We start from the raw sequence: 106,224 nt of genomic DNA, 5'->3' as shown, positions 1-106,224 counted from the left end.
CGAACAGCTCCTGTCAGAGTGAGGCTACTACAGTCCGCCCCCTCCACGCTCGCTTCGCATTCAGATCCAGACTCTCAGGCTACAGTCTACCGATCCGGAGCTGGCACCGGTTTCTCCCCGATGACGTAATGCTGGGTGAATGGTTGAGTCCATCCAGCAGATGGCATTAACCCCGGCTGCCGCTGCCGCTGTCACCCAGCCTCCGTCAAGTGACGTCACCGAAGAGGTGACTGTACCGCGGTGACGTCAGCTTCCCATGGTGCAGAATTTTGTCATCATTTAGGTCGTGACTAGGGACCACCAGCCTTAAGTGATACAGTCGTGCCAAGGCAGAACGGATCTTTGGTGCAGACCTCGGACTATAAATAAACCCTGAGTGGAGTCTGTGGGAGGACAGGGAGGCCCTGCTTTAATGGGTCTTTTCTTTAGATTTAAGATGTGCAACATTTACTCTGTCAACCCTAATGATGCTTTGTTATTGGTCAACTCGACACAGGCTGTAATAAAGAGGATAACATGCACGTAGACTATCACAATTGCGAGTTAATGAGTACCTTAGTAAGGCATGAGAGTGATTAGTAAAGTCGAGTTTGCGCTGTTTGAAGGGAAGTTTATTTCTTTATCACCTTTCAAACACAGACGCAATTCAATGTGTTTCAGTTAGACATTTAAAAATACAAGAAAATAGTGACATGATGCGAATTAAGAATAAAAATTGATTTAAAACATTTAAATAATATAAATAAAATAGAATGTAAAAGGACAAGACGTGTCTCGTCATGGATTGGCAGGGAATGATAATTGGTCGTGGACTTAAATAATAAAATACATAAAGGAAAAATCGAGTAGTTACTTGGCTAATGTAGTGTGAGGGAGACGATTCACAGAGCTGGCTGGTGCTTGTAAGAGAGCCCTCAGCTGGACTTCACCGACTATGAAAAAGTTTATCAAAATTTACATATGTTAAAGTTATAATCTGCAAATTTTCCACATTAAAATGTGTAAAAATGACTGGACCTATGTTATATATTTACTGAGTTGTGTACATTATCCCAAATGTTTCCAGCAATTCTCAAACCAGAGAAATATTTGAAAATGGTACCTGTAATATGGTCGCCTGTCAATGACGTCATATTCCCGTGGCATGTGTTAGTGTTGTTGTTGCCTGCCAGATACTCAACATTGACTTTTATCTAGTTTTAACTCACATACACTTTTTACACCTTGGCCGTTTTCAACTCTATATTTTAACCAGATGAAGGATTTTAGTCGTGGACGTCTGGATCTGAAGTTATTAGAGAAAAAAGTTGAGTAAATATTAGACAGCTCAGCTCCCAGCCGCTGGAGACGTCCTGTGCTGTGTCCACTGAAGCACGTCGGCAAATCACTGATTTTTAAAGTGAAACTGTCTTTTTCGTTTACTGGTTTTAATCCCCTGGTCTGTTATGGAGAGGAGGACACCTCTGTGGATAATTCGGCTGCAGGTAAAAACCTGCTGAATGTCTGGTTCATAAGTTATTGAAGAAACATAGGTAAGTAGTGCCTGTTTCCAGCTACTCCCTGTTCGCCGTAGAAGAATCACGGATTTCTAAAGGGAAACTGCTTTATGGGTGTTCCTACCTTCCTCTGAATGTCTGGTTGATAAGTTATCAGAGAAGCAATCCAAACAAAGGTTAGCATCAATCTCAGCTCCCAACCCTTCCCTGACGTCTCTGTCCTCCGTACAGCGTCGGTGAAACACTGACTTTAACTGGAAACTGCTTTATTCAGTGTTTTTAATGGTTCTAATCACCAGGTCTGTTTGATTTCCTGAACCACTGACACTGAAGGAATCCAAACCGGGAGAAGTTTATGGTGATGGTGGTAAAGACAACTCCCAAGATCCCATGCTATGTGAAAAGTTATAAACAGGATTTAAGAGGTTAAACTGGATTACTAAATTTTAATATCGTCAACAAGAACTAAAAATGAATTTGGAACATTTACATCTTGAGCCTTTGATTTGAAAAAAGATAAAGTTATGAAAGAGCAGGGGAAAAAAAGCAAAAACAAAAACACTGAAAAAATAGCACAATATTTTTTAAATTAATTCAGTTTAAAATAGACGTAGGCCTACTGAATGGAGGAAACCAGAGCCCCGAACCCCAAACCTCCTGTACTGTAAGTGATAACATCCAAAATATTTGCCTAAGTAACCTGTGATATCTTGAACATTGTCACAAATACTTGTCAGTGAATGATTTCTATAATATTCAATAATAGACAGTAAGTCTTATTTTTGATTTGTCTACTTTCTGATCACGACGTAGCCTATAAGGGAAATAAGCTGCTACTGTGAGATGGAAGATTTTCCCACAGAAACAGGCGGACAACTCCATATATCCAATTCAGAAAATGACAGTCAAGATTTGACAACAATACCCTCACCATTGTGAATATACCGACATCTAGTGGACACATGAAAACACTGCATGTACAGAGAGAGAATTTAAACCTCTTCACTATGTAGGAGTTAGTGGCAGCTCAAGAGACTGTAACAACAGCAGCCATTGTCGAGTGACAATTAAGGGTTAGCCTAATATGAAGTGCTAAAAAATAGTGAAACTGTAGCAAAAATATGAAGAGTCATAAAGTCTGCAAAGTGACAATGTCTAATTATTTGTTAACATTAACTAACATTTAGTAACCAAAGGCTTTTAGTCATACGAGGCGAAGTAAAACAATGAGGCTGAACTTCATGTTTTACTTAAAGAAAATCAAGACCATCCCTGAGGTTATTCATGCACCAGCGTCCCTCTTAATTTCATGTACAATACAGTATGTTAATGGAGCAATAATTTTTACAAAGGCCTAATTGCAAATTAAAGGTAGGAACACTGTGTACTGTTTAGAAAGTATTCTTCTGTCTAAAAGAGCTACTAAATTAACATTTTCTCGCCCTGTCACTGAATAAGCAATAGTGCACACATAAGGCATGTTCACTACTGTGATGTCACTATTATTATTTTTGTAGCAGTAAATCTCTCAAGAAAAGGGTGAAAAAAACATAAATTTTAAGTATAGACAAATTAAAAATCCCCCCTACCCTCCCCAAAAATCAAATCAGAATACCCTCACTTTAGCAAATAGAAAAAATACCTAACCCGCCTCCTTTCCCGACCCCATCTACCCCTGCAAATAAATTTTGTACAATCCCTAAGGAATAGCTGCAAAACACCTGAGTCTTTTGAACTGAGCAGTGGTGTTTGGTGCCTCCCCCAAGAAATGTTGTGTGTTTTCACCCGTGTCTGTTTATTTCCCAGCAGGATCACACAAAATGTACTGGACAACTTGCACCGAACTTGGTGGAAGGATAGGTTATGGGCCAGAGAAGAACCCATTCAATTTTGGGGCAGATTTGGATCATTTACTATTGATTTTAATTTTTTTCTCTGAAGTCTGTTGTATGTTGCTTTAATGCCCTTCTACTTACCTTTGAACTCAATTTACACAGGCTCACAGAAAGATTTTCATAGTTAAATTAACTGCTAGTGTGGACTTGTATAAGATCATGAAAGAAAGTAAAAGCAAACACTCTCTGAATGTTAAAATAACACTGCAGCTGCATATTCACCTTTTGTATCCTCTTCAAAAGATTGTGTGACATTCTCATGGAAAAAAACACACGTGAGCTTGAACACAATAGTATCATGGCTTTTATATTTTTGTACAATGGCAGATGAAACAAGTGGAAGGCAGATGTTTTTTTCTCTTTAGAAAACTGAAAAACCAAAGATGCAGAGATCCAATGCACAACCAGACACAAGAAGGTTTATAGGAAATGTAGTTTTAATTTAGAGAAGTACATCACACATTACATCACAGAGACATCCATCTTGACAATAGTCTATTTTGTTCATGGTGACTGAGTGATACATATTAGTATAACATTTCATTTTCATATTTTCCTTGACCTTTTATGCTTTCACTGGCAATGGAAAAAATACAAACAAGACTGGAGAATATCTTCTTTCTTTTATCACACTATGTATCAATCCAAGTGCATTTCCCTTATTAGGCTCACAGCATCACCTAATGTGTAAATCCGGTATTTCAGGAGGCCAGCTGGAGGGCAGTCGGTAGAGTTGTTTTTACTGGGCTTTGGATAAATGTGGCGGTTTAATTTATTTAGGCAAAACATATATATATATATATATATAGACCTCTTTAACTTGTGTATATACATACATATATAAAAAATCTGGTTCTATCTCTAACACTAACACATTCTTCTTACACAATTTAAAACCGTTTTATTGGTTTGCTCATTTTTTCTGACAAGTTTTTGAGAATGGCAATGAACGCTGCAGATAAATTGTGCTGCAGAAGTAGAGACATATGATGGATTTGGGGATAGCTTTCAGATCTGGGCGAAATAATAACAAACTCTCTTCCTGGTTCATTTTTAGTAGACTTAAGAAACTCAGATCGTTTGGGATCCAGGCTGTCTACTTGCTGATGACCTCTGTGTCCACATCTTCTGTGCGGGAAACCACTTTTCCATCAACGATCTCTTCAATCACCACCTTCCTCCTCTGGGTAATGACTGGTTGATCTGTAGAGGGAACCAAAAACAAAATCAAATCTGTAGCATATTTCATTTTAATCGGCAAAGAGCCTAAAAATACAGCAGTGATGTCAACTTACGTTTGACCTCTTGTATGACGACAGTTTTGCTAGAAGAGAAAATGAGAAATAAGGAAAAAGTTAATTTTTACCATTCTTACTGTTCAAGACGGAGATAGTACATATGTTAAACTACTGATTCGGGAGACATGAGCGTGGTATCAAACTTCTCATATAATGCAAAAAACTGTTAAACCAGTTCTTTTTTTTTCTGAAACAGAATTCACACATCCTTACTTTTGATCCTCTCCGTCCAGCAGCCTTCTGTACTCAGCAATCTCCAGCTCCAGCCTGGTCTTGATGTCGAGAAGCACCTGGTACTCTGTGGACTGCCTCTCGATGTCCGCCCTCACCTGGCTGAGCTCGCTCTCCAAGCTGTTGACCATGGCCTGGAGCTGGCTGAGCTGCAGGCTGTAGCGGGACTCTGTCTCTCCCAGTGTGCCCTCCAAAGCAGCTTTCTACATAGGAGACACAATAAAGAGCAGATATGAGACTCTATTCACCACTAATTGCTTGTTTTCTTATTCCACTTTCTATTTAAGTTGCCAGAGGAAAACAAAGTGACTGACTGACAGGTTTACTGACTGCTATTTATAGTATTGGTCAAACACGTTGTAAAATATGTTACTATGGTATGTGTGTTGCACACGCCATAGTATCATAAAATGACACACAACAGGTCAGAGAAGATTCATGTTGTATTGTGAAAAAATACTGCATGAAAATGTGCGCTGCAGCTTCTTTTATGTGCATCTGTGCATGTGGAAGAATCTGCCGTACCAGGCTGATCTGGGACTGCAGCTCAATCTGCAGGGACTGCAGCGTCCGCTTAAGGTCGTTGATCTCAGTGCGGGAGGTCTGGAGGGTCTCTGTGCTGGTTGTCACCTGCTTGTTCAGCTCGTCAAACTGGAAGACATCAAATTAGACATGAATATGGTCACAAAGCTATTCAGGCAATGAGGTAATCCCTTGCTGTTTAGTTAAATGTGGGCATGAGATGATGATACGAAAATGGTTTTAAGAGGTTAAGTGTATTGTCTCGCTCCGCTCACCTTGACCTTGTACCAGGCTTCCATTTCACGGCGGTTCTTGTCAGCGATGCCGTCATACTGAGTTCTGATCTCCTCCAGGATCCTGGACAGATCCTCCTGGGGCTTGGCGTCCACCTCTACCTTCACAGTGCTGGCAGTAACTTGGCCGCGCATGGCCGCAAGCTCCTACGGGCAGGACAACAGTCAAAGGTCAGGTAAGGTCAAAGATAAAAAAAAAAACACTTGGAAAGCAAAACAAGGAAAGGGATCCTGAGACAAAGAGCCAGTCTGGACCAGAGTTTAAGTTGGATTATGTAATTTGTGACAGAAGAATTGGCACATTCTTGCTTTTAACAAGGAAACGTTGAGTCACTGTCATCTGAGATGTCTTGCAATCAAATGACATCTTATAAGTCATTATTTTTTGTCAGCACCCTGGGGCCAGTGGCACATAACTTGAAGGCACAGCAGAAATCCAAACAAGTTTAGTATAAACTAATGTTTGTATAAGAGAGTGATAACATCTCTTGGGAGGCATTTGGCAAACAGGTGACTTAACTGTCTCATGAGAACTGTTTTAATGTTGTTCTTACCCTCTGATTAAATTATATGAAATGGGTGGATCATATTCCCTTCTAGTCATTTAAATTAACTATCCATGCTCTGTTTTGTTTTCTGATTATTAATGTAAAAAGTAATAACCGCGTAGATACAGATGATGACTTGACACCTGGTCTTACTGAGATGGTGTGATGCTCTTCCTAACGGTATAACTCTCACCTCTGCATGATTCTTCTTTAGGTAGACCAGCTCCTCCTTCAGGCTCTCCACCTGCATCTCCAGGTCAGTCCGGGTCATGGTCAGGTCATCCAGAACCCTGCGCAGTCCGGCAATGTCCGCCTCCACCGACATGCGCACTGCCAGTTCATTCTCATACCTGCGAAGAAAGCAGCATGGATGTTTATGTTACTGCACCCGCTCCATTATTATTCAAACCAACGACAATAACAATTCAAGGTGAAGCTCCACCAAAACCAGTCACACCTGTTTCATCACTCTGTTGACCATTACACCCCCGGGACAATATGTCCACATAGCATGAACTGCCTGAATGAACATGCAATGTAAGCCTTCTGCCATTATAAAAAACATAGCAATGCTAATAAGGGTTTTTAACCATACAGGGATCATTCCACTCACTTGACTTTGAAATCCTCTGCTGCCAGTCTGGCATTGTCAATCTGCAGCATCAGTCTGGCATTGTCCTGTGAGGCGACACTTATCTAGAAAAAAAAAAACAAGCATTGTCAGTGATTTCTTATCGTCATGTAATACCTATCACAAAGGTGTGTTAGCGATTCATTATCTAGAATGTGGGCTGACAAGGTTGGTTTGATCGGCAGAGTAGTTTTCTTTACGCCTGGCTTATGCTGAATGATATCAGGCAATTATCACATTTGCTCATCAAGTGATTAACATTACTCTTGACAGGGTTTGCAGGTGCTGCTGAGAAACCAAAAAAAAAAAAGAGAATAAGGAGCTTTAGTTTTAAAGTCCAGCACGCCAGCTAACTTTTTCTTTCTGTTACCTTGCACATGCACACACTGTATATCATCCATGTTGCTCTTGATATTTTATGTTTCTCGTGGTTTTCCTGATCCACATTATGAAGGCACATGGCTGAGTGATACTGACTAGACTTTAAAGAGAACTCAGTAAGGTTGGAAAAATAAGTAATGAATAAAATGTTTGCTATGATGGGCTGCATTCTTATCTGTGGAGGATAAACTAATCTTCTTAGTGCAGTGTATCATGTAATGTGAGGATGAAGATTTAACATGATATACATGAGGAAATTATACTTCTTTATATGGTGGTTGTTTCTTTACCATATCCCAAATGATTTTTTTTTAAAAGTGCTAAGAGTTTTCAGACTGGAAAAAAGCACTATAACATTTGCAAGTTAACATATATTTTAATGTTGATTATTTATATTATTTTACAGTAGGAAAATAGAGGTTATATAATTAAAGACACTTCGTTTCATATTTATGTGAGGAGAGTAAAGCTCACCTTTCTGCGCAGGTCGTCAACGATTGCCTGATACTTGCTGTAGTCCCGGACGGTGGGGGTCTGCTTATCGTACCACTCGCGGATTTGGCGCTCCAGCTGCGCATTGGTGGACTCCAGAGAGCGCACCTTTTCCAGGTAGGAGGCCAGGCGCTCATTGAGATTCTGCATGTTCATTTTCTCGTTGCCTGAGACGGAGAAACTGCTGCTGCTGCTGCTTCCCCCGCCACCTCCGAGCGCCGCCGCCAGGTCAAAACCGGAGCCGAGGGAGTTGGAAGCGTAGGACACCTGGACGTTTCGACCACCGGCACCGCCATAGACGCTCGTTCCCCGCTTGGAAATTGACAGTGAGGGAACCGAGGACATGGAGAAGGCGGATACGCCAGAGCGGTATGAGGCGGTCATGGTGACTTCTGTGAGACACGAATGCAGTGTTGACTGAAAGTTGATAAAACCTCAGGAGTGGTGAAGAGGAGCCGGTGCTGAGGCCGCCCGGAGGATAGGTTTTTATAGTCTCCTTCCTGGAAGTGGGTGCGGCCCAACAGGTAGATGGAAAGATGCTGATGCCACCATCACAGGTGTGACCGCGCAGGGCGTGGTGGGTTGGCATTCAGGTTAGTGCCCTCAACATTTAACGGCTGTCACGGTGCATTTCACTTAGGCGTGTGAGGCATTGTTCATTCATGTTGTCACCTTTAATTTAAGCCTGTCTGTCTGACACAGTTAAAGGAATACGTCCTTTAATCCCTTTATAGGTAAACTGCGGTTCATTTACTCTAACCTTTAACAGACTGATTTTAACTATAAAAGCATCTCCCAAAACTGTCATTTTAGTAAAAAGCAATGCTATTAGTGATGTTCCTCTTTGGATTTTAAGGACGCAGCTATCAGCCTGCATGCACAGGTACAAGACAGCACATGTACACCAGAATCTTGTTTGTGTCTCTCACAATCAACTTTGTAAAAATGTACTATACATACAGTACTGTATACTACTAGCGCTGTGATGATAACAGCATAACCTCAATACCAAGGATGCCTATCACCACAACATATTTTCATTTGTTCTATTTCATTTTTAGTTCATAATTGAACTTAACTGTAACTTTAACTTCTTTTTTCTGATCCCCATTAGCTTCTGCTACAATGGTTACTAATCTTCCTGGGGTCCACAGTACTGTAGCCGTCAAATGTCTTTCAAATGTGGCAGGTAGTAAAGTAGCCTCTTCGTTTGACTTTGTTAGCTCAGTGATACTAGAATTAGACACCATGCTCCATAAAGGTTTTTGTGATTTGGCTAGCTCCTTTTAGCTTAACATTTATTCGAATAGCAAACTTAGTGGGGCAATTTCATTCAAAGACCTGATGACTATACTGAATTAATTAATGTTATATTATTATGCAAATGAAAGACAGACAAACAAATCCAACTCTCAAATGGCATTTGATTATAGAGTCAACAAGATTTTACAAACAATGTCAAATCTACATTGATTACAATAGTTTTACTACAATCTTGTGACTGGCTACCAAAGCGCTTCCACCCCCCTGATGCTCTCACATCTGGTAGTTTGTAAGAAACACGTCTATAGTGTTTTGCAGAAACCCAGTTCCAGCACACGCACACAGCACATTCTATAATAATAATGTTCTCACATCTTACTTAAGTGTTTTAACACACTAACATCTGGTAATTAGCAATTTATTGGATAAACAAAATTTCTGACCACTCGTTGAGGCTAGGCAAAAAGTCAGAGGATCACCTAAGTCAGCAAGTTTCGGGGCACACTGGTGGCCTAATGGTTAAAGCATACCACAGGCTGGTGGTAGCTACAGGCAGAACACCCAAACATGCATCTTGCCCATCCATTCAAATTTAAGATTTTTTTTTAAGTGGAAAAATAGCAAAGAAAATGCCAGTACCATTTCTTCTGCTTGATGAGCAGCTTATAGCCGGCCTCCAAAGTCACCCACTGCCCACCTCCTCTTCTCCTCTGTCCACTGGACAGAGTGTCTGCTGGAGTTATAAGCGCCGTCGGGTGTTCAATTAATGCCATGAGGTGGTATACAAGTGTTTTTTGGCATGGAATAAACACTGTTGTCTGCCACTTGACTGTAGAAGTTAAAACACTAATCCCATGTAGAGTAAAATACAACTCTCACCTCAACTCTCACTCTTTCATAGTGACGGCACTTAAAAATACAATATATTTCATTTTACTCTTAAGGATTTTAGGTGAAAATGACTACAAAACATTGTATTGATTACTACAAATATCGTATGTTTAAAGCTCCGTGTAGCCGCAACTACCCACCTATTAGTTTTACCAGCCCACCCTAATATAGCCGACTAAAACCAGCCTGCCCACATAATTGCAATCCATGGTTTGACTGCTGGCTGAGGGACTCTTATTGCATGTTATACATCACTCTCACCTACCACATTTCCCATCTCTGCACTGCCTGTCCAATAAAGACAAAAAGCAAAAAAAAATGTTTTAATGTCTATGCGCAATATTTACTGGCAATACAATTAATTGTTGCTGAAATATTCAGTCTGGACCAAAGCAACAAACTGAAAACCAACAACAGAGCCAGAGTGCTAGCATTGCTGATAAAAATGTAGGCATATTACAGCTGTTATGCATAAAGAAGTTAAAGGGGCAGACCATTTAAACAGTGGACTTTTTTTTACACATACTCTACATTGACTGAAAAAGGAATTCATGCATCATTTATTGCACACACATCCAGACAGACTGTAAATATTCTCCCACACTTGTATGTATAACACAGCGTGAACCATGTGGTGCCATGGTGCATGAAAACCTGTCATGGAGCCATTTTGTTTTTGGCATGTCTTTTATTTAAATGTCATGTTGTTATTAGGTGTAGGCACATATCTCAGAGATCATACAGTCATCTGCTCAGAAAACCCATTTGTTCCTGTGCTGCCTCAGGCTGTTGCTGTTTTTACCTGCTAGGACCTGCGTGTACTCTCAAATTTACATCCCCATTAGTTAGATCTGTAAAGTTGGATCAGTGCCTTGACCTTTTTGGGTTCATGCCTCGAACCAACACCTCAACTTGGATTTAAGTCACAACATGATTAGTTTAAGTGCTTCATCCAGTCCTACAGTGATGATTTCGTGCCATGTTGTGGTTTGATCATATCCAGGCAGGTGTGTGTTGCCAAGTCTGTCATCCATCCATTATCTAACCACTTATCCTTATAGGGTCGCGGGGGGGGGGCTGGAGCCAGTCCCAGCTGACATTGGGTGAGGGCAGGGGACACCCTGGACTGGTCACCAGTCCATAACAGGGCTGACATACAGAGACAAACAACCACTCACGCTCACATTCACACCTATGGGCACTTTTATAATCGTCAATCAACCTATTGTGCATGTTTTTGAAGCCGGAGCACCTGGAGAGAGCCCGCACAGGCTCGGGGAGAACATGCAAACTCCACAAACTCCACACAGAAAGGCTCCAGGCCCAGGGTTCGAACCCTGTGAGGTGACAGCGCTAACCACTGGGCCAGTCTGTCAGCATGTCTTAATTCAGATTACCTTGATATGCTAAAGGTGTATCACACAAACTAATCACAAAAACACACAATGTTCACCGACCCCCAGTGTCAGATGGGCCAAATTTGGATCCAAGATAACTGACTACAACAGTGTTTAGGTGTTCACAAATATACACTACACTTTGTAGCAGCCCCCCTCTCTGTCTCCTACCTACCTTGTCATGACTACCATGCAAATAATGTTTTACTGGGCAGGTAAAAGTTGATCTTGGCAACAGTAGTGGTATACTCCTGGATAAACATGTGAGCTATGAAAACTGTATTACTCTGTTTTTTATAGCAGCTGCCAAGTGCCCTTGTTTCAAATACTAAGAGTCATTGTGAAACTGAATAGGCTCCTTTTCCCATGAAAAACGTTTGTTCTCATAAATCACTCAAATTGTTCGTAATTACCAGCTTGGACGATGTGAAACAGATAATTTAGAAGTGAGTAGCAGGTGTTAAACTGTAGTAAATGGGTGGACAAGTGGGTGCTGCCCTTTAATCAGGTGTTCTTAATCTGTTGTTCTTGATCATTTTTTCCCCTACCTTTCAAGTTATGTTCAACAACTGGAAAAATTAGGGAACCTCCAGTCCATCAGGTTTCTCTGACATTGTTCACTCTGAAGCATTTACTGACATGTATTATCAGATACGCTTCTTTTGTATACCATTGTTTTACTGACAGAGGAGCTTAAAGTGAAGTTAGACTGAAACCGGATCTTAAATTATAGTTTAAACTAAGGTGCTTTTTAATTAGGGTAACACTGACAAAAGACATTACACCAGGCTTAATGTTTAACAGTCAAGCTTAAAGGAGCTATATGTAAGTTTTGCTATTGCTACATAGCCAACATTAGCATTAACAGCTGTATACTTACCAGTTTAGAGTAAACATTGCGAGTTCAGCATCAAACTTGATTCCTTTACTCGCCAAGATCTGTCTGTCTCCAGAGGTGGAAAGCAACCCTCTTGTTTGCTAGCAAAACAAGTAAGCATGCTAACCAGCTAGCTCTGGTCTGGCCGGACTGTTTCGTCAGTTTCCGATACCGAGTCAGTGTAGTATCCAGTTTGTGCCAAAGAAGTGGCACTGATTAGAGGGAGTAATTTTAACATATTGTATTGTAAACGCAACGATGGCTGAAACTCTCAGCAAGACTGGTAAATAAAGAGCTGTTAGTGATAACATGGGCTTTGTAGCAAGAGCAAAACCTACAAATAGCTCCTTTAAAGTCAGGTTATAATGACATTGGAGTATAAACCAAGCTGGAGTTTAAGCCTGTGGGTGTTGCTCTGTCCCTCACAAAAATCACAATCACAAGTTGAGCTAGTTGTCTAGAGACACGGTTTCTTAATAAATTACTACATTCAGAAAACTGAAAACTATGTTAGTTCACTCAATAATGAAAATAATTCATAGTTGCAGCCCTACAAACAATATTTTACCATGATGGAGTAATTCATTTTGCATAAGAACTGGTTAAACTATTGATCTAAAATAAATATCATAACCATAATTTAAATACAGCACAGGAATGTGCCACAGTTACACCAGCACTTTAGAACAGACTTAGCACTTCTAAGCTATTGCACACTTGACAATTATAGATATGTGTCTCTGTTTTTAATACGTGTTTTTGTGTATTTAATGTGTCTTGCTTTTAATATGTGTCTTTTCTAACTTGTCTGTCATATCCCCTTGACCAGAGGACAATGATATCTCGCTCCCATGTATTCAAGTGTATATTATGGAAGTGACAATAAGTCTGATTCTGATTTTTAATCTGGTGTGACTGAGGTATCTGTCCCAGAACGCCTTGTTATGGACAAACGGCATTAATAATTATGGTCATGTTGTCATGTTATCACATGCTGGAAGGTTGGATCAAACAAAGAAATGCCTCTTCTCAGTTTACACCCAGACATACAGATAACCAGCCCTCCACCAGCCCTTCTGCTGACCCCAGTAACTGCAGGTAAAATCATCAGGGACAAGGCCCTGACATGTTCAGCTGAAGTATTTGCCCATCCTCATTCTACGCAACACTGAGTGACACCTAAGTGTGGCACTCCTAGTGAAACTGTTTTATGAAGAGTAAGTATTGTGTAACCCTGGGGTGCTTTGCAAAATGTCAAACAAATCATGATAAGGATAATAGTTTTTCGGGCCGTGTTGTACCTGCACTTCTTTTTAAATAAATATTTAATGGTACAATTTAATGATGGGCCCAGATATAGTTATTTTTCCTTCGGGTTTTTAAGCTTTAACAAGTATAAAATCAGAAATTTCATTCATCCTTTACAACCTTTATGAAAATACTCGAACTTTGATTTGATGTTTTTATGTAGGGTGTGTTTTCCTGTTGCTCTTTTCTTGCCGTGGTCCTTCATTATGAGATGGTACAAAGCAGCAATCACAATGAATGTTAATGACAGATTCGTTAGCTAATGAATTCTGCTCTCTATGTAGTGTAAATTTCAACCAACTCTCCCAGCCAGTCAGGAGGACCCTGCCCAGTTCGTGCCTGTGTGTCACATTAATTGGGCTGTTCCCTTCAGTTCCCTTCCTTGTGTAGTTGTACAAAACCATCAAAGGTGTTTCTTTCATTTGTATGACATGTTGATCTCCCAGACTATAAACTCTGAAATGTATGGTATGATGTCTGTCTGTTAAGATGACAAACCTTTCTCATCTAACACTGGTATGATCAGCATTCAAGTCGTAGGTGTGGAGAGTTTGTTTAATATAGTTAAAAGGGTACATGACTGCTGAACATTAATGAGGTCAACCACTGATGTTGGTCTATAAGACCTGGTTCTCCAGACTAGTCGAGTTCCAGTTCCTATTGTGCTTGAGTTGAGTTCTTCCACACTGAAATGGGAAAACCATTTGCACTTTGTGCAAAGAGGCATGTTTAAACAGGAAGGGGCCTTGCCCATTGTTTCCACAATGGCAGCACTATTGACCAAACCATAAAAAACAGCCCCAGACCAAAGGTGCACACATACTTTTGTCCATATAGTGTTAGGTTATGACACGTGGTTAATACTGTGAATGTGAATGTGTCTGTCTGAACTGACTGTTCAGTGGATGTAGAAGAGCGGTAGCACATTCAGTCAACCAATCAGCAGCCAGTATGTGAATGACCAGTGAATATGTGTACATAACAACCAATCACTGATCCCTATTGTTGACTACACAATTTATATTTTGTGTGAAAATACGCAGTGACTTTCATCAAGTGTCTAAAACATTTTGAAATAAGAGGTAGATTTAACTTTAATTTTTCAAAATCTTTCAAAATCTTGAATAAATGGATTGGTGTCATGGATATGCAAATTAACACATGGTTTAATTTCACAACATCTACAGGCAGTAGCGATACTGTAGCTACTTTGCATTTAAAGTAGTTGGCAACACTGAGCTAGTCAGTAACTGTGTGTGTCTGCCGTTCAGTGTACAGAGCTTTTCTGTTCATAATGAAATGAGGGTGATGAGAGAGACTGAACAAAAACAACAATAATAAACTAGATATTATGACTGACCCCCTTACACATTACGCATAGTCGTTTGACCCATTGTTGATATAGAAATGTTAATAAGTGCATCTTTAATGGTTTAATGATTATAATGATCATTTCAACAGAAACGTAAATGAGTGTTTAACATGTATAGATAAATCCTGAAGGCTGTAGGTTGAGTTTTACCTACTGTTATTGCTTTTTCTGCCTCTTACAATACCATCACACTGCAAGTCAAAGCACATGAGACATGCTTTAGCTGAACATAACCCCTACAGCAGAGTCTTGTAAGGAGTTTATGTGAAGATAATCTCTTCTGAGGTTTTGGATTCAAACCACAATACCTTCCAATCCAGAACTCAAGTAGCTTGCATAACGATGTCATGTACAAAGGACAAAAACCTCCTGGCATAGAGTTTTATAATTGTTATAGAATGGATCAGAAGCTATTGTGTGTTTTTATAACAGGTGTTTCTTTTTTTTGTCGCCAGGCACCTTTAGTAAAAGGCTCCTTCCTTCAGAAAATGAGGAATAAATGAGTAATCAAAGAGCTACTTAGCGTCCACCCTTGAGGGGAACAGTGGCAGGCGAATCTTAAGTCACAGGAGTCAGGCACAGCAAACTATTAAGACCTTTCAGTGTTAAACCCATAACCTGAGGCTGACTTCATTTGTTTTCATTCTCTTGTAGGTAGTGACCAACTCTGAAGACTCCGCGTCATCTCCTGAAATTTGCCTATCAAGTCACCACCTGCTTTTCCCTTTTCCACTTAATTGCATGACTCCCCTGGCAAAACACTCCTTCGAATGCAATACAACAAAGGCGATTTCTTGGATTTCTGTGGGATCAACATGACATCTAAAAACAGGTTTGGTAGCATTCCTTGTTTGCAGTCATAGCAAAAATCATCAGTCCCAGACACTCAGAATCCACCTGCCTGGAACGCCCTGATGGGTGTTATTTTTCCTGCTAACATTATTAATCACTGTCACCACCATCACCACCTTCTTGCCAACAGGATGACACTTCACTCAAACGGTAATGGAGTGTAATGATGGTAATTGTCCCGGCGGTACTTTCTGGCATTGTTTGGTTAGTCTGGTTAGACTGTGTGTAAGAGCTTGTTTAACTATATTTGTGAGGTCTGACAGCTTTGTGGGGCCCAAAATGCTGGTACTCACAACCTTGAATTGCTGAGGGTTAAGACCTGGTTTTAGGGCGATAGTCGGGTTGTGTGTGTGTGTGTGTGTGTGTGTGTGTGTGTGTGTGTGTGTGTGTGTGTGTGTGTGAGTGTGTGAGTGTGTGTTTAATAATTAAAGTTTCCACACTTTTCCTTTTGCTATCTATGATGGACATTTTCTCCCTCTCTCTCTCTCTTTCTCTCTCTATCTTTTTCTAACCATACAGGTGGATGAAAACTGTTGGACAAACTGTTATCTAAACCCCATGAGAATGTCAGCTGGCTGCTCCTCATCTGTAATTTCAAGACAATACTTGTACAATGGTTGTAGCAGATAGCGCCGCAGGCCTTGTATTAGTAATCCCCACATCCTGGCAAAGCAACCTTTGCAAAGTACACTTGTTTACTCAATGAAGAAGTCATCTGATGAGCAAATCCTCAGATCGGGGGTTTGCTAACTGACAAAAGTGGCTCTTTGAAGTCAAAGTAGGCACAGAAACACATTAGATAAGGAAAGAATTAGATTCTCCAAACACTGAAACTGCATGTCAAAATAGATCTGGATTTAAATGTTACAATCACGTTTAAAGGACCAATCACTACTTTTTTAACTTAATAAATTGAAGTTGTTGTGAGCAACCATTAAAGTGAGATTATGTAACTGAAATGAAAGAAGAAATATTATTTTATAGCAGTAACAAATATATATTAACAAAAGTCTATTTTCTTAATTTCTCCAGTACCACAGAACCGATTAAGATTTAAAATTTAGCCCTGGGGCCTGTCTAACGCCAGGTTTCAGTACCCATCCCTAGACAAGCATTAGCATGTTCCCAGATGTCGAGTGTGTTAATTTGTCTGTGACCTGATTCACCAACCAACCCTGTGACTTCATTTGATCTAATCATCAAGCTTAATTAAAGCCCCACCTTCTACACATAATGCACAGATGACCTTGGTCTATGTGACTGGACCATTATGCTACAGTTTTAGCATAAGCCTGTGACTTCTATCTGTGGCAAAAGTAACCACTGTTTAGCAGTATCAAAATGCGGAGCCACACTTTTTTTTTCTTTTTCTTTTTTTTTTTGATAGAGGACCAACCCATTTGTTTACATTTGTATCAAAGCTTAAACATTCAGTGGAATCCTGACACCACACCCGTAGCTTAACCAAACATACGTCTTATTATAATACCTTAAATATTTTCATAATATTATCGGTGTGTGACACTGCTGTACACGCAGTCTGCTGGCTGTAGAATATGGCTATGAAAATATACTGTATGCAAATTCCAGAGACAATAAAACCATAATGTGTCTGTGCTGAAAACATAGTGCTGTAGTTGTTGGGACATATCTGTGGACAGTGTATCTAAGGAAATACTGACACCACATTAGAATATTTAGAAGATGAAACCTTTGTCCCAGACAGTCAGACACAAACACTCAGTTATTCTCTAAAACTCGCCAAGACTGTTATTGAGCAAGAGTTCACTCTGCACAGAGTGTGTCTTACTTCACTTCAGGATAGAGTGTATATGGAAGGAGGCTTCACATTAATTATAGTACATGTAACCTCTTATTTAAGCACCACTCACATGTCCTGTCACTGTGTCTCCCTGAACATTCGCTCCACAGCTTGTGTCTCCCTGTTTGAAAGCGGCTCAGTAATCCTGGATCAGAGAGCACAAAGGGCCCCAGAGTGCTGGTGATGTAAGCACTGTGTCCAGTGCCTACCCCACTGCTCTCTCCTCTCCCAAATGCTGTTTTGGGTGGTGAGGTGGGACAGGGAGGACCATCCGTATCGTGTCTGAGCCTGAAGACTACAGACTGACGTACAAGCAGTGACACTGGCAAGGTAATGGCAGCCTGTGCTGTGTCTCAGGGGCCTGCTGCTGCTGCTGCTGCTGCTGATGACCTGGATCACAGTGGGAAGGGAAAAAATGTTGACCAGCTTGCTGTAGAGGAATGTGGCTAAGCTGTGGTGAGTGTTGGGTCGGCTCAGTGTGATCAGGCAAATAGACTGAAGGACCTTTGCTACCTGTTACCACATTTACTGTGCTTTATTCGTGGAAGGCCACCTTGTTTCAGGTGAGTATCGCTGGGTAAACATTTACCTAGTAAACGCCTCTGGCAGCGTGTGATCTCAGACTGGGTGGCAGATTGTTTGCTGTGAAAGTTCTAACTTAATATTGCTGTGTATGCATTGTGCAGCAAACATAGTAAGTCTGCTGGTCGCGAACTATCTGAATGTTTTGACCATCACAGGCTCAACCTGCTGTGCCTGTGAAATTTGACTGAGTGGAGATATCAGTGGCTCATTGTGTGTGTGTCTGTAAACACGTGGGTGTGCAGTCTGTCAGGTCAGGCATCTGTGGACTTGATGCAGGACTCCAGTCAAACGATGTGGGGTCTGAACGCCCGCTTGAAGGGCTTCCTGGAGCAGGTGAACAGGCTGCAGGAGGCCAACCGGCAGCTGGAGGCTCAGATAGCCGACTGGGGCATCAGGAATGCCTCACGTTCCCAGGACTGGTCCCAGCAGGAGCAGACTGTGAAGGAGCTCCGTGCCCAGGTCAGACTAACATTTGTCGACATTTTTAATCATCAGTAGAACTATTGAAAACTGTTGGAAAATGCACATCTCTTTGCCAGATAAAGGCACAATGCAGATGTAGCAAACATGCTACAGAGTTATTTTTCCACTCAGGCTTTATGATTATGCTCATTCTCCATTACATCAGCTCAAGGCCGTCTTGGCCGGCAGAGAACAGGAGCAGGTGCATATTGTTCAACAGTAATGACTGCGGTGAAAACAGGGACACAGTCAATTACCAGTGTTGATGACAGCTGCATGCAATATGTCAACAGTGTCAAATACAGGCCAGATAAGGCAGCTTTAATGGCAGTGGTGCAACGATGGTTTGCGGACAGACGCCGCAATGCTGGCTCTGCTTTTAATCAGTAAAAACAACAGCTTCCTCACATTCATAAAGTTGATGTTGGAGCTTGATTGGGTTTGAATCTATAAAAGATTGTTGATTGATAGATCTGTTGATTGTAGATCATTTTGATGTTTTTTCCTCTTAGCTAGTAAGAGAGAATCAGCAACCTAGTCTTGATATATGAAATCATTTTCAAAACCAACTTGATACTGATGCTCATTTGTCATCGAGATAAAAGTTGACATTCTGAAGAAACACACCTTTGAAAAGGGAAATTCAAAAGCAATGTACCAAGAAAATGACTGAGTACTCAGATTGTACAAAAGCCCATGAGGTGAGAGGTAATGCCACATCAAACAAACTTGCTGCAGAGGATTAGGAGCATATATGTGTCTAATTAAGCCTGGATCAAAGCCAGGGAGACGCAGCAAGAATGCTGGACGTCACACACAGAAAGAATGTGGAAATCTTTATTACCTTAAAGGTTGTTCCGCTCAGTAGACCATTAACGCCAACCAGTATGGTTGCTCACATGACTTGACCTGATGGTTTTCAACCGCTGCTTGGTTTTAGAATCACTTTCTGCTTGAAGCACACAAAGGTGTTTTAATGACTCCCTTGTTTCTCGTTGCATACCATGTCACTCAGCTTTGGCAGATGGGCCCACAACCATGACAGGCACAAGAGAAAACCCCATAACAACCACATAATGGGTGTATACTAATGTTTATGGTATAAATGTTATGAAATATTCCATGTTATCTTTGTCTTTTCCTCAACATGGGTGTGTCTTGTTCTTAAAGTGTTGCACTCCAAAGAAAACAAAGGGAAATTAGGGTGTGTTAACATTTTTATGTAGGTGATTAAAGATGAGGAGCCGTTTGGTTTTTGTAATATCCAGATGGCTTTTTAGCCTAAACGGTGAGAATCAAATGAAAAAAGAATTGTAAATTTAATTTGCAATTAATCTACTGCCTTTGCTGAACATATAAATACAGTTTGTTGGCTGTGTCGAAGAAAGATGCTGGCTGTGTTCCATGTACAGTATGTATAGAACAGTATGTATACAATATGTACTCTTTAGCATTGATAGACCATCTGAGCCTGCAGGTGAGGTGAGGTGAAGAGAGACAAACACTATGCACAATGCCGATTTGTTTTGAACAGAGGTACAGTTGTTGCTGTAAAGGGTTACAAGACTCTCCAAAGGGCTTTTAGTTTGAAATTTGGGATACAGGAAGTGGATACATGCCAACACATCCAACGAGAGGGAGAATATGGCCTAAAATTGGGTTCAATAAGATTTTGAGCTTGTAAAATGATGTTCATAATGATGTTCACAAAAAAAACAGAGTTTATAGTTGTAAAGCTGTCAAATAAATCCGCAGGAGAAATTCGGTTTCATGTGTAGAAAAGATTTGTATTTAAAAAAAAGACATAAAGATATAAAACACAAAGTTCCCACACTAGCTGTGTCTGGGCCACACCCTTTGAGGGTCTTCGAAATGAGACGATCTGGTCTACGGAGGATTTCGTATTTTTCCACAGCCGCTAATTTGAGCTCATGGAAGAGACAGAAAGAAGAGAAAAGTAAAGAGAGTAGAGAGAAAGGTATATTTAACTAGCCAGTTTCCCCAACAGTACAATAATCTTATTGAGTGTAACAGACAATTTATTGCTTGTGTTAAACACAATAAGTATTACTCGAGCACATGTTTTCAACTTGACTGTTTAAAAGATGTACATGTGGTGATTTTACTTTCTTTTCACCAGACTGCACATACAGTGATGCACAGGCTGAATTCCATTTAGCAGCATCAGTTTCAGGATCCTGGTATAATTCACTTACTGGGACCCTTGAACTGAGACATTTTTAATCTTATTAGTGACACTTGTGCTTTTTCTGCTATGACCAGTTAAAATGTCTTTTGTGAAAAAGGCCTTTTGAATTATTATCTAGACAACAAACATACACGTGGAACTGAAAAGTAACTTGTCATAATGATACAGGACATAATGTTTGAGTTCTCAGTTTGAGCCCATTTCACTTTCAGTGTTAGAGAATACAGTCTTCCATCTGAACACAACCTCCTGTTTGTTGGATATCATACACCCACCACACTGCTTAAGGATGTTTTTCCCACCATCGGCCATGTTATTTTAGAATTTTTTAAGAATAATTTGGCCTCTGGCTCTTCAGACTGTTTTAAACATGCAGTTGCCGTTGCTCATCCAATGTGGACGCTCTATCCTGAAGTAATTACAGACCTTTCCGCGAATTGTCTTTAATCAAAGGTTCTTGAGAAAGTAATCTCATCCCAATTGACATCTTTTATGAACAGAAATAATGTTTCTAATAGTTTCCAGTCTGATGTCAGAGCCCACCATAGTACCGGGACAGCTCTTATCAATGTTACCAATGACTTGCTGTTATTGGTTGCTGACAATGGTTACTGCTCGCTTTTAGTTTGATATGGTCGATCATAGTATCACAACACAGGAAGGCATTAATGGCTCGGCCCTTACACTATTAAACTATAAAGAAAGTTATTATTATTATTATTATTATTATTATTATTATTATTGTCATAAATCAAAATACAGTATTTGCATGTGGTGATGTAGGACATGCATCATTTAATGCTCATAAATGCATTCAAGACTTTTACTTGTCTTCTTTAATGGACTTCTCTAATGGCCACTGCCAGCCCACCTCACCAGTTTATCATAGAACAAAATCTCTTTGACAGCTAAAAAACTGCATGTTGTCTTTGCACTTTCCTTGATCTAATCTGATGTTATTGTGCTAAATTTTCAGGTTGGTAAACTGCTGATGGAGAACGCCCAGCTGGCATTACAGTCTGACAGCATGAAGTCCAAAGCTGCTGCTGTCCAGGCCAGGTCAGCTGTGTTTGGCTGTTGTTTTCCTGAAAGCTCTAACACTCCCCTCCCTCACTCAATACAGGCGAGCCCTTATTGATCATTATATTAGGCATGAGATCACATCCCATAAGCATGCACTCATTCATACAGTTTATATTCAGTGATCAGATAAAATACAAGTTTCTGCCAGGAAAAGTGTGGGATTATCAATACTGAGCCATAAAACACCACAATATACAAAACAAAGCTGTGGAATAACTATCAACAATTTCCTGTTTTCATCCTGCTGCAGTGCATTTCTAGTCCTCTGTTATCTAACTCAGGCCAGTTCCCGCTCCTGTGAGCCAACCTGCATATAAATCCAGGCTGGGCTTTGTGCTGCGTCTGCAGTTTCACTTATGTATTGATGCAGAGTGACACTGAGCCCACCACCACCCCTCCCTCACACACACACACACACACACACACACACACACACACCACCCCTCTGCTGTCAGCCATTAACCCATGAAGGACAGTGGCAACGCACTGGAGCTTGAAATAAATACACCTGTTCTATTTATAGCTCCACCTGATGTGTCTCCTGACCAGCTGAGTGTAACTGTAAAATTCTGGACTGTGCTTATGACACACTTAGGATGATGTCTAGTTCTTTTAACTTGTAGTTATGATTTCACAGGCATAGGTGGTCTGTGTATGATTATTAGCTATTATTGGAATCTCTTTCAGATCAACTTAAAATGTATACTTGGCACGATTTAAGAATGTATCACTTTAAATAAATGTATCTTCTCCTATATGATTGTCTTGACTGTGACATATTACCTCCCTTTCTTCATATAAGGTTTATAAAACAAACCCCTGTTGGCATTGCAGGTGTGAAACAGAGGAGCGCAACACCCGGCATCTGGAGCAACAGGTGGCTCTGCTCAGGGAGTCAAAGACGAAGGCAGATCAGAGCAGTATGACGCTGCAGGCAGACTTTCACCGTTCCATGACAGAGCTGCAGAAGATGCACCAGGAGTATGAGGTCACTAAATGTACTGCAAATGCTCATTATGACATCTTTTTCTATGATTTCCCGGCTCGTCTGTCTGCCTGTTTTACTGTGCCGTCATCTTTCTATCTGCCTGTCACTCTACAACCTTTTTTATTTTGAAGTACACTTTTTTCATCCATGCAATAAAAATCACTTTACCATGAGAGCCTGACAGTGGAGGGAATGTCTCTTAATAAGATTGGGAGAAAATAAGAATACCAATATGAATATGCATGATAAAAATAAAAGAATAATCCCTTCCAATATTGAAAGCTTTGCTTGGTGGAGGATTTGTGTGCCTCAGTATCTCTTGAACCTTGCAAGCAACACCATGTGGCTGCAAATATGAGACATGTTTGGGTCAGTGTCTTCTGGACAAGAGCTTGTTGCAGGACCGACTGAGTTGTTTTAGACATTAGGTGAAATCACCTGCTTAATTGGTGGACAGGGATGGAGCTTCTTTTTGAAGTTTGCTGGAGATTGAGCAGGTAGAGATTGATTGTTGGACTCACTTATATTTGCCCTAGAACCAAACACCTATTAGGACTGGTCTCTCTTCAACTCAGGGGTAACACAGGATGAAAGGCACTCACATACCTCGAGCAGGCTCTCATGGTGGATAGAGGGTTGTATTCAGTCTTCTCAGAGAGATCATTGCAGACGAAGTACCACGGGTGTACAGAAACATTAATGTTAGTAATAACATCCAGAGGGCAGTGATTGGGAGGAATGGTCTGATCTTGTCTTAATCCAAGTGCGGAGTAGAGCAGTTTGGACAAGTGAGTGACTTGAAGCAATATTTTCTTCACTTGTGAAGAAAAGTGCTGAGGTTTTAGTTGGTAATGAGTTAGAGCAGATGGTGGGAAGCCTGCTTTCTACATTGGTTGAAATAATTTAATCTAGTTTTCCTTTTAAGAAAGTTTTTTTTGTTTATTTTGTTTGTAAAACAGTGCACATACAGTGTTTATTGGGCATGCTACTCATATGTTAGATGGATGGATGGATAGATAGATAGATAGATAGATACTTTATTTATCCCCTAGATTAAATTCATCTTTACATCATTCTGTCCGCCAATGAAATATTTCATATTTCAAGTACTTAATGGATTGACATAAAATTTAGTCTGTTTCCCCCCAGGATGGATTTTAATAATTTCAATGATCCCTTAATTGTTCATCCAGCACTATCTTCAGGTAAAAATTGTTATTTGCTACTGATTAGGTGCTGTTCCATTAGCCTTTACTCTGTGTTTAGTGCAAATGGCAAATGTTAGCATGCTGACATACTTACTTAACTAAGATGAACATGGTAAACATTGTACCTGTTTACCATTATCATGTTAGCATTAGCATTGCAAACATGCTAATGCATACTGACATTAGCATTTAGCTCAAAGCTGAATGCTAATGCCGAGGTCCAGCCTCACAGTGATGCTAGCATGGCTAAGACTCTGCGACTTGCTTTGTACTATAGTGAAATTGTGATATAATGTGCTTATTACAAGCACACAAGTCTGAGCCGAACCGATAACAGCTTGTTAGCCAGAAGCTACATGAGGCCTGTGATCCATTTGTCACCAAAACATTGAGCCAGTTTGATATGAGTACAAAATGTGACCACAGAGAATGACGACATTTAAGATGCTCTTTTTTACACCCTTGACCCTGATCCAGACAAGTGGTTTTAAAACAGAAGAGTGCATAAAATTATAACACACTGTATGTAATATATGTGTTATGCAACATGGTAATTGGACCGCCATTGGCACCTCCTCTCTGGTCACTGTTTTCACAAGTTTGAAAATACGTTGGTAGTCCCTCCCCTTCCGCTACGTAGCGAAGATGGCGACCAGAGGGTGAGAAATGTCCATCATTCCAAACTCAACTTTTTGACCATTTGGAGTGAACATGTGGGTGTGTGTTTGTGTGTGTGTGTGTGTGTGTGTGTGTGTGTTTACATGCATGTGTGACTAAAACATCTCCTGATTCCTCTCATCTCTTCACTCTTACCTCATCTACCCCTCCTCTTTCCACCCCCCCTTATCTTAATTTTCTCATTCCTGCTGACTAATGCCTCCTCCCCTCTCCTCCTTTCCTGCATATACACACATATATACACACATACATACACACAAGCACACACACACACACACACACACACACACACACACACACACAGACATGTATGTAGGGCTCAATGACCAATTTTTCTTTTTCTCCTGCCTCTGCATTGCGTTGACTGCCTCACTGCCCCCTGCCATACACACTCACACTCACACACACACACACACACACACACACACACACACACACACACACACACATACACACACATTCTCTTGCCCTTTTTCTCCTTTGCATCCTATGCATTCACTCAGACTGTAAGTCAAACTAATTTCATCTCTCTGTCTTGTTTTTCTTTTGTACTTCTATCCCTTTACATCATTCACTATCTTCTCACCCTCTCTTTGTCTCCCTCTCTCTCTCTTCCTCTCTGTCTTTCTCTCCCCCCTCCCTCCCCCTCTTGCTCCTTCTGGTTGGCTGTTTGCAGGCAGCCCAGGCTCTGCAGCTGCAGCGGGCCGGCTCCTGTGATGCCCTGTTAGCAACAACCACAGCATCAGCAGCAGCAGGAGGGGTGGAGGAGGATGGCACAGGGATGGAGCTCACCCAGCTCCTCGACCGAATCAGAGCGCAGTGCGACCATAACAGACTTCCCGGCCCTGGTGAGAGACACCATGGCCTGGGCGCAGTTTCAAATCCACCTCCCGGCTTGGTCGGGCCTAGCCGCTCTGGAGCCGGAGCAGCAGCAGCAGCATCATCCAGAACACACAGAGGAGCTCTCAGTGAGGTGTGTATCTCATCCTGCATCTTCACTTCATCTTTTTTTTTCTCTGTACCTCTCTCATGTTGTCCTGGCCCACCGCCAGACAGACACACCCTCAAGACCAACTCCAAGCCATAGGCAAGGCTGACTGATGTATGTGCTCGACTTGAGTAAAATGGTTAGTGGTGTGTTTGTTGACTGTGGTGAAAGGCTGTAAGCTTAGGACACGAGCCTCTCCCTCCTCTCTGTGCTCTCTGTGTATGTGTGCGTCTGTATATGCTTGCTTGCAGCTTTTTGCATGACTTAGCATGATTGCCGTCTCACTCTTTTCATCTACACACTGCTACATTCAGTGCTACAGACTATTACAGTAGTGTGTTACAACATACGATCAGTTACTACTCTGTGTGAATGATTCCTGATCTTCATTAAATATTTATAAGCCAAATTACAACTGAAGCATTCTCATCTATCCTGCAGATTTGTTTTTATCCTTCATCTAATAATAGCAGGACTTACTAAGCTGAAGTAGGAGCTTTTCTATTGTATTATTATCCCAGTGTTCCTGTGCCACAGCACAATGACTTTGGTCTGACAGTGACAATAAAGTGCTTTCGCCAAGGGCCACAAGCGACCACAGTGCTAAATCAGAGCAGGTTTTATGAAACGCTGTTGTTTACATCAGACCCACTCTGTCTGTCCTACTAAGGTAACCTCTACACAATGCTGCAGTTAAATGCCTGCATGATGTCCATAATAATATCGTATATAAATAATATACAGGGGAAACCTCTTCTCCCTGTGAACAGTTTTTTACTTCCTACTTCCATGAGCTGGGAAGTAAGGTGCAAAACCTGATGCAGACACCACCATAATTTTCAATGACATTAAAGCTCTTTTTAAGTTTAAAGCTGCCATGTGGAGTTTTCTTGCAAACAAACAAAAGTTCTAATTACATTCAGTGTTTCTCACCGAAGCTGTGTATCCCTGAAGTATAACAAACATGTGGAATGCATTTTGTTGCTTTATAACATTTGCAATACAAATCAGGTTTTTATATATATATTTTAAATCCTGCTTTGTTTACATCCGTGTATGATAGTTTGCCTTCTTCTTCTACACTGACTTTGTAGGCGCATCGCTACATTTCATTGCTTGTTACCGCTGCATCATGAACATGTGTCCTGAAGCATGGATACGATATTAACCCAACAGGAGCATTACTAGTGGTGAAAATCTCCACAGGGTACCTTCAAATTGTTCAGATAAAATCTCTGTAATGGTATATAATATAAACTGTGAATCAGCAACAGTATATACAGATGTACAAACACCAGACAAGTGATGTCTGAAATATAACCTGAGATACTTAAGTACAAGTATTTTTATAGTGAGTTATTTTTCTTGGATCTAAATACATCCTCCACCGCTATCTGAGATGACAGATGGAATGATAATTCAACTTCCTCTGAAACTTAACCCCGAACAGTAAGTTCTTGAGGAAAATGTCTGATGTAACCAGTAATAAATTGCTGATGTTGCTGATATTTTCTGCCTAAATTTGCCTACTGCATAATTCTCCTATTAATTAAATAACATTTAATGCAGTTAAAGAGAAAGAGAGAATCATTGGAGTAAGAAATCAGACAATAACTTAGATAACATGGAGGAGTCAACCTGTTTTGTTTTTACTGTCAAAATATTGTCATAACTGTGCTGAGACAGTTTGACTGCTTCACTGCATTTGAAAGAGGACAAAGATGACTGGTTTGAAAGGCCTAACAGCTGTACAGTGTGTTAACACAGCTTGTACGGTACAGCTGTGTGTACACGCAGGCTTGCATGTCTGCTCCACTGTCTGTTTACTTAAACTGAAGTGCACACTATCCACAGCACTACCTGAGGCTGCCTCTCCACTGGCTGTTTGACTGAGTGCCAGTTACCCATAAGGTGTGTGTCAGTGCGTGAGGTGGTTGTATGTGCTTCTCATAAGGCCTGACTTGTTTATCCGGTACAGACATTAATTTCAAGAATTAACCATTAGCACACGAATACATTTGGTACACAGTTATTTGGTTATCTTATCTCAAGGTTAAAGACTTGTGTTGTTGTGTTTGCTAGTGAATAGAATTTAAAATGAGTGAGAGTGTGTGTGTGTTCGGCTGCGTGTGTTTGGCTGCGTGGGTGGTAGTGGTGGTGCTGCTGGGGTTCTTGTACCTCTTTTAAAGACTGTGATCCCCGTCACCTCACCCAGGAGGAGGCAGCGTGGGCTCAGGTGAGCCTCGGCGGCGCTGCCCTGAGGGAGGCGCGGGCCGAGCTAGCTGAGGCCAGGAAGCAGTGGCACTCCCTGCAGGTGGAGATTGAGACTCTGCATGCCTTGGTAAGACACACATCATCACGCATCACCAGGGCTAACTCCCCAATTATCACACAACTTGAATCCTATTAATCTTAAGTATTGGACAGAGTAGAATCCAAAATGAAAAGTCAGGAGATCACCAAAGTTATTAAAAATCCATCCTGAATGTCTGCACCACATTGACAGTTCATCCAATAGTTTTTCAGATATTTCACTCTAAACCACAGATGTCAGCCTAATCATGGTTCTAGCAGAAAAGTCAGCAGATCACTGAAGTCAGTAGGATTCATCCCCCAGGGACCATGATTGTCTGTACAAAACTGAACCGCAATCAGTTAAACAGACTTCGTCAGTCTGGACCAAAGTGATGGAAAGACTGATAGGCATTAGCGTCCCGAGAGCCTGGCTGCTAGCATGATGAAAAACCAATAAAGTAACAACCTGTTTACAATGAAATAAAATGTTGAGTAACTAATGTAACTTTAATCTTATAATTACATATATTACATACATATACACAAGATATATATTCTTTGGTTGTTATCACATTTGAATTTAAATCTTAAACAATAAATGATATGATATGAATGATTGCAAGTGTTTCATGGATACATTTTTCATAAGCTTCAACATTTCACATCCTCAAACATGAATTTGTACTGTTGCACTCCTGGTGGTGGGAAGCCAGTGAGGGATTATGTTCACTATACTTACTATACTATTTATAACATTATTAGTTTCAACACGCTTCTATGAACCCAGTGTTATTTAAAAACATAAATATTATAACTGTATATTATATAACTGTCCAGGCATTATGCTAATAGCCCCTGGCCTCTTGCTGTCCAGGAGAAAGGCCTGGAGAGCTCCTTGCAGCACACCCAGCGAATGTACTCCAGCCAGCTGCAGGACCTTTCCCAGGTGATCGTCGGGCTGGAGAGTGAACTGGAGCAGGTGAGGGATGGTCTGGCCACCCAGCGTCAGCGCCACAGCCAGCTCCTCAACACCAAGATGAGACTGGAGCGAGAGATCGCCACGTACCGACGTCTGCTGGAGCGGGAGGAGGGCAGGTGAGGGCAAGAGGCAGAGAAAGGGATGGAAAGATTAGAGGAACCAGGAAGGAATAATTCAGTGGGAATTTTGTGGTTTTAGTGTCAAACAGGAAATAAATTTTTACTTTTCAGTTGAAAAGGATTCCATTGAATACTTGCAAGGGAAAAGTATACATCACACACACACTCATAAACCGACATGAGTAAGACAGAAACTTCCTCAGCACTTGACAAGGAAGTTAACAAAATTATTTCTTAATCATGTCCTTTATTTAGCTGTCAGACAGACAATGTCATGTATTATGTGTTGTGTCTTACCCTGGATTAGGTGGATTTGATCTGTATAGAAAATCAAAATCCACAATAATTGCAGGTCAAGACAGACTAAGGCTGTAGAGTCCTCCCACACAACATAGTGACATGCAGTAACGGTGATTGGAAATTGACCATATATGTTTCATATAGAAAGCACAAACAATAAATTAAGTGAAGCTGACAAACTTTCTGCCACTGAATTGTAACCTAAAAATCCAGCTTTGTCTGTAATCAAACAAGATGATAGAACCCAGACAGTCTGTCAGCATCACGCTGTTTTATTAGGGAATGTTCCATTCTTTTTCCGTGGCCTTTAATTATCCTCACATGCGATTTTGACTCACATCGAGCTCCAGTGCAGTTTGGTACGTTTGCTTGCGTCAACCATATGATTGTAATTTTATAGTTTGTGGAAGGTAATTTTGTTTTATGACTCCTGTAAGGGGTAACAGAGTGATTGATGTGCCGCTTTTGGTTTTCCTCATTTCTTTAGATTGCAGAAGCTTTTCATTCAGAGTCTGACTTTGACTGATGTTATTGATGCAAGGAGAGACAGGACTTGGCATCTGAAATTTGCATTGTTTGTTCATATTTGAGAAGGGTGGCGACTGAGTGGGTAGCAAGCGGAGGCTCAAAGGGCTGTGTGACAAATACAAGAAAGAGAAGAGAACATCCTCATACAGTAGAAAAGAGTCTTTCTTACTGAAACATCAACAACCATATAACCACAGAGGTTTCTGAGTTGGGTATGTCTGCAAATTCACCAAATAAAGGGCACAAAAGATGACTCTGATGATCCAGGCTGTGCAAAGAGAGATCATGTGTATTCATGGTTGAGGACTCTTTATCCACACCACATGAAGACACACATTGGGGCTAATATTTTAGCACAATGATAAGATAACAGAATCAAGTGTCTACAGCCTCGTTAGTAGCTCTGTGAGGCAGCACCTATGCACAGTCGTACTTTGAGCCAAATGCTAACATCATCAAGCTAACATGATCACAGTGAGAATGAAAACATGCTGATGTTTAACAGGCATAATCTTTACGGTGCTCATCATATTAGCATGCCAACCTTTGCAATGTAGCAGCAAACACAAACTACAGCTGAAGCTAATGGGAATGTTGTAAGTTTTGCAGATATTGAGTTATTCCCTGATGAAAACTCGGAGGATAGCCAAAGTTACTACAATTCATCCTGAGGGAAACATGAATGTCTGAGCCCAGTGAGCCTAGACCTCGTGGTGGTGCTACAGGAAAAGTTAGGAATCATAATGTCATCAGGCTTCATCCTCTGAGGACCATGAATGTGTCTTGGGCAAAGGTTCCCTATGGACCTTTTTTCTTACTTTTAGTGAGTTATGGAGCTGTTACTTGATAAGTGGGTCCTCAATGAAGATGCGCATGCATGTGTTTGACACGATGAACCAATGGATCAACAAGTGGCATGGAAGAAGAAGACTGCCAGTTAAACATGGATGTAAGCAATGCTTCAATTAAAAATCTGCTTTTTGGTGAGTAGCACTGATTATAAACATAACTTTTATTTGTTTACAAGAAATCTCCACAGTAGTCCTCATGAAGGCTGCTGAAGTAGCAACAGCACACTCTTCCTAAAAACAAATAATGCAAATGTTGACCAGAAAGACCATGAATCCAGCTCACTTATACTCTTTCAGGTATTGTCGTCAAGTTACCAATACAAAAAATTACAAGACATAATGCAACATAATGTGTTGGTATCAATCTAATGTTTAGGGGTAAAATGTGTCTGCTGTCCTCCCAGCTATTTGCCTATAGCCCCCTTTGCTGGCAGACTTGTCACCATTTGTTGCAATCTGCACCAATATTCTCCAGTCAGAATCAGAAAACATTTGTTAATTGAAATTGCTTTGTTGCAATTGCACAACACACAGCTGGGTGGGGGTGGGGGGGATAAATAAGTAAAAAAGTAAAAACTAAAACATAGTCATATAAAAATAGTATAAAATAAAATATTAATAATAATACTAAATACCTAGTAAGTGAATACAAAAATGTACAAAATGCAAATGTACAAAAAGTAGAATCGCCAGGACTCTTTAGCATTAGCATACAAAGTGGAAAGTGGGGAGAGTCCTCTCCAGTTGAACTCACAGGGATCATGAAGAAAGCACTGGGGTGCAGAGTCCAGAGTCTCACAGAAATGGAGTGGATAACTTTACACGCGGTTGCAGGGTTGTAAAAGGGGGGTGTAAACAACAACCAAAATGAAACAAGATCCGAGTTCTTGAATGGGATGCTACAACTCTTCAATTAATTTGTTTTATCCCCCTTCCTGCCTCTTGCTAACTGCTGTTCATGGATGGTATAATTAGGAAAAGTACTGTTAGGAAAACACAGCCCTGCAAGACAGACTCTTACTCTCTGTCTGTCTTGGGGGCATCAATGACATGCCCTTGCCAGCATAATTGATGTTGGATGATTACTGTCACAGTACTCTTGTTGTTGGTTTTAGCACACGCCACTGTAATTCTACTGGTGCGTTGCAGACTTATAGGGACTATTTGATGTTCCTTGATGTGTTGGCTGTGGGTGGTCCAGGCTTCGTAGACAACTTTCATTGGAAGATCCTCCAGCGTAGGTTCCCAAAGTCTCATTCAATCTGGTTTTGTTCAAGAGCCAACAGTAGAGACAGAAGAACTAAAGTTATTTTAGGGTTAGGACTATAAGCGTAATCATCGACATATTGCAGCTCAAGAACTTGCTCCCTACAAAGCCGAGTGGTTGGTTGGTGCCCCCTTGTATAAAATAGAAATGCAGCTCAGGTGCCTCCCATTTCTCCTGATCATCTTTGAGATGTTTCTGTGCCTTGATTGGAGTCCACCTGTGGTAAACTCAATTGATTGGACATGATTTGGAAAGCCACACACCAGTCAATATAAGGTCTCACAGCTGACAATGCATATCACAGCAAAGTCCAAGCAATGAGAGTTCAGAGACAGGACTGTGTCGAGGCACACATCTGGGGAAGCCTACAAAAGAATTTCTGCTGCATTGAAGGTTCCCAAGAGTACAGTGATTCTTACATTGAAGAAGTTTGGAACAACCAGGACTTTTACTAGAGCTGGCCAACCAGCCAAACTTAGCAATAGAGAGAGAAGGGCCCTGGTAAGAGACATGACGAAGAACACATTGGTCAGTCTGGCTGAGCTTTAGACATCATGTGTGGAGATGGAAGAAACTTCCGTAAGGACAAACATCTCTGCAGCACTCCACTGATATGGGCTTTATGGGAGAGTAGTCAGAAAGACACCTCTCCTCATTCAAAGACACATGAAAGTGTCTGGAGTTTGCAAAAAAGCACCTACTGGAGTTTTAAACTTTGAGAAACAAGATCTGGTCTGATGAGACCAAGATTGAACTGTTTGGCCTCAATTCTAAACATCATGTCTGGTGGAAACCAGGTAGCATGGCGGTGGCAGCATCAGCTGTGGGGGTGTTTTCAGTGGTAGGGACAGGGAGACTGGTCAGGGCTGAGACAAAGCTGAATAGGGCAAAGTACAGAGTTATCCTTAATGAAAGCCTGGTCCAGAGTGCTCAGGACCTCAGACAGAACCAAAGGTTCACCTTCCAGCGGGACAATGACCTTAAGAACACAACCCAGACAATGCAGGAGTGACATAGGGACAACTCCATGAACATCTTTGAGTGGTTCAGCCAGAGCTCTGCCTTGAACCTAATCGGACACCTCTGGAAGTGAAAATGGCTGTCTACTGATGGTCCCCATCCAGACTTTCTAAACTTCTGTTTTCACTGTGTCATTAAGATGTATTGACTGTAGACTGATGAGGGAAATTTTGATTTAAATCATATTTGTGTAAGGGTGTAGAATAACAAAATGTGAAAAAAGGGGTCTGAATACTTTCTGAATGCACTGTGCTCATTATTCATTTTGGCTATGATTACTCAGTGTTTCCCATAGTGTGGGCCAGGGCCCACTGGTGGGACACAAAGGTATTGCAAGTGGGCTGACAAATCATTTGCAAAACAGTACAGTTTTGGTGAAAAGATGTAATAATAAAAAGATAAAAATATGAATAATGTTTTTAAATGTTTTTAAATGAAATTATCTTTAAAAACATTGAAAATGTTGAAAACCACATTGTATACTTGTTTCCATGGAAAAACTGGTAAATGGATAGCTGGTTAGCAACAGGAAGAATTAAAAGGAAAGAGTCAAGAAGACAGATAATCAATCGACGAGAGATCTCTACCCAGTTAAATAAAATAATCATTCATTAAAATAAAAAGTACCTTTTCTTTGGCAGCTGTAATGTTTGGGGTCGGATGTGGGCCGTCAACATTTTTGAGATTTTCAAGTGGGCTGTGAGTTGGAAAAGGTTGGGAACCACTGCTCTATATACTACCCTTGTGGCTGCAGGTACATGGGTCGTGAAGGGCAGCCGATGAGTCTGCGACCCTGGAGGTCTTCTGTGGTGGAGCTGAAGGAGAACGGGCTGGAGAACGGTTTCAGTGACCCTGCTGTTAGTCCGGATGAACCCAAGTCTGAGCCTCTGCCTGAAATACCGTCACTCCTCCCAGCAGAGAATGGGATAAAGAAAAGCATACTGCATAGACAGCAAAGCCTTGTGATACTCACAGGTAAGACACACACACACACACACACACACACACAAATGCACTCACACTCTTACTACAGTCAAGTCTTGTTATGATTTGTTGTTCATTCAGAGCCAGAACAAGATAAAGACTTGCCAATCTCCACCGTGAAGACTCAGGAGATTCTTCAGGGCAATGTTGTGCGGGAGAGTGCAGAGGGTCACGGCACCATCGAGTAAGTATTGATCTTTGTGCCCCTCATTGACCTGTAGTCAGCACCTCTGCTTCAGTCTGAAATGTAGGCAATTTTTAGCAGCAGGTGTTAACAGGATCATTTTGTAGTGCACTTTTACAGTACGCAGATAAATGCCTTTTTACCTACGAAATAACATCATTTCTAGTTGGGTTAATCTCCCAAAGCCTTAACATCTCTCAGTTACACACCTCAGGCTTTGACTCAGTAAGCTTTTTATTGACTCATTTTTTCCTGATGACACAATCATCCATGTCCTCGCCACTCCGGCGACGTCTGGTCCCGCAGACAAGATGTACAAACTCTTTTTACTATGTCATACACGTTACAAAAGCATAAAACGTTTAGTTGGCTATACAGGTTCCCATGAGTAATTCATCACAGCACTGCATGGGAATTTTTCTTTCTTTAATGGCTTGTGTTTGATGTGGAGATACCCGCCTGGTGTGGAGTCTTCAGGGTGTGGCACCTGTTATTGTTGGATGAGACATGGGTGGAATTCTTTGTTTATGCTTCAGGTGTTACCAGCCACACGCACACACACACACACACACACACACACACACACACACACACACACACACACACACACACACGCACACACTTGCATAATGCCCAAAGAGAGCTACACATGCACAGCCACTACCAGCCCAGGGGCCAGTGTGTATTTAAAGTTATTGCCATTTTATGAACTTCACAAATGAGGATAATTATTCCAGCTCACATTAGGCATGGCAGGGTGCTGTGGTGTGTTTTGGAGGGCCTCTTGCACATTTTGTCCCAGCAGCCGTTTAATTATTTAGCTCAGATTACTTGCTTTTGTCGTTTAACTGTGATCAGCAGGTAGTGCAAGTCACTCCAGCCCACAAATGTTATTTTGTCTGGATGTTCCCAAAATCATTCATGTATGATTCTTCCACTGACAGGAAATATTATCTTATTGAAAATACTCCACTCGTGTGGCTCAGTCAGTCTGCAGGTATTGATGGAACCGGTGTTTGCCATCTGAATTTCCACTAAACCATTACAGCCCCCCCTGTAACACTGCGGTGTTTTCTGTTGCAGTATGGACGAGTTATTACTCTTTAAAGCTGCAAATCAATATTTTACACAATGGAATAAATGACAACATGTAATATGAGAGGGGTCACCTGACTCTGCAGCTCACCTCAGCTCTACAGACCATTTTAGCATCTTTTAGCTCATTGTTTTGGTTTAGTCTCAACACTATCATCAGCCTTGTTTCCATGAGGAGCAGCTAGCTTGTTAGTGACCAGCTAGTGAACATAGTGGACCATTTAGCAGCTGAAGAACTAGATATTTCCCTTAGGAGTTGGTGAAGACTAAAATAGAGTGAACAGGATATTGAATATTGGACTTGTCAAGGGGCCAGAAACATGACTCCAAATGAATGCTAATGGACTGTAGCTCCTTAACTACTGCTTGTGTAAATAGGCACTTTTTGCTAATAAGCCTGTCAAATCAACTTTAAAAGGTGCTTTGTGTTTAGAAAAAAAAAAAAAAAACGCAATTAAAACAAGGGAACCAACATCTCTCACATGGTAAATGGTTTTTTGGTACTTTTATTGTAAACCTTTACAACCGTTCTTCTAAAAGCACAACAAATATAAGATCCCAATGCTCAAACCTTTATTCCTTGCAGCCCTGTTTATCTATAAATCTGTTAGATTACCCTGCGACAACCTTGCAAATACAGTGCTTTCCTTTTCTGGTGAGGCTTCATTGCATCATTTTGAATGTTGTTTGGTTGAGATCGTTTACATGATCCCAGGTTCGGATCTGATTCTATTATATCTATTCAGTATACCACACTGATTATGTGTTATCAGGAATTATGTGCATCTTCAGTAATATAACTCTTCTGCAAGGCCTTATTTAAGATTCTTCAAACCGTCACATTTCAGTAGCGAGCTGTTCTCCCCTGCTGCCCCCTAGTGTCATTGATGAGGGGATTGAACAACCTGTCTCACCTACTGTGGTTGTATAATGAACACATTAATGACTCAGAGGATTATTTACTTCATGTCATTACCATAGCCAATCCCACATGGAAATACAAGATACAAATTATTTAGGCGTACCACATTCTCTGCGTGTTCCTGAACAAAAGGAAACATGTTTTACACTTAAACAGAACTCACAACATAAAAAACAACTGTTTTTTAATGACAATACATAATAATAATCTGGCAATGAATGATGTCATGTGACTTTTATCAAATATCAATCTTCACCTTTGCCACGACCTCTAACCTGTCTTGCCAGGACGGAGAAGATTGACAAGGTGATAAAGCAGTGGGAGGGCTCTTTCTTCAGAGGGAATCCCAAGCTGCGGAAGAAGTCGGTGTCGCTGCGCTTCGACCTGCACATGGCTGCGGCAGACGAGGGGTGCGCCCAGACTAAACAGGACAGCCTCCCTGACGTGGAGGTGCGTCTCATCATGAAGAGATCCCGCAGCATCCCAACTATCACACAGTAACTCTGTCACCAGTTGATCAGAGTCACCACTGGTTTGCAGCTGTTTGTGGTAATACAGGTGACGCTGAAGTTACAGAAATAGCATCTGTGTCGTTCACATCTGGGATATTACCATCCATTGCCATCATGCTTAGTATGAATTTCAAATTACAACCTTCACTGAACTTTGGATCACCACTGATGACTGAAACAAAGATTCCTCTCAACAGATCTTGAGCTTGGCAGGATAGGCATTACCCATCAGGCTTTTATTTTTATGCTGATCTAATGGGGCCATTTTTATAGCATCAGAAAGCCACTTCCGATATATCAGACCTACATTTATTACATTACAGATAATAACAATTTAATATGCAAACATATTTCTCCATCATCATTCTAGATGAGGAAAAAGTGTCTCTCAACACTGGTATTATTTCAGTGTGAGGTCACTGAACAAAAGAGATTATATCGACCATATGACTCTGCCTAACTACAGCATTTCATTTTAATTAACTCTCTACAGGAGGCTGCGTGCACAGATAGATGGAGATAAATGGAGGTGTAGAGTTACAGATCACTATGAGCTGCTGTGAACTATCTGGGGTGGATTTTTTTAAAATAGATTTTCAGTAAGGGACTGTGCAGAAATTATTAGGGGGAGGAGGTCACAGAAAATGAAGAGGCTCAGTGGGAGGGGTCTTAAGTAATTAAATGTTATCTTTCTGGGGTGCACATGATTTGTCACCCAATATTACAGCTCACACAGCCACTTTATTTTGTATTTTAACAAAAAGGCAGAACTACAGTAAAATAACTAAATGTAAATGTGCCATATGAAGTGACAACAACAGCTCTTTGTTCACAAATAAAGAAGGGTCAGATTATCTGGTAAAACAGTTGGTAAAATACCGAAAATTTGGTAAAGAATTTTCTTATGTTTGCTATAATTTTATCTAATTCCACTCCACTACTGAGAAGTTTGAAGGTTATATTCCATTGTAGAGTAACTTTACACTAAATTCACTTTTTTGTTTAAGTAAATTACATGTACGTCACTTTATTACACCATTGATCCTGGTCCCATTTTATAATGTTCATTACAACAGAAGTTATTTTCCTATGACCTAACCAGGGACCCACTGCCCCAAAACTACCAGGCAATGTTCAACGTTCACCTCCCACCCCCAGCACCCTGACATATACACACTTCAGTCAGCTGTCAGCAGTGTGAACAGTGTGGAGTATGGAGCTGAGATTAGCAGTAATAGGAATATCACAGTAGTAGAAATACATCTTCTGCTACTAAGCTAGCAGTTGGAACTGGAGTACACAATTTTAAATTATTAGTGCACTCTTTGTTATTAATGGAAGTGTTCAGCCGTGTTACATTACGATGACATATTGTGGAGAGGGTGTTCATTTTTTTCTTTTTATCAAGGGTCCAATGAAAATATTAATTGAGAGTGAAACATAGTCTCGAGCCCCCCTCCTCACCTAAATAATTTTCCTACGATCCCTAAATGCTTGCACTGCAGACACTTACAGCACTTAGAAGAACATCAGCACTGGGGGATATCCAGAATGTGTATACTTTGAGGGTCTTTGTCATTGCCTTTCATTCTCTCTCATGTGGAGAAAAAAATATCTTGCAACTCAAACTAATAATGTAGCTACATTTTATGACGCATTATCCCTAAATAACTCACTGTGATCTTAACAGCAGTGAGTCAACGTGTGTCTCAGAGAATTTAGATTCCCTGTCTTAACCAGAGGAGGGCAGTATTTGTAAATAGTTAACACTGCAGTGTATCTTCAATGCTCGACTCGGGTTGTGTAACACATGCTATCTGTTACACCTTAGAATAAGAGTTTTTACGCTTAAGTTTTGAGTTGGCACCAAAGACATGAAAAATAAGAAATGGACCATGGTGCATTGCATTTGGGTGCCTCAGAATATGTTGAGAATATTTAAAAAATATTATCTATGCAGTTCTATGCTTGATTTTGCTTTGCTTCGTGAAGCACACTCTTCATTTTGGGAGCTCTGAAACTTCAAAATGAAGCATTATGCTTTTATCTTACAATGTATCATTTAAAATAAAAAAGAAATATGTGCACACTGTCTGTCGAATGTTCCATCATAATGTCCATGTGACTTACTGCAGTGTCTTCATTTATTTTAAGAGGGGCTTTGATGTTGAGGTGCAGGAAAAGAAAAACTTTACCCTTTGTCACACATTCACCACATGCATGTTATTCTCAGAAATAGACATTTGTAAGCCCACACATACAGAACTTCAGTGGTTCAATGTACTAATTTTTAATAATAACAATTAAAAAAAATACAAATCCATTAATATATAGAAAGAAATTGTTTACAGTGCAGTATAATAAATACATTCTGAATTGTACAACTAGAGTATATGCAAAGTTTCTGCTTTGAAATGAAAGGACATATTGCTTTTCTTCAAGTCTATTAACAGAACTTTCAAATTCCCTCATCGCTTTATTCTACAGCATCAGCAGGAGCTGATTTACAGCTCCATTTACACAGGAACCATTTGACATTAAGATAGAAGACAAATAAACTGCTGTAACATGTGCTAACCTCTATGCTGGTTTTTCACATTTTATACAATAACATTGTACATTGAAATTATTTTCTGGCCAACTTCATATATTCAGCAAGAGATCAATATTGATGTGTTTTTACAAGATGGTTAGATATTATTTTAACAGTAGTCGTGTGCCATTCAGTTATAATCATACTGTATGTTGTTGGTCCCATGTCTGTTTTCTTCTTGCTTGTCAGTCCTGTGTATCTTCATATATGCCAGTCTTCCACTGTCTTCTCAGCTTGACCATGTTACAAAGCTGGGTAGTCCTAAACACTTCTAAGATAACTTGCTCAGTTTAACAACTGCAGGAGCAACACTCACAATGGCCACCAACACCGAACAGGTTACTTGAAGTATAGAGCACAGTATAGACAGATATCTTAAGTAGGGCCTTAAAGACCCATCCTGGATGAGTTGTCCCAGGCCTTGTGTGTCTATAGCTTGGCTATGGCACCCTGAATAACCTCGATGACCTTGTTGCAAGGTTGCAGGGGATCATATTCTGCAAAGACGTGGCATACATTCTCCATGCCAGCATCTACGCCTTTTGCCACAAAGCCAAACATCCTGTTTGGACAAAGAAATGAAAGATGAGATTTAATTTGAACAAAACCCAAGTACAAGAAATGTTTTTTAAATTAAAGTATAAAAATTGTAATGAATTGCAGGTGCAGGCTGTAAACCTGAGAGGGTTCACTATGGATCCTCACATGAGCAATACATAGAATTTACACCTACACACAAAACATCATTCTGATAATGTTAGCAATAAAAAACAGTCCAAAATTACCTTGCACCAAAACTGCAACCTTTTACCCACCTGTGTAGATAAAACAGACAAAGTTTAAATAATGTCTTTGATGACCAACACATTTCATATTGTGGTGAACTAAATAATGTGACATATGCAGTACTAATGCAGTGATCTATGAGCTCTTAACCCACGGTTACCCACATGAAAGAGACTGTGACAGCAGTGAACATTACATGATTTTGTTTCCAACAAAGACTTATATCGTTTTTATTTATCATTTTATTATCTTTTATTTTATAACATGTTGTTGTGTACTCACAGTCGATTGTCTGGATCTTCGCCACTGTAGCTAAGCAGGTGAGTAGGGTAATGGCGTCTGAAGAAAAGCCTGTGAAGAAATGATTATGGAGTTAAAAATTTTCAGTCCTCACAAAATGTTTCACATAAACACCCAAACCACATATCACCACCAGCATGATTTTTTTCTTAGTGTACTACAAGTAAAAATCTCAGCTGTGGGTTGACAGGATGTTTCTTTTCTTACTTCCTGTTGATATCTGTCAGCGTTACACCCTTCAAAGACACCTTCAGGTTGACTACAGTTGGTATGAAGGAGCCTGAGGTCTTCTGAAGTGTTGAGGACACTGCCTTCTGCACTGCACAAGGGCCCGTCAGCATTTCAGTGGGGACAGCATTCAAGTAGATGAAATTGCTAGCTATGAAAAAGTATAATTAGAAAAAGAGATTTAATACGCGTGCACATAGCATTAAAACTAAGATAGTCAAGCATACATTTAAATAAGCGTAGCCCCCTCCAAATCTCTCCTGGATTGTTAGTGGATTAATCCATGTTTATTTTACACACAGGGAATTAGGATTCGCTGGCACTTTGTGACATTGTGCAACTGTTGTTTATTGGTTAGAAAAGCCTGTTACATCAACGTATTTCATTCTCAATTGGAAAATATATATTACTATGCATACACAGTATATCGTTTCAAATATGATTTGGCCCTAATTTACTTTTATTTATCACTGACAGGAAACAGTGTTCCAGTGTACTTACTACTACTACTGTTTTTTGTATATTAAGAATAGGGTTAGTTACACTTACATTTACTCACTTATACTTAACATAATTAACTACTAGACAAATGTATTTCCTCTACCCTTTCTAAAGTAAAATGTAGTATGTATTTATATGTCAATGTATTTCAACTAACCAGTGCATGTTTTTGGGGTTGTTTGAGCAACTTGAAAAACATTTGGTTGTTTAATTATTATACACTGCCAACCAAAAAGTAACTGAGTACATTTACTCAAGTACTCTAGTTAAATATAATTTTGAGTTAGGCCTACTTGTGCTTTACTTGAGTATTTCTGGTTTCTTTATACTTCAACTTCACCACATTTCAGAGGTAAGTATTGTACTTTTACTTCGAGTTACTTTGCAGATTAAGATTTTGCATTAGGTCATATCAATCAGCTGTCGTATATTCACCAATTATCTTGAGTAAACAGAATCACATCAGACTTTTTACTCGTCATAAAAGATACAGTACATACAGTACAGCCGTAACTAATCTTTGCTGGTTCCTTATATTTAAGAGTAGGGGTCAGCCACATCATACACAACAACAGGAATTAAGTACTGGCACACCGAAATTGAATGCAGCCTCCACTAATTAAGGTAATTAATCACACCTGTGTGCTTTGCCTTCTATGGTTCGTCACGTTTCTGGCCCAGATATGTAGCTATGTGGAGAGGTGTCTGTGGTGAGAGTAAAACCTGCATTCAAATCTACCATGAATCTGTTTTCTCATTTAAAACAGCTTCAAGTTAACGTAACTTAAATATAAACTATTCTAATTCAGGACTTTCTGGAAAATCTCTCCGAGGAGTCCTACAGACATGAAGCTAGTATTTAAATTTAACGGTAAACGTCAATTAGCCAGTGGTGTGGGACAAGCTAGCATTTCCTACATGTCTGCAGAACAATGAGACAACGGAAGAAGAAAAGGTAAGAACCAAAATGGAAGTTAATGTAGTCTTTTTGCACTTTTGTTAGTTAAATGTAACGCCTTGTCTCATGTTTGTTTATTATGTCTTAGCCCACTAATGTAAGCTGTTCTTGCTGATTGTTCTTCTTTTTCTTCTCCTATGTTTAAATGGCACTTGGTAAGCATTACTCAAAGAAAAGTGCTAGCAAATGCACTGATTAACCTTGCATTATATGCAAATGTAAACAAATAGGGATACTTGTCTGTATTTTGTCTCACCTGTTTTACTCTTGTCCTCAGCAGGTTTGTCATTTACCCTCTCTTCTGCTGTGGCCAGATCTGTGAGGGCAAATAAGAGATTAAGAGATGAGGTTGTCATTTTTCTTCCTTGTTTCTCTAACAAACACACACACACACACACACACACACACACACACACACACACACACTAAACCTTGTGAGTGGCAATTAAGGTTTACTTACCTTGGGAGTGCAGCAGTAATCTGCAGGGTAAAGCGTAAGCCGAGATAGTGTGCTGGTAGACCAGGGCTGAGAGACTACCTTTAAAAATGACAAGGAATCATAGATTTAAGAACAAATTCATTGTCTTCGGAACATGAAAAATTCAGATATCTCCCCTTACATCATTTTAATGTGTAAATGATAATGAGTCGTTTTTGGGGTTTTTTTAAGATGTGTATGATAACTTTGCTTTTTGATTATTATCTGAACCTTGATATTTTTGATCTGTTGGGAAGAAGTTTTTTTGACGTGGGGATTTTTCAGAACCACCACAACTGTAATGAAAGTCAATATAAATGCGGGTAGGTTACGCTAGTGCACATCTCATACACCCACAGGCTCTGATAAGCACAAAGACACAACAATAAAACTTGATAATGGCTCTGTGGGTGTGAGCGCACACCCTGTGAAGTCATACCTTGAAATAAGGTACAAGATCCCTTCACTGCTTCCCACCCACATTCCAAAAGCCAGACATGGCTGACTCAGTTGTGGTGTGGCAGACATTAGCCGGACCAGGATGTTTAGTCATATTGAGTAGGCGATTGAATACTGAATGGTTTGAAGGAAAACTGATAACATATAAATGTGCAATAAAGTAGGTGATGTTGACTTTTACAGCACTTACCAAAGTATGGTTCCTGAGAAGCGCCTTTGATACGTACGCCTTTAGCTGATGATTCAATAAGGAAGTGTCGCACAACATCTGAACTGCTCTCTCCTGTTGATATGATGTTGATAGATAAGAGTGACATGAGGCAGTGATTCCATGTAGCTCATGTTTGATCAACTATTTTTATATCATTTTTAATATTTATAAATTATTTTATTATCTTTAAGTCTCCTGCGCCACATGGTTCCCAGCTCATTAGAGAGAAACAAAAACAAGATGATAAAAATGCAAATCTATGAATTTAAATGAGATGATTTGAAAAGATACAGGACTGTCTTAGATAGGATAACCTGTAACCCGTTAAGATGCAGGGTATTCTGTCCTAGCTGCCACACATATTCTGTGTAACTCATTCATTCAACAAAATTTATATTTCACTGCAAATTTTCAGGAAAATAACATGAAAGCCAGAAATAGAAAACATTAAAGTGACGTCACGCGACCAAGGGTAATTGTTCTCTAATTATCCTTGGAGGGATAATTCAGCAGAGGAATATTGAAACAGACAACAAACTGTGAGCCTGCACACACTGGACTAGCCTCACTGCTAACTCACTGCTTTCATGTCATGCATCCCTAAAAAAAAAAGTTGACAAATATAAATATGCAAATGAAGTAAGCCTCAAAATTGTTTTGTGAGTGAGTTCCATTTTTTTTCTCAGATTGGTAACAGTGCCATAAACAGCTGGTTTTCTTTTGTGTTTACACAGGATATACTGTGGGTGGAAAAAATAACAGCGCTGTCTCCTGCCTCACCACAGATAGCTGGATGTCGTCTGACATGCCCATACACATCAGCAGAGCTGGGTAAGTGATTCCCTGTGCCTTTCAGGTCTCTGGTATAGACAAATGACGACAGCAGCACTGTGCTACACTCTATTCACGTCGTTTGTCTGTGAATGTGGTAGTTGTGGCATTTGAGACCTTTTCTTTCCTGTATCTCACCAAACACTGCTGTGACTTTTCATTATAGCATGTGATTGAAAAAGGAGTCAAGGTTTACCTGGGTAGGCAGTAGCAGTGAAGTTGTTGGGTGTTGGGTCCACCTTCATGGCCAGACCAAAACTGCCTCTGTAGGAGGTGCTGTCTCTGACCACAAATGCGCCTGCTTCCTTGTCTTTTACTAGGGCTTCAGCTAGAATGAATGAAACACCAGAGGAAATGCTTACTGACAGTTTGTATCTGTACTGAAGAAGAATCTTACATCCATGGAGAGAAAACACTGGATCTGGAGCTTGAGATTCTCACCTTCTGCTCTGCTGATATGTGGACGGAACCAAAACTTTGAAGTGTCCATGACGAATTTCATCGAGGGCTGACTGCCATTAAAATGGGCATGGAAACCTAAATAACCATAAAGACAGCAGGTCAAATAGTGTTGAAAATGCGGTAGTTACCAGCAAATCAAACTACTGTGACACCTGCGACTCACTGTGAGGAGCTGGCTTCGGGCTGGACGCAGAGATGATCTGTATCAAGTCAATTTGTGGTCCAGGAGACTGGTTGTACAGATCTGGTTGAGGTGCACCATTGACAAGCAGTACAGGAATGTCGGTCAAAGACCCAGAGAGTGAAGCAGGACTGCTGTGTCCTCCTTTGCTGTGCAGGTGCTCTTTCTTTGTCAGCAAGGGCTTTTCTGGGCTGTGCCTGTTATCAAAGGGCCTCATTCTGGACACATCGCTGCAGGAGCCAGACATACTGGTAAAGATGGACTCTGGAGAGTCATCTTCACTGGCCAAGGACAGGTTACTATGTCAGAAGGAAGAAGAAATGTCTACAGATATAATTTTATTTACAGATCCACACCCTATTCTTCATGTTTTTAGTTTACATCAGTAAACATTAACTTAAAGCAAACAGAAAAGGAGAAACATTTCTATTTGGCTATTTACAAGTTGCTGCATGTACAAGATGCATGTGTTAGACTTTGTTGCTTTAATTGTGAGGTTTACCTGCCGAGGATGTAGCTGGTGTCTGAGCATGTTGACATGGAGAGGAGTGAGGTGGCACTGTTTCTGTTGGGGTGTGACAGTCGCAGGGATCCTTGGGAAAAGGGTATGTCCTGCTTTGGTGAGGGATTTCGTCGGGGAGCACTTCCACATGGCAGCGGAGGCAGGGACCTCGTAGGGGAGCTGGAGAATACCTGCGTACCTTGGGTCCCATAGCTGAGACTGCTGTGCGCAGGGATGGGTATACTGGGTGACATAGATCCGACCATGGTGGGCGAGGGGCTGGAAGAACATCCTCTTGGGACCAACACGCAGTCAGAGACGTCTTCATCTGAGCATGAGTCAGCTGAGGATGGAGAGTGTGTGTGAGCCAAAATGCTGAAAAAGTTATAAATGCTGTGAAGGATGTGAAACTGATGCGCTCAGTGGAAAAACCCTGCATGTTCCATGATTTCTTTGAATTCATGCTTTGGTTTTCTGATAGCAAAATGGGCTTGGCCTCCATATGTAAACACACATTTGTGTTATTCATGCAGCTACCTGCCTGCTCAACTCAGGCCATGCCTTCCAAACTAAATTCTTTGGATTGTGCATTTCTGCTCTTGCGATGATTCTGAATCACCTGGAGGAGTCTCAGCTTGTTCTTGTGTGCTTGAATATCTGTCTGCCTCTTTGTGTTGATGGGTATTGAGTGAGTTTATGCCCTTGGGAAATCACTGTAGCCTGTGGTCAGTGTGAGCCAGACGTGTGGCTTCTGCAACCAGAGTTACATAATGACTAATGTTCATACAGAAATAGCAAAATCCCAAGTCGGCACTGTGATGAGTATTGTTAGAAGGGGAAATACTGTTTTGCAACAATAGGAAAGGAGTACTCATCAACACTGGATTTTCTGTCTTACTGTTTAACATTACTGTTTTGTTTGATTTCTCATCACTGTTGCTTGATTTCCCTCAAAATTTGTTTGTCTCCTCAACGCATGGCGCTCAGTTTCACAAGCATATGACTAAACATCGTACAAGAAAAGATGAACAGGAAATCCATTCATTTGCTTTGTTGATTCTTTTGCACACTTTCTGATCAGAGCTGGTCTGAATGAAGACACTTACTGTCCCACCCTCATGTGTGACTTCTTGGTGAGCTTCACTTTGTGTGTAGCCCAACAAGTGCAGGGTGTGGTACTAGTCTGGGCGGTAATCCCAGAACAGATGAAGTTGTGCAATTACCCTGTGATTTAAAAAAAACTATCTCAAAAGGGTGGGTAAATTTCCAAAGCCCCGGGCTCTGTGTACTGTTCGTTTTATAAGAGTTGCTATGGTTTTACTGCGCTCTGTGTCACACCTCTGTAAGTGTAAGCTGTCCTGTGTTGCACTTTGTTGACCTTGTTGATGAGTTAGAATGTGAAGAACACTGAAATGCAAAGTGGCTTCACGGTTGTACAGTACCTGTAGGAGGGCAGATGTACGACGGACTTGTGTTGACCTGGATGGGTTCAAATGTCGGATCCAGTTCCATGATGAGCTGGTTGAGATTATCCAGGGAAATGTCGAGATCAGGGTCACCATGGTCACCACTGGGCTTTGGGAGACTGGGGTGTTGATTGACCGTCTCCTGCGCTGAGTCCAGGCGGATAGTTTGACCCACTCTCAGGACGTGATTGGGAATCATGTGGGACATGCCTTTAGCTGTAGGCATCATGTTAGGAGAGCTCACAGTCTTCTACTAAAGACAGGAATACAATGAAGAGAGATCAGTTACACTTTTCTTCACTGGAATAACTGTCTCGCTTTTGTCCTCTTTACAAAACAGACCCATCATAAGCATTTTTTCCTCATATTACTCATATTACTCATACTCATACATAAAAGTGCATCTGTTATGCACTATACATAAAGAACCATCTCAAGTTTTTCATTGTTATTTCTGGTGATTAAATAACCACTTGCCAATATTTGCACTGCAGCATCAGTCAGATTTTAATAAGAAATGTTCTTTAGATTTTATAGATAAGGTTTTTGTCATTGCATTTGTACAGTGTTGTCTTGTATTGGGTTAATTCATCACTGTAAATGATTATGTAACCTTGATTCCATCATACTGACATTAACTGAACTTAAGTGACAAATAACTTGAAAGTTGCTGTGGCCAATGAAGAAAATAAACAGTAATGTGTGTAAGTCAGTACATGTAGCCCAAGGCTTCCTACATCTATGCATCAAACCACTCTTTGAAACATGAAACAGTCTGAGTAACTGTCTTTGATGCTGATATCAGCATGATGAATAGCAGTTCGAGAGGGGTGTGTAATATGAGGGATGATCAGCTCATGCTGTTTCTCCCTCTGTGTTGCAGATGAGGCGTGGTGCTCAGTGACTCACCTAGGTGACTGATGGTTACCATAACTACACTACTGTTTTCCTACAACAGCCAAAACTTTCACTGTGAACATAATAATTTTTAAAAGTAGCAAAATAGCAAAAAGCTGCTTCAGATCATTCAGAAAATGTTTACTTCTGAGAAGTGCACACTAAGTTTCACAAAGTTTCACCTTGGTAAACAGAATAATGTGGCATGAAATACAACTGGCATTTGAGCATAATGCAACTTTTGAGTTATTCAGTGCTTTTCATTTTAGGTAAGGAGAACGTATAATACATGTGGAGGATCATAATTTGTTTTAACATAACTTGTCTGTGCTACAAATTGCTGCAATGACAATAATAAAACACAGACTTGATTAATAATGAACTGGGAGCAATCCAATAAAAATGAAGTACTGTTAGGTCTATTTGTATATTCTATTACAATTTCTTAGTTAGGTAAAGGTAGGTCCTCTTACCTTATCTTCTTCTGGTCAGGATTCTGCTGCTGTAGTGCTGCTGTACTCTCAGGCTGTGCACTGTTTTTTTACTTTGACATTTTAGGTGCTGCATGTTTTTATCAATGAAATCCCAACCCTTTTCCCAGTGAGCCTATCAGCAGCAAGGATCACTAATCCCTGTGGCTCCAACTGATGTCATCTCAGCAGTGTAGAGTTTATGGCTGGAGGGGAGTTCATTTTTTCAACAGTGAAATCAGATGAGTAAACAAAGCTGTGACTTGGTCTGCACCAAAAGAGGTAGCACATGTACACGTAATGTTATTCCAAAAAATTACTTGTAATGATGTGCTCACTCGCTCATAACAATTTCAACATGAGCATGATATAACATGAACCTACTGGGTGCATGTAGCTGTGGAGTGTGTTTGCAGTTAATACTGCGTGTTGTAGGAATTGACTGCACTAATCCAGTGTGTTTCATTGTCATCTGCCATCCTTCAATGACTCAAAGTATCTTTTTATCTGATTTCTGATTTTAAGACAAAGTCAGTATGATTGATGAGTTAATTAATGCTACTGAACATTATAATTTTGTTCCCTTACTCATAACTGTGGCCACACTGATGTTTAATAATTTTTATCTCTTAGCTTAGGTCAAGGAAATATGATTAACAGTTAGTCTAAATAGACTAACTAGTCTTTCACTGACTTAAACTAGCAGATGATTTTGTAATTGTTTTAATGATGCATGTTGGTCTTCATGTCAAGTGTTTCTGCTCTCCTGAATGTTAAAGCCAGTAATCTCCTCAGATTAATGACCAGATCTGGTGTGTAAAAGAATATGGAAAGATTGAGTGTGGTTAGAGAATATCTTCTCGTCGTTTACCACTCTCAGTTGAGGATTTTGTTTAATCATATGATTAAGATTTCCCGAGGTGCGCAGATTTTCAACCAACCATAAACCTGTTACTCACTGCTTGTAAAACTAGAAGAGCTCTGAGAGTGCAGACAAGGCCAAGGCCAAGGCCTGTGTCAAACAGCATACACCAGACTTCATAGGAAAAAAAGAAAAAATCTAATTCATAGTGAAAGATCTAGATCTGCCTTAAAATTGAATAAGTTCTTCCTAGTCTCATGGATCATCCCTTTACTGTGCAAATTAGTTCAGAGCAGTTTGTACAATATTTTTCCAATACAATCATTTTACTCCTACTGTCCTTGACATTTTACTTTTTGATTCAGCAGAGAATTTAAGTGCGTTTTTTTTTTTTTTGGACAGGACAGTATAGAGAGACAGGAAATGGGGAGGCAGAGAGAGAGGGAATGACATGCAGCAAAGGCCGTCCGATGCGGGACTCGAACCGGGGCTGACTGCAACGAGGACTGCAGCCTCTACATATGGGGCGCCTGCTTAGTCCACTACGCCACTCGACGCCCCTTAAGTGCAGCTTTTAATTTGAATATGTTGTCTGTCTGATTTTCTGAAATACCTCTTTTTTTTTTTTTCTTTGTTTTTTTGACTGTGTGGGCGACACATTATGTTTTCAGGTTGTCTGCCTGTGCCATTCTCGTGAATGCGATATCTCTAACGCCTTAAGGAAATGTATTCAAATTTTTGACTCAGGGATAAACTGATTAGATTTTGGTGGTCAAAGGTCAAGGTCATTGTGACCTCATAAAACACGATAATTATGACGCAATTTAACACAAATGTCTAATAGAATAAAATGAAGTGATGTTCTGCAAAAACACAACATTTTTCAATGCTGTAACTCAGGGAGGGGAGATTGCGACCATATTTCCTGCAGCCTTGGCTGGTTGGCGGAGGTGTACAACATGAGGCGGGCGTTCTTGTTTTCCAATTTATCAAATCAGGTGTTCATGATAACTGTTGATGACAAAGTGCGTCATTGTGCTTGCATGACTCATGGAGTTTATTAAGGGTCAATTCTTCCACCATTATATTTTTTCCCTCTACATGATTTTTGTTGGGCACATTATCTGCTGCTGTGTCCTTTTATTATTCTCATGCTATCGTTGGAATGAACCTTTCTCTGAATTAACCTTTCTTCAGTTAAATCTCAAAGACTGTAGAAATTATTTACTACCACTTAGCTTTCCTGGCTACTAAAGGTTGCTACTATGAACACAGGGATATTTTCATCCCCAGTTGAACTTTTACAAATATTTGGTCAGTAGTTGTTGTTTTTCTGTTCACACACACACACACACACACACACACACACACACACACACACACACACACACACACACACACACACACACCTCACTGCTGCAGAAGGTGACAAATCAAGAAAGTGAAACAAATCTTTTGTGGTTGTTATGCAGTTTGGACACAGACTCAAGTTGAACATGTTTGTGCTGTCGTGGCTTGAAAGGTTTTATAACAGTAATGTCAGAAACTGTTAAGACCTGTTTTTCCTTTGTGTTTGAGTGGAGTTTGCATGTTCCCCTCATGCCTGTGCGGGTTTCCTCAGGGTACTTCCTACTTCCTCCCATTAATTATGTTAATGCAGTACTTAGATACTGATGTAGTCAGTCCATCTGAAATCTTGTTTTAGTTTATTTAATCTTATAGAAAAGTAAGTGTCTTACAATATTGCAAATAGCTTACAATACAGGAAAAATTTTATTATATAGAAAATATATATTTCAATATAACTTTATGATAATCAACAAACCAGCTCTGATGTTTTTATTAAGTTTAATGTACATGATTTGGTGGAGTAAAAGCACTATATATTTTTTCCATTAACAGTGTTGAAATACTGTACACTGTAGCCAATACAAAAAAATAAACACAAAGAGACAACCAAAAAAAAAAACCCAGCAAAGACCAACATACTTGGCTTTTATATAACTTTTGCTATGTACATGTAAAATATATTGTTGACTTGAGACTTTAGTCCTAATGTTCAGCAGCCCACTGTGTGGTCTGCAGGTGCCAACAGGCTATCATCCATACTGAAACAGCTTTAAGGAGAGAATGTGGTGGTTGTCTCAGTGTCATTGGCCGCTGAGCTCCTCCTCCTGCCGCAGGTATACTTGAAGAACCTTTCCCGGCTCATGCATCCCAAGTCCTTCAGTAGCTTCAGGAGGTCATAACGAAACTTCACACCAATAAAGGCATAGACAAAAGGGTTTAGGCAGCACCTGAGGAAGGCCACACACTGGGTGACGTCGGCGGCATAGAGGAGAATGTTCTCGTAGTTGCAATCCTCGGTTCCCCCTTCTGCTGTGACAACTGTGGACCAAAATAGGACCAGGTTATATGGGACCTGGCATACCAGGAAGACGGCTACCACAGCGAGAATCACCTTTATGGCCTTATTCCGTTCAAAGTTACGAGCCTGGCAAAGGGTCTTGACAATGCTGCTGTAACAGAAGCTCATGATCAGGAGTGGAAGGGCAAAAGCCAAAACTATCTGGCTTGCCTGGAGGCTGACGCGGAGCTGATCATTATTGCTTGTGTAAGGGGTGCAGGTGTTGTTATTGATTGTGGTGTACGTCATTTCTGGTATGGAGAAGATCAGTGCCATAACCCAAATGATAGCTGATGACACTTTGCTGAGAAACACTGCCTGGGAGCGGTGGCGGTGAGCGGAGACTGCTTTGGAGATGGCGAAGTAGCGGTCCACGCTGATGAAACAAAGAAGGAACATGCTGCTGTAGAAGCTGACCTTGTAAATAGTGTGCATGGCCTTGCACACCAGCACACCCAGCACCCATTCTGCCATGGAGTTGGCTGCCCAAAAGGGGAGCGACAGAGCGAAGAGCAGGTCTGCAAATGCCAGGTTGAACAGGTACACATCCGTCATGGTCTTGAGACGCTTAAAGTAGCAGGAGGTGAGGATGACCAGTAGGTTTCCTGTCAGCCCCAGGAAGCAGATGATGGTGAAGAAGGTGGACATAAACCAGAGGCGAAAATGGCGGTTGGATTCTTTCACACACAGCGAAGGGAAGTCATCATAATTGAAATCGGAGTAGTTATATTCCGAGTAGTTCATGGTGGTGACATTCTCTTCATGCTGAGACAAGGAAGACTGTAATCAAAGACAGATTAAATGATCAAATAAAAGCAAGTAACAAGCAAAGTAAGCAAGCCACGTGTAAATCTGAAAAATTCAGCTACCTGCTTTTCAATGGCCTGTGAAACAGTTTACTCTGGTACACCTTTACTTCCTTAGAGGAAGTGGTGCTTTTGTGAGTTTAGGGCTGTGGTAGTGATTTTCACCTCTGTGTGGATACAGATTGCTGCAAACATTATGTTATCTTTCATATTTACATACAACTAATAAAAGGTGTGTATGTGGGGCGTCGAGTGGCGTAGTGGTCTAAGCAGGCACCCCATGTGTAGAGGCTACCGTCCTCGCTGCAGTCGGCCCCGGCTCGAGTCCCGCATCGGACGGCCTTTGCTGCATGTCATTCCCCCTCTCTCTGCCCCCCCATCTCCTGTCTCTCTACTGTGCTATCAAATAAAGGCATAAAAAAGCCCAAAAAATATACTTAAAAAAAAAAAAGTGTGTGTTTCTTACCTCAAAATTCATTACCCATATCAGCACAGCTGGCAGAAGGTTTTGCAGACCTGAAAAATTGAGTCAATTTTTAGAAGACGAAGCACTGCAATAGTATGATCAAAACTGAAGCAGCAAAATGTCCACATATTCTTACCCTCAGTCCTCAATATGGGTCAAACCCCAATAACACTGCATCCAACCCTTCCCATAAAGCAACAAATATCTGCTTTTCATTAGACCCTATCTGCCTCGTACATGCGTACATCTTTCATCACCCCAGTTTGTAACCCAGACTTTCTGCTATAAATGTGTAAAAGTCTCAAAGCCCAAAAGATAACTTAATGACATCATTAGAGTAAATTTCCTGGACTTCACAAAGGTCCTCCAGAGCTACAGAAGACATTGTACAATTGTTTTCTCAGACTCAGCACTCCCCATTGTCTAAGTGACCTTTATGTGGATTTCCCCTTTAAATTCTAGTGTACTGGTTATATTTTCTGATTTGAATGTGTTTTCAGATCATTGGTGATGAAGCCTTGTCATGTAGTTTCTTATACTCAGTTCTGTATTTTCAGTTCTGAGGTGTAGCCATTAGTCATAGAGTATCCAGTGATTGACAATGATATATTCAATGTGATTTTTTTTTTTTTTACAGAGTTCTCACTAATTGCTATTTGGCAAATTTAGATAAAACAAATCTGTTTAAATTCTTTGCAAGTAATTGTTCTTTTCAATAATAATGTTAAGCAAGTACTACTGTTTAGCACAGTGATTTGGCAGATCTGTGCTACCCCAGCAGCGATGTTGACTGATAAACAACTGCAGACATTAAGTTCTAACTGTTATACGCATACATGAGGTTAACCTCACCAAACGTGCCTGTTGTCACATTGCACTCCTTAAAAAAACAGCTATTACAAAGGATAGAAAGATAGTAGCATGTTACACATGGGTGTTCATGTTACACATAACTGATTAAACAGTATTATAGCAAACAATAACTTTCCCTGATAAATTTTTAATAATTTTTTTTCAAATTAACTTTTAATTAATTGAGCTTATCCCTTTAACCATTATTTTAAGTTGCTTTTGTAGAAACATTAATTCACCACAAACTCTTAGTTAAACTCTGATGAGGTACTCACCACTGACAGAAGTCATGTTGACTGAGAGCAGTACGCTGTAGGTAAAGCCACTAAACACCGATGAGCTGAATGTCTGTTTGATGGTGGTTTCCCTTTTGATGAAAAAAAAAAAAAAAACCTTTCGTGCTGAAATTTTTTTTCCCCAGCCTTCAGGTATCATGTGAGAAAACTCAGAAAACCACCATCAGACTGAAATATGAGCAAAAAAAAACATTTTTTTCAAGAGTTAAAGGATACAACTATAACCACTCCCTGGAGCTCACAGCTTCAAGTTCATGTGTTATCTGTGTTTTGAAGGAATACAAACAATACAGAAATGTCCCCTGTCCTCAAAGACAAGGAAACATATGCACATCTCATGTGTAATAGAGCATTTTTGTTATTTGCAAGGTTTGGTGAGTTTTTAGTTAAATAACCGGAGTAGCCACAACTCATGTTTCCATGAAAAGAACCTCAAGGACTACCAGAGAAGCATCATATGAGTTTATGTCAATGTCAATGAGTTGTTTCAGGAAAAAACAGACACTTTGATAGTGATAGTGACACCGTGATTATTCGAATACTACACACGTTAGTCAGTAGATAAAGATCTACCACATATACATGTAAATTGACTTGATAGCTCTGAATTCAGTGGTTGAAAGTTTTGTAGGTGATAAGATAAAACAACTATGCATACATTTTTACTTTTTTACTTACTTTACTTTTTAAAATCTTTTTTATGAACATAAACACAGTTTATGAGACACTGTTCAGCCCTCAATATTCAAGCTGTTCTTTACTCAGATTCATTGGACTTGTTTTGTGTGACCATAGTATGTAGTAAAATATTGACATTGATGACAGCTTACATGTCCTATAAAACAATTTAGTTTATATATATATGTTATTTAGATGTATTTCCGACAGCACTTGTTTTTGTATTAGTTCATAACTGTACATATGCAGGTGATGTAGATCAAGCCTTGTTGTCTTGGACAGCAGATGAGGCCTCACAGAAGTACCCTTTTGCCCACTAACTCACAAGTTGTGCACAAGCTTCTGCACACCTGTATCTTTGCGGTTGTGGTTTTCTAGCTTTCACTTGAGGCAGTGCTAAACCGCAGAGTACAAAATGTGTCAAGTTGCAATACATCTTATACTTTGCGTTTACTATCACAATTGTTCATTACACCTCACAAGAGGCTAAACTATATATCTCATCAGTATCCTGTATAATCCTGTCAGGTCATTCATTTAGACAGTAACGCTGAACCTTACTTAAACTGAACCCTCAGGCTGATTGCTAGTTCTGCAAAACAGGAAATCGAAATAATTCCCTCATCTTACCCACTTCCCTTACCTGTTCTGTGCAAAGGACAAAAGTGCTCAATGCAATGAATGTATAGTGTGCATTATAGTAGGTAGGCGTACTTGTTTTTTAATCATTTACCAAGCATGCTTACTCTAATTTACTTTTTATCAAAGCAAGTTAAAGGCATGTTTATGCTGTAAATGCACGTTTATATTTATTCATAGCAAGATAGTCAACATCAAATGTTTTTCAAAAACAACTGAAGTGAGAACTTGTTCAGGTAGAAAAGTTTATTGGTATAAATATGCAAAAGGAAATTCATTTTAAGACTGCATGTTTATGACTGCTCTTCAAGCTGTTTTACGACAACATGATAGTCCATGTTTAAGCAAACCTCGTTACACTGTGTACACAATTACGGTACATTTAAAAGTTTTCTGCTGAAAAGTTCAATATTGACCATAACACAGAGATGTTCTAAGCGTACTGCTTTTGATTTGATTGACAGCTAGCAAACTTGAGAACACTGGTAGTTGAGCATTGTACAGCACTGATGATCATGTGATATACTTATGGATGGACTGGACTGGGCCCAGGACAACCAATACACAAGTATAGTAAAAATGCTGATAATAAATAACAAAAATAACTACTACTAATGACTACGAACTCCTGAGACAATACTGTCACTGTAATACTGATACAGAGAGTAAACAAATATTCTCCTTCCAAGGAGATGGTCACTCAGCTCCACTCTTCACAAGTATGCCAACATATTTAAAAAAATTGCAACATGCAAAAATAACAATAAAAGCAACAATGACACTACAATACAAAAGACAAAGTTAAATATAACACTCAACAATGTTTGTTTCATGTGACAGCTCTTTTCATACAGCCAGTCTTAATTCGCGACGATCTGGGATCTGCCAGACATAGTGCTAGAGATATGTATCAATATGTGCTGAAGAGGGCTCGTCTTCCAAATGGCAATGAGGCCTGTGGAGGAAATATAGTGTTTTCACATGGATCGCTGCGGTGCACACATCAGCCACTTATTTTAGACAGGACCATTGGTTTGTTGGCTTCAAGTGCTTTACATTTTTCATTTATTTCTATTCAGCGCATGTCTGTGAGCCTTGGTGTTTTCAAACTAAATCATCATCTTTGCTTCAGGCTTGTTAAACATTGAACCTGTCTGAATGTCTTCATATACTTTGATAAACTGAGATGATACTGTGCAATATATATTATCGGAGGATTGTAGGTCAACAGACGTATTAACAGCCTTACAGTTCACAGACAGTCAGGTGTTGGACTCAGTGGGCTGCTCTTGCCCTGCTGGGCCCCTCTGATGGCTCACTAGTTGGGGCATCTTCTGTTTGAGCAGAGGTGGTCTCTGAGCCAGTGTTACTGTCACTGGTTCCCTCCTCCATGGCTCCCTCTGGGACACTCTCCTTGTCCTCTGACGCCCCTTCCTCACTGCCTGGATGAGCCTCAACCTCCTCTGGGGCCTTTGGCTTCCCTTAGAAACAGAAAGAAAAGATTTCATGACGTAAAAATCATGACGTCTCACAAGAGAGCCAGCTGGCACCAAAGCTACATATAGAGGTCAGTGTGGCTCACCTGGTGCATCTGTGGTGTTTGATTCTGCGTCCTCACCCTCCTTGTTGCTACTTTCACTGAGAGAATTTTGCAGGGACTTGTTGCCATGTGTTGCACAAATGTGTTTTTCTTCCTCTGCTAAGACACAGGTGGGGGCCTCTCTTGCACCTCGCTCTCCTGCATCCTTCTCACGTTCTGCAATCCGTTTGCGGGCTGCCTCCTCTGCTGCAGCAATCTCTGCAGAGATCTTCTCCATGTCCACTTCCACCTTCATACAGCACAGCTAAACAGTACAGTAATAGGGGATTTAATGTAAACAGGTGAAAACAGTAGCTTGCTGTATGTGCACATTTGAATTTTTTGTGTGTAGTTTTGGCTGAACATGCATGAGCAGGTTGGACACAAAGTAAGAACTTCATCTGGTTAAATAATGTAAATGAATTAGCATTAGAATTAGTTCTCCTCTTAACTTTCGCAGTGTTTCGGTACATGTTCAGTCTTGATGCGACTTTTCACTCAAGTGAATGGATTCTGTAAAGGCTCTGTGAAGGATAAATGGCGCCGCCTGTTGTGAACAGTGGACAGTGCATTGCACTGCACAGTGCTGCGTCTCATTTCAAAACAACAGTTATTATAGGGGCTACAAATTGTAAATGATGACAGCAATATGATTGCCAGAACATGTGGCTTGCGTTAGCAGCAGCTGGTGGCTGTAAGGCAGATGTAGACTGGCACATAACCAGAGCTGCACACTGTACAGTTAAACATGCAAAATGAAGCTTGCGTGCGAGTAAGTGATGACCAAGTTCGATGTAAAAGATGCCGTACCCTTTTGAGCTCATTTGTGAACGACTCTGTGGCTTCGATGAATTTTCTTTTCTTGTCCTGGTGGCGGTCTTCAATCTGAAGCAACTCTGCCTCCAGCTTTCTCTGTTATACAAGACACACAGGCACCAGGGTTATGACAATATTACGCCACAAAAACAAAGCTGTCACTGTTATATGCCACCATTACGTGAAGATCAGAAGACCACAACTTGATCATACCTGGTGTACCATCAAAGACTGGACCTGGCGTTTGAGGACTTGCATGCGAGCAGTGGTAACAACTGACCGCACATCTGGGACTACACTCTCACTGAGAATCTCACTGATCAGACGGTGGTTGCGTTGGAAACGAGCTGCAGCTGAGTGCTTTATGGAAAACCCATCATCGTAATCTGAGGATATGAAAAACATCTGAGTTGTCATAATTGTTTGAGGAAATATATTTTTATACACCTGTCAAAAGGCACAGAGAAGAGCTAGTGTTACACAGTCACAAACAACGAGTATTAGAGGCTTCGGCAAACTACTGCACAGATGATACAAAACAAAATGATGCAAATACTGCTGTATCAAGACACTGTAAACATAAGGAGGATATTGCTCAATATTTAGAGTTAGAGTTAAGTATAGGCCATTATGTCAAAATGCATCCTTAGGCAATGCAGAACCGTTATTGTTAGGTGAATGGGACAAGTGGTTAATTATAACCCACTGTATGTGGACAGAAGTTTTGAGATATAGTCTGCAATTTTCATTTATCAACAAATGTTCGTCTTTGTCTTAGATGTATACTCATTTGCCATTTAAATACAGGCTGATAGTACAGGAAGGTAAAATCCAAACACTGTTCATCTACTGTGCTTCAATACAACAATCATCCCTAATTACTTTTTCCACACTCTGCTGTGATGAAGACTTAGGTCCAGATGGATTCTTTACTTTAATTTTTGTATTCAGAATAAAATACATAACTGCAGAACTTTTAGAATCATCTGTGACAGTAATTACAGCTTTAAATCTGATATTGAATTCGTGAGCTATCATTTTGGTGCATTTTTATTTATCAGTTCTCTCCCATTCTCCTTTGCTCAGGCTTTGTGAAGGTGTATAGGGAGGGTATACAGCTATCCTCAAGTCAGTTAAGAAATTTTTAGCATAATTCAAGACCCATTCCAGGACAGCACTGTAAGCAAAGCATGTCTTTTTTTAACAAAGACAACAAAAACCCGGTGTTGTTTTTCTGCAGTAAACAAGTTCTGTAATTGATCATCATCAAAAAAGAAATACAGCATCTTGGTGTGGAAAACACCATGGTGAGTGTTTGGTTGATTCAAATGTAATTAATGTAAAATGGAGAATCTAAAGTATCAATTATTAATTGATATTTTATTTCATAGCAATTAGCCAATCACTATTAATTGGACATTTAAAGAAGGAATTATAATAGACCAAAAACTACATCTAATCCTTCTATAGATTGGATTTAAAAAGAATTTACAAGCTGGACAATTAAATAAAAACAATATCAAATTGACTTAAATACAGTGCATCCGGAAAGTATTCACAACCCTTCACTTCCCCCACATTTTGTTATGTTACAGCCTTATTCCAAAATGGATCAAATTCCTTTTTTTTTCTCATCAATCTACACACAATAACCCATAGTGACAAAGCGAAAAAGGTTTTTTAGAAATTCTTGCAAATTTGTCATAGCAAACACCCTTTGCTATGACACTCAAAAGTGAGCTCAGGTGCATCCTGTTTCCACTGATCATCCTTGAGATGTTTCTACAACTTGATTAGAGGCTTCCTGTAGTAAATTCAATTGACTGGACATGATTTGGAAAGGCACACACCTGTCTATATAAGGTCCCACTATTGACAGTGCAAGTCAGAGCAGAAACCAAACCATGATGTCAAAGGAATTGTCTGTAGACCTCCGAGACAGGATTGTATCGAGGCACAGATCTGGGGAAGGGTACAAAAAAATTTCTGCAGTGGTCTCCATCATTCATAAATGGAAGAAGCTTGGAACCACCAGGACTCTTCCTAGAGCTGGCCGCTCAGCCAAACTGAGCAATCGGGGGAGAAGGGCCTTTGTCAGGGAGGTGACCAAGAACCCAATGGTCACTCTTACAGAGCTCCAGCGTTCCTCTGTGGAGATGAGAGAAACTTCCAGAAGGACAACCGTCTCTGCAGCACTCCACCAATCAAGCCTTTATGGTAGGGAGTGGCCAGACGGAAGCCTCTACTCAGTAAAAGGCTCATGACAGCCCGCTTGGAGTTTGCCAGAAGGCACCTAAAGGACTCTCAGACCATGAGAAACAAGATTCTCTGGTCTGATGAAACCAAGATTGAACTCTTTGGCCTGAATGCCAAGCGTCACGTCTGGAAGAAACCAGGCACTTCTTATCACCTGGCTAATACCATCCCTACAGTGAAGCATGGTGGTGGCAGCATCATGCTGTGGGGATGTTTTTCAGCAGCAGGAACTGGGAGACTAGTAAGGATTGAGGGAAAGATGAACGGAGCAAAGTACAGAGAGATCCCTGTTCCAGAGCGCTCAGGACCTCAGACTGGGGCGAAGGTTTACCTTCCAACAGGACAACGACCCTAAGCACACAGCCAAGACAACGAAGGAGTGGCTTCAGGACGAGTCTGTGAATGTCCTTGAGTGGCCCAGCCAGAACCCAGACTTGAACCTGATTGAACATCTCTGGAAAGACCTGAAAAAAGCTGTACAGTGACGCTCCCCATCTAACCTGACAGAGCTTGAGAGGATCTGCAGAGAAGAATGGGAGAAATACCCCAAATACAGGTGTGCCAAGCTTGTAGCTTCATACCCAAGAAGACTTGAGGCTGTAATCTCTGCCAAGGGTGCCTCAACAAAGTACTGAGTAAAGGGTGTGAATACTTATGTACGTGCGATATTTCAGTTTTTTATTTTTAATAAATTTGCAAAAATTTCTAAAAACCTTTTTCGCTTTGTCATTATGGGGTATTGTGTGTAGATTAATGAGGAAAAAAAAGGAATTTAATCCATTTTGGAATAAGGCTGTAACATAACAAAATGTGGGGGAAAGTGAAGAGGTGTGAATACTTTCCGGATGCACTGTATTGCTGACTAATATAGAGATGGATTCACAAATATATTTAACAATACAATTTTTTATGATAGATTTTTTCTTTCTCAATCTGCATTTTTATTTATCAGTTGGTTCCCTTTTTATTTTTCCATTTGCCAACACTGCTCGAGACTATCATACATGTGCCGCTCCTTTTTGGCTTTGCTGAACTTTACTGAACCTCTTCATGATGCAACAAGAGCTCTCAGTGGCTATCACCTGAGCTTCTGTTGTGCACCCATGTCTGCACCCTTGAAACTTTCCAGAGAGCGGAAATGAATCTCATCTGCCATGTTGAAAGTTTCAAAGGTGCTCACGTCGGTGCTCTGACACCACAACAGGAAACAGTCAAGGGAGGAAAAACATTCTGACTGTAGGGTGTGAGAATTAAGCTTCTCTTATGCTCACAAATTCAGTGGAATTCAATCTCACCATTTTTCCATTTTTACTTTAAACACTTTCCCTATGCATAATGTTGTTTCAGGTTATTTTGCATCACAGACGTAAAGTAAAACTATAGAACGTGCTGAATGCCTAATGTCCTGATTACAACATAATTTCAACAACTATAGTTAATGTAGTTTTGTTGGTTAGTTTTACAGCTGAAGTTAACACAGTGTATGATAGATCCATCATTTATTTTTGACTTCATGTCTCTAGCAGGCACCTGTGAGTATCTCTATGAGCTGTTTTCAAACAGGCGTATGGCAGCAGCTTAGAGAAGAATTTCTTTAAGACTGTATTTAATAAATCACAATCTCAGAATATGTAGCCACCTGGGGAGGTAAATCTTATTTAATCATTGACGTACGTGCAGTCTGTTGAGAACATAACCCGCTGGGATACCAGCTCTGACATTTTTATGGTCTGGGGTGTTTCTAAATAGCAAATGGTTTTATCTGTAGTTTTCCTGTACATCATTATCTTCTACTGTAACCCAGCCAGACCCCAGACAAGCATCATTTCCTTGAGGTGGGTGTAACTCAAACGTCTTCTTCTGGCCTGTGTGTATAACGTGTGTGCGTCAGTCTTTAAAACAACAGAGAAAAGAATGTAAATTTTGCAATTATGTCTAAACCAATGCCAAGAATACCAACAAAATGTAAACAGTTGTGCAAAACAAAGACAAATTTTGCTCCATTTTGCAGCTTAAAAGCAGAAATGGCATTTCAAAGGTAGCATTACCAAAAATGTGGATGGTTGTAGCCGTGTAGGAGGAGGGGAAAAGATAACAGTCTCTTGGTGTGCGGACTGGCAACTCTGTGTGGTCGTTTTACAGTAATTACAGCTCTGTCACAGTGCTCTAAACCTTGGGAGACAAAGCATTTAGCTGAGTGGCCTTACCATCTGGATCCTCTGCTGGCTGAATACTCATGTAAGGCTCGCCCTTGTCCAGTCTGGACTGCCTCTGGCGGCTCTCCTCTTCCAGAGCTGCCTCAGCACGGCTTTTTGCATTGACGTAGGCCAGGTAGGCTGGCGAGTTGTGATAGGCCTTCATGCTCTCATTATACTCAATCTACGGTGGAAAAGATGACAGGAATGACAAGGAAACAGAGAAAGCAAGCACACAAAACATGTGGACCCCTCATTTCTATCAACTATTACAAAATAAGGAAAGAGGTTTACTCAAGACTGTTAGAAAGGAAGGAATGATGACTGGAGGGACCCACAACTGTTGGAGACACATCTACTGGTCACCCATCAGAAAAACCCCATGAACACCCCTTGTAAAACAACCAACCTTCTCTGCTTCGTAGTCATTCAAATAATCCTGTTTCTCCTCATCAGTGAGGTCCCTCCACATGCCACCGATTATCTTCCCAATTTCCCATAGCTTCAGATCAGGATTGGAGGCTTTTACTTGATCCCAAACCTGGTGATGAGAACCAGACATGGGTGTGGGGTTGGGTTGGGTTGGAGGGGCTATAAGTGGTTATCTCTTTGCAGAGAGGTCACAAACCAGAGGAGGCCGTGTGCTTTAAGCTCCATCTCCAAGTGGATAAATCCCACTATGTGATGTGGAATGACCTATCTAAGTCATGGCTTAATTTGGCTCAACACCTACCTCGATAAACAACTATTAGTGTTTGAAACAAAAATGTATGTCTTACTTACTCTGAGCTGATAGAATATCTTAAAAGCAAAGCATCCCTGTCTTCCAACAGAGCACATGTTGATTCAAAATGCAGCAGTTACACAATGTGTACTTACCTTACGACTATATCTCATATATGGCATCAATGGCTTATCAGGTGGCTTGGGCGGCTTTGGGATATTTATTCCAGAAGAATTCTGGTAAGACAGAAAAAGAGTCACCTTATAGCATGGTTGCTGTTGAGTGATCAGGCAACCATTAAAATGCTGAGTACAGATTATGAGTGTGAAACTACAAGCTGGTGCATGGTTGTGTAATTTGACACATAACTATCAGAAGGATGACACTTGGAATCATATACATGATGCATTCAAGTAATTTCCTATCACTTCAATTAACTTGATCCAATTAATGACAGTTTGAGGCCATACACAAGTCAGGAACCCCACAGTCTACAATGGAATAGCGTTGGCCATAAAAAATAAATAAATAAATAAATAAAAATAAATAAATAAATAAAAACAAAAAAATACAAAAATCTCACTTAAGCTGAGATTTGCCTACTGCGAGACATAATGCCATTATCAGAGTCAGCCAACCACAGCTTGCATGCAGCGACTAAATTACTGCTCAGCAGCCAGAGCCATGCTGAGCAGCGAGTCTGTAATGCCATGGCAACACTGATGGCATGGGTTACTTAACATGGCTGTCAGAAATGCAGACTTTGAAAGGCAGGTGGTATTTGGATACACACAGATGGACTCTGAGCCAATCTGCACCGTGATGGAGACAGCAGAGGGAGTTTAGAATGACACGCATTTCATATTCAGTCTCAGTAATGGAATGAGTTAGACCTCTCATACTGACTATTCTGCAACATCTGCTCATTGGAACAGTGGAAATGATAAAATACATCTAGTCTCATTTGCTCTAAATAAAGCAAAGGTCAGTCTTGTGAAAGCTCAAATGCTATTGATGCTTGCAGAGGCTACTGCAATGTACTTCCTAGACTAAGCAAGCAGACTGTTCAGTGCTGTGTGAAACTTAAATGGAAACTATTTGTTACAGATTTTATTTTCTCCTTTTGGGTTTGCCTGACATTTTCAGTCACCTTGTTTTTCTCTATGTTAATATTCATACCGTTACCCGACTGTTGCTGCTTTGGCTCCCGCCCAGTCTGTAGTTGTTGTAGGCCAGATGGCTGTATGGGTTGTACCCCACAAACCCGGTAGTGTTGGGCATTTGCTGATGGAAACAAATGAGACAGAAACACGAATGAGAAATGACATAAAAGAAGGAGAGGGGAAAAGCCCGAAGCAAAAAATTAAAGAAACCAATGAAACAAGCTGGGAAAATGCAAAACAAGAAACTTGCATTCATGCTAAGGCTATAAGGAAATAATCATTTTCAGAAGCAGTGGTGTATCAGCACATCAGTTTGTGTCACTAACAGGGTTTGTGGAAAAAGCTGGCCGCTTGTAAAAAATATTTTGATAAACCATAAACTGTTCTAAAATGAAGTCTCCAGACAGCAAAATCAGCTTAATTTGAAATACCCAGATAATATTTGGTGCTACACTTATTAAGGAATACTTACAGTTGTAGGAGCAGGGGGAGGGGGAGGGGCATAGGATGGTCTCTCTGTTGTGAAAGAAAAGGTCCAAATGAAACATAAGCAGTGAAACAGCTGCAACTAGCAGCTACCAACTATTTCCAGTTGTCCAACTTCATTCGATTTAGTCAACCCTATTTACCAATGAAATGCCAAACAACTAGAAATGCTTTCTACATTAAATAAAGCAGCACTAATAAGGTCAAACCTGTGTCACTGGAACTCTCTGTTAATGATTTTAATACACTCATGATATTGCAGTGTTGTGGTTATATCGCTTCACATGTATTTATAGAAAGATCTGATGTATTTGAACACATTTTAATACCATCACCTACTAAAGAGATTAAAATCACATCTAGCCAAAGCACTCCCAACTCCTTACTTGACATCTTTGAAGAGATGAGTGGGTATCAGTCTATTCCAGTCATTGGCTCTGCAATAAACACATTTTAGGGTATAATAACAATTTATATCAAAAAACAAAGAGATGCCGATAATGACTGTCAGACAGTTGCTAACACTGCCTAGCATCGACGTTAGCTTTAAGGTAGCATAACGTGATTTATTTTTTACAGTGGCCGCCTGTAAAACTGGTGGATATAACTTACAAGCCATTTCATGCTAGTTAAAGTAATTATAACAACGTTGATTTGTGTTGGTCGCATTAAATTCCAAAGGAATGGTGACTATTTGGATATGGTAATTGGTGAAAGAGCACCGGTAGTTGACGTGAGGACTGACTGGTTTTTACCTTTCATCTAAGGCTACATCTCTACGGGATCCTCAAACGAGCCGTAACGTAGCTTACAAGCTAACGTTAGCATGTATTCATGCTAGCTAGTAGCCATCAATGTAGCTAGTCACTTGTCGTTTCTGAGCTAGCGTTCGGTTAGCTAGTTTGCGACAGAAGCCATCGATAGATGTAGTTAACGTGCATGAAATGACTTTAATTGTAGCTTAATTATGAAGTTACGACAGTAGACACATGTTAGATGTGGTTAGTTGTTGCTCACCAGTTTAATTGACTTTAGTTGGTCTAAATAACCAGCAGGTTGACGGCTAGCTAACTGGTTACGTAGCTGAGCTACTTCAATGAAAAGAAAATGACATCTGAGATATTATTAGCATGCAACGTCAGGTCAAACCAACACATCTAAAGATTTACAAATTTCCATTGATTTTGATGGTGACAACCAAGCATGTATACTGAAGTGATGGCCAGAAAACTCACCCTAAAACCTTTAGTCCCCACCACAGTGTGGACGTTGGGGCTTTGACGGGGAAGGCTAACCACCTAGCTCAGAGAAACGGTCCCCACAATAAACGAATGAAATGGGGTCCACTCGTAAGATTCCTGCAGAATCTTCCAGAATTGCACCCCCACCCTCTCCTCATTTCAGCTGTGCCCTGCCTCAATGCTGATGTTCATCGCCCTCAGCTGTCACTGCTGCAGCCCTCACTCATTGATATGACAGTATTAACACCTTTCTCCTCAAGGACAGCCATTCAGAGAAAAGGAGAAGGTATCATAACAACGCAGTGCTCCTAACAAGGATTTCACAATTTACTTCCATAGCTCAAAACACAATGTAGCCTGTAATTCCTGAATTATGTAGAAGGAAAACGCTGACAGACATTGTTACCCTGACTGCAAAACATTACTTCAAGTCAAAAATGTGCCATGTTAGTGCTGATGCTCTACACCTTTTCTGCAAGGTAATAATCTCAGACTATAATATCATAAAAGTTGGAATTATTTATTATGTCACCATACTGTAAGTTGCATTAGGGACACTTCACAGGCTACTAGGCTTTTGAGAAAAATCAAGGTTGCTGTATTCACTGGTCCCTTGTTGTTAGAACTGAAATACTTTGCATTCTTGTTCACATTGTTTGAGAGCCGCCCAGGTCAATAGTTGTAATAGTGTGTTGCCTAAAGATAACAATCCAAAGCCAGTAGGATTTAGCCTACATCTCTGTCCATTCAACCTGAATAGTACTTGTTTTGGATTTGTTAATTGATTGTGTTCATTGTGACCCTGTTTCTTTCTGTTTACACTGCACACTTGAGAGCTTATTCTATTTATGCTTGACCTGTATCCTGTATAATATGCCAACGGACACTGTTGTGATCCCATCTCCAGGTGTGGTGCCTCATCTTCCTTTCACTCACCAGACAATGACCAGAAAGCTCTGTGGATGGGACAGTGAGCAGATTCCACACAAAGCATGGGCAGGACTTTGTTTAGCACGGGACACCTGTGATTGAGTACATCTGGAGGTAGGATGGAGGTCACATGCCTCCTGTAAGCTACTGTGCAGGCTTAACACAGACACTCACGCAGGGCCTCCCCAGCACAGCTGTGGGATTGTGGATGCCCAGGGGCAGAAGAGGGCCTGTGACATTTTGAATCAATCAGAGAAAAACCTGTAAAGCTGTTCTTGTGATGCAGATTCAGACCTAGTTCTTAAGCCCACAGAGCTCTCCAAAATAGACTCAGGCAGTGGAACTAAGCAGACTTGAAAGTTTACTCTGGTATATGTATATAAATATATATATATATATATATATATATATATATACATATATACACACACACACACACACACATAATCCTTTCTGACTTAGTTGGTTTCATAAAATCATTAAAGTCCTCTGTAGATGTTTTAGTTTTCTGCCTCCAGCCTGGCAGCAAAACACTTTGACCTTTTGATGAAAGCAGTAGGTTGACTGATAAGCTCTGAAGTATTATCAACCATTTAGATCATTGTACATTTAGATGTGGAACTCAACCCATCACATTTTGATGCACCAGCAGCTTTTTATTCAGATCTTTGTTTCTTGTTTGATTTTGCTATCTACAGCTCCTTTGCTTACTTTTGGCTGATTCACATATCATTGCTTCTTTTGAATAACACTACTGCAACCATTACTACATTTACTACTAATAGTTTGACCGATACTGTATTTTTTAGGCAGATACCAATATTTGAGTTTAAAAATCTGATAACAATTTATCCTCCAATTTAGTTTTTCTTTTTACATAAACGCATATTTAAATCTTTAATTAAGATATTTAAGATATTTTGTGGCCAAGATATTTCACATGAAATTTTGCAGTTGAAAAATACAAACATTCAGCAAGTATAACAGTAAGTTTTAAGCTACAAGCTAAAAGGAAACTTGTTCTAACCATTATTTATGTAAGTACACTGAACTTCAGTCAAAACCATCTTTACAAAATATATCTTTGGCATTTTCCATACAGCAGCTTCTTGTAACGTATTGGCCAACATACAGTATATGCTGGTACTGACATATCTGTAAGAAGTCAAAGTCATTTAAAACAACTACTACTAATAATACTCCTGCTACTAATAATAACCGCAACAACATTGTAGTTTCTAAAGTGTTTTAATTGATGTATTACAATGTGTACATTTTCATCAGGTAAACATTTACAATGCAATTGATTATTTCATCGATTGAAACTCTATTATTTCAGTCCTTTGATCACTTCAGTGTTTGAATATAAGAGTCCTGTTCTGGACAAGATACACAAGACCTCAGCTGTTCCCAACCCCAGTCCATTTGGATGCATGCAAAAACATTACTTCATATCTTCTACACATTAACGGATAATATCAAAGGCAAACAGGAACAGTCTATTCTCGAGAAATGCAATTACAGTTCAGTTCAGCAAAAGTTAGAGATCAAGCAATGTACTATAGCTTAAATACACAGTTTATGTAGTTAGAAGGCCTTTACAAAAATCAAAGCCAAAACCATTTGCCTTCTCTCTCAAAGATTAAGACTGTTTAACAGAGAAATGTGCTTGAATGTGTTTAGTAACACTTCATTAATTGATGAATGATAAGATAGGATTGTGCTGGAACTTTTTTTGTGTGCATGCAGTTCACTGAATGAGTATTGATGTCTCCAGATACATTGTGATCTTTGGAACGATTTTTAGGATATTTGGTTTTTGATATTTTTAAGCTGTAGCAATGATTCTCCACTCAGACCATCTTCTTTCTATCTGTCTGTATTTTGGTGTATTACCTTTGGATACATTTCTTCTTTAATGACATTGGTCATCAGGTGACAATACTCTATTTCCAGCATATAAACTAACCATGGCTTCAGTGGTTAGATTCAATTTCTTTAGTATTATTAGTAACTGAGGATCAAAAGTGTGGATTTCTGACTGATATTATAGATACGGCAGAATAACTAGGCCAACACAGAGACAAGAAAAAAAGTTACCTTTGATCATTTGTGTTTGAATTGTATAATATGATTAAACATTACAGGCTGTGAATCTGTGGAAAATTATTTGCAATTCTCTTTAAGTTTTTATTATTTAAAATGAGTGAGTTTTGTTGCAAAATCATAGAAGACAAAGTGCACTAAAATGCACCCTTCCATGTTTATTATGTGTTCAGACAGTAGGGTATTGTTTTAATTCTTTGTAAATTTCACCCTCACAACCTCAAGTACCTTCAGGATTGAGAAAGGCCAGAGAAAGTCTGATGATAACAGTCAACATTAGTCAGATTTATTTTGGGGATGAGCTTGCCCATATCAGCTGTTGGGTTTTGTTGGGATTAGTGGGTGAGAGCAACTACTTCACACCAGCAGGTTTTATGTTTTACTACGTTGCACCTTTCTTTTCTCTGACTCTAATTATATATTCATATACTACTGCTTTTTAAGAAGATTAGACCAAATTCAGTATGGAAAATGTGCAAAAAATGCATAATAATAATAATAATAATAATAATAATAATAATAACAATATTTGTAATATTTGTAATATTTGTAATATTTATAATATTTATAATAGTGATAATGAGAAGAAAAGTTTTCATGGCACTTTTCTTATTTCTGTGTGGAGCTGAATTAACCTCACTTCAGTGTGCTGTGCTCAAATAGTCATATTTAAAGCTTAACTGATATTGAGGTAACATCAGAGTGTGGAGACAGAAAACAAAAAGAGCAAAAAATGCACTGTATGACAGTGGCTGTGTTTTCTTTTCATCATCTGTGATATTACTACATCATGATCTACGCACTAAAGGTTTGTTAAGTTGACATTAATGCTGTTCTGTGTGGGAACGACCTGACTTGCTACTCTGCCAAAGTGACACCAACACCAGTAATGACCGTCCATCCACACAAGATGAGTCTTTTCTTTAGCCAGTTATAAACCAAAGTGTCCCATGGAACAGATAGAGCAGGCTGTCCATATCCGGTGATGACAAACACCACCATTAGCTTAAACCTGCTAATGCACTCCTCCAGTGCAATCAAATTTCTATAAGAATATAACCAGCCTTGTCTATTGTATGTAAGATATTTGAGGAGAAGCTATGTCACTTGCACTGGTAACAAACTCCTTTAATTGTTAGTGTGATGCCCTACAGAAAACTCATAACTAGCTGTGTCTGATTAACAGAGGAGTCCCCCAGTCAAAGCTTCATGTTAGCTAGAAGCTGCATTGTTACCATAATCATTAAAAGTTATTACATTCTGCTTGTGTATTTAAAACACATCACACCTGCTATTTACAACACTGGCCAATGAAACACAAAGCCAGTTAGCTGTATTGATAGTGCAAAGCTAATGTGGGATGTTGGTTTCATATTCAAACAATAACATGAAAACACACATGGAAAGCCTTTGTCAATAGCTAGTGCAGAGGTGATCCTCAGACTTGCCGATGCTAATTGCGCCACTTCCTGAAAATCTCAGTCTTCTTCTTCCAATCCAAAACAATGCCCGTTTTTTTTTTTTTTTTTTTTTTTTGTATTTTGGCACAATCAGTATATAGCACCACCAAAGATCTGCTAAGCAGTCTGTTTGGAGAGAAATCCTCTATGTTGAAACATATTCATACAAACATGAGAGTCACACTGGCATCTTAGCACCAGCTGGAAAAATAAGATTATCCTATCAGCAGTGTACAGAGTTTCCAGCCCAGCTACACTGCCAGTCCTTCTGGACCACAGTGCAGGAGAGCTCATCGGCAGAGAGAGGGGGATGCAGAGTGAACCACGGGGTAATGAAGCAAATCTATTCTGGGCTTTCAGAGATACAGTTTTTCAAACAAATACCACTTTTAACTTTGGTCTCCATGTTGTGAAAAGCTATGGCTTATCATTTGATAACTCAAGGCAGGGGGTTGTAGCATTCCTTTGTTACCCCTGTTTCTTTTTTCATCTGTTGTTCTCATCCCATCTATTATTGCTACTCTTGTGTTGTCGCTGAACTAGACTTTGTGTTTGCAAAGACATTTTATGGTTTGTTTTTACCTACTTACCAGATGGGTGGGGTTTACGACATATAGGACAGTAAAATAAGAGCCACATATTACAACCACTTACACATATTGTGTGAAAATCTAGTACACAATCCTTTTTAATTGATAGTCTTTCTGGATTGTCCTGATGCAGTACTTCCAACTGATCTAGTGCTCCAGAAAGAATCTAACAAACACTGACAGCTCCTGTTTTGTCTCACATCTGACTATCTGGTGGGGTTGATGCATTTTCTTGTCATTTTTCAAGAATACTACACTGAAGTTAGACTAGAGAAAACAACACATTTGCTCTCTAACAAAGATCACAACTACAACTCTTATCTGTGGAAGGTTTTTTTTTCTGCCACCTGTTACTTTAAAGCGCATGTGTCTAAAGACTATCGGTCTTAGGTTCACATAGTAGAAACAATACACAACAAGTGCTCAAAAGACTCAGAGATCACATACTGTCACACACAGAAACAAAATAGCAAAAGAACTCAATTAAATGGTTTCCTTTTTGTTGCGCAAGGTCAAGTACCGTTGGCCTCAGGTGAGGTGAGGCTTTAGGGCGAAGTCCTTTCCTTATGTAGTTCTACTAATAAGCACCAGTGGAATTCAGCTGGTCCTGCACCCCCACTGCCACTCCCCACTCCTCAATCCCTCAGGGTGGCAGTCATTAACTGGTGGCAGTCCAGATCCCCTCGCTGCTCCAACGGTCCGGGCAGCCTCGTGCCCGTCTTCTGATCCACGCACCAGCACTTTCCCCGCTGGCCATCGCGTGCAGGATGACACTGTGGGCATAAAAGATCAATGAAATATTCTTGTCATGTAACACCTTTAACTTCAGGCGCAAATATTAAAGCTCAATATTTTTGTATTAACAATGGATCAAAGGACTGCATGTAATGTGAAAGGGGTCACTCTGCAGTTACCCTCAGCTTTACAGATCTTTTCAGGTTTTTTATGCCTTTATCAGAGCCGCAGTGAGAGAGAGCCACAGGAAGGTTGGGGAGACAGAGAGGGGATGACATGCAGCAAAGGGCCACGGGTCAGACTCGAACCCTGGCCGCTGCGGTAAGGACTAAGACTTAATATTACATGCTCTACTAAGTGAGCCACTGAGGCGCCCCAGCTTTACAGCTCTTTATAGCTTTTTTTAAATCAGTATTTTGGTTTCCCTGCTCGCACTTCTACTTTCACTGTTCTCATCAGTAGGTTTTCAGCAGCTGTTTCCAACAAAAAAAAGCTCTAAAAATCCATGACCCACCCTGACAAAGCTAACGACAAGCTGTGGAGCGTTTAGCAGCACCAGTAAAGAGCCAGACGTTTCCCTGAGAGAGAGAGAGTTGCTCCATGTTTGCTGGATGTGTAAATAAGCAAATGTTTGCTAACATGTCTACCGTGTTTTATAAGGTGATGTTATGTCAGAGCTGTGTTTGCAGCATGTTGTGCTGCTGCTGTCAAGAATCAGGTTTATATAAAACTGAGCACTAGGTCAAAGGTTACAGACCAGTTTGATTATCTTGAACAGAGGAGTCAATGCAGCTCTGGGCTTTGTCCTGCATGAATGGTCAAAAAGGTGTTTGTCAGGTATAACAATATTTTATCAGCAAACCACATTTAAAAGAAAAACAGAGTCATACATTAAAGTCACTCACACTCTGCTGGCACTTAAAGTTACCTTAAACAAACTGGGAGAAGTATTTTAAGTAATTTAATTATTAAATTAAAATCCTCTGAGGTTTGTCACATGAGTTCGTAACTACTGTTAAAGTAGTGGCAGCTTTTGGTTACTGTAACACAAAATTTATTACACGATTTTGTACTTTTCCTGTAGTGATTTACAGTTTCAAAAAGCCTCCAAGACCAGTTAACAGTTTCAGAGCAACCTCGCTGTGAAATGACTCCCAGTTGTCCCTCATGACCTGTGCTTTACTTCCCTATAATTTTTATCACAGTGCAGTTTTAGTTAAACAGTAAACAGATGCCTGTAAATCTGAGCAGACAGAGATACTTTAACCATGTTACACAATCAACATAACTCAGACTCTTGATGACCGGGGCCTTAGCAGAGCTTTTCCTTTTATCACTAACTCTGCGTCTGCTGCTTTGATTGCATATACAGCTCAGGGCAGTCTTATCTGTGTTTTTATGTTCTCTGATTCTCTCACTCTTATCTGCATAGTTGCCCAATCTTGCAAAGTCAGAATAACAAAAAAAAGTAACTGCATCCAAAAGCTAATTGCATCCATCACAGCAATAAAGTGATTATTGTTCAACAGTTTAGGGGAAACCACTTTACACACATAGTTCAACTCTTGATTTCTGAAAGTAAATCACTTTTCATGTGAGCTTAGAAAAATAAGGTCTTGGCATTAGCACGACAGTCTGCTTGGAGACACTTCTGTGTTGATCTTGAACTAGTAAGACAATATTTCATCGGCTGCAGTCATGTGTTGTGTTTTGGCCCACAGATTGCTGATGTAGTTTGAAAGGAACTGTTTGAAGTACAGAGATGCATTTTTATTTGTACTGGCTTAATAATGGAGATTCACAGTTCACCAGAACACACGGCCAAATAGTGGTCTGCTCAGTGTGTGCTTGAAATCACAGACCTGTTTAGCGTGGAAGTCTCCGTTCTTGTCGCAGTTGGGTATAGGGATTGTGAAGAGATCATCGTGTGTGCGGGTATTTGATGCCAATCTGTCCAGTGCTCTTTGTAGCTCAGCACGACATGGAGCCTGTAGGAGAAACCATTTAAACAAATCAGCAGAGTTCCAGATGTAGATGCACATAGATATTTGCAGTGGCATAAGAAAATTCGCTGTGTATGAAAATAATGGAAAGTCTCGAGTTTCCAAAATGGACAAGAAAATCATGAGGTAAAATGAAAAATCAGCCGCCATGAGTTATGAGATCATTTCAGCTAATCATGAAAACGAATAAATAACAAATCTAGATAAATGTCCAAAAAAAAAGTAATGTATATTTAAGAAAAAAAACACTAGGCAAACTGGGAAAACAGGAAATACTAAATCCAAAAGGATTTACAGTAAAAGCTTATAACTCACATATTCTATTTCACCTGCTGAGCACATTGCCTTCAGATCTGGGAACTTGCTGTTTTCAAATTTGGGATATTAAATTCACCTTCTTGGGAAAAATCCCGGCTTCGACTTGGATTCCAATAAATAAATCATGATGGCAAAGTCAAAGTGCCGTCGTGTTGTGATACCTAAATTTCGCATCATGAGTTTTAATTTGACGCCAAGAAATGCTGACAACCGTTAACAGTTTGAGTTGGTTGCATTTACTTTACGAGCATGTAATGATCACATGTTAATATATCATTCTGGCAGATTTTAGCACGGCCAGTTCAGCTGCTTTCCCCATACAGACTTTAAAAACACAAAAAAGTATAAACATAAATAGCCAAAAATAATAAAACCGTCCTGGGTGGGCAGCTCAAATAAATCTAAATGTGAGACACTCTGGCATTGCTGTGTAACACATTGCTTTGTTAGATGGATGTAGCCTACTAAAATGTGGTAAAAACAGCCTGTTACTGATTAATGGGGATGTTATGATCATGCTCCTGCCAATGTTAAAACAGCAAATTGCATGTTGATGTCAATGTCCACCTGTACATTATTTCACAAGACCGCAACTAAATGTTACAGTGTGTAAATAACTAATTTGTACAATTTATAACCTGACTGTTACGCTTGTGGCTTTGGAACTATAAAGCCCTAATGTAAAACACCTGCTGCGGCTGAGGCGTGTTCTGCAGAGGGAATTGCCAGGGTGTGTTGTTTTCTGTTGAAACTGATAAGATGTCAGAAGATTGTTTCTCTCACCAGCGCCGCCTTGGTCTCCTCCCTGGCGGTGTTGCTTCTCTGATTTGTGGATTTGGGAGGGTGTCGTGCCAGGGTCTTCTGTATGCAGCGTTTGTCTTGTGGACTGCACCGGATATTGCTGTTGTTTGGGTGCTCGGGGATGATCTCATCCTGCCTGTCCATCGCTAAAGGGCAAGGAATAATGCTTGAGTTCCTCAAATTCAACAAGGTGAACAATACACTGTCAGAAGTGTTTCATAAACAGTTGGACAAAAACATTTTTTGGCATGATTGTCAGTGCAACACAGTGCAATATCAGCGCATCCATTATTTGAATTATTTGGCTGAGTGTCAGAGAGCGGGAGCTGTTCTGCTAATCCTCCTTGTCCTTCTACATAACGTCCCATACAGCTGAATGTGGTGAAATGTAGGCTAAAAATGAGGCCAGGTTAACCTCAAGGACACAGAGCTGTGTTCCCGCTCTGGGGGGTAATCTGCACCTCAGCTCTCACCCTGGTACTCTTCAACTACTGCACCGCAGCCATGCCACAAGCTCTGAGGCTCTTTAAAAACGATACCACCCCTGTTCTGCCACCCTCTGTACATTGTGGTCTGTGCCACATTCACCTTTGCATCCCTATAATCCTGCAGTTCCATGGCCCTGAAGGCAGCCAGCTGCTTCCTCAGGAAATGCCCCCCTCCCTCTTCACTCTCCACCCTTCCACAACAACCTCAGCCTGTGCCAGATGGAGGTTGTTAGAGGGTATTTGCACTGTCACAAGTGGGCACCACTGTGTGTGCGTGTGTGTGTGTGTGTGTGTGTGTGTGTGTGTGCACTAGTTAGTGGTTGGGGGCACAAGATGGGCTAAATGAGGGATAGAGGTTTAGCATGTGTCTTTCTTATGCACATGCATGTTGCCTTTCACCTGTGTGTTATCAGACTTGGCAGCATTTGGTGCTTTCTGCTCATAACCTGTGGCATTTTACAGATCGGCGCTGGAATCGAAGCATTTTAAACTGTGATTTCACCATTTTGAAGCTGTTCTCGTACTGATGCCTGAACCAGATCTGAGCTCTGCTTTATATCTAAGGTCACTGCCAGGCATCCAGTTAATTGCAGTTGGCAAAGAGACAATGACGGTGGGTCAGTAGCCTCTGTGATCTTGTGCAATGTAAAGCCTCTCCTCAGGTCCCCAATGCGTGAACCCATACTTGCACACATCCAAACCAGTACAAGCTTGTCTTTGCAGTACTGCTGTAGCTCCTGCTGGAGTCAAGTATTGATTCTGGGCTGTTTTCTGGTGATGATAAGATTTTTTTTTTTACAGCTCAGTGGCAGGAGTCAGAAGGTGACCGTCTTTCTCTAAACTTCATAGACAGTCATCTTGCTTGGCTTGGCTTGTGTAGGGGGGGAAGTGTCTCTTGGCTGTTTGTATTTTTAGTCTTGTTGCTGTTAAGCCTTGCTCATCAGCACTTTCTTCCACAAGAGCCAACAGGGTTTCAGCTGTTTCCTTCGTTCCAAGTTGTTCTTTCTCGTCTTTTGCCAGTTCACACTTTTCCGATTCCACACTCTTTCGCAGGGTGAGCCAACGTGATTTAGAAGTGGGTCAGGGGTGGCATGTCCTGTTTGCTACCACTGCTGTTTTCCATGGAGGAAGTCGCCACTTCTCTGTGTGGTTTCATTTGATTTGGATCAGCAGCTCTTGGCTTTTAAAATATAATTCCTACAGTCCATTATCAGCCCCGGAGCTGATGCACCACACTTCACTGCCAGTCACAGGTGCAGAGCAAAGATAAAGAAAGGTCATGGGTAAACATGTACTCATACTCAGAATCGGGAATAGGCTTTACCTGCCTTCTTTTGTCTTTTGGTATGATTACGATGAGATAAAGCTGAGTCAACAAGATGCATTATAACATATACAGACCATTACCTTTAATCCGTTAATCAGCAGGATAAAATTCATTATCGACTTCATCCTTAAGTCATAGTGCAAAGACAATACAATATCTGATTGGCTCCACTTTGTTTGGACTGGCTGACGAATTCCAAACCTGTTGCACAATAAACTACACGGCTTGCTCAATCTAGTTCTTACTTAAATATTTGTTGTCACATATCAGCCGCAGCACTTGGAAATTGATTCGTCAGCTCTGGCCAGTAGACGTGTGAGCATCAGCCGTTACGGGTTGAGTGAAAGCGTACTGATTACAAGGCCCTGTCTTTCTTGATGAACACATTTTCTGTCACAGGAAAAAACCCTTTACACCATTTAAATCATTTAATATACATTACGACAAATCGGCGCCACACCCTCTGTTTATACAGTGTATTTACTTTCCTGTCGCAGTCCGCAAAACAGTGATATGAGGGTCTAAAAGGGTCATGGGATTTCAGATTCCACTGTTCAGGGCTTTAAAGCTGAGCTTGTAAACCCAAAGACAAATATCCTCCTCAAATAAATATTTAGTTATGCTGAGCGAGATTGGCAGAGCACTTTCCAAAGGTTTATATTTCTACAAGCTTAGATTTCGGATCGAAGCCAAAAGAGAGTCCAATATGTGAAACATTCGTACAAAAACTTGAGATGCACCCCTTTAAAAAAAAAAATGACTGCAATTGTTTGATACGGATACGTTGTAGATAGTTGCAGGGCGCTCATGAAGTGAGGTCAACAGATAAGTTTGAAAACACTAGGAGGAGTTGTGGAGCTACTTCTTCACAGGGTGACGAGCCCGGCTGATGTACCAGCCAATGTTAGCTTGTCCTAGACGGAGGCTTATCTGTAATGGCGCATGTTGTGGCCGATAACTAACAAGAAATTGCTGGACATTCATAAGAGCACTGACCAGTTCAAATCTTCTCACTCACTTTATAGTTTGGTTCCAATTCCAAAAAAAAAATGAAAAGGATGTCTATAAAAGTTAACTTAAAATTTGCGGGAAAATCTTTATTTTTGCTGACCTCCAGTGGTTTATCCTCTCAGTGATGTAGGCGTACACTTCAGGGTCAGAGCACCTCGCTGTTGGGTGTGGTTACAGGTACAACGGGCGTAACACAGCTCATTTCCGACTGAACAAACGGAGAACTGAGGCCAGTAAAATAGCTTTTCAGCCTGTTGTTGAATTACTCTTTAAAATGTTTGTTTATGTAGAAGATGTCAAATATATAAATCCCAGAAGTTGTCTAAATTCTAAAGTTATCAAATAACCTGAATGAGGCTTGTTTTTCCAAATGATTTTCTCCACAATGCAACAATAAATTTTACGACATAATGGGTAAATGAAGGCAAACAGACTCACAACACATTCTTACCCCAATGTGACCAGATGAGTCTTTCTCCTCTAAACTAAAACAACAGAACTAAAAAATAAAAAAGAAAAGAAACAGAAATACAATTACAGAGCGGTGGTGGAATCAGTGTTACTGAGATTTGAAGTTTGTTTTAACCTGTTTAATGGTATATAAACTATTCGTCTTCTGCATTTAATATGTCCTAAGTAATGAATCTGATGAAAACTATACTCTGAGGGGAAGCTGTTTTGTAATGTTTTGTAATGTAAACTAGGCTCGCTTCCAAAAACACTTGTCAGTCAACACTGAGTATCAGACCAGCAGCTACCAGGCAGAAGATTTCTTTGAATCAGTTAATCATCAGAGTCAATGTCAGGTGCAGTTACAAGAACACTGTTCAGGACTGCCGGCACGTGCTGCAAGAAGTGACATGACATGAAATGTTTGAAAACCAAACTTTAGTTGTCAGGTTAAACATAGAAAGTTGTATGTTCTTGTGTTTGTGAGCACCTCCTCTTTTTTGCATTCTTCATATGGGATGGACAAGAAGTAACGCTGGTTCAGCAGCACGACAAACATGAATGACAAAGACAAGAAATCAGCTGCTGCACTGCCTGATGCTCCTCTGGTCACTCACTTCCCATTCAGCTGATGTCACAGCAGTATCCAGAAACACAACATGTTTGTGAGTCTGAATCCAAAGAGAACAGAGCAGCAGCAGTTTACTGCCCTGCTTGATTTACCCTTGAAATCTGAAAATAGAACTCAGCGATATGCAGACGAAGAATCCTTTGAGAGTATTTTGGCAGATATTGCAATTGTGATATGAGTCGCGATTATAGTGGGAATTGTCATTTTCCCTGAAAAAAATATATAAAAATTTGGATGATGTGATTTTTTGGGGGGGGGCGGGGGCTTTACCAAACATAAGTGTTTTGCTATGTCTGTATGATTTCTAGGCTGGATGTGCTTCATTCATGGTCTGTTGTGACACATTTGATCTTTTTTATTTTATTTCATCTTTTAATCTTTTTATTTTATCGCCCCTGCGATTTGGATGCTGCACATGGCCAGATTGCATTCAGCCAATTGTTCAGCCTTGTGGATCAGAGACAAAAATATGAGTTAAGGATGGAACATCTTCCAGATGGATCACCATCAGATTAAACATTATCCTTTATCCTGGTTTGGTTCAAAACATTGTCCTGTGATGAAAATAAAACATGGCTTGAGAACTTTTCTAAGTTTCAATCCTATTTTTCATCCTGATAAAACATGTTCAGAGACACCTGAATTTATGTCACTTATCCAACAATATAAACTAGACTGATGTATTATAGTCATTATTAACCTCGGGCCATAACTCAACAGGCCAGGCTCCATTCTACTGTTTGTTGTATAGATTTATTTGCTTTTAGATTTGTGAGTAAATTCTGTCATAGTAAGCTGGGCTGATCCTAGACATCCATCATTTGTTGATGCGCTGTTACTGAATGTGATAAATAGATCTATGAATAGAGGGAAACGTGCAGCTGCAGTGAATTAGGTCAAACTATTCTGAGTTACATCATAACTTAATTTTGAGCAGACTTGTCTTGTTTTAATAAATGTAAGTGCAAGGAGAGGAAATGAATACTACAGCATTTCTAATAGCCAGCGAAGCAATTTACTACCTGGAATATTAGTTTGAACTAATACAGAATTTCATCTTAATGAAAGGCAAAAAATATAATTAATGATCACTGCTCAGAAAATACTTTTTGTCAATAAAATCACCATTTGTTATAAAGATGTGTAGAATGATAGAAGGTGTAAATTGCTGCAGTGTTTTTTTTTGTTCCTGAATCCTGGGCTTAAACTTCAATGTGAAATCCCAGCCCTCGAGGATTCACTGTGCTCCTCAGATTAAGTGTATTTCATGGCCAGGACAATGGTGGATTGTTTGTGTATCTCTCAGCTCCAACACTAGAAGGGGGTCCCTGTCTCACAGAGGACAGCAATTAGCTAATCACATTTACTCCCGCACAAGAACCCCAGCTGTACAAATGCGCCGCACAACCCAAAGAAAGCAAATACACAACATTAGGGGACATCTGCTCAAAGACGTTTGAAACAATTCCCCCAAAATACATTCACATCTTTAACCAGTTCACAACTCACAACCAAAATGTGCTGAGGAGTGCTTGCTCATAGGAGAAAGGGAAATCTAGGTTAGCATGCCTCTTTCATAAAGACCTGTGTGCGTCACAGCAAATTGGGCATAGTTGGACAGAGTCTGGCTCCACTGACAGCTTCATTCATGCAGCGTCTTCGGTGCCTGTAGGTGTAAGACTTTTCATATCTGACATCTGTATCAGTTTGTAAATAATATCTGTTTCACTGTCAGAGGGAAGCATTTGAATACGACACCGGGGCAGACTCGGCTGGAATGTGGGAGCAGATGCCAACACTCGCATGATGATTTATTCTAAGTATTAGGATAGAGAGGGTTTCTAAGAATGGGATATTAAGAAGCACTAAAGCTGTCTTAGACCTTGACATAAGATGCTGGATAGTGCTTGTTGTTGCTATGGAAATTCAGTATAAATAATAATAAATGTTTGAGAGAAATACAGTGTTTGGATCCTAAGAAAATGGACTGGTGGTTCATAACACTTGATATATTGCACTCCCTTTTCATTAGTAGTTAGTTAAAATTAGGTGACAACCATGAGGCAGCACAAATCTTTGTGACACAAGTGTTTTGTTGTAGCATCTGGATGCGGGGCTGTAACTGAACACCTAAATTCCCTTCAGAGGGCTGTCCATATCTGCCTCTACCCCATGGTCCTTTTCATTATGAATTCTCTTGGTTTTTAAAAACCCTCTTCTATTTTTATCTAGCATGTTCACTGTTGCTAGGAGTGGGGCAGTGTCAGTCATGTATTCAGGAGATGCACCCCCTTGTTTAATAATGCATAAGCACGGTGAATGCGCCACAAAGGAAATCTCCTGCTTGTGACTGGAGTTGCTCCTCGCCTCTCCCCTGTGCCTTTTTGATTGTCTCTCTACTGCCATGGTTTACATTGAACATTCTTATACAGTGGATTTGAGCTGCTGCCCAGAAGAATTGATTTACAGTGAGATTTATTGGGTAGAGCTTCCCCGCTTTGTTATGACAGACTCCAGGGGTGAGGAGGAGTGTGGAGACAGAACTCAGCACTCAGATTACAGAACACTGAAAACAAAACTTATGAACTTTCCAAAATGTTCCATCTACTGCCGCCCCGCCCTGGAGTAAGGACCCTAGACTCCCCCAGTGCACTATAACCCACTTCCAGGCCAGCTGATCGGACAATGTGGCGTCGAAAGCAGAAATAATGTTCAGGGAGAACATTCTGCGAGATAAATTGGTGTGGATGGACAGAGGTGGGCCAAGATGAGACAGCCCTCCATTTTTATCATGCTCTAAACAGCTTTCCTTGTCGCTCTGATTCCATTTAGTCACGCTATGTGCCGGCCTAACCTATGCTGGCCCTGTACAGAGAGCAGAAGGCTCTCATTTCAGGTCTGGCAGCAAGAGTGCCGATGAGCTCATCCTCATGAAGGAGCTGGACGCGGTGGGCGATGCACTCGAAGGCTTGTCGGAGTTTTTTTGGGGGGGGGGGGGTTTGCACCCAGGGCCAGGGGAAACAGATGCTGCAATGAAGATGAACATCCTGGGAGTTTTATATTGGCTAAGTTGATCCAAATCTTTGGTGTTCTGACGCTAGCAGATAGCCTACTGCCATTACCAGTAAATGTCTAGGAGCAGAGGCTCAGTGGGAGCAACGCCGGGCAAGTTAGTAAATAATCTGGAACAAATGAAAGACCCACCTGTCTGTGACACATTATAACAATTGTCTCATATGGCATAATGGAAATCAACACCACTCCCTTTGTGGAAAGCAGAGAAAGACAAACAGTAGAGAATTTCATCAGTAGAGAGACGTTAACGTCAAACCAGTGAACTGGAACTGGATATGCAGATAAGACATCCAGTATTAGACGTCCCACTGTGTGAAAGTGGAAACAGACTTTCTTCTTTACAAGAGGAATGCAGCAACAAAGAGGAGAATAAGAAGCTGGCCCAGAAAAGTGTGATAGAGACACTGACAGCAGAAGAAGAGTTAGACATCTGCCGCAGCAGCAGTAGGAGGGATGGGGGTGTCCATGAAAGAGCACCAAGTGAATTACTGATTGCAGAGAGCTCTAATAGCTCCAGACTGGCCACACTCCATTACAGTCATTTCATACAGCAGCTTTTATTACCTCCTCCCATTACAAACACACACACACACGCACACACACACACACACACACACACACACACTCACACACACTCACATTCCTAGTACCACCACAATGCATTTCACTGCCTTCACTACACCAATACCTGCAGGATCTCAGTTTAACATTGGCATGATGGGATAATTCCACACCCAAGGAATGCTGGGAAAGGGAATTTTTAGTGACACTATCTGCACTAACCAAATGCATGATCTCCCGACTAAAGCAGGTATGGTCCAACTTGCATGCCACACAGAGTCATACAGAGTGCAGACACATGCAACAGACACACACATACACACACACACACACACACACACACACACACACACTCACATGCACACACGCCCACCCCATCTATCACCACACCTCCTCCACTCGCCTCTCTGAAGCCTGCTCTGCGTCTTACAGCAGGGCCCCTTTCACAACGACCGGCCACAAGACAGCAGAGGGACTGTGTGCACTCTCCCATCAGGCCATGCGTGAGGAGCTGGTGTGTGTGCATGCTCTGGTTCAGGGCTTAGCTGAGATTAGGGTAAACAAGCAGCACATTGTCACACCCCCCAACTCTGACCCTGCCCAGCTCAGGTAAGGCCCAGGCAGCGGAGACAGAAAATATTCTGGTCTGCCCGGCCGTGGGTCCACAGAGCGAGAGGGACAGAGAGACGCCAGTCCAGGTCAGCTTGGACAGACCTGGTCAGCTGTGTTCATACAATCAGAGCATCTTGACATAGACATGTGCAGAGATATGTTATGTAAATGCTTTAGTGCTTTGTACCTCTTTATAACTTACAATCACTAAAAGAAAGAAGAAGAGCCCGGTGTCATCAGTCCACACACACACACACACACACACACAAACACTCTGACCCCTTCACTCTCACCTGAGTTCTCCTCCACCTCCCGCTCATCGGTGCACACCCCCTGACCGTGCATCAGCGAGTGCAGTGGCCTCTCCACACCACGCGGCGGGTAGCAGCGGAGGCCTGTGCCACATCGAGGTGAGTAGACGCCACAGTGCGCCCCTTTAGGCAGGGCACAGGTGGGGCAGCAGCCGCAGCCGGGCTCGCGCACTGTCTCCTCGCAGCCCTCCGGCAGCCGGCAGCTGGCCAGCCTCTCCTCGGAGCACACCGGGCAGCGAATGGCCTGGTCCGACAAACACAGTGCCACCAGCGACAGGGCGCCAAACACCCACAGGCCCCTGCAGGATGGAGCTACTGCCACGCCACCTCCACGCACCATGGCAGCCCCAGCACCTGCACACAATCCTTCTCCCTCGTGTATGGTCCCCTTTGCCTCCCTGTCCTCTCTGAGTGTTGTGCAGCTTTATCACTTTATACTTCAACAGCAGATTTTAGACAAACAAGGGAGCTTTGAGAAGAACTCTTTGTCCAGGATGGTCTTTGATATTTTCAGCTGGTTAGTGTTTCAATTGCAGGGACACAATGCCTCTGCTGTATTGCCTCTCCGTTCCTCTGATTCAATTTCACAGCGCAGAAATTGGAGCCTGCTCTTGATCTGCTCGCCTGGCGAATGTAGTGGTGATAAGAACTAGTTTTTGTTGTGTTGGAATGAACAGTTGCAGAAAGGATATCCAGTGTGCTCAGGTGAGTCTTGCTCTCTCTCCTCGAGTTTGAGTCCAGAGGCTCGCCCACCCTCTGCTGAAACACCAAAAAAAAAATCTGGTCTACAAGTGTCCAAATGCAAAGCAGGTCATCAAAAGGCAGTGTTTTAAGTAACAGCTGCAGTTTCCTCCTCTTGCTTGTGTGCAGTGCAAAGGACTCGCTCCTGAGAATGGCTCAACACGAGTGGCTCTCCTTGGACTTTATACTGGTCCATAGACACGCCTCTTTCTACAGTGAGAGAGGAGCTGAAAGGCACAGCGGAGGAAAGCCAGGCTAAAGCTCTCTCCCTCTGTCTCCCTCTTTCTCTCTCTATCTCTCTCCTACTCAGACACACAAGCTTATACACACTCTCCCTCACTTGTCCTCTCTCAATCCTGAGTGCACCAGGAGAAGAAACAGCTGAATTGCCCTCTCACTTGCTCACACACAGATTACATTTAGTTTTCTCCCCCACCCAATCATTATTATTCTCTTCTGTCATGTCCGACTGATTTCATGTCACCAGCACTCAGATATGTTGATTTGCATTTTGTGAGATCACTTGATAAAACATTTTGGTCCATAAGAAAGTAAAAACCAGAAAACACATCAGTGCTGGTCCACTTTTAATCAACCCCAAATCTCCCAAACCACACATTGCCCCCCCCACCCCCCACTCCCAACCCCCCATTATATCAGCCCCCCAGATCTCTTTTTCTCTTTTTTCTCTCTGCTGCCTAACTGGAGTGGGCAGCTATAAAAGGCAAATGGACAGTCCAACCCCCCACCCCCCCAGGCCCCCAGCCCCCCCACCCCCACCCACCCACCCACTGCTGCCCTGCCCCCAGTGGTCCTAAAAAAGCTTCCCACCAGTGGAACTGCAGGATAAGTTTTAACAACACTGCAAGCAGAGACAGTCTCTTATACATGTGTGTTTCTGATCATGACAGAGTCTGTAAATCAGTGTGTTGCTTTCCTCTTGTTTGCTGTGTGTGCAGATATGCCCTCCACTCAGCCTTTAAGGTTTTGAATCATGGCTTTTATTGGTCGACATCTCTTTTTTTTTTTTTCCCTTTGCCTCCATTTTGCCATGGAAACCCAGCATGTATTGTAATGCCTTTGTGAGTGTTCTTTCTTTTAGCTTTTTTCTACAGGCTGGNTAAGGCCCAGGCAGCGGAGACAGAAAATATTCTGGTCTGCCCGGCCGTGGGTCCACAGAGCGAGAGGGACAGAGAGACGCCAGTCCAGGTCAGCTTGGACAGACCTGGTCAGCTGTGTTCATACAATCAGAGCATCTTGACATAGACATGTGCAGAGATATGTTATGTAAATGCTTTAGTGCTTTGTACCTCTTTATAACTTACAATCACTAAAAGAAAGAAGAAGAGCCCGGTGTCATCAGTCCACACACACACACACACACACACACAAACACTCTGACCCCTTCACTCTCACCTGAGTTCTCCTCCACCTCCCGCTCATCGGTGCACACCCCCTGACCGTGCATCAGCGAGTGCAGTGGCCTCTCCACACCACGCGGCGGGTAGCAGCGGAGGCCTGTGCCACATCGAGGTGAGTAGACGCCACAGTGCGCCCCTTTAGGCAGGGCACAGGTGGGGCAGCAGCCGCAGCCGGGCTCGCGCACTGTCTCCTCGCAGCCCTCCGGCAGCCGGCAGCTGGCCAGCCTCTCCTCGGAGCACACCGGGCAGCGAATGGCCTGGTCCGACAAACACAGTGCCACCAGCGACAGGGCGCCAAACACCCACAGGCCCCTGCAGGATGGAGCTACTGCCACGCCACCTCCACGCACCATGGCAGCCCCAGCACCTGCACACAATCCTTCTCCCTCGTGTATGGTCCCCTTTGCCTCCCTGTCCTCTCTGAGTGTTGTGCAGCTTTATCACTTTATACTTCAACAGCAGATTTTAGACAAACAAGGGAGCTTTGAGAAGAACTCTTTGTCCAGGATGGTCTTTGATATTTTCAGCTGGTTAGTGTTTCAATTGCAGGGACACAATGCCTCTGCTGTATTGCCTCTCCGTTCCTCTGATTCAATTTCACAGCGCAGAAATTGGAGCCTGCTCTTGATCTGCTCGCCTGGCGAATGTAGTGGTGATAAGAACTAGTTTTTGTTGTGTTGGAATGAACAGTTGCAGAAAGGATATCCAGTGTGCTCAGGTGAGTCTTGCTCTCTCTCCTCGAGTTTGAGTCCAGAGGCTCGCCCACCCTCTGCTGAAACACCAAAAAAAAAATCTGGTCTACAAGTGTCCAAATGCAAAGCAGGTCATCAAAAGGCAGTGTTTTAAGTAACAGCTGCAGTTTCCTCCTCTTGCTTGTGTGCAGTGCAAAGGACTCGCTCCTGAGAATGGCTCAACACGAGTGGCTCTCCTTGGACTTTATACTGGTCCATAGACACGCCTCTTTCTACAGTGAGAGAGGAGCTGAAAGGCACAGCGGAGGAAAGCCAGGCTAAAGCTCTCTCCCTCTGTCTCCCTCTTTCTCTCTCTATCTCTCTCCTACTCAGACACACAAGCTTATACACACTCTCCCTCACTTGTCCTCTCTCAATCCTGAGTGCACCAGGAGAAGAAACAGCTGAATTGCCCTCTCACTTGCTCACACACAGATTACATTTAGTTTTCTCCCCCACCCAGTCATTATTATTCTCTTCTGTCATGTCCGACTGATTTCATGTCACCAGCACTCAGATATGTTGATTTGCATTTTGTGAAGATCACTTGATAAAACATTTTGGTCCATAAGAAAGTAAAAACCAGAAAACACATCAGTGCCGGTCCACTTTAATCAACCCCAAATCCCCAACACACATGCCCCCCCCCACCCCCACTCCCAACCCCCCATTATATCAGCCCCCCAGATCTCTTTTTCTCTTTTTTCTCTCTCTGCCTAACTGGAGTGGCAGCTATAAAAGGCAAATGGACAGTCCAACCCCCCACCCCCCCAGCCCCCACCCCCCCACCGCCCACCCACCCACCCACCACCCACTGCTGCCTGCCCCCATGGTCCTAAAAAGCTTCCCACCAAGTGGTAACTGCAGATAAGTTTTAACAACACTGCAAGCCAGAGACAGTCTCTGTATACATGTGTGTTCTGATCATGACAGAGTCTGTAAATCAGTGTGTTGCTTTCCTCTTGTTTGCTGTGTGTGCAAGATATGCCCTCCACTCAGCCTTTAAGGTTTGAATCATGGCTTTTATTGGTCGACCATCTCTTTTTTTTTTTTTTCCCTTTGCCTCCATTTTGCCATGGAAACCCAGCATGTATTGTAATGCCTTTGTGAGTGTTCTTTCTTTTAGCTTTTTTCTACAGGCTGGTGGCTGGTTGCCATAGGCGGGCCATGGGCAGCAGCCAAGCCTTACAAGGCTGTGCACCACTCAGGTGGGTGCTACAGTGAGTGTTGTTAGTTACACGGCACCCAGATTCCTCGCCCGTTCCTGCACGGCAAACGATCAAAAATGTCTAGAGCTACTCATGGTTGTGATTGTACCTCTGTTTACAAATGTCCGGTCCACCGAGCAACAGCAAGGCTGAACTTATTTTTAGTCAGCCACAATTTAAATAAAACCCACATCTGCTCAATTTCAGTCAATAGCTTGAATGACAGCCACAAAAAGCTGTTTGTCAGTGGAGCTGCTCACGAGAGGGCCAGCACTTTCATTATGTGTCATTTATGAGGTGTTCGACTGTTTGTGTGGGTGTGGTTTTTTTTTGAGGGGGGTGGGGGGGATTCCAGGATGCAGACTAGTTACTAAGAGATAATCAGTGGTTAGTAATGCTGTAGATGTTGGCTTCGCTAACGAGCTGCAGGTGCGTGTGTGTCTGTTATTTCATATTTCATTAACAATCCATGAGACACTGAACTACAAAGGGGGCATTTTTTGGGGGGGGCACTTTGGGGCATGACAGAAAATGAGAGGAGAGAAAGAGATGGTCCCTGCTCAGAGGCAAACCAGGGACAGTGCGCTTCATGGTTGGTGCAAGGAACTGGTTAATTTTTCAAATCTGTCTTGAAGCAATAGTCAGATGAACCATACAGGCATTAAAAATGGTTTTTCATTCCTAATGCTCATATTGGACATTAATGTGTCCAACGTTCCCTCTCATGTGTTTCCAGTGGAAGTGATGGGGGAAAATCCACAGTCCTTGTTCTGCGCAAAAAATGTTTTTCAAAGTTTACAACTTAATCTGTAGCTAGTATGAGGTTTCAGCAGTCTGAACTGATCAAATCAATGTTTCTTCGAAAGTTAGTTTTTTCAGTAAAATGTTCCCTCTTTGTTTTCCATGGACTGAACTGCAGTGGAGGAACAGTAAAACTTTGGAGGAAATATGGTGCTAAATAGACTGTAACTTTGGAAGATACCCACTTGATTTGCGTGAGTCAGACAGCTGAGGCCTCATTTTAGCTTTGGCTGAACTCTAAGCTGCATTTTGCCAAGAACAAGGACTGTAGATTTCGTTCCCCATCGCTTACACTCGGAGCGTATTAGGATGAAATCTCTACACAGCCAGAATGAACAGGGGGAATGATTACAGCAAGCAAAAACCTGTTTCAGTGTTCATGTGGTTACCTGACTTTCAAGGCAGACATGAACAATTTGTGAACTCATCTTTTAACCCCTTAGTAACCCACCTGGGTGCTCCATCATCCAGTGCTCCTCAGCTTCAGTAGGGTGATTATTTTGTGTCTTTTTGGCAGTTTTTTTTGTATTGAGTTCCTGAGTTGATTTATTAAATACCCCGTAAAATGAACCCCTTAAGTTTAAGTGAGTGTAGTTGTAGTAAACCACATTTTGTGCTTTGCATTATTACATTATTGTACTCATTTGGCAGATGCTTTTGTCCAAAGTTACTTATAGTAAGTGCAGTTACACTCAACAGGAAGAAGAGCTAGCTGTCATCAAACACTCATCCAAATAAATAATTATTCAAAGAGCTGCGGTGCAAGTGCGTAGTGGTGGTGGGGGTGGGGGGGTGGGGTGGGGTGGGGGGTCGGTTGATGTAAAGTAGCGTTATAGTTTGGCCACAAGATGGAGTAATAGCTCCTTAAATGGAAACAGGTCAGGAAGCGTGTAAGCAGCCTGAGCTGATATCAAACCATCATGACCATAATCAGTTCTTTGTTTCACTCATAAACTTGTGACAGACTCCGCGGGTTTAGGGTTAGTATTGGAAGGTTTACTCTGTGATCATGAAAATGGAAAGGACTACTCCAGATCACCGGTGTTGCCCCTCTGCTGTGTGAACATGCTTTGGTCTTTGTTGCTCAATCTTCAAAATGAGTTCCTGTTCCTTTAAGGGATCTCCAAAATTTACCGTAGTGACGTTGCATATATTCCATATTCAGAGAAAGTCCAGTGGCGGAGTGTGGAATCTCCTACTACGAGACTGGTTCTCCTCCGGGTGCTGAGCAACAAGCAGGTACGATCATTTCATCACTACTCAAACTTACTGTTAACTTCCAGCAAAAACTAAAACCCTAAAAAGTACCTGAACGAATGTGTAGACGTTCGCTTCTCAATTTCATTTTGATCGTGTGAGAAAGTTTGTTGTTGCTGTTTTTTTTGTCATCACTAAATGTAAAGTAAAGAGTACTTACTGCGCTCTGAATGATGAAAACTTTTCTAAGTAACTTAACTTTAGTTTTTTACTTTTTATTGCAGTTACACTTGCAGTAGAAATGTTAAAAGTGTTCACACTTTTGCTAAAGTTTTATCAGATCAATCAAAACTAATACAGAGCTTGTAAACCGGGTTTTAAAAAGTGCACAGTTGTGTATTTTATTTCCATATTGATTTTCAAACTGTGGCTTCAAGTATTGGAGCCTCACTGGCTGTTGGCGTGGATAGCGTTCGCACTCGCTCCTATGTACAGACCTGGCAGGAAATACATGTGCAGTGAACATCATCTCTTTCTCATAAGGCTAAATGTAGTGACAGGGTCGAGCAATCAACCGTGCGCCTTTACCCACTTTTTTTTTTTTTTTTTTTTTTCTCTTTTTTTTTTTTTTTGTAAACTTCTTTTTATGCTGTCCAACCAACAGGAACAGTGAGATGCAAGTGTTGGTTCTATTTCTTAACATGCTTTGTAGAAATAGTAAGGGAGGCTGTTAATAGTTAGAAGAACATCAAAGAAGTTATATTAGTCTCAGTGTATCAAACAGAATGTCACATCATGATGTACACAAGAAACCCGCCTTTTTCATAGTGTTAAAATGCTCAGTATTCTCTGTATAAACACCATAAGAAGGAATCTAGCTTGACTCAGTTATGTAATATTTTAATTTCTGTCCACAGAACTTTCTTTTTTCATCATGAACACAGACAAACATCCTGAATTTACCTCCCCAGAGGGAGACAGGATGGGTGAGTATCTGATTCCTTGTCTATAGTGTGAGAGTGTACGTGATCAGGCTGCACACATTTCTCCACAGCTGCCACCATCCTGCCTGAGCGCACATGACTTCAGAGTATTGAAAGCTGAAGGCGTATATGTGGAGGAATTTGTGCAGGCTACAGTTGATAACAGGCTAGACATAGACCAAGTTGTTAATGTCTCAGTAACGGTGTTCCAGAACATTCAATGTTCATACAAATTATTTTAATGTGCCATTATTGTAGCAGATAACTGTTGTGTATTGGTTTGAAGTTCTCTCGAAGACACACAAAGTATTTAGACAAGCACAATGTGTCACCTTTTCAGAGGTTTGCAGTGATGCTGCAGATGTGAAGTCACAGGAGGAAGAAGAAGAGAGGGAGGATAGCTCAATCAGCGAGAATGGAGTGCAGTGTGCTGAAGGTGTGACAGATCCACGTACGTGTACCCACACACACACATACACATGCGCTGACATTTTTCCATTACGCTTTGCATTTTAGCCATCTCGCTCAAACATGGTACTTAAGCATGGTACGAATACGTTTTTGTCCACAGACATTAGGAAAAAGTGTGAAGGACGCTGCTGCAGAACCTGCGATTTACTACGGCAAAGACTGCTGTTGGAAAAACACGTTGTCTAGTAAAGGAACAAAGTTTTTAGGAGTAGGAAGGGTTTCAAAGGTATCATACACTGACGTTTGGTAGGTTTTTTTTTCAACCCGTAAAGGTAGGAGTAGGGTTTTATTCTTTGAATTCAATTGAACATTAAAAAAATAAAATAAAATAGACAGGATGCTAGTTTTTTATTCAACAGCAATTAAATATTATCAATCAGATGGACAGTAGCTTGAAGTTAGAGCCATCTGTGTCTCATCCAGCTGATTAGACAGAAAAAAAGTCATGTGGGTCTTGCGTGCTCTTGTTGAGTCTAGTTGTGCTGAAGGTGCCTTTAAAGTGTCTGGTGGTCATCACAATGTTTCATTCAGTGCAAAGTGATTTGCAAATGATTCTCAGTGTTTGATATAATCTGCTTTCTTCACTGTTTGGGTGGAGTTAGCGCGTCAGTGTTTATGCCAGGTTTTCACTCCTCTCTGCAGTGCCACGCACCGTGTGATAAAACTTATATCTTGATTGACAAATATAATGGGCATGTCTTCGTAGAAACTCTGCATTGTGACCTTATATCAAGGAGGATGATTTTGCACATTTCTAAACTGTGACCACCTTGTTTCATACAGGGTGTCTGAAGAGTGGAAATTATTTCACTCAGCCTTGTGGTCTTTGTCACATAAAAAAAAAACAAAAAAAACATGGTGTTACAGAGAGCTCTCCTATTTATTTCTGACTGCCACCCATCTGCCCCGCTGGGTGCACTTCCTAAAGCCCTGCTCTGCGCCTGATGCACAGCCTGCGGTTCACTGCTCTGAGACACTGGACTCTATATCGGGCCTCTCGGAGCTCTGTGTGTGCAAAGTTTCCATAGCACCTCTGAGCGCTCTCCACAATACAAGGCGCTGCTCTTCAGCTCATCATCAGTCACCGCCAAGACCACAGTGTGGTTTCTGGATGGAACTGAATACACTTGGGGGGTTGGTTGACACTAAGCAAGAGGCTAGGTGAGAGGTCCTGCAAAACCAGATCTCGGGACGCTGCATGGCAACCGATGTGGTGTTGAGAAATAGACATACAGACGAGCAGATCCTGGATGGTGTGGAAGTTTGACCTACAGTAGGTACAGACTCGTGGCTCGGAAAAAAAACAACAGGAGAAACTTGCGTGCAGTAGAAATGAACTAGAAGTGGTGCTCTGCTGATGCAGATCAGCCTCTGTGACAGAAGCGATAAACAATCAGTCTGAAATCTCTTTTTTAAAGCAGAGGAGGAATTGGGGTTGTCTGCCTGAGACGCCTGCTGTCTCTCTTTCTGCCCTGGTTCTAGTTTCTGTGTATTCAGAGGAAATGCCTTCCCCTTATCTTGAGCACACATCTTCTGAATCTCTTTGTGACACTATGCATCGGCCCAAATTAAGCTACCCACACTTTGGAGATGTACTAGTACTAATACCAAACTATCAACTATAAATATAAATGTAGAAGTGAAGATGTGACAGTCTTTTACATTCTGGTTGGAGTGGAGTCTTGTCAGGCTTTTAAGCCCCTTCTTTGGAAGTGAGAGTGTCAAGTCAAGTCAAGTTTAATTTTTTGTATTTAACCCAAATCACAAATTTGCCTCAAGGGCCTTGATAATCTGTGCAGCATTACGACACAATCTGTCCTTAAACCCTCGAATGGGAAGGAAAAACTCCCCCAAAAAAAACAGGAAAAACTGCTAAGCTGTTGTGTATACACTATACATCACCCCATATGTCTTATCTGTAAATCACTGCTTGTTGCTGACATGTTTCAATCACTTTATGTGTGTATAGATCAAATATATCCTTGACTTCTCCTTTGCTTCCTCCCTGCTTAGGTGTGATAAAAACTGAGGCTGAGGAAATGGAAGATAATGAGCAGTTTCTCAAGATGGAAAAAGAAAGAGAAAATGTGACGAAAGAGGAAGCAGAGGGGGGCAGTGAGGACGGGATGGAGGAAGGCTTTGATGAGGAGAGGACAGAGGAGGACGATGATGAGGAGAGGGACGGGGAAGGGGATGAAGAGGGAGATACCCTGAATGAGCCGCAGGACCTGTCGCTGGTGGACTACTCGCGTTACGACAGTGCAGCCCTGCCAGACGCCCACGCAGCAGCAGCGGCGGCTGCAGAGGGGACGTGTGCGCCTGGAGCAATGGCGCCCCGCATCCAGACGACAGGCAAGCTCAGCTGTGACATCTGTGGCCTGTCCTGCGTCAGCATCAACGTACTGCTGGTGCACAAACGCAGCCACACGGGTAAACACAGGAACACAGCCCAAACACCTGACCTCAAATACAACAGTTGTGCAATGATCACACTGTTGATAGCTTTTGGAGATAGTGCCTTGTATTGACAGGGTCAAGATGTTTGATTGAGAAACTCTATGATTAGGAACAAGCGGGTCTGCATCATACATGACGCAGATGTCCTAACCAGTGCTACATCTACAGCAAGAGGTTGTGAAATATCCTCTATTGTTGTTCAGATATAAAGCACATCCAATAACTTTGTGATTACTGTGATAGCTTTGATTGCAGTAACAGATATGTAAATACATCATAGTACTTCTGTAGTCATTATATTGAGCTGATATATTGACCTAAAATCAAGCGCTTAGAGCAGGTTAACAGTGTGGAGAGTGATGTTTGTCTCGTGCACATGAAGCACGCATTCTCTGTTGTAGGCTACATCTGCATTCATCATAAATGAACAGAAAATGAAGTTACAATACAAAAACTGTCAAAGAATTAAAGTCACGAGTTCTGCATTTAAAGTGAGGGACCTTTAACACATGATGGTCTCTCTTACACTGTCATTCCTTCCATTGAGCTACAGTGTGACTAACAAAGTAACAAAGCAGAGTTTAAGAAATGAAGATATTCAGATTATATTACTTGCTATAATAACCATGACCATTCACACAGCAGCGTGAGTGCATTACTGACTTTAATGGCTTATCTGGTCTGTCATGTTGAAGTCAAGATGACGAGCTGTGTGGGATTGGTTTTAGTAGTAAAACATGCTGAAAAGAGTTGGGCTAAATTTTAGAATATGAAACTTGTGGGACTGTGTTTTCAACATGGGAAGTCAACTCAAGATGCTTGGTATTTGTGTGGTTTGCCTCGTGAGAACATTGTTTCTATATTTCTGACAATTAAAGTGGATGTTGTCTTGTTCCCTTTTCAAAGATGGTGAATGATTCTGTTTTTTGCAATTCACTTTTATAGCGGGAACAAGAAAAGAGTTGGTAATTCAAGTAAAGCATAAAAAAACTGTTTCTTTTCAAAAATTTCAATAGCTATCTCAAAGTTTCACCATGTCAGTGTGTTGTCCAGCAGTAATTTACACTTCAACACATTAGCTCAACAAAGTAAATTTGCAACAACAGATAATTTACAATGATCGAACTGACGTGAAATCAAAATGGGTTGTGTGATCAATGAGTGAAAAAGCAAATGTCATGTTAAAATGTGAGATGTGCAGGATTGTTTTCATGGTGTGTGTGCTTTTTGTTTTTTTTTCTCTCAGGCGAGAGGCCATTCCACTGCAGTCAATGCGGGGCCTCTTTCACCCAGAAGGGAAACCTGCTTCGCCACATCAAACTGCACTCTGGGGAGAAGCCTTTCAAATGCCCCATGTGCAGCTACGCCTGCCGGCGACGTGACGCGCTGAGCGGGCACCTGCGCACCCATTCTGGTACCAGTCAGCCACATATGCGCTCATTCACTCACACGTGAGGCTGATACTGTATGCACCTGTGTACAGTGTTGGTTTGTTTCTCACTCCTTTTGATTCTCTGAACACATGAGGCCTGCTGAGCTGGCATGGCTTTTCCAGTAACACCCTGCCACACACTTTAATACGGTTACACACATTACATATGACATCTTACTCATTCACCTCTGGAAACTTACTCATTCACTTTCAGTTCACGTGTTTTACCTGCAGACACGCTGCACAGGCTCTAATATGCACATCATCAGTTTTGTATGAAACCACGTAGTTAAGGAAATAATACTTGCTGTACCATTTAGATGTTGTCAATGTTTCACGTCTTGATTAACTGAAACTCCTGCTCACAGTAGAGAAACCCTTCAAGTGCAACCACTGCAGTCGCAGCTACAAGCAGCGAAGCTCCCTTGAAGAGCACAGAGAGAGGTGCCATGTGTACATTCAGAGCAAAGGTCCCGCTGAGAGAGGTGAGCAGCCATCACACACTCTCACTGCTGCTTTCCGACATGAAACACACAGACCACTTCAAAACCAAGGCGCAGTCCACACATGCAGATATAGCTGTTAATTTAAGCAGATCACTGCAAAGTTTACATAAACACATTTGTGCATATGCAACAGGTGCACAATTAAAGCTGCTGTTGCTAACAGACCCTGTTTTTATAGCCTCAATGAGCTTATGGCTGTTACCCCATCATTACAACTAAATAGGTTATGGCTGCTGTGGTGTGGAGTCACAGCACTGTGAAGACCACGTCTCATGTCTGTAGCAGTAATGGGGAAGCCAATATGTAGGGCAAATGGTTCAGCCCAGCCACCCAACACACACACACACACACACACACACACACACCCTCTATGTGTAACCTACCCCCCAAAGGTGCCTTAAGTTATTGGCAGGGCAGTTGCACGGTTGCATGACACAGACAATGCTCTGCTTCTGTGGTCACCAAATGTCGTAAGCTTATGCCTGATAGTGCTGTAGTGGTGAGGAAGTACATCCTCATCCTGTGGTCTCCTCTCCTACACTGGTGAAGTAAAAAAGCACCAGGAAGTGAGGTCAAAGGAGCTTCTGATCTCAAATTAATATCTCGTTCCTCCCAGTGTATCTCTGCTTTGAGCAGCTGGGGTGTTTTGCAACAGTTTTTTTTTTCCAGATTACAACCTCAAAGGCTTTGACAGGTGGACAGCTGTTGCTCAGTGCACTCCTCTACTCATGACACTGCCTGGTTGAAAAGAGGTCTGCATTTCTTTCGTGCACTTACTCTCTCACTCTCTTGCTGTTAAGCAGAGGACAGCCACACATCTAGGACTCAGATGGGCACTGAGCGTGCTCTGCTGCTCGACAGGCTTGCCAGCAACGTAGCCAAACGGAAGAGCTCAATGCCACAGAAGTTCACGGGTAAGAGCAGCTAAACTCACATCCAGCACACACAGGGGTTGAGCAGAAGCACTGACCTCAAGCGGATCAAATAGAGTTGTGTTGTAATTTTAAAGCAGCTTACAGTATTACTCTGCCTGCATTTTTTTATTTGATTGATAGGTCTACTTAAATGCTATTTTTATGTTAATACTGTCCACCTGTTTCCTTACATCTGTATTTTAAAAAAATGTACATACCATTTGTGCTTTTTGCTGGCATTTTTGCTTTATGAATTCATGTTTTGCAGATTATTTCAAGTTGTCTGTCTGAGCTACTTGTTGTCTGTTTGTCTCTGCTGGCATCCATCTCTTGTCAAACAGGAATTGAGGGCAGACCACCTGCCTCATACCTGCACACACCACAGGGTGGTCTCCAATGTCCTAAATTCTCTGCCAGAATTATGTCATAGGTGGGTATTTATAAACATGCATGGTTAAATAAATGGATACATGAAAAGAAGAGAGAAACATGCGCTTCGAAACTTCTCAGTTTTATTACTCACTTTGTATGTTTTGATTCACACTCAGATAATTTGCCTGTGTGATAAATGATCATAAGATATCAGTTTCAGTAAATGGCTGACATGGCACAGCGATTTCCCAAACTTTATGGGCGTTCACACACAGCACAACGATTTTCAATAGTTGGTTCTCATCTTTCTGGTTAAGCCCAAACTAACTTTGGGTTGTAGTTTCGCAATCAAGCCTCAAGCTGCAAATGAGGGTGTATGGGCAAAAAAACCCTCCTACGTCTCTCTATCGGGTTAACAATTGAAGTGAAATCTTTCAATATGACAACCACAGGGGAAAAAGAAGTACATTCTGCAACCACAGAGAGAGAGAGAGAGAGAGAGAAAAAGAGAGAGAGAGAACAGGCGGGAGCGAGAAACGTGAGCAGGTGCCTGTCAGTCTATACTTTGTGCAGCTGCACTGAGGCCTTCGTCTGCGTCGGCTGCTTCCTCTCAGCCCTCTGTCCTCCAAGTTCAGCTGCTGGCTCAGGATGCTCTGATGCTTTACAGCTTCTTTTTTCCTGTGAACCTGGTGTGTTCCAGTTCATGGTGTGGGGTTTCCTTTTTGCTGCCCTGGCGGGTGCACATTTTCGTCATTGACCCCTTAGAGACCTCTAAAGGTCTCTGTAAGATTTTCTTCCATCTTTAAGCAATAACTGCTTTAACTGTTGCCTGATGTAACTCTGTGTTGCCTGTGCTATTTCTCTGGCCATGCGGTTGGATGAAGTCTGTGAAACCTCCTGCTGAGTCTTCAGTGCTCTTTCTTCTCATGTTACTGGTCTAGGCGACAACGGTGTCTGCCTGGACCTGAGCTTTAACAGGGAGCTGGTCCACCGAACTGATGTCAAGGACCCTCCACCGGGCTCCCCAGGGCCAGATGGCCACCACCAGCAACAACCAATCCTCACAGGCCTAGAGAGCGACCCAACTCCCTCCCACAGGCCCTACCCCATCTCGTTAAGTCGCAACGACATCAACCCTATGGGCCTCACCAACGGCCATAAGATGGGCATGTCACTCCTGGGCCTTCCTCACGCCGCCCAGCCACCACTCGGCATGGACTCGTTCCACACTGACAGCTCCCAGATGTCCCAGCCCGTCATGTACAGCTTAGGGCACCTGCTGGGGGGGCTGAACCACCAGAACGGCATCCCTCACCCACATGCCCAGCCCATCCCCTTGTCGCCACTGGAGGCTTTGCGAGTGGTGCGGTCTGACGGGGAGGCAGGAACGCTGCCTGGGGCAGTTTACCCCTGCAGCCACTGCAGGGTGATTTTTCTGGACTATGTCATGTTCACTATCCATATGGGTTGCCACGGCTTCCGCGACCCGCTCGAGTGCAACGTGTGTGGCCACCGCAGCCGGGACCGTTACGAGTTCTCTTCCCACATAGCCCGAGGCGAGCACCGCCTAGAATTGAAGTAGCTTTCATTCATGCTGATGTTAATGCTTACATACACACACATATGCTCAGACAGATAACACTGTAAGAGCACACACACACACAGCTTTACTCATATAAGTAGCTGGTAGTATCAGAAATGAAAGCATGAAGTAGCAGCTCTCTCTCTCTGTGTCTTCTGTGTGTGTCTGAGTGTGTGTATGTGTATATGTGGAAGAGAGAGAGCTTAAGTCGTTATAGGAGTGTGACGGGTGTCAGAGTGTTCTTAGTCATACTGTACCTCATCTGAAAAGATGGCCTGTAAAATGTTTATGCGGGAGTAATTCTACTTCCTTTTCAAACATACATTTGTGCTTGATTTCCCTGCTGAAGCCGCTGTTTATATTTTATAGCAATATGCCAAATAGTCATTTAAATGTTCACCGAAGTAGCACAAATGAGTGCATTTATTGTATCTGCTGTTGGTTTTCCTGCTGTCTGTGTAAAGGTGTAAAAATAAAAAGAGAACTTCTTTTTCCCTTCATCGCATGTCGACCTGCACCATGTTGACAGAAGTGTCTCTGAAAAACACACTTGCCAATTCAAGACTGCAGAAAAAAAAATCCTATTATCTAGAAGGTCACATGTCTTCTTTTAGGCTGTGGTTTTGAGAGCGCAGTTGACGGCTTCAAAGGACACTTTGCTCTACACTATGTGTTGGTTTCTCACTCCTGAATATTATACGCATTTAGCGCTCCCAATTGTTAGCAATGGCTCACAGCTTTGCAGAGATGTTTTTTGTCACACTTAGATAGTGGTTGTATATATAGGAACGTACAAAGTTCAAAACTACATTATGTCTAAGAAGGACAGAGGTAATGAGGATATAAATCAAACTGAAGGTAGGTCTAAATGAAATATAAGGTGCTGTTGATTACCTAAAAATGTATTTAAGTGACAGCAGGTTAAAGCTGTTCATGACCTACTATTCCCCTGCAGTATCTAAGTATTGGTATGTTCTGAAAATGATCAAACGAGGGGAAAATGTCAAATGACTCTTCTGTTGATTATGGGAATGTCTCCTAATTTCATCACAGGATTTAGATCTAACTGTTTCGTCCCCATACGCTGAGGAAATACATGTCAGTGGATCATAAATGTCTCTTCAGACCAGCATCCATCTGCTGGGGGCAGATGGTACTGCATGACAGTGAGGTAATCTTGATGTGTTTCCCTTGTGCTTTGTCGCTCCAGAGCAGTGACTCCCAGAGTTGATTCTTTGACCAATTAGGGGTCTCAAGCTAAATAGAAGAAAAGAATAGCGTCATATCATTATCATGTTTTTAACTAGAACAAAGCTCAATTGGAGAATGTGTCAAAATGATTTTAATCAATAGTTTCACCATCCCACTTAGCTTTCACCTCACCCACAGATTGGATAGTAATACATGGTGTCTGCCAGTAAAACTCCACATATGGGAATTTATGCGTAAGGGTAAAATTTAGGTAAAAACTGAGGTTTTGTGGGAATTTTTGATGTGACAAACTTTAGGAGCCTATGCTGACAGCGCAGTGTCAGGGAAATTTTGGTGAATACATGGGCTCTGACTGACTAGTTCTTTTGTTGATGCATCAAGCTGTGTGTGTGTTTGTGTGTGTGTGTGCGTGCGTGCGTGCGTATGTCAGTTGGATGCACTTCGCCCACATGTCAGTGCAGGGACTTGGTCATGCTTTGCTGCCTTCAGACCAGAACAGGGTGTTAGCTTCATCCAGCTGCCACCACGCTATCTGTCCTCTCCATCAGAGCCAGTTCCCTTTTCTCTCTTTGGGTTTGAAGAGAAGTGACACTTGTGAGGCAAACTGTCATCACAGCTTCATGTTCATATGTCAAATTAAAAAGCCCAGTCATCCATTTCACTGGTACAACCACGCTGCTTCTCTTTTTTTCCAATTATAAGAAGTTAAATTCATGGTATTTTCTTCTGAGTAGTTTGAGTAAGACTGTGTGTCTGTAAGCCAGGGTAGTTTATGGTAAGGGCGGAGGATAAAAACTGCTTAGGAGGACATTTTCTCACATACTCTGAACATAAAAAAAAATGGGGGGAAAGGGAAACAGGTATGGAACATGTGTCTAGAAAGCCCTGCTTCTGCCCAAACTGTGTGTGAGTGTGTGTGTTCTTGTTTTGCTATATCTGTAGGGTCCGAAAAATGGGAGCCCACCCTTGTGGGGTCTATGGTGCTTTGTGGGGACCGAGATCCTGGACCCCACAAGTTTAAAGGGCTTTTTGAGGGTTAAGATTTGGTTTAAGGGATTAGGGTTAGGCATTTAGTTGTGATGGTTAAGGTTACGGTAAGAGGCTAGAGAATGCATTATGTCAATGATGGGTCCCCTCAAAGAGAGCTGTACAAGTGTGTGTGTGTGTGTGTGTGTGTGTGTGGGTGTGTGTGTGTGTGTGTGTTTGAAGTACCATTTCCACCATAAAACTGGCCTGACAGACAGAGTTTACTCAGCCAGTCGAGACAGGAGTCATAAAGCAACAATGACGCAAGTCCAGTCAAAATGAAAGGCTTCTGGTGACATCTGCTGACTGAGCTGTAGGGGTCACATGTGACAGACAAAAATCTAAATGAAATCCATGCTCATGCAATACACTGTCTATTTGTTTTATTGTTTTGACTGCAACTAAAGAGCTAGAGAGAGGGTTTTGTTTACAACTAGAGAAAGAATAAAATACAAATCTACACAACCTCTTGTAGATCACTTAAAAGTTACATTAACCTGTAGTAAATCAGAATCAAGTAAAGGGAGTAATAAGGCAGTACACACAGCAGGTGTATCATTCATTGTGTGGATGTTTTTCATTTCAGGTCAGGACATTGGATGGTGAAATAGCTTGTAATTGTTGCCTTGTTATTCTGTGGAAATCCTGAAGATGGGGCTGTTGAAACTAAATTGATAGAGAAACAGTGCAACCAGCGGTTTTGACTGATGCATCAACATGTTCTACTAATCTAATTTATGAAATTCTTTAAAAGAATATGGGGCGCGCAGATGTAATTTTCTCACAATATAACGAATTGAAAATGAACGTGATGGTCTGAAAACACGCGGTGAACGTGGATTCAGGTTGAAAACAACAATAACTTGCTACCTTTGCTGTGACTTTTATTCCGACCCAGAGTAGCTGGTCTGGGCATGCGCACTGCATCGGTTCTATGGGGACGGGGAGGACATCACGGAAAAAACGTAGCAGCAGCACCACAAACCCCACGCCGAGATTTCGTCTCTCCGCTGCGCTAAAACTGTGCGACGAAAGCGGCCCACGACTATGCCCGGTGCGGCGTCAATGCGGGACGACCACTTGACAGGCCTGGGCGAGGTCTGAGCCGTTGCCGGGAGGGGAAATACATATCTTCATATGGGAGCAGCATGCGGGAAATGGTCGGAGGTTGCTGCGTGTGTTCAGACGAGCGAGGCTGGGCTGAGAATCCGCTGGTTTACTGTGATGGACACGGCTGCAGCGTCGCCGTTCACCAAGGTAACATTAGCCGCTGTTAGCGTGTAATTACCGGGCAGCTGTGGCGGCTGGAGGCAGCCAGAGGTGCTGGTAGGTCGGTAGGTTTCTAGGCAGGTCTGTTGCTGTCTACGTGCGTGTTTGTGTGTGTGTGTGTGGATGTGTGTGGGAGGGGTAGGTAGGCGTGCTGTTTGTTGTTTCCTCTCAGCACACATGATTAAACACATAGGGCCAAGAAGGGTGACACCGTTCCTGGATGGCGCCTTGATGGCACAGTCGGTCCATGTCGTTGCGTACGTGTGTTTGTGTGTGGCGGTCTGGCCCGGTCGGGTTCAGCACATACTGCATGAGGCGTGTTCAGCGAGAATTAAGCCCGGCGGGCCCGCCGGTTTGGACACTGTGTTACCTTGTGTCCATTTGCTTTGTTGCTTTAATGCGTCTGTGAGAGGGAGCAGTTAACTTGCAGGACCTTGTTTCAGAGTAAAAACCAGGACCAACTCTGGGAGGCTGGTGATTTACACCACGCTGACTTCACTGTGCTCTCATGTGCAGGGTAAATGTTTCTGAAAGTCAGCGAAAGCGATCTGAAATTCGATAGAAAGATTAGTTTAAAGCGGACACAGCAGGCTGAGTTTGGAGCTGTCTTCATAGGGTCAGTTTCATTCATACTCAACTTCTGTGTCTAAGTCCCAAGTGGATAAAAATTGTCTTTTTTTAAGGATAAGTTGAGCAAGATGAGAGCAGCATTTTACATGGCTAACAAAACAACACAATAAAAGAGATTCATGTAAAATACACCATATTAGAAAATGATAAAGATTGAAAAATACTAATGTACTGACTTATATGTTACATTTATACATCTGTTGGAAAACTGCAGATGACACTGACAAGAAATAGTTTCTGTGACCTGATGTGTGTATGTGTTTGTTTGTGTGTTTGTTTGTGTGTTTGTTTGTTTGTTTGTTTGTTTGTTTCAGCATGCTATGGCATTGTCCAAGTGCCCACCGGCCCGTGGTTCTGTCGGAAGTGTGAGTCACAGGAGAGGGCGGCGCGCGTGGTGAGTATGCCAACACACAACAAGACACAACACAACTACCCATCCCTGCTTCACCTGTTATGGTTAATGACACACTCTCCTGTCCCGCCCCAGAGGTGTGAGCTATGCCCCCACAAAGATGGTGCCCTCAAGAGGACGGACAGCGGAGGTAAATCTCACACACTCCCTGTGTAACAGCAGGGGAGTGAAACAGCGTTAGCCCCTTCTCACCTGACGCAACACAGAAGCTGTAGATTTGCACTTCAATTATGAAGAGCCTTTGTATGCCACTGACTCACTGCCAATCTCTCCATCAGGCTGGGCCCACGTTGTGTGCGCGCTCTACATCCCTGAAGTGCAGTTTGCCAACGTCCTCACCATGGAACCCATCATCTTGCAATATGTCCCACATGAGAGATACATCAAGGTGCGGACACACACACACACACACACACACACACACACACACATACTGTTGACTGGAAAAACTTGTGCTAAAATATGCAATACGTTGTTACACAAACTGCAAGACAAAAGACTTCATGAAAGTCTGATGCTCTGTGTTGAATAATTTTGGAATGCAGGACATGCTGCTTCGTTTGCGTCAGTCTGTCTGCTCAGAGAATGGTATCAAAAAGACTGCTAACCTTTTTTCTTTTACCTGGAGAGGCTGAAGTACATCCATTGTTTTTTTTACTATGAAGATTTTAATGGATAGATGATGGTAGACAGATAGACAGGAACCAAAGTTCCCTGGCTGGAATCGACCCAGGGATGTTGTGGCCGTGTGGTATGTGCCTTAACGATCAGGCTACCAGGTCACCCCAACATTCCCTTTTTTTTTTTAGAGATACTGTATCCCCTATGGCTAGGTATCAAACACCAGGTTACTTCAACACATGCCAAATACAAGATTCATTTGGTACTTGTCAAGTTTTGTCCCCAATGTTTGGTCAGATTAATGTTTCATCTATTCTGTCTTTACAACTTGTGCAGTTGTTTGCAGTAAGATAAAATAGAAATCTTGGAAATTTTGCTTATTTTCTCAAGTGATTTTCCTGTAGGAATCATGTTTAGAAGTAAAGCACTGCACAATAACATATTGGAGGTATTGTTTATTACTATAAACATCAGTGTTGGAGTTAGGCCCTAAAAAAACAGGACAGGGACTTTGTTTTAGACTGAACTTTTTCCATCGGTGTCAATAATCCCACAGAGAGAAATCCATGGTAAAAGAAAAAAAAAAAAATCATCAACTTCTCCACGAACAACAGTAGCTTCAACTAACCATGATGCAACACAGTCTCAGGACATGTGGGAAGCAGCACAACTCTTGTTTTCCCTTAAACAGGAAAATAGTTTTTCTCCACATCACCATCGTTGCCTCCACCTACACGTCCCGTACAAACCCAGAGCTGAATGTTGCAAGGTCACACCTGGAGGTTGTTGAAAGTCATTCTGGGAAATGTGGGAGATTTCCAGCTGAAGAAGCAATAGATGAGGCAGGTTGAGGGAGCAACAAAGAAGTACAAATACCACAGTTCAACGCAAAATACCCATTGTGACGTACTGAGTAGTGCTTAGATGATTAGTTTAAAGTCATTTATCTTACAAAATGACACATTCACTTGTTGCTTCCTGGCTTTTATATGATTAAGAACTGAAACTCTTTGGGTTTGTACTGTTGGTGGGACAAAAAAAACTATTTGAAGAAGTCACTTTGGGCTCTGGGACAACTGTGATTAATATTTATAACATTGTTTTATATTTTATAGATTGATTTTAGATAAGCGATAAAGAAAACAATCATTACAAACAAATCATGAATTGATAAAGTCGACAGGGAGTTTTCTTCGAGTCTATTCTTCACGTAATCTCTGTGTATAATAGTGAACACTGGTTACTGACTTGTTGACATGTGAAACGGTTTGATGCTGCACACTGACTGATGAAGCACAAAGATAATGGGACCGCACACAGAACTTTAGCATGTAGTTTCAGGCCAACGATGGAAAACAGAGTGAACAGATTCCTTATCACATATACAGCCGTGCTTAGATGTCTTTTTTTCCCTTTGTAAATCCAACCGTTAACCCACAGACTAGTTTCAGGCCATTATAGCTTTATCATACATCAGTTGGCATAACTGTCTGCGTGGTCTTTGATGGCGGAGTGTGTACTGTACAGCAGAAGTGGTGAGCGGCGAATGCAGCATGAGCCACAGCAATGCACATTACAGAGAGATCAATATTTGACGTATGGGCTCATTGGACTGAGCCGCCAGTTGCTGACATCTGTGTATGTGTATCTGTGTGTGTTTGTGTGTGTGCGCATGCCTGCATATAAATGTACACATGAGTGTTTGAGTGCCTGGTTTCATATTACTGTGTCAGCTACAGTAAATTGCATGCAGCTTTCCCCCGTCAGAGCCATTCATCCAGATTTTGCTGCCTGCATTCCTAGACAGCATTACAATGGACAGTGAAAACTTGAGAAGCCACTCTTCCTTTTTATACGCCCGGTGTAGTAATGTCTCCGGCCTTTCATTACACAGCCGTCATCCTCAGAGGGAAACAGAGAGCTAGGACTAGGATGTGGGGAGTAGAGAAAGACAGAGGAACGTGGAGAGAAAAGGCGAAAGAGAGGGGGCTGAAGTGAAAAGGTAAAGAGCCCGCTGTTTCTTTGTCCCGCACCTGTTGCTAGGCCTCTTCTGCCCCCCACCAGTCAGCCCCGCTCACTGGGGAAAAGCTGAGGAAGAAGTACAAAAGCTGTGTGTGTGTGTGAGTGTGCGTCAACGCGTTTGACTGCTCGGGTATGCGTACATGTATTTTGTGGAGATGTGTGCACAATCTGATGCTTACAGGATGTTTGAATTCCAGCCTTGAACTCTAAAATGAATTATTATCAAAGTCTTGTCTACACATGATTCATTTCTTGCTGCGTCCACACGTGTGGCCTCACGCCCCCGTGGTTTATCCCACTTTTATACAATAAGAAGTAGAAAGATATTACAAGGAGTGAAGGTGAGAAAGGGAAATAAGTTAAAAAAAAAAAAATTATGAAAGACCCAGTGTGAGGCGAAATCAGTTTGTGTTTTCCTTTTTGTGATGTGTTTTTTATTTAGATGCGCCCTAAACCTGTAAAGGCACTTTAACTACTTCCTTGGTTCTGTGCCTAAAATAAGCCCAGACACTTCCCTTTTTCTGAATTGTAAGTTTTGGTATGATCAAGATACAAAAAATATAGCTCTCTTTTGAAAACAAATACACAACTAGCTACAGTCTCTTCGATGTAAACCTTTCTCACAACATCTGGTTAACAGCAGCAAGCACAGAGCAAACTGTTCCGTTTGAAAGCCCCATCTGTTGTCCTGACAAGCAAAACTTCTTAATCATTTACAGTATCGCTGTGGCTGGACTCACACTGCAATCACAGTAGTTCACTTTAATGACCAGATCATATGAATGAATGAAATTTGCCCTGGTTGCACTGGTTGTAACTGGATCGAACGGAGCCTCACAAGACTTCACTCACATGAACACATGATTTTCTGTGAAGTTTTCTCATCTTCAGGTCGAGCAGCTACTGATATTACATTGATATGTCTATGCTCCCTCATTACCCGTTCTCCCCATCTTTGCTGTTTCGCCAGACCTGTTACATCTGTGAGGACCATGGCAGGGAGAGCAAGGCTGCCTGTGGAGCTTGCATGACGTGCAACAGACAAGGCTGCAGACAAGCGTTTCATGTCACCTGGTAAGTGTTAAGTTGGGTGTGTGTGTGTGTGTGTGTGTGTGTGTGTTTAAGTATGTGTTTGTGGTTACATGGAAGATGTGTCTACAGCTTGGTGATATTTTTGGGTGACAGCAAGCTG

The 106,224-nt window shown here is 41.4% G+C and overlaps 8 protein-coding genes across 16 annotated transcripts in view; 3 read left to right on the top strand and 5 right to left on the bottom strand.

Moving 5' to 3' along the window:
- Positions 1-3,810: 3,810 nt before the first annotated feature.
- On the bottom strand, positions 3,811-8,262 carry LOC111217886 (keratin, type I cytoskeletal 19-like). The gene is made up of 8 exons (XM_022739907.1): positions 7,770-8,262; positions 6,897-6,979; positions 6,477-6,633; positions 5,718-5,882; positions 5,446-5,571; positions 4,903-5,123; positions 4,687-4,715; positions 3,811-4,594 (listed from the first exon to the last, which is right to left on the bottom strand). Exons 1-8 carry the CDS (start codon positions 8,169-8,171, stop codon positions 4,488-4,490), a joined length of 1,290 nt encoding a protein of 429 aa, XP_022595628.1. The 5' UTR covers positions 8,172-8,262; the 3' UTR covers positions 3,811-4,487.
- Positions 8,263-15,673: 7,411 nt separating this feature from the next.
- Positions 15,674-38,952, top strand: krt222 (keratin 222). 2 transcript variants are annotated; one of them, XM_022740031.1, is made up of 10 exons: positions 15,674-15,727; positions 18,397-18,613; positions 21,802-21,884; positions 22,743-22,896; positions 25,459-25,755; positions 27,986-28,111; positions 28,940-29,160; positions 33,884-34,104; positions 34,195-34,297; positions 36,602-38,952. In XM_022740031.1, exons 1-10 carry the CDS (start codon positions 15,711-15,713, stop codon positions 36,813-36,815), a joined length of 1,653 nt encoding a protein of 550 aa, XP_022595752.1. In that variant the 5' UTR covers positions 15,674-15,710; the 3' UTR covers positions 36,816-38,952. The 2 variants fall into 2 exon arrangements, with proteins under 2 accessions (XP_022595752.1, XP_022595753.1); XM_022740032.1 differs by lacking the exon at positions 15,674-15,727 and adding an exon at positions 17,659-18,132.
- Positions 38,953-39,097: 145 nt separating this feature from the next.
- tns4 (tensin 4) lies at positions 39,098-48,208 on the bottom strand. Of its 2 annotated transcripts, none has more exons than XM_022740029.1 (13): positions 48,153-48,208; positions 46,759-47,035; positions 45,317-45,659; positions 44,797-45,113; positions 44,613-44,708; positions 44,368-44,499; positions 43,320-43,412; positions 42,653-42,730; positions 42,449-42,508; positions 40,713-40,884; positions 40,488-40,556; positions 40,205-40,234; positions 39,098-39,981 (listed from the first exon to the last, which is right to left on the bottom strand). In XM_022740029.1, the coding sequence occupies exons 2-13, from the start codon at positions 47,009-47,011 to the stop codon at positions 39,849-39,851; spliced, it is 1,776 nt and encodes a 591-aa protein (XP_022595750.1). In that variant the 5' UTR covers positions 47,012-47,035; positions 48,153-48,208; the 3' UTR covers positions 39,098-39,848. The 2 variants fall into 2 exon arrangements, with proteins under 2 accessions (XP_022595750.1, XP_022595751.1); XM_022740030.1 differs by having other exon boundaries at positions 46,759-47,032; positions 48,153-48,206.
- A 2,544-nt stretch (positions 48,209-50,752) lies between these two features.
- Positions 50,753-53,863, bottom strand: ccr7 (C-C motif chemokine receptor 7). Its single transcript, XM_022740017.1, has 3 exons — positions 53,818-53,863; positions 52,691-52,740; positions 50,753-52,198 (listed from the first exon to the last, which is right to left on the bottom strand). The coding sequence occupies exons 1-3, from the start codon at positions 53,831-53,833 to the stop codon at positions 51,131-51,133; spliced, it is 1,134 nt and encodes a 377-aa protein (XP_022595738.1). The 5' UTR covers positions 53,834-53,863; the 3' UTR covers positions 50,753-51,130.
- Positions 53,864-55,423: 1,560 nt separating this feature from the next.
- On the bottom strand, positions 55,424-65,872 carry smarce1 (SWI/SNF related, matrix associated, actin dependent regulator of chromatin, subfamily e, member 1). 3 transcript variants are annotated; one of them, XM_022739976.1, is made up of 12 exons: positions 65,610-65,872; positions 64,761-64,811; positions 64,361-64,404; positions 63,905-64,009; positions 62,881-62,961; positions 62,411-62,542; positions 62,014-62,185; positions 57,764-57,936; positions 57,545-57,646; positions 56,738-56,999; positions 56,405-56,636; positions 55,424-56,110 (listed from the first exon to the last, which is right to left on the bottom strand). In XM_022739976.1, the coding sequence occupies exons 2-11, from the start codon at positions 64,765-64,767 to the stop codon at positions 56,431-56,433; spliced, it is 1,284 nt and encodes a 427-aa protein (XP_022595697.1). In that variant the 5' UTR covers positions 64,768-64,811; positions 65,610-65,872; the 3' UTR covers positions 55,424-56,110; positions 56,405-56,430. The 3 variants fall into 3 exon arrangements, with proteins under 3 accessions (XP_022595697.1, XP_022595696.1, XP_022595698.1); XM_022739975.1 differs by having other exon boundaries at positions 55,424-56,636; XM_022739977.1 differs by having other exon boundaries at positions 55,424-56,636; positions 63,911-64,009.
- A 1,925-nt stretch (positions 65,873-67,797) lies between these two features.
- On the bottom strand, positions 67,798-86,079 carry igfbp4 (insulin like growth factor binding protein 4). 2 transcript variants are annotated; one of them, XM_022739958.1, is made up of 4 exons: positions 85,182-86,079; positions 74,541-74,704; positions 73,299-73,424; positions 67,798-71,474 (listed from the first exon to the last, which is right to left on the bottom strand). In XM_022739958.1, exons 1-4 carry the CDS (start codon positions 85,537-85,539, stop codon positions 71,337-71,339), a joined length of 786 nt encoding a protein of 261 aa, XP_022595679.1. In that variant the 5' UTR covers positions 85,540-86,079; the 3' UTR covers positions 67,798-71,336. The 2 variants fall into 2 exon arrangements, with proteins under 2 accessions (XP_022595679.1, XP_022595678.1); XM_022739957.1 differs by lacking the exon at positions 85,182-86,079 and adding an exon at positions 83,007-83,904.
- Positions 86,080-88,808: 2,729 nt separating this feature from the next.
- On the top strand, positions 88,809-98,340 carry LOC111217985 (zinc finger protein Aiolos-like). Of its 2 annotated transcripts, none has more exons than XM_022740060.1 (8): positions 88,809-89,165; positions 90,041-90,109; positions 90,447-90,557; positions 92,591-93,007; positions 94,281-94,448; positions 94,835-94,951; positions 95,776-95,886; positions 97,200-98,340. In XM_022740060.1, the coding sequence occupies exons 2-8, from the start codon at positions 90,058-90,060 to the stop codon at positions 97,838-97,840; spliced, it is 1,617 nt and encodes a 538-aa protein (XP_022595781.1). In that variant the 5' UTR covers positions 88,809-89,165; positions 90,041-90,057; the 3' UTR covers positions 97,841-98,340. The 2 variants fall into 2 exon arrangements, with proteins under 2 accessions (XP_022595781.1, XP_022595782.1); XM_022740061.1 differs by having other exon boundaries at positions 88,828-89,165; positions 92,591-92,929.
- A 2,701-nt stretch (positions 98,341-101,041) lies between these two features.
- The window catches only part of mllt6 (MLLT6, PHD finger containing), a 20,976-nt gene continuing 15,793 nt past the window's right edge, over positions 101,042-106,224 (top strand). For all 3 annotated transcript variants that reach the window (XM_022740016.1, XM_022740015.1, XM_022740014.1), the window contains exons 1-5: positions 101,042-101,335; positions 102,292-102,371; positions 102,465-102,519; positions 102,668-102,777; positions 106,003-106,106. In XM_022740016.1, the coding sequence (XP_022595737.1) occupies positions 101,227-101,335; positions 102,292-102,371; positions 102,465-102,519; positions 102,668-102,777; positions 106,003-106,106 (458 nt within the window). In that variant the 5' untranslated portion in view covers positions 101,042-101,226. The remainder of the gene's footprint in view (positions 101,336-102,291; positions 102,372-102,464; positions 102,520-102,667; positions 102,778-106,002; positions 106,107-106,224) is intronic.

Source organism: Seriola dumerili, unplaced genomic scaffold (assembly GCF_002260705.1).
Source record: "Seriola dumerili isolate Sdu_G_001 unplaced genomic scaffold, Sdu_1.0 BDQW01000050.1, whole genome shotgun sequence".
NCBI lineage: Eukaryota > Metazoa > Chordata > Actinopteri > Carangiformes > Carangidae > Seriola > Seriola dumerili.
The sequence above is the reverse complement of the archived record's forward strand: the minus strand, read 5'-3'. Positions and strand labels throughout refer to the sequence as shown.

What these genes read in the sequence shown, in the direction of transcription:
- LOC111217886 (XM_022739907.1), bottom strand. Translation starts at nt 8,171, where the DNA reads ATGACCGCCTCATACCGCTCTGGCGTATCCGCCTTCTCCATGTCCTCG. An exon ending in TAAAGAAGAATCATGCAGAG is followed by an intron (nt 5,883 to 6,476) that starts GTGAGAGTTATA and finishes TCCTGCCCGTAG; the next exon opens with GAGCTTGCGGCCATGCGCGG. An exon ending in TGCAGTCCCAGATCAGCCTG is followed by an intron (nt 5,124 to 5,445) that starts GTACGGCAGATT and finishes TCTCCTATGTAG; the next exon opens with AAAGCTGCTTTGGAGGGCAC.
- krt222 (XM_022740031.1), top strand. An exon ending in TGAAGGAGCTCCGTGCCCAG is followed by an intron (nt 18,614 to 21,801) that starts GTCAGACTAACA and finishes CTAAATTTTCAG; the next exon opens with GTTGGTAAACTGCTGATGGA. An exon ending in AAGCCTTGTGATACTCACAG is followed by an intron (nt 34,105 to 34,194) that starts GTAAGACACACA and finishes TTGTTCATTCAG; the next exon opens with AGCCAGAACAAGATAAAGAC.
- tns4 (XM_022740029.1), bottom strand. Translation starts at nt 47,011, where the DNA reads ATGATGCCTACAGCTAAAGGCATGTCCCACATGATTCCCAATCACGTC. An exon ending in ATTACTGCTGCACTCCCAAG is followed by an intron (nt 42,509 to 42,652) that starts GTAAGTAAACCT and finishes TTGCCCTCACAG; the next exon opens with ATCTGGCCACAGCAGAAGAG. An exon ending in CTGACAGATATCAACAGGAA is followed by an intron (nt 40,557 to 40,712) that starts GTAAGAAAAGAA and finishes ATTTCTTCACAG; the next exon opens with GCTTTTCTTCAGACGCCATT.
- ccr7 (XM_022740017.1), bottom strand. An exon ending in TATGGGTAATGAATTTTGAG is followed by an intron (nt 52,199 to 52,690) that starts GTAAGAAACACA and finishes CTTTGATTACAG; the next exon opens with TCTTCCTTGTCTCAGCATGA.
- smarce1 (XM_022739975.1), bottom strand. An exon ending in AGTCTTTGATGGTACACCAG is followed by an intron (nt 57,647 to 57,763) that starts GTATGATCAAGT and finishes CTTGTATAACAG; the next exon opens with AGAAAGCTGGAGGCAGAGTT. An exon ending in AAACACCACAGATGCACCAG is followed by an intron (nt 56,637 to 56,737) that starts GTGAGCCACACT and finishes TCTGTTTCTAAG; the next exon opens with GGAAGCCAAAGGCCCCAGAG.
- igfbp4 (XM_022739958.1), bottom strand. Translation starts at nt 85,539, where the DNA reads ATGGTGCGTGGAGGTGGCGTGGCAGTAGCTCCATCCTGCAGGGGCCTG. An exon ending in GGAGGTGGAGGAGAACTCAG is followed by an intron (nt 74,705 to 85,181) that starts GTGAGAGTGAAG and finishes CTTGCCCTTTAG; the next exon opens with CGATGGACAGGCAGGATGAG. An exon ending in GAGACTTCCACGCTAAACAG is followed by an intron (nt 71,475 to 73,298) that starts GTCTGTGATTTC and finishes TTATGCCCACAG; the next exon opens with TGTCATCCTGCACGCGATGG.
- LOC111217985 (XM_022740060.1), top strand. Translation starts at nt 90,058, where the DNA reads ATGAACACAGACAAACATCCTGAATTTACCTCCCCAGAGGGAGACAGG. An exon ending in TGAAGGTGTGACAGATCCAC is followed by an intron (nt 90,558 to 92,590) that starts GTACGTGTACCC and finishes CTCCCTGCTTAG; the next exon opens with GTGTGATAAAAACTGAGGCT. An exon ending in CAAAGGTCCCGCTGAGAGAG is followed by an intron (nt 94,952 to 95,775) that starts GTGAGCAGCCAT and finishes GCTGTTAAGCAG; the next exon opens with AGGACAGCCACACATCTAGG.